This window comes from Pipistrellus hanaki, assembly GCF_964339955.1.
Source record: "Pipistrellus hanaki genome assembly, chromosome: 10".
In the NCBI taxonomy this organism is placed as follows: Eukaryota; Metazoa; Chordata; class Mammalia; order Chiroptera; family Vespertilionidae; genus Pipistrellus; species Pipistrellus hanaki.
Window position 1 is genome coordinate 4,687,958 of NC_140512.1, and position 124,836 is coordinate 4,812,793.

Genomic DNA, 124,836 nt, shown 5'->3' on the forward strand with positions numbered 1-124,836 from the left:
CACCGGGCCTCCGGGCGGACCAATCCGGAGCGGCGGGGGCGGGGGCGCGGCCTTGAGGGGCGGGGCCAGGCGGGGCGGACCAGTCCGGAGGCGGCGGGACGGGGGCGGGGCCAGACCGGGGATGTGGCCAGGCCAAGGGAGGGGCGGGGCCAGAAGGGGCGGACCAATCCGGAGGCGGCCGGGGGGGGGGCGCGGCCTGAGGGCGGGGCCAGGCCGGGGGCGGAGCCAGGCCGGGGGCGCGGCCGGCTCGGCGCTCCGCGGTCCTCTCGGCGCGGCCGGGTCCGGTGGCTCCCGCGGGCCATGGAGCGGCTGACGCTGCCCGCGGGCGGCGCGGCGGCCGTGGACGACTACCTGGAGTACCGGAGGTGAGCGGGTGCGTTCCGGGCGGGCTGCTGGGAGGCTTCCTGTCATCAAAGACCAACATCGCAGTGACACCGAGCGAAGACGTCTCTTCCGAGGCCATGGACCGGGTCCCCGCCTCCACCCTCCAGAGGGTGATGGACGCAGAGGTCCAGCCCCCCAGTACTCCCCCCCGCCCCAGGGCAGGGGAGAGTGACGCACGGAGAGCCCGGCCGGTGCAGAGGAGCAGACATGACGTTTGCATGTTGGTGTAGCGGACGGGCAAGCCGCGAACTTGCAAACGTGCTCCCCGTCCCGAGGCGCTGGTTTGGGGGACCGCGGCTGGTGCTGGAGTCTCGGGGTTCTGGGGATCAGTCTTCCCCCCAAACTGGACACGCAGCCGCGCCTGGGGCCCGGACCAGGTCTGGTGCGCCTGCGACGCCCGCTGGGCTCTTCTCTCGGGCCCCAGGGCGGGTTCGTGGCGGTTGGGAGACGCGGGGAGCTGGGATTTGACGGCGGGAGGATGCGGGGCGGGAGCGGGGGGAAGGTGTGTACATAACCGGGCAGCGACGGAATCACAGCCCCGACCGCGAAACGCAGGGCTGTCGGGGTTCCACGGGCTTCCCGCCGCCCGCTCCGCCGGCGGTGCGGTGGGAGAGGGCTGGGAGCGCCTGGAAATGCCTGGTAAAGCCGAGCCAGGAGGAGGGCGAGGAGCGGGATGGATGATGGGCCAGGCCTCCTTCTGGGTTCGGGTGGGTCCAGGTAATGCCCGGATGCTGTGCCCAGAACAGCTCACACCCTTCCCCCAAACCCCCCCCCCCCCCTCCCGGATCTACCCCTGCTCCCCTCCAGAACGGGCTCCTTAGCCGCCACGTCTCCAGGGCTTTCCACTGGACCAGGTGGCCGGGCCCTGCTGTTGACTGGTAACTTAGGTGGGTGGATGTGTAGATATGCAGATGGTGGGCCTCCGTTGTAGTCCCTTGCGTGGTCCCGAATATGCTAGGGGCTGGTGGAAAACTGTTTTTCCCCCCTCAAACATAAATGACCTGGAACAACCCCCTTTGAGAGTTAGAGCCTGCGGCGATTCAAAGTGTAGCAACCGGGGACCAGCCCAGTAGGAAGCCCCTGGGGCAGTGGTTGGCAAACCCATTAGGCCACTGAGCCAATATCAACAGTACGATTAAAATTCTTTGGAGAGCCACATTTTTAAAACTTCAAAATAGACTCACACAGGTCATGGTATTTTGTGGAGGAGCTACACTCAAGGGGCCAAAGAGCCGCATGTGGCTCAAGAGCCGCATGTGGCTCACGAGCCGCATGTGGCTCACGAGCCGCAGTTTGCCAACTATGGCCCTGGGAGCCTGTGGGAAACTCGGACCCTCAGGTCCACTCTGGACCATGAATCTGACCTGCATTTGGCTGAGTCCCGTGAGGACTGTGGGATGAAATAATGCCTACATCCTCTTGAAAGTGTTGTTTGCAGAATGCCACAGAATTTGTTCTACAATCCATACCTTCTTCCATACGTTCAAGCCGTTAGCGTGGGGAAGATAAATAAAACCAGTTCAGAAGCTATGGAACCATCACAACCTTCTTCCTCAAATAATTTAGGCCCACAATAGTAAAAAGGACAAAGGGACATTTTATCGATATTCTGAGATCGTTTTTGAGCTGTTTCACGTCATTATAGCTTCCGAGAAGTATACCAGCAGGCACTGAAAAGAACTTAAAGATCAGTTCAGTCTTTGAGAAAAGAGGTCTCTTATAGCTAAGTCCTGCCCAGTGCAGCTCCCGCTTTATGGCCTCCCACAGTCCTCACGGGACTCAGCCAAATGCAGATCAGATTCATGGTCCAGAGTGGACCTGAGGGTCCGTGTTTCCCACAAGCTCCCAGGGCCATAGTTGGCAAACTGCGGCTCGCGAGCCACATGCGGCTCTTTGGCCCCTTGAGTGTGGCTCCTCCACAAAATACCACAGCCTGGGCGAGTCTATTTTGAAGTTTTAAAAATGTGGCTCTCCAAAGAATTTTAGAGTATAGTATTTTTAACCTGGAAGATAAATAACCGAGGCTTAGGAGAAGTGTTTTGTTGTTGTAGGATTGTGGGTGAGGACGATGGAGGGAAACTCTTTACTCCGGAAGAGTATGAGGAATACAAGAGACGAGTTTTACCCATGCGCTTGCAGAACAGATTGTTCGTGAGCTGGCGATCCCCTACTGGGATGGACTGTAAACTCGTGGGCCCAGAGACGCTGTGCTTTTGCACACACAGGTAAGATAGTTTATTGCTAAGCTCTCTGGTGATTAGAGAATATAAAACTGTAGCAGAACGTTATCTTCCTTCTGTGAGTAACATTACATGTGATAATGGAGTAACATTTCAATAGGCCTCTGTGTTATACACCAGGAATTATCTAAAATTCTTTTAAATGTAATTTAAAAACTCTATTATTTTCCATTAGAACTCAGTACAGTCCATGACCTTAAGGATCTCTTCTCTTGCCTTTGGTAAAAACGGTCTCGATGGCCCTGGCTTTGTCAGGGGCCTCTCGCTGAGGCTGGGAGCACCGCTGGGAGCACCGCTCCTGCTTCCCCCTCCGGACAAGGGGGCTGGGGACGGGGCCTCAGGTTGCAGGACTGCTGGGTGGACCCACACCCACCAGGTTCTCAGTCTGCACAGAGAAGCACTTCACCTCACTCTGTACTTTAAGAAGCACGTTTTGTCCCTGCCTTTCTTTAAACAAACAAAAAAAATACTGGGCTCACAGCTTTTTATTAGGCTTGGTCCGTTTCCAAGCAACGCACACGGAGCAGAGGAAATAGCTGAGGCCCCACGCCCTGAGGTGTGCTGCCTGTACCTGAGTTTGCCGAAGGCCGTGTGTGTCATGTTCTGCTTTACATGTCACTGCGGGCCCAGGGCACAGCGGCGAAGCTCGAAAGGACGAAGCTGCTTCGCGGAAACAAATCTCGGGAGCCGTGGTGTGTTTTTAGGTGACAGCTCTGACTTTCTGTGCCCAAGCGGCCCTGTCTGAGCGCGTCTGGAGACATGTGTAGAGTTGCTGTTTATAGACTCGCAGTGTGCCAGGGGTGGTTAGGCAGTTGCTAGGATGAGTAATGTTGTATATAGATTGATTTGAAATTGAGTTAGCAACTCCAACTGAAAATACTGTGGAGGAAGGGACAATGTGAGTTACATTGGTGTCTTTCAGAATGGATGAATTTGTGTTAGTTTTAATTTTTATTCTCATACAGATTTAGTGCCCGTCTCTTATCTATACAGCATGACATTAACCTTCTAAATGGACCCAACTCAACTTTTAAAAAATATACATATTTTTATTGATTTCAGAGAGAAAGAGAGAGAGAGAGAAAGAGAGAGAGAGAGAGAAACATTAATGATGAGAGAGAATTGTTGATTGGCTGCCTCCTACACAGCCCCTACTTGGGATGGATCCCACAACCTAGGCATGTGCCTCTGACCATGAAACAAACCATGACCTCCTGGTACATAGGTTGACGTTCAACCACTGAGCCACACCGGCAGGGCACCCAACTTTGATGGAAAAGTTCTTAAGTGCCAGAACTCAGGTCTCTGCTACATAAGCTCCCCCCCCCCCCCCCCCCCAATAATAAAAGTGAAACATGTTTATTAAGGAAAATATAGAGGGTTATATAAAAAAGTAGAAAGAAGACTCACCATCCAAAGCCAGCTGCTGTTAATATATTTTATTACATTCATATAATTTATTTACATCATTTATTTAGTTAATTGTGAGTATAAATATTGAACCAGTTTTTCATGACAGAATCACAGAGAGATGTTTTCACATTATGTGGTAATCATAAGCAAGATTTTTAATACCTGCTGGATGTTTGAGCTGGTTCACTGTGCGTCCCCAGGGCTGTGAGTGTCTCTGGCGTACCCGGTGGAAGGGTAGGTTGGGGGAAGGGCAGACTCTAATTCTGGCTCTTTCCCTTGCTTCAACCCATTCTGCTTTTATCTATTTTATATATTATGGTCTGTAAAAGGTTTTATTTGAAGGGAGGGTTTCACTAGTAAAAAGTTTGATAGCTATTGTTTTGTAATTTACTTAATCATGCCTTTGTTGTTAGTGGGGTGTGTGTGTGTGTGTGTGTGTGGTTATATATGTTTGGGTGTATACATATATATTTGCTATTGTAAGCACTGTTGCTAATACTATATTTATGCACATACAAAATATGGAATTACTTTCTTAGGGTATATTTTATTTCATTTTATTATTATTATTTTTTATTAAATTATTATCTGTGTACATATTTTAACATTGCCTCTCCCCCTCCCCCATAGGGTATATTTTAAAAAATAAACTCTCTGCGTTAAAGGATGGACCTATTTAAGTTTCTTAAGACATTAAATGGGATTGGTTCTTTTTTGTTTGTTTGTTTTTAATCCTCACCCAAGGCTATGTTTCCATTGATTTTTCGAGAGAGTGGAAGAGCGAGGGAGAGACAGAGAGAAACATCGATGTGAGAGAAACACATCAATTGGTTGCTTCCTGCACTGCACTCTGACCAGGGCCCAGGCCAGGGAGGAACCTGCAACTGAGGTGCATGCCTTGACCAGAATTGAACCCGGGGACCTTTTGGTCCATAGGCCAATGCTCTGCCCACTGAGCCAAACTGGCTAGGGTGGTTTGGTTTTTCTGTAACACTCTTGGCAGCATTGTAAATTATGTATAGTTTTAAAAAAGCTTTGGCTCTTTGCTAAGTGAAAAATGGTATCTTGTTCTTTTAACTTCTATTACGGAGATCAGTGGTCGGCTCTTTGGCCCCTTGAATGTGGCTCTTCCACAAAATACCACGGCCTGGGCGAGTCTGTTTTGAAGAAGTGGCATTAGAAGAAGTTTAAGTTTAAAAAATTTGGCTCTCCAAAGAAATTTCAATCGTTGTTCTGTTGATATTTGGCTCTGTTGACTAATGAGTTTGCCAACCACTGACCTAGATTAATATTGAGAATAATAAATTTAATATCATTCTACTGAATACCACCTTATGAGAAGGAAGAGAGTAGTCTATTTAAGAAAATTACTTAGTATTTTAACCTATAAAAATAAATTCAAGTAATGCACTTTAATAAAAAGGATTTTTATAAAGAATTTATAAGAGTATGGGTGGCCTTCCGTACTCTTAGATTGTGCTTTCATTAAAAAAAAAAATCTGTAGTGGTATGTACTTTAAGAGAATCATATAATATTTATAATATTTCTTGTATATTACGTGGTTACTAAAAATAAAAACCCAAGAATGAAGTTTTCTTCGATCAAAGTAACAATATAGTTGCCAGAAATACTGCAAGTAGGGGAGTTTATGTTCACCTACCGATGAGAACGATGAAGCAGAAATAAAATGAAAAAGAATCACTTTGCATTTAACAGAATAGACACAGTGATTTCTGACGTTACCTGCACTGTGTTTTTATTCCCTCCCCCCTTCCCTTTTAGGTACAAACAGCATAAGACTGACTTTGAGACGGTCCCCCAGCAGCGCCCCATCAGCTTGCCTTGCCGAGTGCCCGGCTGCCCGTGCAGGGCGTACCTGTACGTGCCCCTGAACGGCACACAGCCCGTCCGCTGCCGGTGCAAGCACTTCGCCGACCAGCACAGCGCCAGGCCCGGCTTCCTGTGCAGCGCCTGTGAGTGCCATCATTACAACTCCACCCACAAGCTTTCATTTCTTTACTGGACATTTAATGTGTCTTTGTGCCAGTTTTTAAAAAATATATATTTTATTGATTTTTTACAGAGAGAAAGGGAGAGGGATAGAGAGTTAGAAACATCGATGAGAGAGAAGCATCCAACAGCTGCCTCCTGCACACCCCTTACTGGGGATGTGCCGGCAACCAAGGTACATGCCCTTGATTGGAATCGAACCTGGGACCCTTCAGTCCACAGGCTGATGCTCTATCCACTGAGCCAAACTGGTTTCGGCATCTTTGTGCCAGTTCTATTGTCATTATGAAACAACTAAAAACTTTTGATGGGTAGCTATTCTAAAATTTTATTTTAAAATTGCCTCCCGCACACACCCTGACTGAGGATCGAACCCGGAACCTGGGTATGTGTCCTGATTGGGAATCGGATCCACAACCTTTTTGGTGGATGGGCTGTTGTGCAGCTATCTGAGCCATCCGTCCAGGGCCTTCTTCCCCTTTCGCTATTTTACAGTGTTCTGTCGCATCCTTTCTGCGTCTGTGTGCTGGCCTCCAATGTGGCTTTCATGGGGAGTTGACCAATAGAGAGGCTTTCCCATGACCTCTTCACCGGCACCTGGCCACTGCTGTCCCCACCACACCTGCTTTTAGCTCAGTGTTTGAGGAAAGCGCCTGCCTTCTGGCTCTCCAGCGTTCAGCCCAATTTCTTTTAGTCCTAGTCTTTTCCAATTTCCCCCCCTGCTGGTATCATTACTGCTTTAGGATCTCTTAGAAGTAAGAGCAGTGGCTGGGAGGAGTTCACGGTCTGGAGATAACAGTTACCAGGGTTGGAGGACAGCACACGAGGAATCCAGATTCAGGTGATTGGGCCACGCTGAGCATTTTTGGAGCAGGCAGCTCAGCCCCTACATTTCAGAACTTACCTCCCTTTGCACCTTGATTCAGGCTCCAAGTGTTCGGGATTCCACAGCTGCTTCACCTGTGCTTGCGGCCAGCCTGCGTATGCCCATGACACAGTGGTGGAAACGAAGCAAGAGAGGCTGGCTCAAGGAAAGCCAGTGGGCCGAGACGTTCCCTATGCGGCCATGGGGGGCCTCACCGGCTTCAGCTCCCTGGCAGAAGGCTACATGCGCTTAGATGACAGCGGAGTGGGTAAGTGACGCGGAAGCATGAGCTTGTCATGCTGCTTTTATGGGTGTGGATGCTAGTGAAGCCTTATGTTTGTTTAGCACTATATATATATATATATATATATATATATATATATATATAAATATATTTTATTGATTTTTTTGCAGAGAGGAAGGGAGAGAAACATCGATGAGAGAGTAACATCAATCAGCTGCCTCCTGCACACCCCCTACTGGGGATGTGCCTGCAACCAAGGTACATGTCCTTGACCGGAATTGAACCTGGGACCTTTCAGTTCGCAGGCTGACGCTCTGAGCCAAACCGGTTTCGGCATTTTATATTCTTCATGTTTCCACCCCACAGAAAACATTCTCTTATTTTAATTTTTTAAAAATTGCCACTACACAATAGATGGTTATTACAGAAAATTTAGAAATCACAAGAGAAAAGATCACTCTTTTCCCCAATATTTGTACCCAAATCCCAACCCATAACAACATTGTAATAGCTGAGTAATAAATTATATTTCCTTTATTTGATATGAATTTTTTACCTATTATTTTATTGTGTGCAACTTTTACCATTATAGCCATCTAATTTTTGAAACATGCTGCCTGCCTCGCTATAAGGAAGGACTAACTTTCAAAACCAAATAGGACTGGAAGTGTACTTTCTTTCCCTCTGCCCGCAGGATGGAGACGGGGTGTGGGGGAGGGCAGGGCTGTGAAGAAGACAGAGCACTTATGCGTACGTTTTCTCTGCACTTCCGTCCTAAAAGTCCATCATTTAGCAGTTGGTCTTTCTAGGCTGTGGTTTTGGGTTGTGATGTTTCCTCATTTCATTGAAGAAGATTTTTTTTTTTTTTAAATACTCCTTGTAGTTGTTTTCGAGTGAGGGATAGAGTAAAAACACCCTTATTCTTCCCTCTTAAGCTAGAGTTTCTTTATTGCAAATCTTGCTTTTGATAGTGTTTTATAACTATGTTAACATTTTGCACTCTTCGCCGACATTCAATCACATTTGTTCATATATATATATGTGTGTGTGTGTGTGTGTGTGTGTATATATATATGTTTATTTTTTTTCATTCTTTCTGTCAAATTAAAAACACTTTTACCCTTCTGCCCTTACTTTATATGGATGGCAAAAATCTAAAACAAAAGTCTCCTTTTAATAGAATGGATTTAAAAAATATATATATTTTTATTGATTTCAGAGAGGAAGGAAGAGGGAGGAAGAAAGAGATAGAAAGAACAATGATGAGGGAGAATCATTGATCAGCTGCCTCCTGCACACCCCACACTGAGGAAGGAGCCCACAACCTGGGCCTGTGCCCTGACCGGGAATTGAACCGTGACCTCCTGGTTCATAGGTTGGTGCTCACCCCTGAGCCACGCCTGCTGGGCCAGAATGCATTTTTCTGATGATTCTGACAGGCTCTCATTTATTTCACATTTGCAATGACTTCTTTGTGTCCTAACAAAGAGGGGTTAATTTTTCACTTTTCATGTGCTTCCTTATCAGGTGCACCCTCGCCTGAGCTGTTAGACGCTCCAGGGACGGCCATGGACCACCCATTCCTAAAGGCATTTCAAGCATCAGCTGCTGCCCCAGAAGCACTCACAGATGGTAATGGAATTAAATTGAGAAATACATTTGAATGTAGAAAGTAAGAATTCAGATTAAATCATTGATAAGCTCTCTTTGCCCCCAGTATCCACAGTTTGATTATCCTTTTATTTTATGATGGCCAGGCAGTGGGAAAAAGCAAGAAACTTTATTTTTTATTGGGGAAAATGACTAAATCTGAGTACTATGGGGATTCTGATAATACAGTAATTTGAAGTTTTAAAACTTTATTGCTTTGATGACTGAGTAAGAGAGCCCTCAGGTGGACTAATTGCTTTGATCCTTTAGGTTGACAGAGTGTGGTTATACTCTGTGGTGTTTATTGGGAATTACATGGTTTTTGTGTTGCTGGTTGAGGGTACAGTCATGTGTTTTGTTTTCTTAAAATATATCTTATTGATTTTTTTATAGAGAGGAAGGGAAGAGGGATAGAGAGTTAGAAACATTGATGAGAGAAACATCAATCAGCTGCCTCCTGCACATTCCCTACTGGGGATGCACCTGCATCCAAGATACATGCCCTTGACTGAAATTGAACCTGAGACCCTTCAGTCCACAGGCTGGCGCTCTATCCACCAAGACAAACAGGTTAGGGCCATTCATGTGTTTTAAAAACGAGAACAGGTGTTCAGATAGATGCTCTATTTTGGATGTGAAGGGATCCAACCAAGACATTCGCCTGAAACGAAGGTGAACTTTCCCATAGAACTGGGCTCTGGGTGTACCTATAAAGAAAACCAGATTTTCCTACAGAGGCAATTACAAGATTCTTTCAGCACATGCTCTAGTGCTCTTATATGAAAAAGCTATATTGTGCTATTTAATATGAACCAGTTGAATATTTGCCGGACGTTTGATAGTGGAAGGTACTTTTGTGTTATGATGCTCTGCTTTATAAAAAAGAATTTAGTAGTAGGATCAATTCTCCATTTAGGCCATTTCTGGTTTGAAAAATGAAAAAATCATCACCAGATAGGAGGAAAGTTTTCTTTCTGTTTTTATTCCAGGAAAATTTATAATTATGGAAATATATTACTTAGAATTGTTTATTTTCTCATTAGTAGGTACAAGTAGTCAAGTTTCTTCCTTAAGAAGGCCGGAGGAGGATGACATGGCTTTCTTTGAAAGACGATACCAGGAAAGGGTAAGTCTGTGGAGAAATCTGCTTATATTAAGCACTTGCTTGTACCAGACACACCATGGAACAATTAAATGCTGATTGTGGATTGTCCTGAAAGATAATTTATGAAGTCTTTACTTATAGGTGGTGTTAGGCCATGGGGCTTATTTAGAACAATTCGGAGAGAAACAGGACTGATGAGTAATATGATAATACACTCGTTAATTTATGGAGCTCCTTAAGATTTACTAAATATACAAATAAAATTGTCAGTAATCACCGTCAACCATCAGCAGATTTGTAAATGACGTGTGTCTTGAATTCATAATACGTAGTGGTTCTTCTTCTTAGTGACTTCTAGGTATACCCATAGTGAAGTTAAAATTACCCAATAGCCTTTAAGAAACAGAACATGAATCATACATGCATTTTAGCATGTTCTAGGGCTCAACAACTACGGTATTAAAGTGTTCCTAGATTTCAGGAACGATAGTGTTCATCAGTTCTCCACCGCCCTGTAAACTCCTTAGGGCTGAGTGTAGTCTTTTACTCATCAGAACTAAGTACAGCACCTTGTACATGATGTGATTTCAATAAACATTTATGGAAAAAAATAAACATCATTGAGACTCCTTTCACACGTGTCATCTGATCACACATTTGATGTGTTGCATGCAGTGTTCATATTTGGGAGTTTTGTTTTTTGTTTATAGATGGATGAAAGGATGTTGGCTTAATGAGGTTTAGGGGGTGTTACCCAGCCTTATGGCACTTTCCTCAAAGTGCTTCCTTTAGGATTATTTTATAGTTGCCTTGCGGGCATTTTTAATCCCTCCAACGAGGTAATAAGCGCCATGAGAGAAAAGACACTCTTGTCACTTTTTGTCCTAACAACTCTTAGACAAAAAGATGAAGAAAAAGAAGGCTACTATATAAATTGCCTTCCAAGAGAAGAGCAAGTGAGTAGGGGACAGAGATAAGCTTGGTTTCCCCGGTGAAGAATTTTGAAGTAGCGGGGAGAGTCCCCGTATGACGTAAGGCAGAGCTAGGAAATGGCAGTTCCCACAGGGGTGGGAAAGTTCTGTATCTGTGTCGTAGACGTGACTCTGTCAGTCTAAATTAAATACATTAAAATGTCCTTCCTCGGTCACACTAGCCACATTTCTAGCCACATGGGGCCAGTGGCTCCTTCCTGGACAGGTCTAAGGGACAGCGCTGGTTTAAGGGAAAAAGGGCAAGGTAGGAACCCAGGAGGGAGAGGACACGATCAGAGTGAGCAAAGAAAAGGTGATTTTTGCGACATCATGAAGGGTAAATTTTTAATCAAGTCAAGCTCTATTCTTGAAACACACACGTTAACAGCTGAATTTTAGTTTCTCCTCATATGCTTATGAGGGACAGGGTTCCAGAATTTCTCCCTTCCCTCCTCCAGAAGTCCAGGTAGTGTGGGCTGCCTTGAAAACATGCCAGTGGGATTTGCTTGTGGGAAGATAATGGAGGGGAATTCTTATCTGTGAATGTTTTGGAGGATATACCTGGCCCACCAGGCTGCTTATTATAACCATCCAGACTGCTTATTATAGCTAGGCCTAGAATTTATGGATTTATGAGATGTCGCTTATAATTCTTTGCCTTGTGTGATTTATGGATTTAGGAGATACAGCTTATAAACTCTCCAGCCTGTGTGATTAGTAGAGTATAAAAACTGAGCAGCTCAGACTTAAACTACTTCTGAGCTGACATACGCTGTACACGTTGTTAGTACTCCTCTGTTATTCCAAAAGAGCAAGACAGGCCCCATTAAGGGAAAAGGGGGGATTAGAGAATGGGATCTGATGGGTTCAGAGCACTTACAGAGTCATGCTGTGTTTGTACAGACCTACCTGGGAGGGAGCTATTGCGGGCGTGGTTTTCCAGCCTCCATGATAAACCAAGTACCGCAGTGAAGTGAGCAGCAGTGTTTTTGCTGGCGGAGGTCTTGCCTCATTTCGTTAAAAAAAAAAAAAAAGCAACATCTGTGAAGTACAGTAAAGATAAGCACAATAAAACGAGGCGGGCCTGTGTTTCAATGAGCAAACACCTCCTTGACTTTTGTGTGTTTAGCATCTTTCCTAATTTTTAATGTTGCTATAAACCTCACACTTGGTCCGAAATGAGAGAGGAAAGGAGACTAGTATTTGTTGAGTGCTTATTAAGTATGTTGATCTTCATTTATTTATTTTAAATATATTTTGTTGTTTTTTTACAGAGAGGAAGGGAGAGGGATTGAGAATTAGAAACACCAATGAGAGAGAAACATCGATCAGCTGCCTCCTGCATACTCCTACTGTTGATGTGCCCCCAACCAAGGTACATGCCCTTGACCGAAATCGAACCTGGGACCCTTCAGTCTGCAGTCTGACGCTCTATCCACTGAGCCAAACTGGTTAGGGCATTGATTTTTATATATACGATCTTATTTACACCTTTAGAACAACCCTGAGATATACCTATTACTATGACCTTTTTTCCCACAAATGAGAAAACTATTGGTTAAATAACTTGCCTCGTATCGTCAATAAATGGCAACTTGAGTTCTCTTCCCTCTGACCCCAAAGCCTGTAATCTCTGCCTTGGAATAGGTGCTCCTTTGGGGCCCTTCAGATGACCTGGTGACTGACAGTGTGCCAGAGTGATACGAGGGTATGGCCTCTGAGTGAGGCACTCAATCAACTGGAACAGGAGCAAGAAGGAAAAGCGGGAAGAGACAGATGAGATTCATCCAATTTTATTATTAGGAAGTCATTGTTTGTAACGATGAGATTGGGAAGACTGGTTTCCTGATAGCATTTTCCTGTCAACGTAGAGGGTAGAGGAGGCCCTGCCTGCAGCTGCCACGCCCCAATGGTCCTCAGCCTTCTCTTGCCCGGAGTGAGGCGGTGGTGCTGCCTCCAGGGATGGGTGTGTGTGAGTGGTAGTACCAGGCAGGTGGGGCCGAAACCGGTTTGACTCAGTGGATAGAGCATCGGCCTGCGGACTGAAAGGTCCCAGGTTCGATTCCAGTTAAGGGCATGTACCTTGGTTGTGGGCACACCCCCAGTGGGGGTGTGTGCAGGAGGCAGCTGGTCGATGTTTCTCTCTCATCGATGTTTCTGGCTCTCTGTCCCTCTCTGTAAAAAGTCAATAAAATATATATTAAAAAAAAAAAAAAAGAGGCAGGTGGGTTTTGTGTTCTCTGTTTTTGTTGTTGTTTTTTCCACCGATGGAAAGGGTTATACGTTTCTAAAAGGTGGGGAGGCTGCTGCTTACGGAATGCCAGCTTCGTTGCTGCAGTTTCAGTGGAGAAGGCAGCTTTCAGGAAGGGAACTGTGCACATGCGGGAATGAGAACGACAGTAAGCTGCCCTTCAAGCAGCCCACATTCCAGAAATAGCTCGGCTGGCTTAGGTGTGTTCTGTAAGGGAATGTGTTTAGGCTGATGGGAGGTTAGGTATCTCAGCTTTTAGAAGATAATATGGAATGGCCTTTAAAATGATGTTTATTCATTTTCTCTAAAGGAGTACTTATTATACATTCTTTTTATTAAAGTTGTAAAGTTGAATTCAAACCGTATTTTTAAAATGCAATCAGGTCCCTTCACCTCTCAGATTTTGGCATTAGCATTCAGTAGCGTACTATCTGCTACATGACTGTGTGACGTGGCTGTGGGAAGTCAAACATGAATCCAAGTGAGGTATGTCCAACCTTTTCTTTCTTTAGAATGTTGTACAAATTATTCTACCAACAAATGTTTTACATTTACAGATAAAAATGGAAAAGGCTGCTAAGCATAAAGGAAAAGCACCAGTGCCATCAAAAACAAAACCTTCATGAAGATTATTGGGGAAATTAAAACCATCATCTAAATATACCTATTTTTGTGTGTTTATTTAAATATGATATAGTTCATTGTCTTTTAAATTGTTTACTTCTGATTGTATATAAAATGCCTTTTTGGATGTTTTCTTAATTTAAATAAATGAAATACCTTATATTACTTTAATCAAATTTTATGATTTACTATTCTGTCTATATATTTTTTAATCTCTCCTAACAAATGAGACTATTTTCCCTTTAGTCTATCATAATTTAACTTTTTCAAACTATGTATCTAAAAAGTAAAGTTGGCCTTGGCTGGTGTGGCTCAGTCGGCTGAGTGTCATCCTGTGGACGAAACATCACCGGCTGCGTTCCCGGTCAGCACATGCCCAGGCTGCAGTCCGATCCCTGCTCTGGGTGTGCACAGGAGGCAGCTGATCCATGGTTTTCGCTCACATTGTTGTGACTGAGGTTTTTGAACAAATATATGGGGCCACTGTTTCAAAATAGTAAGTTAAAATGATCAATTTTTTTGTTTTTTCAACTTTGTAATGTTGATTTATGTTTTTAATAAAAAGCTATTTCAAAATTATATAATCATTTTCTAGCAGTGTCTCTTGATTTTTAGGAGGTTTTGTTAACTGTGCCTTGCATGTAACTGCACTGACACCTCTTGTGTCCACTTCAAAGTCTCTGAGCCCTGCCTCGTCCTCCAGCCCTTCTGTGACACACTTCCAAGCAGGCGTCTGTACTGGGACCATGTCAAGACCCTCCAGGGATCCTTTGACACTGTGGCTGGGGATACGCACTGGAACCCTCGGCATCATACGTGTGTAAAAGTTCTGGGGGAGTTAATGGCCTTGGGACCACCCTTGACCAGCCCCCAGGGGGAAGCCAGTAGATAAACACTCCCTCGTCTGTCTGTCTGCTGGGAAGGCGGTCCTGAGGTGCCTCTCAGAAACTCCCCCAGTCTATAATATAAGTACAACCAATGGACACAAAACTCTGGGAGGGAGGGCATCTATGGGGGGGGAGGGGGAATGGTATATGTACACAGATAATAATTTAATAAAAAAATAAATTAAAAAAAAAAGAAACTTCCCCAGTCACCCCAAACAGTGGCCGGCTTCATACGTGTTCTTACTTTAGCTTTCTCTCCCTCCCTTCCCACTCCCAGTTCCTTCGCTGTGGCTCTGCGGAGGAGAGGCTGTGGATGATGGGACCGCTGCAGACCCACACGATGGACCGGGCCAGAACAGAGCGCGCTTCCCGTAAGCCCTCTCAGAGACTGTCCGATCACCATCGGCACTTTCCTTCTGACGTAAACCAGGGCCTCTCCTGTGGTGCTGGTTCCTGGAACAGGCCGCTGTCCTGACCGGGCAAGTACGGACGGCATTTACCCCGCACCCGGGGCCCATGACGCACCAGCACCCGCATCCATCTCGCCCTTTTCTGTGCAATCCTTCGGCGCCTGGAGGGTGTCCACTTCCTTCTGCAGTGCCCTCCCCAAGCCATGCCTGGTGTGCACGCTTCCCTGAATAAACTGTTAATCGCCAGACTCCAGTGGCCTGCCGCTTTTCTTTGGTCCTTCCCTGCCCTCCTCTCAGGCTTGGGGCTTTTTCTTGGGAATATGTGTACAAACAGGTTCTCTAAGACCACTTTCCAAATAAATTACCTGTATGCGTTAACATTTGTCTTAGGCTGTGTGTTGGGTTGGGGCGGTGGGGTCAAACCAGGCTAAGAGGGGTACTGGGAACACACTTAACAAAACTTCAGGATGGGGTCCTGGGGCCAGATCCCTCACTGGACAGATGACAATGAAGACTCCACCGGTGTGGGGGAGTGGGACGCTGATCACGCCTGGCAGGAGGCATCACCGTTACTGCACTGGATCTGGGTGAAGTGCGGGTGGAAGGTAACATGGTAGGCCGCACAGTAGCTGTGGCATCCCAGTGGACTAGGACTGGTGGAAATGATAAAGATGGAGATCTTTAGAAACCCTGAACGAGGAAAATGACACAGGTTCACGTTAGCCGCTTACCTCAAGGCATGCCATGCCGCCAATGCCAGAGTGCCTCAATGGCCCCTTTACGGAAAGTCTGTCTCGTCTCCGCAGATGCAGACGGTCCGCGCTGACAGCTGGCCCACGGTCGGTAGTAAAGGGCCAAGGCTGCGAAGGAGGCGATGCCCAGCTGCGATCATCCCCTCCCACCAAGGCGCCTGCTGGCAGGATAAGACTCCACCCCGAATCACAAGTGTGCCGCCCCAGCACAGCCAAGGGTTCGGCGAGCCTGAGGGAGGGCCGGCCAAGGATGAGGAAAAGACAGACAAAGAGAAGAAGCTGGGTCTAGGTGGATCTTCTGTGCGTGACTGAGGCCACGGAACAGATCCAGATGCAAACTGATGCTTTATTTTATGGTCAGAGGTAAACAAGGTGATTTACAACGTTCTTACAAGTTTCACTTGTTTTGGCAGCACTTGCTGCCCCTCCCACAGCCCATTAGCTACCAGATAGGATCTAGGGAGCTCATGAGGTCAAGCTGAATTATGCTTAGAGGACTGTGCCCTCCAAGCTGGGACTTGTTTGCGGCTTTGCCAGCAGGTCATTCCGAGGCTTACACACAGGATGGGGACATTCGTGTTGGTGAGCCTGATCTTGAACCCTTGGGTTTTCTTGAACCTTTGAATGGGCAGACGCAGCTTCCCTGCTTTTGCTAGAGGACAGCAGCCTGTGCTTGCCTGGAGATCCTGCAGAGACTTTGAGGCACTTGCATTGTAAGGTGACACTTGTCTTCCTGCCACCTCTCATGGACTTCACACTGATAACTAGGATAGGGTCTCAGCATTCCCTAGTGGGGGACATTCAGTTCTGCCTGTATGATGGGTAGGGAATGTCCAGCTCCCAGGCCATATAAGACCTGAGAAATCATTTGGTCTGGCCCTGCCAAGGCATTAGGGGTGAGTTAATTCAATGTTTGACCAAATGTAGCAGACTAATTTTTAAGTTGATAATTTTGTATGGCCCTTAAATGATGTGATAAATATCCAAATGGCCGTTGGCAGAAAAAAAAGGTTCCCCACACCTGTTTCAGGATTCATTACAATCTGAATGAATTGCAGATTCTGGTTAAAATGTACTGGCAGGAAATAGTCTAGGGGCAGATCTCGAGGGTGTTGGATTGAGGGGTGGAGGGCTTTCTAGGGGAGAGTGAGCTGGATATTCACGTGTAAAGAAATAACGCTTTGCATCTTACATAAGAGTCAACTCAAAAAAGACTTTAAGTCTAAATGTAAAACCTAAACATGTAAAACTTCTAGAAAATATAGGAGAAACCTTTTGTATTCTGGGTTAGCCAGAGACTTCTTAGAATCAAGACAAAAGCATGATCCATAAAAGACAAAAATGATAAATTGTATTTCATCAAAGGCTCTTTGAAATGCCCTCTTTTAGAGAATTAAAAGTCACAACTGGGAGAAAATCTTTGCAAATCTAAAAGAGTTCTATCCACAGTATATAAGGAACTGCAAAACTCAACAAGAAAAAAAAAAAAAAAAAAAAAAAGGAAAAATTTTGAACAGATACTTTACCTAAGAAGCTATATAGATAGGAAATAAAAGATACTCAATTATTTTTAGTCAATGGAGAAATTCAATTAAAAGCACAAAAAGATACCACTATACATAAAATGTCTGAACTTAAAAATACTGATCATAAAAAATGACGGTGGGGATATAGAGCAACTACAACTCTTGAACACTTTGTAAAACTACTTTGTGAAACATCCTAGCAGTTTCCTAAGAAGTTCAACACACTCAACTATACGACCTTACTTTTCTACTCCTATATACCAACCCAACAGAAACGGAAACATTTGCCCATACAAATACTTGCACCTGATTGCTCATAGCAGCTTTATTTGAAACAATCCCAAACTAGAAACAATCTAAATGTCTCTCAAAAGTAGATAAATTGTAGATAATATAATCATTCAATGGAATAGTACTTAGCAATGAGTAGCAACAAACTATTCATACAGGTTGGACAAAATAGATGACTCTCAAGAAAATCATGCTGAATGAAAGAAACCAGAGAAAACGTATGTATTGTATGATTTCATTAACACAGAATTGTAGAAAATGCAAACTAATGTATGGTGACAGGAAGCAGAATCTGCCACTTGGGGTAGGTAGGAGAGCCAAATAGAGGAAACATTTTTGGGGCAAATGAAATGATTATCATCTTGATTATGAGGATGATTTCAACAGTGTATATGTTAGGTTTAATCAAATTGTGCATTTTCTTTAAAAAATATATTTTATTGATTTTTTTTTTTACAGAGAGGAAGGGAAAGGGAGAGAGAGTTAGAAACATTGATGAGAGAGAGACACCGATCAGCTGCACACCTCCTACTGGGGATGTGCCTGCAACCAAGGTACATGCTCTTGACCGGAATCGAACCTGGGACCCTTCAGTCTGCAGGCCGACGCTCTATCCATTGAGCCAAACTGGTTTCAGCAAATTGTGCATTTTCAATACTTGCAGCTTATTGTTAATTACACCTCAATCAAGGAATTATATTAATGGAGATAATCTTAACTGTTGTGCAAGGTTTGCCACAAACTGTTCTATGTGTATGTAACCAGACACCTCAACTATATTAATGTACCCCCTTTCCTTCTGCCCCCACCCCCCCCCAAGTGGTGGAGACGCCATGAGACAAGAGGGAAATAGAGGCTAGGCCGAGAATGCTTGTGAAGCTACGAATCTGAAAACGTTTCCATGCACCAAGGTCATTTTCCCTTTTCCCTCTTGCAAAACGAATGTTGACACTTATGAGAACATTATGCTGAGTGAATGAAATAAGCCAGTCAATGAAAGAAAAATATCACATGATCTCACTCATTTATGGATAATAAGGAACATTATAAACTGATGAACCAAAAGATAGATACAGAGACAGAAAGCAACAAGCAGACTGTCAAATTACAGCGGGGAGGGGAGGAAGATCTGGGGGAGATAAGAGATCAACCGAAGGACTTGTGTGCATGCATATAAGCATAACCAATGGACGCAAAACTCCGGGGCGGGCGGGCGGGCATGTATGGGAGTGTGGGGGGGCAATGGTAAGATAGATATGAACCCATATAACACCTTCATAAAAAATGGGAAAAAAGTGGAAGCAGTGCGAACAAATTAGGACAGAGTCCAAAATTCACCGCTACTCGATGCCTCGCGGGAGGACCCTGCTTTGCCCGCAGGTGCGAGGCACACCCCACCCCAGCTCTCCGCCTCCCCCACCTCCCGCAGCCCCGCCGCACGCACCCTGCGCACCGCCCGCACAGGGCTCTTCGCGTGCGCGGCCCCGCCCCGCGCCCAGCGTGCCCCGCGGCCCAGGCCTCAGCGGCCACGTGGGCGCGAGGCACGTGGCGCGGGGCACGTGGGCGCGGGCACGTGGCGCGGGGCACGTGGGCGATGGCGCAGGGCGGAGTGCGCAGGCGCCGCCTGGAGCCGCAGCGGCCGCGGCTCGCGCGGTGAGTCCTGCGGGAGGGAGGCCGTGCTCCGGGGGGCCGTGCTCCGGGGGTCCGTGCTCCGGGGGGCCGTGCTCCGGGGGGCCGTGCGGGAGTCCGGGCCGCGGGGCGGCGGCGGCGGCGGCATGTGGGGCTGGGAGCACGCCCCCCGGGACGGGGCGGCGGGCGCGGCGAGGTCAGTGGTCGCCGTCGGGTGGGGGCCGCCCCTGGGCCGGCGTGGCCGCGGTGCCGTTAGGCCTCCGGGAGGCAGGCGAGGCCCGCCCCGGCCTCGAACCCCGGGCCCCTGGCACATGGAGGAGTCCCCTTAGCAGCCATTTAAACTCCCAAACCTGGCCAAGCGGCTGCCAGGAGCCGCCTGGACCCGCCCCGAGCCATCGCCCTGAGCCATCGCCCTGAACCGGCGCGGCCGGGCCCACTGGGCGCCCAGGTTTGCAGGAAAGTCGTTTGGACCCCCCACACACACCCCACACACCCCACACACCCCACACCTTAACACAGGATTTACGACGGCGCTAGAAAAAGCTTCTTAGGGGCCTGATGGGATTCCCAAAGCTCACTTCTTCATTTTTTACTAAATCGAACTCATGGTGTCCTTAAACCGACTCGTTTTTTTCTTTTAATATTTTTGCTCAACTTAAAAATTACCTGTTGACCAATATTAGAGGAAGGATCCTTGTTTTTGGAAATGTTTTGATGCTACTTAGCGTATGTGAAAAAGAAGATTTTAAAGCTGTAACAAAAATTAGGAGACGAAAATTAAAAAAAAAAATTATGACCTTCCCCCCCTCTCCCCCGTCCCCAGACACAGTTACCTTCTCTCTCTTTCAGAGAACATTTTAAACTTAGGTATATTTAGATAACTTTAAAATCTCTTAAATATGTACTCCCAGTTTTCGTTAAAGGACTAATTTTTATGCATGTAAAGTGCAATATCATAGTGTATTAAGTGTAAAATTATAAAGCAGTGGGTATTTTGAAATATTTTGCAGTTGGCAAAGTTTGTTATGTAATAAAAATTATTTTAATCCTCACCTGAGGATGATTTTAGAGAGGGAGGAAGATGGGGGGCGGGGAGAGGAGGAGAGAGGAGAGAAACATGGATGGGTTGCCGCCTGTAAGCATCCTGACTGCAAGTGGATGCTTCAACAAGTTGAGCTTCCCAGTCAGGGCTGAAAGTTATTTTTTTGAAATAATGGGAAAGATGTGATTCTTTTTGCAAGTCTCTAATTGCAAGGCATCTTCAAAAGCAGAAGTCACTGTATCTTTTAAATAAAATTGATTACCAGTTTGAGGCATTTGTTCTCTGTATGTTTGTACTGTTTGTTCTCGTTTAGATTATAGAAGGCCTGCTCTTGTTTTGGGAGGACATCAATTTATTTATTTATTTATTTATTATTATTTCAAAAATATATTTTATAGATTTTTTACAGAGAGGAAGGGATAGAGAGAGAGCTAGAAATGCTGATGAGAGAGAAACATCGACCAACCGCCTCTTGCACACCCCCTACCGGGGATGTGCCCGCAACCAATGTACATGCCCTTGCCTGGAATCGAACCCAGGACCTTTCAGTCCGCAGACCGACTCTCTACCACTGAGCCAAACCGGCTTCGGCAGGGAGGACATCAATTTAAAAGCATATGCACATTGTTATGAAGTATTGATTTATGTGACTGATCACAATGTGCATGAATTATCCACTTTGGTGTAAATAGAATTTTAAAGATGGTGTTTGTATATGGTGAAATTGGAAAATACAGTATACTAAAAACAAATAAAATAATTATTGAACAAATATTTTTGAGGTATTTTTAAATATAGAGTTGAATTTTGATAACTTTATTTAGTGCAAAACATATTTGTAGGAACTTGAAGGTTAGGTTTAGTCTTTTTTTTTTCTTCACTGCTGATGGACAGATTATCAGAACCTGATTAAGATGTCGCCTTGTTTTAGTTTTTCAGGAATTGTCCAAATGGATGAAGACACACATTACAATAAAGGTACTTCCCCTAAAAATTATTTTTGGATGTAAAAGTTAGGTGATCTTGATTAATTTCTAATTTTCTTCGAATTGTGATTTGGTTTTAGTTGAAGATGTGGTTGGAAGTCATGTGGAAGATGCAGTAACATTTTGGGCCCAGGTAAATAGCAGCCTAGTTGATTTTTCTTCCCCATCCTTCCTCCACTAACAAAAACAAAAATAAAAATCCTGGAATATATCTTTGTCATTCTCAGTTTCTAACTTTTATTGATAAGCATTTAACACAAGGCATTATTAGAAGGCAAATGGCTACAGCTGGAGCTTAATACCTGAGTTCTGAGTTGAATGTTCATAGTATACTAAGTATAAGCAAACAAGAGTGCAATCATGGTTCAGAATTACATTGAATTTAACACCAGTGATCTAGGCTGCATAAATTACTGAAGATGCTGAGAGATTTTTATTTGTGAAGTTACAGCTCCCTCTAGTGATACTTTATAAGATTGTTTCTTGAAAGATAATCTCATTTTTCCCTAATGGCTTAATTTTGAATTTGAATTACAATGTCTTTCTCATTGCAAAATTGGAAGTAGTAATGAAGTACTATAGTAAGTTTCTATTAATAGTAAGGCTTCAAGTCAGATACGTTTATTCAGATTTAAATAAAAAGCCAGTTACCAAAGTTCAAGTGTTCCTGAATTTAAGATAGTGAATCTAACGAACATAAGTACACACTTTTAATTTTGTGAACTACACATGAAGAAAAGGGAACGATATTTCTTTGTACTTTCTACAGCATGAGAAGTCTTTATTTAAAAAAAATATTTCATTGGTTTTTACAGCGAGGAAGGGAAAGGGATAGAGAGTTAGAAACATCGATGAGAGAGAAACATGGATCATCAGCCTCCTGCACACTCCCTACTGGGGATGTGCCTATAACCAAGGTACATACCTACCCTTGACTGGAACCGAACCTGGACCCTTCAGTCCACAGGTTGACTATCTATTGAGCCAAACCAGTTAGGGCAAGAAGTTCTTTTTTGTGTGGGTGGAGTGAATTGGCAATGTGGGATATAGAATTTATGAGAAAAGAAGTTATAGGAGAATCTGGTTAACCCAGAGTTCTTAAGTCTGTATAGAAACATATTGGAGCAGGAGAACTTGTGGCAGATTCGTCTCTGGATTTTCTAAAGTGTCCACATGTTCCAGTTCCATGTCCTTTGTATTAATAGCATAGCATCTGTGTCACTCTCAACAGTGTCCCTGGTTGAATGATAAATTATGTTTAAGCTCATTATGTAGGAACAACATTTATTTAAGATTTTCTAAACCAGTGCTATCCAGTAGAATAACATGAACCATATGAATAATTTAAAATTCAGCTGACAGATGGATTCTCTTAAATTGGTAGTGATATTGAAGAAGTGAAGTATCCTGATCAGCACATCATATTGGGAATTCATGATGTTGAGATATCTCATTATTGATGACAGTAACCTTGATCCATTGGGTTCAGGTTGTAACTGCTAAGTTTCTTCACTGTAAAGATATTTTTCCTTTTGCAGTTAGTGTTTTAGAGGGAGCTACATTGAGACTAATCTTGTTTCTCTTCAATGTTGCACCCACACATTTTATTATTTATTAGTATGATACGTACCAAATGATGTTTCTATTTCCCTCATTCCTTCTACATTTGTTAATTGGAATTCTGTAGGGAAGAGTTGTCTGTTCTCCACCATTTATTTGATGGTTTATATTAATATGGACAGTGGGTATATAGAATCTAATACTATATTTTATAATTTAATTTGTTGCAGCTTCAGCCATTAGGAGAGTGTTCACATTCATTGGCTATCGCATCCTTTGTATATACCCATTCTTTTTAAAAAATTTTTTATAGCATTTCTTGATCCCGCCAGATATTACAGGATTGCCTTTTATTTCCCTTTTCTAGCCCTGGAAGCAACCTCTCTCCAAGAACACTGGTTCCTTTTATTGGAGAAGGGTGTTTAGACAAAATGTCCTTATTGCTACTGGAGTGTCATTGCGTCTAGGCCCTCTCAGTAGACCGAGCTAGAAAAGATACCTTATGTAATAAAAGCCCAATGACCGAAACAGCAGAATGACCAGAGATCAGAATGACCACAGCCCCTCACCCTGGCCAACCCCACTCCCAGCAGGGACCCCCACCCTGGGCTGGCCTGCAAACTGCTTGTGGCCCCTTGTCCTGGCTGGTCCCTCCCCCCAGCAGGGACCCCCACCCTGATCCAGAGCCCCCATCAGGGCAGGCTGGCCGGGGAGAGGGCGGGAACAGCCTACCTCTCAGTCCCTCCAGCCATCAGGCTCCAATTGTCGGATGGCAGAACTGGGGTGGATGGCGGCGGGGGTGGGGGGCTGGAGAGTGGGGGCAGAGCTGGCGAGTGGGCAAAACGGCTGACCTCTCGGTTCCTCCCCTCGGCCTGACGTGCTGGCACCGATCACCTGATGGCAAGCAGAAAACCTAGGGTGGGGGCAGCAGGGGCAGGGCCAACCGCAGGCAGCCAGGGAAGATGGCCCTGACCACGGACCAGGCCTAGGGACTACCTGCACATGAATTTCATGTGCTGGGCCTCTAGTATATGTATAAGAACCCACTCACTCATATACGCATCTATATTTCTCTTTATCTTTGTGTGTGTCATATATGCACAGATACATACAAACGATGCACACACATGCACCAATAACATGTATATTAGTTCATTCTGATACCTTCTAGTTCTAGTCTAACACTGTAGATTTATTTAGCCTTCCTTTGTAAGTTCTTCCTGCTCTCATTGTTTATAGTATATTTACTTATTTGTTCAATCCTAGTATATACCTAATTTCGAACTGTTATCCCAAGAATCTGTAAGAAATGAATTTACTAACTAGATTACAGTATTTGTGTACAGGGAAATGTATACTTTTGAAATTATGTTTGCATGTTTCCTTTACACAATAACAAATATGTGAGAAGACTTAAGTCATTAGACCAAAATATGCTATCCACTTTGAGTAATTAAAGTTTGATTTAAAGTAAAATCCAGAGACAATTGTTTAAATTTACCTCTTCATATTAATAATATTTTGGTAGCTTGGTTTGAATTCCAAGTAATTTGAACGCATTGGGAAGTAAACATTTTCTATAGCCTAGTCCCATTTTTTATAAAGAACTCATTTGAATTATGAAAAACTGACATAAGAATTTGATTTAATTTCCAATGCTCCGAAATCTTGTTAAGTATTATGCTTAGTGGAACCCTTAATTAGATAACACTATCCAATAATATTTTACTGAATCATACTATATCTGTTCTCCCTTCTAGAGTATCAGTAGAAATGAGGATATTATGAAGATTGGTTGCTCACTGTCTGAAGTTTGTCCTCATGCCAATTCAGTTTTTGGGAATCTTGATCTAAAGAAGGTGAGTCATATTCTTCGATGTAATTATCCCATCTGTCATGCTAATCTTTCCTATACCTTAAATCAGGGGTCTTCAAACTACGGCCCTCGGGCCACATGCGGCCCGCAGAGGAGTCTGATCCGGCCCGCCAGGTTTTTTGGGCAGTGAGCGCAGCCGAGGTGTTACAGTAGGAATTAGTAGTTCATATAGTACGGCCCTCCAGCTCTCTGAGGGACCGTGATCTGGCCCCCACTTTAAAAGGTTTGAGGACCCCTGCCTTAAATTTTATAGTTTTTGAAGATTTTGATCTATTTGAAAGGAAGAGGCAAAATTTTAGAATATGTATAAGCTGTAGTCATAGTAAGTTTTTTCTATTGAAATACTTATGTACTATCTGCTATGTGCCAGGCACTGTGTTAAGCATGGAATATACACTGGTAAACAAAATAAGAGTCCTCGTGTGAATTTAAGGAGGCACCTAAGCAAGTGCAGAGTTGGTCCCTCAGAGTAAGGGAGTGCCTCTTTAAATTTTGTGTGTTGGGTGCCTTGCTAGTTAAATGAGAGTTAGATGTCCGTATTTTAATATGTAATTAGATGCAAAAAAGCGTATGTAAAAATAGCTCATTTGTGTAAAAATGTATAAACATATATCCTAGTGTATATGTTCATATATTAATGGATACCTAAGTTGTTTCCATTTATTGGCTCTTGTAAATAATGGTGCAATGAACAGGGTGCCTTTATCTCCAAAGAATATGAAAATACTAATTTGTGCCACCTTTTTCAGTTGTCTGTTTTTTATCTTTCCTCCCCTCCCCAATCTCGCCCCTTTTCTTTGAAACGCAGAATAGCATAATGGACTCTAGTCAGATATCTTAAGTTTGAATCCTGGATCTACTGCTAACTAGCTTATGACTTCAGCTGTACAATGGTGAAACATAGTTCCTGCTTGTTCAGGTTGTTGTAAGAATTAAATAAGGTATAAATAAAGTACTTATTGACATGTAGTTAAGTGGTAACCAATATTTTCATCTACTTAACATGCTTTGATTAATTAAAATTCCAAATAATTGTACTTTCTTTTTCTCTTTGTAGATTTATGGTGGATTATTTTCTGAAGATAAATGTTGGTACAGATGCAAAATACTGAAACTCATCAGTGATGAAAAGGCAGGAATAAATGTTCAATTTTTTCTCCCTGAGGAATATTTATTCTGGTTATAAAATCTGATGCTTACTTAACCCTTCATTGCTTATTCATAATGGTAATAAGATCTGGTCCAGGGAACTTTGTGTGTGTGTGTGTGTGTGTGTGTGTGTGTGTGTATATATATATATATATATATATATATATATATATATATATTTTTTTTTTTTTTTTCCTTCTCTTTTACCTAGTGAATATAAAGGAAATGAATTGCTTAAAAAAAAAAAAAATCCAGGTCAGATTCAGGAAGATTCTTCTGAATTTATGTTGACATATAATCACTCCAGATTGTCCAAGAAGAATAGATTAAATAATTTTTGATGTTTTTGTGTATCTCAGTTCTTGATTATGTTTGATTTTTGCTGAGCAGCTTTGAAAAGTGCCTTCTATGAAGGTTAAATAGGAAAATGACATTCCATTGGTCCTGAAGTCATGTCCGCCCCTTAGCTCCTGTGCGTATTGTTAATGAAGATGGGCTTGGAGCTTCCGTTTCGTTAAATGTGATGAGTTTTCTTTGTGTTTAGTTATTTATTTTACTTATAAAGTGCACTTTGCAAAGCTATGTAAAAGCATCTCTGTGGGCTTTCCTTTATTGTTTTTTTCAGTGGTGGTTTTCCTGGATTTAAAATATTTTATAATATGTATATTTTATAAATATTTTTCTTGTAACAAGGAAATGCTAAGATGAAACAATTTGAGTAATATTTCAAATATCTTTAAAAAATCTCACATTTTATCACTGACAAAGACAATGATTTATCTTTTAAAAAATATGTTTTATTGATTTTTTACAGAGAGGAAGAGAGTGGGATAGAGAGTTAGAAACATAGATGTGAGAGAAACATAAATTCAGCTGCCTCCTGCGCACCCCCTTCTATGGATGTGCCTGCAACCAAGGTAACTTGCCCTTGATAGGAATCGAATCTGGAACCTTTCAGTCTGCAGGCTGACGCTCTATCCACTGAGCCAAACTGGTTAGGGCGATAATGATTTATCTTAATGAAATAGACCCTTCTATTAGAGCTTTTCTCCATAACTTGACAACTGTAATTGCTACTTTGCGTTTGCTTTTGATTTGGCTTTAACTTTTTAAATTAAGAAGCAAGCTGGCCTTTGACTTTGTGATAAGGTATTTTTCTTTTTAAACAGTTATAGAGCTGGAGGTAAAAATGAAGTTGCTTCATTTTCAAGGTCTAATAGCTGGAATGGGTTTAATTTTATAGGAAGTTTGGTAACTTTCAGCTTGAATTTAAGAATGTTGAACGATTGTAATATTCCAGGTAGGAGAGGGCTATAAGCTTCATAGGTTTATATTTATTTAATGCCAGTGCATTAAAAACAAATCCAAAATGAGAATTGGTACTGTCTAATACCAAATACAGAATCACTAGGTTCTCATTGGACTATGGATTTTCCTTATTTTGAGGATATTGCTGGAGCTCTTATTTGCCAATTTGAGGAAAAATGCTATCTTGAGTTATAGCTAATTAATAGAGAGCAAATTTTGTTGAGATATTTAGTTCCTTATTAGCATTTGTTTCATTTTTTCCTCCCAGTGTCTGGTGAGATACATTGACTATGGAAATACTGAAATTCTAAATCGATCTGATATAGTTGAGATTCCTTTGGATCTCCAATTTTCTAGTGTTGCCAAAAAGTATAGACTTTGGGGACTACAGATTCCTTCTGGCCAAGAAGTTAACCAGTTTGATCAGGCAAGTTACAGATTATAAATATTTTTTGTTAATGGAAGTAAAATAAAATATAGGTATAGTTAAATTTCATGAATTTTCTTTAATATAAAAGCTTGTATAAGTAATAAAAAATATGAATTATAGAATGATTCAAAAGCAATTATATAATAACATGTTTGTGCTCATCTTTTGCTAGGTACATTTGTTGGTATTCTCTTAAAGTTGTATATATGTGTATATATCTATATATATAAAAGCCTAAATGACGGTCTGAGTGTCTGACTGGTAGCTATGATGCAACAACCACCAGGTGGTAGACTCTCAGTGCAGGAGCTGCTGAGCTGTGGTGACTTGGCAGCTGTGGTTCACAGGTGGCACACCTGGAACCAGAGAGGAGGGAGCCCCATTCCAGGGTGTGTCACCTGAGAAACGCCCTCTCGCAATCTGTGACCCCAAGGGGGTTGTTAGCTGATTTCACCTGATCCCCATAGGCCAGGCCAAGGAACCCCACCAGTGCACAAATGCGTGCACCAGGCTTCTGGTATCCTACTTAATAAAAGAGTAACATGCAAATTAACCATCACTCTGCTACACCCGCCAGCCACGCCCACCAGTCAATCAGAGCAAGTATGCAAATTAACTCCAACCAAGATGGCTGCAGTCACAGAGAGCAGTTGAGAGGCTTGGGTTTCCCCGGCAATAGAGGAAGCCAAGATTTCCACACACCCTGGTCAGCCTAGGACTCCACTCAAGGATACAAAGTTTCAATTATAAAAGATAAATCCCAAGAAAAATGGTGGCAGCCACAGAGCTGGAGGGAACAGGCTAGGGTTGGAAGCCAAGCTTTCTGCCTGCCCTTGCTGGCCTAGGCCTTCACTCCAGTATACAAAGTTTCAATTATAGAAGGTAAACAAATCCAAACAGAAATGGCTGCAGCCATGGAGCAAGCAAGAGGCTTGGCTCTGCTCCAGGCTGCAAAGTTTCAATTGTATTGTAGAAGGTTAATAAATTCCAGATACAAGTGCCTCTGCTTGGCTGGCCTGCAAACCACCACAGGCCCCTCGCCCAGGCTTCCCCAAACCCCACCCTGATCCAGGACACCCTTCAGGGCAAACCAGCTGGCCCCCACCCATGCACCAGGCCTCTATCATATCTAATAAAAGAGTAATATGCAGATTGACCATCAGTGGAAGGCAGTTGGGAGACACCAGGCCTGCAAGGGAGGGCAGTTGGAGGTGATCAACCCTGCAGGGGAGGGCAGTTAGGGGTGACCAGGCCAGCAGAGGAAGGAAGTTGGGGGCAAACAGGCTGGCAGGGGAGCAGTTAGATATCAATCAGGTTGGCATGGGAGTGATTAGGGGGTGATCAGGCTGGCAGGTAGAAGCGGTTGGGGCAATCAGGAAGGCAGGTAGGCGAGCAGTTGGGAGCCAGCAGTCCTGGATTGTGAGAGAGATGTCCAATTTTCTGTTTAGACCCCATCCTGGTGGCAGTTGAGCATCCCTCAAGGGGTCCCAGATTGGAGAGGGCGCAGGCTGGGGTGAGGGACATGACACCCCCCCCCCCCAAATTTCGTGCACTGGGCCTCTAGTTTATATAATAAATATGAATAGTTTTCTGTTATGAAAGCTTAACAGGAGAGTCTCATATATGATGGAGAAAATGATATTGTCTTTGGGTTTTGAGACAGATTATAAGTAAAAGTGAGCTTTAACCTAGTCTTGATCATAAATATCAGTCATTTGAAATTAGTGAAGTTGTAAATTAACTTGAGTTTATCACTTTGGCAGAGGCTCATACTGTTTGATGTGATAATAAGCAGTGATGTTCTGCTAATCTAGATTCTAGTTTGTATTCATTTCCATTAAATTTTGGGTTAGTAATCTAATTCTGGAAGACATCTGATAATTTCAGGGGTAGTCTTACAGTTTAATTAAATTGTATTCCAAGTTCAGGGTTCTGTCTTGGTGGTTAGAGTGTATCAAAGTAATTTAGAGAATTTTAATATTTTTGAACTATAAGCAGGCCCTTATTAAAATCAAATCTCAAAATATCCTCCATTCCAAAATATGTCTTAGGTATATTTGTGCTTAGTGCACAAGATGGATAATTATAATTAAAAGTTAGCAAATATGGCTTCTTATATACCCATTGTACAAGTGTTATGCCCTTAAACAAAATTCAGTTTGAGGGTTTTGAATTTAGGAATTTCTAACATCTCATATTCTGTAATTTTAATTTGTTGATTTTAAGAAAATTGTTGATATTTTGTTATCTTAGTTCTGTTTTTTGCTCCTGTTTTTGTGTTTAAAACCAGAGTACCTGGTTTTGCCTTTAAGATATTTTTAAAGTTTTGTTGAATTTTAGCACTTTTTCTAGGTATCAAAATCTATTTTTATGTTCTGTAGCTTCTGAGGACACCACTATATTTAGTTGGGGCCAAAATAGTCAGCAGTCTGATTGGTTTTAAAAAATTATTTGAGGATATTTAATTGATCACATTAAAAATATATAAATATGGGTGCCTATACTTCAGGTATTCTACTTCAGCAAGTGTATAATTGGAATATATTCATGCACACGTGGAGTATATTTGCATAACAAGGTTAGATACTTCCATAGAGATTTGAGAATGAAAAATACAATCATTGGAAACAGTGGGTGGAAACAGTGAAGAATAACAAGTTGGTGTAGCTGTTTTATGCCTTTCCCCCTGTCTTTCTCAGGGTAGAACCTTTCTGGGGAGCTTGATTTTTGAAAAGGAAATAAAAATGAGAATTAAAGCAACCTATCAAGATGGAACAGTTATCGCTCAGGCGGAGTATGGCACGGTGGATATAGGGGAAGAGGTGGCGAAGAAAGGATTTGCAGAAAAATGCAAACTCCCGTCCAGCACTAACATTAGTGAAGAACAAAACCCAGATCCCGGTCAGCTTGTTCTCAGGAACCTCAAAGGCCCCATTCCCCTGTGGGGACACAGATCAAACCAGTCAACATTCGGCAGGCCAAAGGGGCGATTGAATGGGAGGCAGACACTTGACTCTAAGGATGAAAATGATGTAGGAAATCATGTGCCATTTCCAAAGTAAGACTTGGTGGGGTTTTAATCTTACCTAATATTTAATTCATGGTAGAAGCCCTTGTCATAGTAGAAGTCAGCAGTTATGTTTTTGGAATCCCCAGCTATATCATGATTTTGAGGAATGATACTAATTATTTCTGTTTTTCTAAAACATGTATTATTTTTCTCTTTGGCAGTAATACTTTAAGACCCATTTTGAAAGAAAATTATTACTGAATTGTTCAAAGTTCATATACCAACTATTCATGCCAACTTTTTGATACTCTTATTTTGTTTTATATTTTTCAATTGCAATTTACATTTTTTATAATTTTTGCATTAGTTTCAGGTGTATAGCATAGTGTTTAGATAATCATATACTTTAAAAGTATTCCCCCTAATATTTCTATTGGTACCATGCAGAGTTATTACAGTATTATTGAGTATACTTCCTATGCTGAACTTCACATCCCCATGACTATGTTGTAACTACCAGCTTGTACTTAATCCTTTCACCTTGTTTATCCAGTCCCCCAAGTCCCCTCCCTTTTGGCAACAATCAGTCTGTTCTCTGTATCTATGAGCCTGTTTTAGTTTTGTTTGTTTAGATAGGTATTTTATTCTTTAGATTCCACATATAAGTGAATTCATTTATTGTTTGTCTTTAGCTGACTCACTTTTTTCACTTAGCGTAATACCCTCTAGGTCCATCTATGCTATTGCAAATATTAGATTCTTTTTTATGACAAGTAATATTCCATTGTGTGTGTGTGTGTGTGTGTGTGTGTGTATATATATATATATATATATATATATGTGTGTGTGTGTGTGTGTGTGTGTATACATATATATATATATATATACACATCACAACATTTAAAATCCAGTCTAAGCTGCCTCCTTAGTGCAGTAGGCAGCAAGTCAGTCTCATAAAATCCAACATTCTATTGATGGGCATTTGGGTTGCTTCCATATCTGGCTATTGTAAATAATGCTGCAAAGCACATAGGGGTGCATATATATATTTTTAAAATTAGTGTTTTGGGCTTCTTTGAATATATACCCAGAAGTGGAATTGCTGGGTTATAAGCAAGCCCACTCTCTTGAATACGTTGATCAAAAATAGAACCTCCCCCTAAATCTGAATTATTCAGGGAAAGCTAGAATTTCAAATAAACTTTGAAGTTTTTCCTGTGGCTTTAGAAATATTTCAATGAGTTTTAGGGAAATGACTATTTTTTTTTTAAATCAAAAGAGAGGCTCTTTGTTCTTCCTATGAAAACTAATTGTGATGGAACTTGATTATTACAAAAGGAGTTCACTTTTCAGATAATTTTGAACCATAAGCTTAAAATGGAAGCCACATTTGATGTTTATAAGTACCAAGCCATTTATATCTCTGAATCATGATCCAAGTCATGATGCCATATGTTAGGTGATGTAGCTATTTGTTGGGATATTTGCAGTGCTTTAGGAATGAAACTGTCAAATGAAGTGGAGGTGATGGTGAGGAGGGATTGGAAGAAACTGATACAGAGTGATTTTTACAGTATTTGCTGGAGTTGATATTTCTGTGAAAAACTTGGAATATATTTTCTTTAAGAGTTGGTACCATTGTTTCTGAAGTATAACTTTAATTATAAAATCTAATTTGCATTAAGATATTTTTTAGTGGTGGTCTAGGTAAAGTTTTAGAATAGTTTCCAAAATTAACTTTAAGATATATCAAGGTATAAAAAGCCTAATATAAATTAGTTTAGATTTCTGATCTCTGTAGCCTTATTCAGTTTGGTTTTTAAAATGAGTGAATTTGTTTTTAACAGGGAATGTTTGGCTATTGGTGACTTTAATTTAGGGTCTAATGTCAGCCTGGCAAAAATCAAGCAGGACCAGAAACTGATTGAAGAAAATGAAAAGCTTAAAACAGAGAAGGAGGTTCTTCTGGAAAGTTATAAGGCATTAGAATTGAAAGTAGAACAGACTGCCCAGGAACTGCAGGTATGGTATGCTCAGTGGCTTAAGTAAGGTAAAGAATGACCAACTGGGATCTCCATATTCATCTACTCTTTCTTGTTAAATTTTCTGTTTTCCTTTCATTCCTTTTCATTCCCTTTCTCTCCCCCTGCACCACAAATGTGTCTCCAGCATAGCAGTTCCTCCATTATAGACACAGCAGGACCCCACAGCCAGTTGGTCTGAAGGAAAATTCCTCCCAGAGTACCAGCAATAACCAAGGCTTAACTACACCAAGACTTTGCACTCGGCCCATAAAGGGGTGTTCCAAGACTGTCCACCTTGGGTTATTGGGGAGGCTGAGCTACTGGCCCCTGGGGGTCACCTACCGCACAAAGCTGCTCCATCAACACAGGGAAGCAGCCAAAATGTGGAGACACAAAGGCATGTCACAAAAGGGGGCATTGGAGGAAAGCAAACTCCGGGACGACATGGGAGTTTAGGACCACATTTATAAGGTTACTCAGTCTTCTAAAAACTGCTGAGGAACTTGAGACTTATAAGGAGCTTAATGAGAATGTCTAAAAAACGGAAAAGGACCAGTCAGAAATTAAGAATACACTGTCTGAAATAAAGAATTTACAGAAACTCAACTGTAGATCAACGTACCCCAAGAATCAAACCAAAGATCTGAAATACAAGGAAACAAGACACCCAACCAGAAAAACAAAAAGAAAAAAGGATCCAAAAATATGAAGATAATGTAAGGAGCCTCTGAGACAACTTTAAGCCTACCAACATCTGAATTTTTGGGGTGCCAGAAGAAGAGAGAGAACAAAATATTGAAAACCTATTAGAAGAAGTAATGACAGAAAACTTTCCCCACCTGGTGAAAGAAATAGACTTACAAGTTCAGGAAGCAAACAGAACCCCAAACAAAAGGAATCCAAAGAGGACCACACCGAGACACATCATAATTAAAATGCCAAGGGAAAAAGGTGGTCTTAGGCAACCCTGATAGTGCTTCTCAACCTGTGGATTGCAACCCACAGGTCAGTTATAGTTTTCAAATCCCAACTAGTAGGAACATCATTGTTTATTAACCTATGGCCTAATATATCTTTAACCTTTAAAATTTTAATTATTTCTAAAAATCATTTAAATAACAGTAAAAACACAGTTTCCTATTTCGGTCTCACTAGTATGTGCTTGTTCTTTGTTTCAGCAAGAGAAAGCAACCATCATGGATTTAACTAAACATTTAAAAAGCACTCTGAAGATTCATGTAGGTACCAGAATGAAAAATCTAGCAGCTAAGATTGAAAGATTAAAAGAAATTAGGTAGGTAAGAGCATATTTTTGAGAAGGATAATTTAAAATAATTGTTAATTAGTTGATGGTCTGTATGACCACCATTTTTGCTTTGAAATTTAACTTTGCATTTTTACAACTTTAAAGGGAGAAATTAAAAATGGTAACTCCTGATTAAACAAATTTTGTAGTGTGACATTGTTAGTAGAAGGAGTTATATTGTCCTAAACCAGTTTGTGAGAGTGAAATTAAAAGTTCGACACATGTGGAACTACTACATCCAGCTTTTTTGCTTGTTGTTACTTTCAGGCTTATACTGAAGCTAAAGATTTCAGTAATCTAAATTAATTATTCTCTGTCTAAAGAAAGAAAAAAGTAGTCACCATGGAGTCAAAAGAAAAGAAGTGGATTAGCAAGTCTTGTGCAGAGTTTATTTAGTATTTTTCAGACTTTGTATGTGAATTATGTAGGTATTTTATCTAATAGAGGATTGCTTTATAGCTGGTTAGGAAAAATTTGTTATACTTTTCTGGAATGTGAAAAATATAGTTCTCAAAGTAACCTAGTTTTCTTTTATGCTACACAAAGGACTTAAACCAGTAATTCATTTTCTCATGTACTTTATAACACTAAGAAATTGCCCTGAATGAATGCTGCATGTTGGTCTTCTGTCCAATGAAAACATTCTCCGGTATAAGTCCATGAATTGGCACCCTATATAATAAAAACCTTATATTAATTGTAATGTAAATATCTGTGTTTTCCGATGGTCTTAGGCTCTACAGCAGCGGTTCTCAACCTGTGGGTCGCGATCCACAGGTTGAGAACCACTAGCAGGGTCGCCTAAGACCATTACGATACATAACAGTAGCAAAATTACAGTTATGAAGTAGCAACGAAAATAATTTTATATTTGGGGGTCACCACAACATGAGGAACTGTGTTAAAGGGTCGAGGCATTAGAAAGGTTGAGAACCACTGCTCTAGAGGCTAATCAACCTTTGATATACCTTGAAAAATTAAGTGGCTACATTGCAAAGATGTGAAATAGACTTCAGACCAAAAAAATTCAATGTATTTCAATTTATATTTGAAGACATAATGTGCTACTCGAATGGTGGCAATCTAGCTGGAAACTAGAAAAAAGAATAGTTGGCCTCCCTTTCTGATTGCATTTTCTTTTTTTTTCTTTAATATATTTTTTATTGATTTTTTTTACAGAGAGGAAGGGAGAGGGAGGGAGAGTTAGAGAAATCAATGAGAGAGAAGCATCAATCAGCTGCTTCCTGCACAACCCCTACTGGGGATGTACCGGCAACTAAGGTACATGACCTTGACTGGTATCAAACCTGGGACCCTTGAGTCCGCAGGCTGACACTCTAGCCACTGAGCCAAACTTGTTAGGGCTGCCTTTTCTTTTTACATTTCTTTTTAAAAGTCTACAAATGCTGGTCTGCTTATTAGGGTACAAGGGCTGTGTGCCTGTAGTCTTGGTAATTTAAGTCTAAAATTTGTAAAAATATATTTACAAATTTAATTGTCAACAAGAAATGAAGGTCCATTTGATATAATTTAAAGTCTGCAGATTTTTGAAGTTGTCCTTTTATATAAAGGTTTTAAAAAATACTTAATTTTTTTTCTGTCATATGTATTTTTTAATTATAACTTTGTACCAAAGTTATTTATGGTTTTATATAAAGTTTAAAAAATTACCTCTATTGGCCAATTTTATAAATAGTAACTTTAGATCATAACATTTAAGCCCAACTTTTTCTCATAGCAACTTAAAAATTTTCTCTCTTCCTTTTTCTATTTTTTTTAATAGACGTGTTAACATCAGTGTTCGCTTGGGAAATGACCTTTCAGATGCTATACAGATGTTGGATGAAGAGTGCTTTTCTACCCCAGTTTCTTTGGATGAATTAGAGATAGTTTGGGCAGAATACAATCTGGCTCAGGAGAAGATTAAAACTTGTCAAAATGTGGTGGGTCACAAATTTCTCTCTATTATGATTTTTTTTGGTGTTTAATATAAGGAGATATCTTTTGAGGAAGCAGGACTTCAGCTACTGTAATGTTACTTTGCATGCAATATTATAGTTTACAGTACCTTTATCATTATTTGAAACTTTTTTTTGTTAACTTTTTATCTACAACCAATAAAGCAATAGTGATTATAGATAAAGGATTGACAAAATCTTCTCCACTTTTGCATGATAATTTGATTTTTGATTAGTTCCCTTGGTAATGTGATAAAATATTTTTGTCAGGTTACTAGGCAACATTGTTTAGGAAAATAAAAGCTCTGATTGGTAAATTGTATCTGGACGGGGAGGAACTATAAGTGACTACAAGTACTTGGTGAAACTCTTGCAACTGGGCATATCCCCTGAGGGACCCTGGATGCTATGCCTGGAAGAGATAGTAGTTGTTGAGGGCCAGGAGACAGTCAGGGGACTACCACACCTGCTACCAAGGATCTTGTCTTCTGGTTTGAGGTGTGTTCTATGCTGCAGTGTTGGACTCTGCCTTACTATTAAATGCTATCTAAACCATTTGTTGAGAGGCGGTTATTTGTGGGGAGGGGAAGGAAATGAAGAAGGAATATTTCACATGAATTCTTTATTAGTGTAGGTAAAAGTATATTTCCTCTTCCAATTTTCTTTAATATATTGAGCTGTCGGGCATAACTCTTTTTTTTTTTTTTTTTTTTTTTTTAAAATAAAGATATTTGGCACAACAGTCATTGTTTTCCTTAGTACTTGTGAGTTTTATGCTTGTGTTTGGAACTTTCCAATCTTCAGTGTTGGTGGTTTCTGCATCTGAGGAGTATTCTCTGAAAGTTTTACTCCCTGTTCAAAATTAGGTTGGTCAGTTGGCAACTAACTGGCTCTGAATGAGCAGAGTGAACAGAATAACTAGGCCTCTAGAAATGTCAGGAATATTTAATTTGAAGAAAGGTTGGATTTGGGTTATATTACATATTAGACCCTAACTTAGGGGTGTCGAACTCAATCAGAGAAGGGGCCAAAATCTAAAATCCAGCCTAAATCGCGGGCCGAATGGTTTACTGAACAGTCATAAACTGACAATGTCATAAACTGACAGCGGAGTGCAGTGATGACAGCGCGGTGCGGGCCACATTGCAAGGCCTGGCGGGCTGGATTTGGCCCGCGGGCCTTGTGTTTGACACATGTGCCCTAACTAGTCACTTCTGATTATGGAAGGAAGAAAGTGACAGAAGTGATAATTTTTGAATCTCAGTGAAACATTGGCAATGCTATAGTTACTTTATAAACTACTCCTTACACTAACTTCTTTATTGGGTGACATTGGTTAATAAAACTATATAGGTTTCAGGTATACAGTTGTATAATATAGTCCATCATCTGTATATTGTATGTTTACTATCACAAGTCAAGTCTCTGTCCCTTGAGGGTAGGATGGGAATAGGGACAGAGCATGTAATTAGTAGGAACTTGAATGTTTTTCTTAAGAAAAGCAAAATTTCATTGTTGCAGAAATAATGGGAAAAAATAAAGATTAGCAGAGCAGGATTGTTGAATTTAAATGTCTTGTTTTTAATTAAGAGAAAGAAAGCTCTTTGTCAGCTTGTTGATCTAGGGCAGGGGTGGGCACATCCTGCCCGAGAATTCATTTGGTCAGGCTCTGCCAAGGCATTAGGGGTGAGTTAATACAATGTTTGACCAAATAGAGCAGGCTAATTTTTAAGTTGGTAATTTTTTATGGCCATTTGATTTATAAATATCAAAATGGCTCTTGGCAGAAAAAAGGTTCCCCATTCCTGATCTAAGGAGAGGTGTTTGTCTTATTTGCTACTGTGTTTGGAAAATGTAATTTAAATTTTATTGTTTTGAAGGGATCAATTAAAAATTTTTTTTCTCATTGGTTTCAGAAAGAGAAAGGGAAAAGGGCGGAGAGAGAAATATCAGTGATGAGAATCATTGATCAGCTGCTCCCTTCTGGGGATCAAGCTCACAACCCAGCCATGTACCCTGCCCACAACCACTGAACCACACCAGCCAGGCCAAAAATCAATTTTTAAATATAGATCAATGTATAAAAAACACTGGATGTGTATATTAATGATGGTTATTCTTTTTTCTCTTCCTTCAGAATGAAGGGGATATTTTGATTGCCAGAAGAAATGAAGTACAACAGAAACTGTGCACGGCAGTAGAAGTTTTTATTTTGGCAGTAGATGAGTTACCTCTTAATAAACGTTTGAAAACATTGCAGGTTGGAATTTAAAAAGATACATAGCATTAAATATACATATTTATCATTTTAGAGATGAAATTAGCATTTACTTGGAGACTTCAGATAGTATTAATGGTTGCAAAAGTTTTTCTTCTCTTCTTTGATTCTAATTTCTTCTTAATGGAATTAAAATTTCATACAAATGGCCCTAGCTGGTTTGGCTCAGTGGATAGACCATCGGCCTCCAGACTGAAGGGTCTTGGGTTTGATTCTGGTTAAGGGCACATACCCAGGTTGTAGGCTCGATCCCCAGTAGGGGGTGTGCAGGAGACAGCCAATCGATGGTTCTCCCTCATCACTGATATTTCTATCTCTCCCTCTCCCATCCTTTCTAAAGTCAATAAAAACATTAAAAAATTTCATATGAATGTATTTAATAGTTTATATATGTGTATCTGTTCTGCATGTGAAGAAAGTTACCTTTTTCCACAGAAGGTACAGTCTTCTCCCACTCGCACAGATTGTATTCACTTAGTGCTATTCCCTGTCTTCCCAAGGCTTCCTGAGTTTTATGATAGAAATTTCAGGCTCTATTAAGTTTTTTTTGGTCTCTGTGATATTTCTAGGGTTTGATTCCTCGAGAGAGCCAGCAGGCTCTCTTGTTTCTTCCAGTCCTTTAAAAAATGCTTTTAAGTGCACATACATGTTTGGTGTCTCTCCTTAATTGGAATTATTTGTATATTTTGATGTGCATTTTTATTAAGGAATAGGTCTTGGAAACTTCCATGTCAGGATAAAACAGTAGTGATTTAATTTAAAGCTAGAGAAAAGAAGGGGCTTTCTTCTAAATAGCAAGCCTAAGATTATAAAGCTTCCTATATGTAACCTTATTCACTTGGTAAAACTTTCCCTGTTAGAGTCCAAACAAGTCGACTTCTAGGTAGTTGTTTGCTTTCATGTCTGTCTAATTGTTCTGTTTTATTTATAAAATTCTCAAGGATAGAGAATCAACATTTCTGCCTCGAAGGTTCTAATACAGTGCTTTAATCCTAGTGGGAAGTTAATAAACGGAAATATATCTCTGCAGGATTTGTCAGCCTCTTTAGAAGCGGTATATGGACAGGCCAACGAAGGGACAAACTCTGAAGAAATACTTAAGAAATTTTATGACTGGAAGCGTGAGAAAAGGGAGGAGCTCACCAGTGTTAGGAGTGAAACAGAAGTTTCTCTACAGCGTCTTGTAGCGTGGTTCCAGAGCACCTTAAAGGTAATCAGAGCTCTTGCTCAGTGGCACAAACCAGGGAATTTAAAAGAAAAATTTCCAAATGTCACTTCTTTTCTGAGGGGGTGTAGGGAGGCTGAGAATGAATATGAATGGGAATGTGTGTGCTGGGATGGAGGAATGAGGAATTAACATATTTGTAGTCTGTTTAGGACCTATATAAAGACAACTTCAAGCTATAGGTGTAAGATAATATTACTGGAGTTTATTGCAAGTATGTATTTTACAGCTATAATGTGGAGATAAGGGCATGTAAAGATACATGTGCTTTAGAGGATAGATAGCTTTCCTGTTTTTTGTTTTCTTTTTTAGGAAGATGAATTTTAAGATGAGTTGGTTAACTGGTCATGCTAAAAATATGCTATTGGTGTTGTTTAAATATTTTGATTTTTAGGTATCTTAAAGATCTTAAAGATACCTAAATTAAGTAAAGACTCTTAGTCTTAGTTGGTATTAGATATTAGAGAAGATGTTTGGTATATCATTTTTTTTTAGTTCTTGTTTACTGTTATAAAAACAGCATGTAATGTTCCAAAAGGTGTGGGGGCATGTGATTCTATATTATGCTCTCAGAACGCTAATTAAATTTCAGCCTAATTTTGTTATTGATCCTCTGTTCTTCTGTTTGCTTCACAACTTCCTTAGCAAGGGCAATCTGTGTGAATGACTTCTAAATACGAATTTCTTTGTTTGGAGAAAACACAAGTTAATCTCTAGCTACTTACATAACTGATTTTTTTGTACTTCCTTTCCCCCCCATTTGGCACTTGCCAGGTGATTTTTTTTAAAACTTCTTTATTGTTAAAGTATTTCATATGTCTCCTTTCCCCCATTAACCTCTCCCCAGCCCTAGCACATGCCCTCACCCCCCTACTGTGTGTGTCCATGGGTTATGCTTATGTGCATGCATGAAAGCACTTTGGCTGGCCTCTTCCCTCTCCCTTCCCTCAGCCTTCCCTCTGAGGTTGGATAGTTTGTTCCATGCTTCTGTGTCTCTGGATCTATTTTTGTTCATCAGTTTATGTTGTTCATAATATTCCACAAATGAGTGAGATTGTGTGATACTTAATCTTTCTCCAACTGGCTTATTTCGTTTAGCATAATGCTTTCCAGGTCCGTCCATGCTGTTGCAAATGGTAAGAGCTCCTTTTTTTTTTTTTAATAGTGTAGTATTTCATTGTGTAGATGTACCACAGGTTTTTCATTTATTCATCTGCTGGGCACTTAGGCTGTTTCCTTTTTGGTACTTTCTTATGGATAATTAATATAAGTAAATTATTGCTTTATTCTCTTTTGTTATAGATCACGATTATCTTTCTGTTTAGGTTTATTATTTGTTATCTTTTTCATTTCCACAGTCTGATTATTTGAAACCAAAGTCACTGTTTGTGATCTTTAGTTCTATATTATAATTTAGGCCCCTGATTTAATTCTGTTTAATATCTTACTATTAAGTTTATTTCCTGATAGAAAATACCTTTGTTTTTCTAATAAATGGAACCATTTGAGTTTAGTCTATAACTTTTAGTTTCCAAATTCCTAAATACTAGTAAGTCATCACCAATTATAATCATATTTCTTCTTTGTTCAAGACCTAACATTGCCTGCCTAATATAATACTTTCAGAGTTAAGCTTGCCACCTGCACATTCAAGGTTTTTTTTAAACCAGTTTTTAGTAAGACTCACTCTTAGTATTCCCCCCAAACATCTTGGTCTTGTCTCTGTCCCCTCCAACCCCATACTTTTTCTCTGTATTCTCTTACCTCTGTGAACCACTAACTATAAAAATCCGTTGTTTTTTTTTTTTTAAATGTGTGTGATACATCTACATTTGTAACCCCCCCCACCCCCATGTATAAATTACATGAGGGAAGTACTTTCTTTCTGTGTATCCTTATTTCCCCCACACTGCTCGGTGAGTAGGCTAATATTCTCCAATTATAAGGACACAGTACTTATTGAAATAATTAAATGAGATACTTCATGCTTTTATTTTTTATAAATGAGGCTTTTGATCTCTCTGTGGAAGAATCACTGACTTCTGAAGACACAATTGATAACATTGATGAAATCCTAGAGAAGGCTGAGTCAAGTGTCTGCAAAGAGCTGGAGATATCTCTGATTGTGAGTATTGATATTTATTGCTTCCTCTGAAGCAACATGGTTTGTTTCTCTTGCAGGTTAGAAAGTATTAAGACTGGTCTTAGCTTTGCCCTTATAGGCCTGTTAGAAAGAATAACACTGTCAAGTTCTAATCCAAATACAAAATAAAATCTCATTCTTCCCGGGCATGGCATTTTCATCTTTAATAGGACATTTAACATTACAAATAAAATCTAATGTTTAATTCTAGGAAATCTAAGTGTAACCACTTTCTGAAGCATTTGATTCTTTAGTCCGTCATACTCAATGACTGAAATAAAAGATTCTTAGAATTTGTGAAACTTAAATCTGTGAGAGCTTCGGAAGCAGTTACACATGGGTGATTAATCGCTCCATTTTCTATTGTGCATATTCTTTGTTGCAATGTCAAGTTAAAAATTAGTATAGCTCCTCAAAAGAATGTTTTTAATTTTAATATTGTTCACTAGGATTCTTTCCCAGTTTTTCAGCTGTTTACAAAGTCTCAGTAGTAATGTTCTTCATTTACTTACAGTATTTCTTTTTACCGTTTGTGATTTTATTTAGATTAGTATTAAAATATATACTTAACTGTATCCTCTTTTGTTGGATAGCCCTCATTTAGATGGTTTTGTCAAACTTAACTTTAGAAATAGTTGTTAACAGATGATTCTAAAAACAGCTTTGTGTTTAGTTCCTACATTTACATTGTAGTATCCCTGGTTTTCTTTAACGTTCCTCTGCTCTAGACAGCTGTAAGAATAATAGTGTAATGGGGGTAAAATTCCCATCTGTATATACACACACACACACACACACATATATATATATGTGTGTGTGTGTGTGTGTATACACACACACACACACACACACACACACATTATTGATTTTTTACAGAGAGGAAGGGAGAGGGATAGAGAGCTAGAAACTTCGATGAGAGAGAAACATCGATCAGCTGCCTCCTGCACACTTCCTACTGGGGATGTGCCCGTAACCAAGGTACATGCCCTTGACCAGAATCGAAACTGGGACCTTTGAGTCCGCAGGCCAATGCTCTATCCACTGAGCCACACCGGTTTCGGCCCCATATGTACATCTTTGACATCATTCTCTCTTCTGTCTAGAAAAGGATTGTGTTTAAGAAATATTTTGAAATGGATATAGAAATTTGTTAAAGGCATCATTTTGAAGTTTTTCCATTGTTATTGAAAGTTTTAACTGTTTTGGATACTCCTTTGTCTATAATTCCATGTGTGTGATTTCATTTAGGAGCAAGGTGATGCCGACAAGGAAATCATTCTAAGCACATACAGTCAGGTACTGCAGAAGATCCATTCAGAGGAAAGGCTCATTGCCGCAGTACAATCCAAGTACAAGCACAGTATTGAGGTTGGATTATGCTTTATTCTCTGTCTTCTGTGTTGATGCTTTGTATTTTTTAATACTTAAACTTTTCTCAGGTAGTTTAATACCCGTGTGTAGGCAAATTATTTGTTATTGCTAGTAAAGCACTGTCCTGCTGTAAGCTGGTATGTAATAAAATTCTCCCTGCAGCTTCTCACCTCTCAGCCTTCATAGAATTTAAGAGGTTAGGGTCTTGCTCTGGATTAGGTTTTGGCTTAAGGAAATGTGGCTGGTTTGATCTAGCCAGATCACTAAACTTTTTCTATATTAGCAATAAGGCTGTTATGCTTTCTTATCATTTGTGTGTTTGCTTAATTTAAAACTTTTCTTTTGCATTCACAACTTGGCTAGCTGACGCAAAGTCCTAGCTTCTGGTCTGTCTCAGGTTTCGACGTTCTTCACTAAGCTTACTCATTTCTAGGTTAAGTGAGAGAGATGCGACTCTTCCTTTCACTTGAACACTAGAGGCCTTATGGGATTACTGGAGGCCCAGTGCCCGAAGTACGTGCATGGATAGGGTCCCTAGGCCTGGCCTGTGATCAGGGCCAGTCAGGGCCTCCGGGTGCTGGCCGGGACCTTCCTTCACTGCTGCTGGCTGCCGGCTGCCGGCTGGGACTTTCCTTCGTTCCGCACCACCCCCTGGTGGATATCATAGAGAGCAACCAAACTCCCAGTCTTCCAGTCAGACTCCCAAGGGGGCACTTTGCATGTTAGCCTTTGTGTGTGTGTGTGTGTGTGTGTGTGTGTGTGTGTGTGTGTATATATATATATATATTAATTGGCCCAATTTCATTATTGTTGCATCTCAGGAAATAGGGAGGCCCAAAGAGAAGGAGAGAGATGGGGGAAGGGCTGATTAGTGGAGCAGTCACACATAGCATTTATTGGTTAAGTTTGCTATATTATATGGGTGTGGCTCCCAAAACAATTACCGTGGTAATATCAGAGATCACTCATCACTGATCACCATAAAAAATATGTATGCCTTTCTGTATATATTAGCTTGAGATATTTCTTTTACCTTTTCTTTTTCTTTCTTTTTTTTTTTTTTTAAATTTATTGATTTTTTACAGAGAGGAAGGGAGAGAGATATAGAGAGCTAGAAACGTTGATGAAAGAGAAATATCATCGACCAGCTGCCTCCTGCACACCCCCCACCGGGGATGCGCCCGCAACCAATGTACATGCCCCTGACCAGAATCGAACCTGGGACCCTTCAGTCCGCAGACCGACGCTCTACCACTGAGCCAAACCGGTTTTGGCTTACCTTTTCTTTTCAATACTGGAACAGATATTCTTCTAAATAGAAATATGGACAATTAAGAAATCAAGTGGTAGAATTATCTTGTAGACTTTATTTCAACCTGTATTCAGTAAATACTAATTGAATCTTAATAGATAAGTAATAAATGGTCTGTAAGTGACTATGCTGTCTGTTTTGAAAATGTGATAATTCTTTCTCTTACTTAGTTTAAGAAGCAGATTATGGAAAGCTTAAATAAGAGCCCCAATCTGGATCACTTGCTGTCCATTAAAAAGACGCTGAAAAACTTAAAAGCTCGACTGAGATGGAAATTGGTTGAAAAGAATAATTTGGAAGAAGTAAGCAAATAGTTGGTGGTCACTGAACTCTTTGTGTGTCTCACTTTACTTGGGCTCTGCTTTATAAAAGTAATGTGCAAATGTTCTCTTTGAATAGAATAGAATCATTATTTAAATTTTTATGTATTTTATCTTTTCCTCTCAGTGTATGTAAATAAAATTATTACATTAATAGTGTAAACATTTTTCTATGTCACTAAATGCTGTTTGAAAACAGTTTACGTGGCTGCCTTGGTTTTCAGTAACATAAATGTTTTTGAATAATTTGAAAAACTCTTGGTTTGGGCTGTTATACAATGTCTATTATAATACAAGCCTCCTACGTGCAAGGCTTGTATTGGGGTGTTCCCCAAAGGTAGAATTTGTTATAAACTATTTTTCAGATAACGATGTCTTCTGTTTACTTCTTTTTTTTAAATAGCTGCACATATTGTTTCTTGGAAATATTTAAAGTTTTTATATGATAACAGAACTAAAAGAATTAGGATATTCTCATCTTCATTAACTTCCTTAGGTTTAAAACTTTGTGAAACTTTGTGAATTCTTAGTTTTCCCTTGAGAACTTGATTTAAAAAGAGTTTTATATTATATTTTAATCCATTTTGAATGAGCTCTGTTTCTCTTTGAAGCACTTAAGTGGAATATAATGGTTTAATATTTTTTCAGTTTTATTGTCTTCTGGGCTGTGGGGAATGGTGTCTTTTTCAGTTTTTTTTTAACTTTTGGAGAAATATAGCTAACTCTGAAATGTGCCATTTAAGATGGCTTATTCTCACTGGAGTCTTTCCTCTAGTAGACATGCCACACATTTACTCATTAAAAAAAACACAAACCCAAATCTTATGTAGAAAACAATTCCAGGGCATTTAATTGTATTCTGGTTCCTAGTCTTGACACTTAACTTTCTGATCGCAGTTGGTCATCTTTATTGTAGAGAATTCTTCAGCAAATTTTAAGAGGTGAGAAAAAACCCTATGTAATTTACTTTGTCTTTATTTTTTATAATTCTTTTTCAGAGGTTTTAGAAAATTAGTGTTAGAATATTAACTCAACAAGTGCTATTATGTGCTAGGTACATAGGATATGTAGAAATCAGATGGAGTGATTTGCTTAGAAGTTGCATTAATCCTTACTAGGAAGACTTATTTTCAGTCTACTTTAACAGGCCTGTAAGGTCACTTTATTTCTTTCTGATTAAAGTCTGATGACCCTGATGGATCTGAAATTGAGAAAATAAAACAAGAAATAACTCAGTTACGTAATAGTGTCTTTCAGGAAATTTATCGTGAGCGAGAGGAATATGTAAGTATTTGATTCTTGGAAGTTTTGAATTAGTTTGAATTAGAAATTGAATTAATATATCCATTTTATGAAGTGGACTATATTAATAAGAATAGAGATTATATTGGCATAGATATATATTGGCATAATAATCTTTATGTGAATTTAGATATTTCTGATGACAAAATAATTTATTACCATTGTACCAAATGTGGAAATTACACAAAATTATAAAGAAGAGAAAACATCACTGTAATTTTCCTACTTGTGGTAATAATAGTGATCATTGTTAATTTTTGACGTTAACTTTCCTTTTGTCTTTTTTTGCTTATTTTTACAAGACTCGAGATGATAGCATAAACACAATTTGCACAGTGCTTATATTCTGCTTCACAGAAATCCTGAAGATTTTTTCCTTTATTAAAATTCATATGAACATCATTTTGGTATAATACCGCAATGACAGCATTATTAGGGCAGCATAAATTAGTTGAAGAACATAACAAATTACCTGCTTTTGGGGTGGGGGAGATGTTGCATCTTTAAGTCTCTAATCTACCACTAGTTTTTGTGAGAGTCAGCATATTTTCTCTTTAAAATGCAAGAGTATTGTATTTTATGAATCAGAAATGTAATGTGAACTAAGTTAAGAACATTGCTTTGAAAAATAAAAATATTGTGAAATAATAGACATTTTAAGGTTATATTTCATTTAGCAAACTCACATGACTGTACTTCAGCATTCACCTTGAATAAAATAGCTATCTTCCAGTGACTTGATAAGTGTCTAGAAGTTTCACTTAATGAATATGTGATAAATAACTTTCCTAAGAATCCTCAGTTTTCACATTTGCTTTAAAGTGGCTTTTGTAGAGCTACATATTATTTTTCAAGGCATTTATGTGTATTTCCTCCTAAATGACATAGCTGTTATTTTAAACATGTCACTGTGTTCTTATATTTTTTTTGAGAAATAATGATAATTTCATAAGTCAAGTTGGTATATTATCACACTTTTTCATTTTAGCTTGGAAGTTAGTGCAGAGCTTGACCGTAGGCAAGGTTCTGTGTTTATATATGTATACCAGGCCTAAAATTGGTAATTAAGTTTTTCTTCTGTTAGTAAAGATGGTATTTTAGATGTAAGATGATTCTTGGCTTTCATTTGCTATTTAAAAAAAAATATATTTTATTGATTTTTTTACAGAGAGCCAAACCTGTTTTGGCAATCATTTGCTATTTTTTTATTTTTATATTAGAAGGCAGAATCATTGATTATGTATATTAGGGCATACATATATCTTCTTAGATATATAATAAGGGAGATACTGCTATGTTTTTTCCCCCCAAAGGCCAACATATCACAATTGAATATATATCTATATTTTTTAAACTTAGGAGAAGCTGAATAACTTGGTACAGAAATGGTTCCCTGAGCTACCTCTGCTCCATCCTGAAATAGGATTACTTAAATACATGGTAAGCTTTGTTTCCCCTGAGAATTACTACTCTGCAGACAGTGTTGAAACTGATGTTAAAAATTGTATGTCAGTGTTAAATTTATAATATCCATACTATAAAAATGTTTATGATGAGTAGTTTCTGGATATTGTGAGAACTTTTTCTCAAAACTGTCTTTAATACTGGCGGAGTGCATTCTAGGTGTTTTATTTTTTGAAATAATAGCAGTTTAGCTGCTGGCTCAAGAGTTAGAATAAAAGGGGAATTTATGCCAAATGTATTTTTTAAGTTAAAGCAGATTGGAGAAAACTGTAGCGATGTTGGTTAAGCTGGAGATGTTGATGTGGGTGCAGTTCTCCAGGCCAATAGGATTGAAAGGCTGGGAAATGAGGGTGCTGTGCAGGAGGCAGTGTGGAGCAGGAGGGCAGACTCTGGCTCCTAAGGCGGAATTTGTTAGCTCTGTGTTTTGTATTGCCTGGTAATGATGGGGGTTAGATAGAATAGTTATTCTTTTTTTTTTTTTTTTTGTATCCAAAATGTTTGTTGGGATGGTTTCCCACTCATCTTGATTTGAGGTGCTTTTAGTGCTGCTTCCTTCTGAAGGAGCAGCCTTCTGTGAACCTTGCTTTTCCTCCTGTTGGCTGACAGAGAACAGTGGAGCAACCAACACACAAAACTACCGTTTGTGCGTGGCCAAAGACGGTGGTGATTTTATAGCATCCTGGGCATTTGACATCCATGAAGTAGGAATTGGAGCTCTGCACCAGGCACTTCTTCTTGTGTTTCCTCTTCTCTTCTGGAGAGGGACTGGGGAGGTCCTTAGCGAGAGGCATATTGTCTTGGGGAGGTGTTCACAGCCGGAAAAAGTTATTCTTTTTTAAAAATACATTTTTATTGATTTCAGAGAGGAAGGAAGAGGGAAAAGAGAGACAAATATCAATGATGAGAGGGAATCACTGCTCAGCTGCCTCCTGCACAACCTCCACTGGGGGTCAAGCCTGCAACCTGGGCATGTGCCCCTAACTGGAATCCAACCCAGGATCCTTCAGCCACAGGCCGACGCTCCATCCATTGAGCCAAACCAGCTAGGGCATGATATTTATTCTTAAAGATTGACATTAAGTCCATGATAACAGGTATGGAACACAAAGGGATATTCAGATATTTGTGAATTCATAAATGTGAAGATTAGTATCTCTTAAATTGTTAAAGAAATTATTGTAAAAACTTTCCAGATGGAAATTTAAAAATAATGTGGGGTTTTCCATGCAGTGCCATGTAGGACCTTAAAATTAATTTAAAAAATATGCTAACCTATTATGGAAGAATATAAAAGGGTTGAGTCAGAGATTATGGACTTCTTTAATGGTTTTAAGATGTTTAACTGAGATGCGTACTTAGGAAACCTCTGTGGATTGATTGTAGGTTGTGGGTATTGATTGTAGGTTGTGGGTATTTAAGAAAAACCCAAAACAGTTTTACAGTCCTTGTTACTAAAATTGTACCGCAATGAAACTTGCTTGACCTAAGTTGTTGATATTCAAGTTTTAATGCAAAACATTATTTCTTTTTAAAAGTAGCAGAAATAATTTAGTAGAATGAAAATACTTGAAAGTCATTTTCACTCTTGGGGCTTCCACTTCAAACAGATGCAGAGTTACTAGAATTACTTCATAGTAGTCATGATTTTTAGGCTTCTCATTCCCATTTTACAACCTTCTTTTTATTGTCATTTTAATATTTTTAGGAAACACAAGAAGTTTCACAAGTAAACATCAGGGTTCCTAGGAAGCATGTCTGGTTTATCCCAGTCTTTTTCAGAGTCTGTTCTGAACTGTAACAGCAATTCAATTGATGATGATAGTACTTTGGGTTGTGGTTCAAGAGCCAGGAACTAGAAAAAAAGAAAAGAAACTGAATATTTTTATTTCCTTGATTTCTTCAGTAGGGCTAATGTTGTCCAACTCAGCTAATAGCACGCAACTAATTATGTTGATGATTTAAGTATTGGGGTTGTTTGGATTATTACTTTAACAAAAACTTGTGCCTAGAACTCTGGTGGTCTTCTTACCATGAGCTTGGAAAGGGATCTTCTTGACGCTGAGCCCATGAAAGAACTCAGCAGCAAGCGTCCTTTGTTGTGTTCTGAGGTTAACGGGCAGGTCGTTCTCTTAAAGGTGAGTGTAAGTCATTCTGCTTGAGGGAGATTCAGAAATGTGACGGGCTGTGGTGCTACTTTTTAGGAAAGTAAAAACCCACTGTTTGTTTTCTAAATTTCATTAGTTGACCAGCGTGATGATGATTTATGCTCCTGGTTTGATAACCAGAAATAATTTTGAATTTGAAACTTTCCTAAGTAATATATGTTCCTTAATAGGAAATACTTGCTTTCCTTTTTCAAGTGAATTTATTACATTCTATCTAGTAGCTTTTTAAAATTTTTGTTTTTCTCACACTTCTCTTTGAAATGAGTTACTATAAAATTTCACCAGTTTTGCCAACTCAGTTTTCTATTCTTTGATTTCTTTTCCTAATTGATCTGGGAAACTGTTATGATAATAGGTTAATTGGGCTTCAGTGGCATGCATTGTGTGGATATATATTATGTCACAAGTAGAATTGTTCTTTCTAAAGTACAGCATTCAAAGCAGATAAAAATGTACTTAAAAAGTTTAAAAATAAAATTAGATGTAATTTAACTTATGTAAAAATCATGACGTTGAAGCTGGAATGATGTATCATTAGAGTGGGATTTTTAATCGTGGAATTACCGCTGTCTCTCTTTTTGGTACAAGGGTTACTCTGTGGATGTTGACACAGAAGCCAGGGTGGTTCAGAGAACCGCTGCCTATCACAGAGCGTGGAGAGAAGCAAAGGAAGAGTCTGGGTTGCTACCATTGATATTCCTATTTCTGTGTAAGGTAAAGTTATACTAATCTTTTGCAGAAAATGTTGCATTTAAAAAAAGTTTTAGCTTCCAGTTTTAGTGAGGCAGTTATTCATTCCTTTTAAAATAAAGGTATCTTGGAACAGTCAATATATACTAAAAATATATTGAAGAATTTTTTACTTTGAGTCTTTCTGTTTTGCTTCTTAGTCTGATCCTATGGCTTATCTGATGGTCCCATACTATCCTAGGGCAAATTTGAGTGCTATTCAAGCCAGTATGCCTCTAACTTCAGAGGTAAGTAAAAAAACAACAACTCTATTTCCATGGATGTGTTGAATGAGAAAATAACAGCTAATGTCTACGGAGGGTATATTACTTGCTTTCTACTATGTAAAATTTTGACTCATATTACTGTATTTGTCACATCAACCCTGTGATATGAGTTATCCCAATATATACAGATGAAAAAATGTGAGGCTCACAGAGATTAAATGACTTGCACAGGATCCCTTAACCAATGGCAGAGTTGGGTCTTGAAATTAGGTCTTTTTGGTACCAAAGCTCATGATTAAAATTATTAAGCTGTACTGTAAGTTGCATTGTATATATAACACTTGGTATTATAAGTACTTGAGTGACAACTTTAATTTCCGTCATAAATTTGAATTAGTAATACCAATAAAGGACATCCTGAATTTTCCTGCCCAGTAACACTATTTCAGTCTCTCTTGCTCCCCGAGATACCTTTTATAGTCATTATTTATAATCTAAGTCTTCTTAGAGACTGAAGTCTTTTAAGTCATGTATAGATGATGTCACCAGTTACATAATCATAGCTTCTAATTCTTTCTCTATGCTCTATTCTTAATAAAGATTCATTTGGAGGAAGCTTTACTCACGTATGGAATAGTCTTTCAATTATGTATTGAGATGATTTGCCTACTTGCTGACTTCTTTGGTGTGTATTTATCTTTAGGAAGCTTTAAAGGTCATGAAAGGGGTTGCCCAAGGCCTGCATACCTTGCACAAGGCTGACATAATTCATGGATCACTTCATCAGAATAACGTATTTGCTTTAAACCGTGAACAAGGAATTGTTGGAGATTTTGACTTCACCAAATCTGTGGTAAAATAACATGATTTTACAAATAGGTTCTAACCATCATTTAATATTATTAGGCAGTATTTTAACACTTTTACATGCTATGATAATCCTATATAATAAAGTGGTAATATGCAAATTGACCATCACACTCTTGCGTAAGATGACCACCCACATGTGGTCATGCTCATGTGGTCACAAGATGGGTGCCCCCATGTCATCACAAGTTGGCCAACACAAGATGGCTGGTAGGTGAGGGCAGTTGTGGGCGATCAGGAGAAAGGGAGGGCATTTAGGGGTGACCAGGCCAGCAGGGGAAGGCAGTTGGGGGCAACCAGGCTGGCAGGGGGGTGGTTAGGGTGTGATCAGGCTGGTAGGCAGAAGTGGTTAGGGTCAATCAGGCAGGCAGGCAGGTGATCAGTTGGGAGCCAGCAGTCCCGGATTGTGAGAGGGCTGTCCAACAATGGCAGTCGGACATCCCATGAGGGGTCCCAGATTGGAGAGGGTGCAGGCTGGGCTGAGGAACACCCCCCTCCAGTGCACAAATTTTGTGCACTGAGCCTCTAATTTATTATAAGATCTTTGCCTTTAAGTTTAAGTTGTATCATGTAGTATAAACAATTTGTTATGAGCTAGTTGCTGGAACAGAGTTTCTAAGTTTTTGCATTATATTTTGTAACTATCAGTCTTAAGAGCAAGCTGACATTGTAGTCAGTGGCATTGACAACATTAAACATTATTATATCATCATCAAGATACATTTAATTGCTAGGAAATAGGGAAAACTAGGTGGCTATTTCCTGCCTCTTCTATTAATACCCTCCTAGTAGATTATATAAATTATGTGTGTGTGTGTGTGTGTGTGTGTGTGTGTGTGTGTATTTTTATATTTGTTGTTATTTTTTAAATTAATAGACATTTTTTAGAAACTTGGGAACCAAGGGTGAAGACAGGAGGAGGAGAAGAGATAACGGTAATATGTGCTAGGTGATTACCAATTATTTTTAGCTTTCCCATGACTCTGTAAAGTAGATATTATTTCCATTTTACAAGTTAATTTAGCCTCAAAGAATTAGTTAAAGCCCAAGGTCACACAGCAAATAAGTGGAGAGGAGAAGCGCAGCCAAGGTCTGTCTAATCCAGGTTTCATGTTCTTTTTAAAAAAAAGATACATTTTTATTGATGTTAGAGAGGAAGGGAGGGAGGGAGGGAGGAAGGGAGAGAGAGAGAGAGAGAGAGAAAGAGAAACATCACTGATGAAAGAGAATCATTGATCAGCTTCCTCCTGCATGCTCCACACTGGGGATTGAGCCTGTAGCCAGGGCATGTGACCTGACCAAGAACTGAACCATGACCTTCTGGTTCTCATAGGTCGGTACTCAACCCCTGAGCCACAGAGTGTTTAGTCAACTAGATATCTTTTGTTCTTGTTACTAGATATCTTTTGACACATCAGAAATGGTATACTTAGAAAATGGTCAGTAAAGAAGGAAAGTACTTTGTAGACTTTCAGTTTTTTAAAAGTTACTTAGAATATTTTAGAATTAGAAAATAGCATGTCTTCTCTTTCCTTGTGACATTTATTTTAAAAATGTACCAAATGTTTAAATAATTAGTGGTTCTTAGTTTTAAATCTACTTGGGTCTACAATGGGAAATGTAACCGAAGTCTCACTGTTAATTTTATGACACTGATTTTAGGAGCAGTTTATAATAGCAGAAATTAGGTAAAAATACTTGATAACAAAAATAAATGAAGTATTACAAATTAGTTTTTGTGGTTGAATAGATATAGAGTACTTCACGGAGAGCCTCCGCAGCTGTGTTGCCCCTAAGATACTTAACCTGCTGTTTTCCTAGAGTCAGCGAGCCTCAGTGAATATGAAGGTTGGTGACTTGAGTTTGGTGTCACCTGAAGTGAAAATGGGAAAACCTGCTTCTCCAAGTTCTGACTTGTATGCATATGGCTGCATTTTATTGTGGGTATGTTATTTTATTTTATCTTTTTAAATCTTTATTGTTCATATTATTACAATTGTTTCTCCTCTTTCCTCCCCCATTGCTCCCCTCCACATGGTCCCCAGTCCACCCTCTGCCCTCACCTTCCGACCCTGCTGTCCTCATCCATAGGTGTATGATTTTTGTCCAGTCTCTTCCCGTACCCCTCCACACAGACACCTCTTTCCCCCTGAAAATTATCAATCCCCTCCCATTCTATGACCCTGATTCTATCATATTCACCAGTTTATTCTGTTCCTCAGATTTTTAATTCACTTGACTTTCAGATTCACTTGTTGATAGATATGTATTTGTTGTTCAAACTTTTTATCTTTACTTTTTTCTTCTTTTTTCTCTTTTTAAAGAACATCTTTTAGCATTTCATAGAATACTGGTTTGGTGGTGATGTACTCCTTTAACTTTTTCTGATCTGTGAAGCTCTTTATCTGCTCTTCAATTCTGAGTGATAACTTTGCTGGGTAGAGTAATCTTGGTTGTAGGTTCTTGCTATCATCAGGGCTGCCCCCTGAGGCAGGGTTGTTTCCAGCAGGATCTGGTCCCTGCCAGCATTCCCCTTTGAGTGTGCTGCTTGTGTGTGGCTAGTTGGATTAAACTTTGATGTGGTCTGAAGCCCACCACTGGCTGTGTTAGTTCTGGATCTGCCTGGGTGGGGTCAGGTACAGGTCACTGTCCGATGATCTGAGTTACCGACCTTGGGCTGCCTGTCTGTAACTACTACTGAGCTCAGTCTGTGTCTGCATTGGCTGGACCTGAGTGTGTGTGGGAGGGGCCAGTCTGTGTAAAAGGGTTGCCTGCTTCCAGCTTCGAGCTGGGAGCAAATCTGTAAAAGGGCAGAAGTTTTCTGATGTCCACTTCCACCCATCAGCTGCACCAGAACCGAAGAGTTCCAGAATTGACTTTGTTATAGGGTCAGTATTGGTACTTTGGGAATTTATTCCTTCTGATTTTCTTTACAGCTTTCTGTTCAAAATCAGGAATTTGAGACAAATGAAGAGGGAATCCCAAAAGTGGATCAGTTTCGCTTGGTATGTGACTTTTTTTTTGTTATTTGTTGCAAATGTGACATAGATGTGTAGTAGTAATATAAACTGAATATTTGACCGAAAGTGTGCTCTAATTATTGTAAGAATGCCAAGTAGCATTCACAATAAAGAAACACTGAAAAAAAGTTAAGTACCCTACTTAAATTACTGCCATTTGTCCCAATACCTTTTATTAAAAAGCTATCCCCTCCCTTCATTGGAAAATGCCATAATTTCATTTACTGCAATTTCATTTGTATAGGAGTATATTTTTAATTTTTCTATTTCGTTGTTTCTTTTTATTTATTGAAATTATAGGGCAATATTCTTTCAATTAACAGACTTTAATGCAGGTCTGTCTTCAGTGAAAACTTTAATATTGGGAAGTACTTCTTCTAAATGATCTTTAACTTATTTAGTTTCAAGGGAGGTGGTGGCAATAATTATATTTTATTGGAATCATTTAAGTATATAAATTAACTCGAACAGTTAACATGTTTGAGGTGAGAGTCCTTTTTTCTAAAAACATGATAGGATTTTTTACTTGTTCTAAATCTACTTTTGTGGTTTTCAAGAGCATGTACAATTTTTTAATTTAGATTTTGTAAATTTTAGTTTATACCTATCTTTAAATAGATATTCCGTAGAGTGCATTATGGGCATTGACATTCATTCATTTAGCAAATGAATGTCTGCTATATTCCTGACACTGTACTAATTGTAGGGGATGAAGTGATAAGCTAACATTTTTGATCTTAAAGATATTTGAATGTAATGAGGACACTAGCAGTTAACAGGTGATTTTCATTCACTGTGAAATATGCTCTAATTGGAGTCATTATAGGGGGCCAAAAAAAAGGCATGTCTAGGTGATTTGGGAGGTAGCAATAATGGAGGGTAAACATTATGGTGTTTACACGTGATAATACTAAAAGACATTCTCTGAAAGAGTGGCACACAAATACCGACTCCCAGAATGACAGTGACACTGATGAGTGGGAGGAGAAGAGAGACACTTCACAGGTGGAACCAGAGCAGTTGACAGGTGAAGCGGGAGGCCCGCCCAGACACAGCTTCAGTGTCCATTGTTGTTATGCCGAACTCTGACCACTGCCCTGAAAACGTGGGGGAAGGGGAAGTCCTAAAATGTCCTGTTTCTTGAGACATTTCAGCTGTGTTTCTTTTGTAACTCAATTTCATTGTTTAATTATTGAGCAATTCATTTCTGGTAAAAACTGGTTGAATTTTGTGGAAATCTTAAAAAATCCAAATAGGAAAAAGTGATTTTAGATCTGTAACATTGGTTAAAAGTGTTTTTGAGTTTGATCCTCTTTCCTTATTGCAGGTTTGTCTTTTTGCTTGTTTGATTTGATTTGATTTTTGTTTGCCACATCTCTTTCCTTGCAGGGTGATAACGTCAAATCCCTCCTATGTAGTTTGATCTATCGGAGAAGCTCAATGACTGCTGAGCAAGTTTTGAATGCTGAATGTTTCTTGCTACCAAAAGGGAAATCAACTCCAAACCCAGAAAAAGATACTGAATATGCCCAGTATAAAGAAGAGGAGGAATTAAAGTTGGAGAACTTGGATAAATATAAAGAAAAGACAAGAAGTGGTGAAGCCAACTTTGATTGATAGATTAGGATTTTTTTGTTGTTGCAGATGTTTCCGTTAAAAACTTAATTTAGTTTGGTTAAATAAACAGGAAAGAACCTGGAAGTGTTCTGTAGCTAGTTGGGTTATGTCTTTGGTATTCCAGTTTAAAAAATAAAAGATATTTGGCTACGCAAAATGCTGTAAACTTTGAAGTTTCATTTAACTGGAGGTGTTAAGGAAAGATTTTCTGTCATTATTTTTTGAAATTGCATAATTAGACTAATACAGTTGTAACAGACAAGGTTATTAGATTGTTGGACAGATCCTAGGCAGATTTTTAATGTGTTAGCCAGCTGGGCCCACTGGGGTGATGCTTTTGTTCAATAAATGATAGTTGCTTCACTTTGTACCCAGTTCTGGGGATAGAAAATAAATAAAACATGGTCTTTATACTTACAAAGCACACAATCTATTGAGAAAGTCAGATATAAACAGATCTTCAAAATATAATATGGAGCATCCGATGATAGCCCTGGACAGAACCTTCTGAGATTGAAGAGAAGGGGCACTTACACTATGGAGGAAGGTAGTACCTTAGTTAAATCTTAAAGGATGAGTAGTAAAGGTCAAGATGGGGCAAGAGTGTTTTAAGTGGCAGAGAAAGCATGATGAAAGCAACAGTTTGTTGTATTTAATAGTATAAAATCTGAGGCATGGAATAGACATACAGATAGATGAGGGTTTGTATGGAATAATAAAGGGTTATTATTCCTAATCATTCTATAGGAAATGTGGAGTCATTGAAGAATATTAAATAGCTTTAGGTCTCTCAAAATCCCTCTCATACCCACTACAGGAGAGATGGTAGTGAGATTGGCTAGAAGGATATTATAAAAAAAGTAGGTGACAAATAATGAGAACAGAGATCTAGGGAAGCAGAAATAGTGACAAAACAATTATAAAGTGATTAGGCAATCAGTTGGACTTGATGATTGAAATATATCTTAAGTGTGGTAGAATTTCTAGTTGCCTATGCAAAATCTAGTTTTCCTTTTAGTAATAGATTCCAGTTTTATTTGGGGTGGCAGTGTACTTGACTAAAATATTCCATTCACCATTTTCTCTTAATTGAGGCCTTTTAACCAGATTCTTGTCAATAAGGCTCCTTAAAAGGAGGTAACTGAGCTGGGAGATGTGCCCCTTTGCCTTTACCCCTGTCCTAGTGCCTAGACGTTAACATGATGGGCAGAATTTGAGTAGCGTCCTTAGGATGAAACCCATGAATAGGATGATGGAGCAGCAAGTCCAAGGAGCTGGTGTCCGTAATATTCTGGAGCCTCTGTGCTAGCCTCAAGCTTCCATCTTACATCCTGTTACAGCCTCAGCGTCCCCTGAGGGCCCAATTGAGATGCAGATTCGTGGCTCTACTCCAGACTCACTAACAGACTCTCTGGGGAGGAGCCTGGCAATCCGTGCTTTAACAAGGGCTCTAAGTTATTCTAATGTACTAAAAGAACATTGCTGTACTTTCAGTCATTGCTACCTTTTGGGTTTCCTGTTTTATAATAGAACTTAACTTTAGCTGATTCAGTAATAAAGACACAGTCATTAAGGTTACAGCAAACTTGGATAATTAAAGGGAACAAAGAATAGAACACTATGCTCACTATTTTAAATAAAGAATTAGATCTGTATTTTCCAAATGTGTTCTGAACCAAGTCCCTTGAGAGGCTCAGTACAAAAAAGAATTCTGTGATTACTTGTTTGGAAAGTAATGAGTACTAAATTGGAGGTTGATCTTTTATATTAGATGGTAAAGGTTCTAAGAAGTTCTCTAGAAGAAAAACCTGTTTAGTTTTAAGCCTAGCATTTGCCAAAATCAACAACAAAAACCCCCCTTTCCCACATTATACCTAGGAATTTCTGTTCTGTGAAACTAGGGAGAGAATCAGATTTTGTAGCTTTCTGAGTATTTTTATTTTTTGTTTCAAAATTGAAAATACTAAAGAGAGAACTTACTATCTCTTCAGTGCCATAAATGTTTTTTGAAATAGGTGTACATGTGTGTAAGAGAAATGCAAAGGCAAACAAATGGGTTTACTGCCCAGGGGAGGAACAGTGCAATGCAGTATGCAATCAACCATAAAAAGAGAAATCATGTATGTCACCACAGAGAAGAGGAAGGAAAAGGGAATGAAGAAGTTGGGGAAGAGACATTTGACTAATTTTAGAGGGTTCCACCTGTTTGGAACCAGAAGTTACTCCAGGCCAAGCGAATGAGAGCTCAAAGGGTGCATTTGGGGAAGGAAAGGGCAGGAATTTGGCTGGAGCGTAGGCCATTCACAGAGGAGCCGAGAAACTTGGAAAAGCGTTTTGGGGACATACCATGGAAGGTTGTGAGTTGCTCTATAAGAAATTGGACTTTATTAAAAACTCAGAAGCAGGTGACTCACACAGTCCTGTTCGTTTTAGAATAAAATAGCTAACTAGAGAGGATGATTTGGTTAGGAAACAGTCAAGGATAGCACATTTCACTAAAGTAGTTGAAGCTAAGAAAACATCTTGTTTTAGATCAAGACATTTATTTATTTACAAGAGGCCCAGTGCACAATATGTTACACAGCACGAATTATGAAGGCACACATTATGTTTATACATAAGGGAAACAGATACCAAAAAAGGTGTTCGTTGTAAAAATATGGGCGATAGACATTTTTAAAAATTCTTTAAAAAAATATATTTTATTGATTTTAGAGAGGGAGAGGGAAAGAGAGCAATATCAATGATGAGAGAGAATCATTGATTGGCTGCCTCCTGCATGTCCCCCACCGGGGATCGAGCCTGCAACCCAGGCATGTGCTCTTGGCTGGAATCGAACCTGAGACCCTTCAGTCCGCAGTCCATTGAGCTAACCCAGCCAAGGCCATTTTAAAAATTTTTTAATTTTGTCAACATTTTATTGTGAACATGTCTCTAACATACAGCAGTTAAAAGAATTGTACAACGAATATCCATTTATCATTTAAGTTTTGCTATAACATATTTTATACTTTATTATACAGTTATTCACCTTAATCTTTTTATATTTGTTTTTCATTAAAAGTTTAAAGTTTCCCTCAGCTATCAAGTACTAATGTGCTATTTCTTGAGGAGAGATGCTTATTTTTGATTAATAGGCAGACAATGGGCTGGGATGGAGTGGGAACCAGGTGGTAGGAGGGAAAAGGAGGGGGATATCTGTAATACTCAACAAAGGTTACAAAAAGTTTAGAACAACTTTTTGTAAGTTTGTGTATGGCCACCAGGGGTAGCTCTGGGCCTATGGCATCCTGGGATAAACACACACAAGGATGGTTTTAGTAAAAAAATGTTTTAAATGCCATCAAACTTGCTATTTGGATGAAGATATAGTAAATTTACTGTGATTGATTAATGTCTGTATCTTTTAAAACAAACACCTTAAGGTTTGGGACTGTACCTAACACAATGACAGGCATTCAATAAATACTTCTTGTTTTGATCATGATTATTGTGCTTACTTGAGTCATGGCTTGCATCATCCTCTGCATTCCGATTTATGACTCACAGAATTTTATTTCCATTATATCCTTTTCAACCCCACATAATCATCAGCCATAGCAGATGACAGTTTGCTTAAGTAGAAAAACCTGCATCAGATCATTCCTTTTGGGCTGCTGTAAGACTCTTCAGCTTTAAGAAAACATATATTTTTATTGATTTCAGAGAGGAAGGGAGAGGGGAGGAGAGATGGAAACATCAATGATGAGAGAGAATCACCCATCAGCTGCCTCCTGCATGCCCCCCACTGGGGATCGAGCCTGCACCCTGGGAATGTGCCCTTGACTGGAATCAAACCCGGGCCACTTCAGACCACAAGCTGATGCTCTACCCACTGAGCCAAACTGGCTAGGGAAGAATCTAAAGCTTTGTCTTTAAAGCAAACAGACTTTATGCCCCATTAAATAATTTTTATTTTTCGCTTCATAGTGTTTAAAGTCTTGCTAGAGGTTTTCAATTTCATTCTTTACTAATTAGTATGATTGACAAAATTATTTCATTGTGTTTTTCAAGTTGGAAAGGGGTGTTGATTTTTTAGCAGATGGTAGCGTATTCAGAGTAACCACTGAGCCAGGCTAGCCAGAGATGACTTCAATGTGGTTAAGGTCATTCCTGGACCCTGATACAACAGTTGATTTAAAAATGTACCTTGGTAGTTAGTTTAACCTACTGCTTTCAATTCTCATCTCCCTTCGTGTTAAAGGTTTCTGAAATCTGGAAGTGTTACTTGTTTTATAATTAAAGGCGATGGTAGAATAAGTTACTACAGTGCATGAGTTTGGGTGGGTGCTAGACATTTCATTTACAGTATCTCTAACCTTCACAACTACCCTATAAAATGCAGGTGTTATTCCTCTTTTACATAGGAGGAATGAAAGCGAGGGATGAGAGACTAAGTTCTTGGCAAGGATCACATTTATTTATTTATTTATTTCATATATTTTATTGATATTTCACAGAGAGGAGGAAGGGAGATAGAGAGCGAGAAACGTCGATGAGAGAGAAACATCCATCAGCTGCCTCTTGCACACCCCCTACCAGGGATGTGCCCGCAACCAATGTACATGCCCTTGACCAGAATCAAACCTGGGACCTTTCAGTCTGCAGACCGACGCTCTACCACTGAGCTAAACAGGCAAGGATCACATTTATCATCATTGAAATTGTGTGTGGGACACCAGGATACCGTGCTTCCCCGAAAATAAGACATCCTCCGAAAAGAAGACCTAATTACAGGTTTCCTTCTGAGTGAAATATAAGGCATCCCCCCGAAAATAAGGCCCCCCTAGGCTAAACATGAGAGATTTGGTCCACTGATTCTGAAAGAAATGGAGTCACAAGAAATTCACCAGGAAATTCAGGAATTGGATTGTTATGATGATGTTCCAGAAGATGATGACATGATTGTCATTGAATAAATGAGTAAATTCTTGATACTGTAGGATTCACAGTTTGTCTGGTTTGTGTTGACAACTACCGTACTACCGTATCGTATGCAGGTAATAAATTTCCTTTATTTTCATTTAACAATAAATGTGTACCGTATTCTTCTTCATGGAAAAATAAGACATCCCCTGAAAATAAGACTTAGCGCATCTTTGGGAGCAAAAATTAATATAAGACACTGTCTTATTTTCGGGGAAACAGGGTAGATGCCGAAGACACTAAGATGTGTGAGTCTTTGTTCCAGAAAGCCTTCAGTATGGCTGTTAAGACAAGGCGTATCTGTGAGAAAAACTGAGACAAGAATTGCTTGCTAAATGCCATTCACCCTGAAGTGGTGTATCCTAGCAAAAGTGAACTGATCATGGGGTCAGCAAACCTCTCTAAGACTGTCCTAGCAGAGTACAAAATTAAGTGCAAATTCACCCTTTCTGCATGAATCTGTTTACTGCCCTTACAGTTTTGAGAGAGTTAAAATGTATTTCTGCTGATTATGTTCTTGAAGTGACATAGAAGGATAGCTTCTGTATAATAAAATGTTATTATGTTAGGTATCAAGCCATACATTATTTAACTACTTTGGTAAATTAGAAGCTTTGTCATTTTTAAATGTGAAGATCATTTGTAGGGAGCGGCTCTGGAGTGAAGCCTTGAATTGACCTGTGGCAGAGCCACAAACAAGTCCCAGCTTAGAGGGCAGAGCCCTCCCAGCATAATTAAGCTTGACATTATGACACTAGATCCTTCCTGGGTAGCTAATGGGCTGTGGGAGGGGCAGCAAATGCTGCCCAAACAAGTGAAACTCACAGGAACATTGTAACGATGGTGACCACTACCTTGTTTACCTCTGGCTACAAAATAAAGGCTCAGTTCACTACCTTGTTTACCTCTGGCTACAAAATAAAGGCTCAGCTTGCCGTCTGGATCTCTCTCTGTGGCCTTAGTCAGGCACAGGAGACCCACCTGGACCCAGCTTATTCTCTTCGTCTGTCTTTTCTTTAATACTTCGCTGCTGCGCGCCACCCTCTACTCCCTGCTCACTGAACCCTTGGCTGTGCTGGCACAGCACAACCATTTTCTTGAATGGCTGGCAGAATGGTTTACTTATGTAAAAAGATAAATTTTAATTTTTGTGCATGTTTAATTTTTTTTTTTTGGGAAAATACTCTATTGTAGGAGATATGACCCCTTTAATAGAAAAAGTTTATAGCTCATTTTTTAGGCCAAAGCCATTGCCTGGGATTATCTATGCAGAATCGATGTGACTGTAATATGGAATACAAAATTGCCAGTCTGATTTGAGTAAGAGATTAAAGTGAGTTTATTAACTTCACACCAATTTGAGGTAATTATCTCTCAACCTGAGGGGGAAAGACAGGTGAAATAGTTTTTGCTTTTACTCTTTATTATCAGAACTTGAGAGAAAGGGAACCCGCACACAGTGCTGGTGTGAACGTAAAATGGTGCCTTGGAAAACAGCCTGGCAGTTCCTAAAAGTGTCCCATATAGAGCGATCATAGGACCCTGCCAAGGTCTGTCCCAAAGAGAAATAAAAGCACACATCTCACTAAATGTTTGCCTTCAATAGACCATGGTGTGCCTGGAGGGTTAGGGTACAGATAGGGTGAGGAGGAGTGAGAGCAGGAAGGAAAAAAAAACATTCAGTTGTTTGTGCCCAGAGCTTAGAGCTGACAGGGATGATGGAGGCATGTGCCAGAGAGGAGAGAAAGAAAAACCTAGTGTGACAGGAGACAATAGCCAGAGGAGCAGAAGGACACAGAAGACGGGGGAAGGGCCACCCAGGTGAGGGAGAGGAGGCCCGCAGTGGATGGACTGTGACACATGCTTGATCCGAGCGGCATTGCCACAGAGAGCCTAGGCCACATCCCTGCTATGGAGTGCGAGGCCCCGCTGCTGCTCAGGAAGTGCTGTGAGAACGACTGATTTTTCAAGGGACCCATTTACCCATTAGCTACTTGGCCAACATCAATTCGCCAAATGACTAACTCGTTCAGTTAATCAATTAACTTGTTTCACTTTTACTGTAATATTGAAAAATTGCTCACTCAATGAACTGGCTTTCAGTGAACTGGTTTTCTCCCTCCCGTCAAAATAGTTTGCCAACGTTGGGTTGCCCTTTGAAAGCCACGCTCTCATTCATTAATGTATGCGTTTATTCACTGGCAGGTTTTAAAAGCACTTTCTGTGTGTCTGACCCTATTCTAGGAGAGAACTTTCTGTCAGTAGGTCTGTGGAAGGAAGTGTTTTCATCCATTGTATAGAATACATAATGGATAAAGATGTCTTATTTTCATAAAAAAAGGAAACTAACGGAGTTACTAAGAATGTAAGCTTCCTATGAGGAGGGAATTCACTTATTCACCTGCATTGTGCTGGGTAGCACATTAAGGAGCGACCAAATGTCCCACAGGAAGAACCCAAGGAATGAATAAATTGGGTTTTAAAAATTCATGTGTAGGTTGCTCGACACAGGTCCCCTATTCTTCCCTCAGAAATGATGATATGAACAGAGGTTAGATTCCTGGGTTGGCTCATAGCACTTTAATTCTTAATGTAGCAGTGAGCGTGGCAAGAGAGAGAGTGATACAGTATAAAAACAAGGATTTTGGAATCAGTCAGACCTGAATTTGAGTAGTTGAAAAACCCTGGGCAAATTAAATTCTCTGAATCTCTTCTGTAACATGGTAATTATAATGTCTACCCCAATGTGATTGGTAGACATTAAATGAGATAATGTCATAGGAGAATCCTTCCCTATCTTTTTTATAATTGACAACCCTCACCTGTTTTCTGTTTTCTTTAAAAAGAACAGAGTAATAGGACATAGCATTTCGTGACTCTGCTTCATCAGCTGCTTGTGTTGTAATATGGTAAGTGTGCCCTCAGTTCATGTATATCGGGCTATTTCTTCCACACTGAATGGACTAAGAGTGTTACTTTATGTTCTTACAGTTTGGATGCCTCACCTTCACTGTAAAGCATCACTTCTTGCCGTTATTGGTGTTTAGTTCTAGCTTTATTAGATGCTAATCTTAATCTTCTAGGTTGGGCACCCAGAGGACTTTATTCACTAGAATTGCCCATGCGCCAGACTAGGCAGGCTCTGGGGATTTAGAAGCTCCATCACGAAGGATGCATGGTCGCCAGGTAGACGAGGCTCAGTGGTTGAGGAGGTCACGTTTCGATTCCCAGTCAGGGCACATGCCTGGGTTGCAGGCTTAATCCTCAGTGGGAGGCATGCAGGAGGCAGCCGATCAATGATTCTCTCTCATCATTGGTGTTTTTTATCTCTCTCCCCCTCCCCCTTCCTCTCTGAAATCAATAAAAATATTTAAAATATTTTTTAAAAAATGGATGGTCTTTGTTATTACTGTAGAAATGCCTTTCCTCACAGTTTCAAAACATCAGGAACAGAGCACACTGCAGAGCCAAGCACCTAATCTCCGCCCTCCTCCACAAGGAGATGGTGGCAGCTGTGCCGTCTCTGCATTGCTCATCCGTTTTCCGCATGTTTGCACCTAGTTTTGAGATCATAAATGAACATTGTTAACCTAATCATGTTTCAGAAGTGCAAAACAAAGACTGCGGCTAGTTAAAAGGCATGTGATTAGGATGGAGATTAAAAAAAAAGAAAAGTGGCAAAAAGTGGGCACGGGGGAATTGTTTAACGGTGGGTGAATGCTGAAGGCCCAGGAGCCAATTCTACAACATGCTCCTGTCATGCCTGTGCAGGGGACGAGCATAGGTAGAGTGCTGCATGTGTGAAGTGATTCCTGCATGAGGCCATCCACTGTAGCTTTGTTCGTAATAGAAAAAGCCTGCAAACAATCTAACTGATCAGCAAAAGGACGTGTTTCAGTGAAAATGATAAGTTTTGCCTTTTGGAAAGATCACAGTGGTAGGATGGAAGGGTGGCCCGAGGAGAATGGAACAGCTGAGAAGAAATGGGAGGATGAGGGGAGGTGGAGTGGGTTGGCAGGATCTGTAGGTATCGTGGTCTGTGGAGGCTGCCATACCATAACGCTATAGACTGGGTGGCTGGAACAGAACGGGGTTTTCTCAGTTCTGGGGGCTAGCAATCCATGGTCAAGATTCCGGCCAAAGGGGTTTCTGGTTGGGTTCACTTCCTGGCTTGCAGATGGCTGCCTTCTTTAAAAAAAAAAGAAATTTTTTTATTTTATTGATTTTTTACAGAGAGGGAGAGGGAGAGAGAGTTAGAAACATTGATGTGAGTGAAACATCGATCAGCTGCCTCCTGCACAGCCCCCACTGGGGATGCGCTCGCAACCAAGGTACATGCCCTTGACCGGAATCAAACCCGGGACCCTGCAGTCCACAGGCTGACGCTCTGTCCAAACCAGTTTCGGCGATGGCTGCCTTCTTGCTGCGTGCTCCCCAGGCCTCTTTTTTTGCATCCTTGGAGAGCGGGGTGGGGTGGGGATGCCGGTGCAGGGGGGAATGAGGACTCTGCAGTGTCTTTTTAATAAGGACGCAGCCTATGGGGTCAGGGCCCCATCCCTATGAACTCATTTATCCTTAACTGCCTCCAGAAAGGCCCTCTCTGCAAATAGTTACATTGGGATTAGGACTTCAACACATGAATTTTTTTTGAGGGGGTGGAGCGGGTGTGGACACAATTCAGTCCATAGCACAGGGTATCTTTTTATCCCTACGTGCTCAACCACCGAGCCACACCCCCTGGCTGGGCCTTGCTAGTCTGTGTCTCTAATATTTAGGAGATGTTGTAAGTAAACACTGGAACATAATACATGATGCACTGCTAATAGAAAACAGCAGGGGAAAGAGAGAAGTCCTACGTGTGTGTGTGTGTGTGTGTGTGTGTGTGTGGTGTGTGTGTGTGTGTGTGTGTGTGGTGTGTGTGTATGTGTGTGTGTGTGTGTGGTGTGTGTGTGTGTGTGTGTGTGTGTGTGTGTTTGGTGTGGTGTGTGTGTGTGTGTGTGTGTGTGTGTGTGGTGTGTGTGTGTGTTTGGTGTGTGGTGTGTGTGTGTGTGTGTGTGTGTGTATTCATTTATAACTTTTTCTCTCAATGTGCTTCCTGGAATGTCACTGATGCCTCTGGTCTGGTTTGCAGTCTGACTGTGGCTGTCCCTCTGACGGACAAGCCGGAGGCTCTGTAATGGAGTTTGTCAGCCGGAGAGGGTGAGACGGGGACGGGAGACGGGCGAGCCCGCTACCCTTGGTGCCGGCCAGCTTGTCTGCATCCAGCCCTGCCCGCTCTCCCGCTCCCGACCGACATACATCGTCTGGCTTTTCCGTGTTCTTTTTCTCCCGCCTTAATACATCCTCTCCTCTGTGATAACCGCTCCAGGAGAGGCGCCTGGTACCGAAGCCACCGCCCCCCTGACGGGGCAGCTCCAGGGAAAGGGAGGACGGGCCTGTGCGGGTCACTGGTTTGTTCCTTTCCAGCTCTAACAGGTGGGCCTGAGCGTTTGATGAGCCCGTGGGTTTGGACGGGCCTCCCAGAGCCAGGGCGGAGTCAGACAGGATTGTTGACGGGCCTTGAGCTCGAGATGCCGCCTCGCAGCCGCCTGGCCGGAGGGGAGGACTGCACGAAGCTCTGCTCCGTCCCTGCCACCCGCCTCGGAGTGCTCCCCACCCGCCTCGGAGTGCTCCCCACGCGGTGGCACGGACGGGCCTCCCAGCGTCCGCGGCCCGGAAGCAGGTGGGAGCCTGTAGGGGAGTGTCCCCGTCTCCCTCTCTGGCTGTGGCTTCTGGACCCCCCGTGGCTGGGCAGGCCCGGCTCTGCAGGCCGCTGCTCCCCGGGGCCGGAGGGGGGTGCGGGCACCACATGCCAGCTCCGTGTGCATCCAGCACCCCGGCCCCCTCCCTGCGGAGCAGGGCCCCTGGGCCAGCCTCCCTCCTGGGCACGGCTGTGCACCCCAGCTGCTTGCAGGGCAGCAGGGAGCCTGGCTCTCTGGCGTCCCCCAGGCCAGTGGGTGGCAAACTGCGGCTCGAGAGCCACACGCGGCTCTTTGGCCCCTTGAGTGTGGCTCTTCCAGAAAGCACCAGGTGCGGGCGCGCACAGACAGTGCGATGGAAACTCCGTGGCCGGTGCCCAGAAGCCGGTTTTCGGCTCTCCAGAGAAATGTCAGTCTCTGGATGTTGATACTTGGCTCTGTGGACTGGCCCAGGCCCAGGGTCCAGTCTGGCCTCCTGCTTTCCAATGGGTCATCTCTGGCCGCGGCCCCTGGGCCTTCACAACCTCAGAGGCCCGGGCGGGGCTGCGGCTCCTCTCCTCTCAGCCATGGCTCTGCTGCTGGCTTCTCCTCCCCTTCTCCTGCCTCTCCCTCCCCCGCCGTCTCCTCCGGTGTCTCTGCCACCTCCCCGCCCGGCACTGCTTCTCTCAGCAGGAACAAACGAGTATATGGTGCACAACTTCCGTTTCACACTCAGACAAAGGCTACGTTTCCCCCCCAAACATGGAAGAGTAGAAAGGACATAAGAAAATTATAGTTTTCTCATCAGAACGGACCCTCTCCTTCCTGAGGTGTTGTTGTTGTTGTTGTTGTTGTTGTTGTTGTTTGCTTTTAGTAGCCTGCTGAGCTATTGGCCTGTCAAACGCCTGCGGGCCAGGGCAGCGTTACAGCCTGGGAGAGGGCGGTGCAGCGGGGGGTGTACACTGGCCTCGCTTTGCAGCATGAGCTCTTTGAGCCCCAGCTCTTCCCGGGGGAGCAGGGATAGAACACACGTGGCTGGAGTCCCTGATGGAAGGAGTGAAAGGTACGCCAAGGCCACTTTTCCCGGGACAGAGGAGAGCAGGCGGCCCGGGGATCACAAAGGAGGAGTGTCTCCGGGTGAGGCGCAGGCAGTGAGGGCACGCAGGGCGGGGCCGGGGCCGGGGAGCAGGCAGCCAGCTGGGCAGAGGTTTCCAGAGCACACCGGGTCCCACCAGGATGGGGCCCACATCGCTGCCCCAGAGTCTCTGTGTGGAGCCCAGGGCGCCGCTCTATCCGAGAAATGGTCTCTGCCCATCCTTCCCGTGAGGGCAGGCAATCCCTCAGCCCTCTGCTCCTGCCGCACGCTGTAGCTTTCTTAATGGATTTAGCACATTACAAAGTCATGTAAACATTGATATATGGATATATCGATCCCTCACATGCCTGTGGATTTCTGTGAGGCAGGGGTATCATTGTATTCATCTTTGCACCCTCTGAGGGTGCCAGTGGTGATCCTTAGATGGGGGTGGGGGTATGATTCTTGCATGTGTGATGCTTGCAGGGCAGCAATCATCAAGTACAAGTAAAGCTTTGCTGGCTGACAAGGTTGGGGCAGGAGCAATGTAGGCCTGGGCTGCAGGGGTTGGGAGGGACACTGTGGTGCAGCAGGAGAAAGGATGGAGAGGTGTTATATTCTGTCTAGTGGCCCGGTGCACTGATTTGTGCACATAGAAAGGAGGTTAATTAGAAGGTGGCTGGCGGGGCAGGACTGGGTGACACAGGCTGGACACGCCCTGGAGCCAACCTCCCGTGGTCCCTCCCCTGGGGTGGCACCGAGGCTCGAAGGGTGTCTGTGGAGTGAGCAGGGTCCCTCTGGCAGGTGGGGTTCCCTCAGCCTGGCCTCCAGGGATGGGGCTGAACCAACTCTCTGACATCCCCTAAGGGGTCCAGAGTGCGAGAAGGCACTCTGCAAAGTTGCTGTTGTGCAGGGTGTGGAACGCAAACGCAAGTGTGCAGTGAGCCAGACTCAGGGCCAACAGTGCCCCAGCAACAATAAAACCCTCAGCCACTGCCAAGTTACTGCAGCTCAGCAGCTCCTGCGTTGAGCATCTGCCCCCCTGGTGGTCACTGCACGTCATACCTACTGGCTGGTCGGATGGTCAGACGGTCGCTTAGCCTTTTATATACATATAGATTGGATGCATTTCCTAAAATACGGCATATATTTGAAGTACACACAAACATCCCATTTGGTTTCAACCCTCATTCAGTATCTCTGAAAATCTATAGGGATTCAGTGCTTCTTGAACTTTTCTGTGGAAAAATAGCCCAAGGCAGAGTGGAAGGACCACCAGCCTGGTTAGGGCTGGGAAATGGGGCTGGAGTCGGAGCCTGAGCCTGCCTGCAGCAAGCTCACACAACGAAATTCTCGGACACTTTGTCTGAGGCAATCCAACTCATTTTTATACCAAATTATGTTTTTAGCTACTCCATTCTCCCCCATCATCTCCCCCTTCGAATCCCTTAGTAAAACTGAACTTCAGGAAGATGTGCATTTTTAGCCCTTGACTTGGTGCTCTTCCCGGCCTCCCCGTGTCCCACCACCAGAGGGCTCCAGGGGAGAGTGATGCCCTGGACACGGGGCACTCTCCTGCCATAGTCAGTGTTTGATGACGTGAGGAATGAGGGTGTTATGCCTCTAGGTGACCAGTTCTCCCTCCCGCGGACATTGGACGTTGGAGGCACAGCTCAGGAACGAAACGAATAGGCCCTGCGGAATCTTGGGAAAGCTGTCCTCCTGACAGCTCCTCTTGTGTTGTATCACTACTGATTCCATCTTTGAAAGGTGCTGCTTGTTATGGGACCACCAACCTGCTAGCCTACAATTAAAAAAACAAAAAGAATTTCTCTTCTCTCGGAGGGCACCAAAAAGAAAAATGGAGCTGACTGTAAGTTTTAGGAGGTCAAGTGCAGGGGCCTTGTGCCCCAGGAGCAGAGGTTGACATTGAGAGAGGCTTTCTTCCATCCCCGCTCATACCCTTGGCACCAGCAGGGAATAAAGGAGGAAAGGGAAGAAGTAGCCTAGGCTGGAAGGAAAGTTCCCACAGCCAGAGGAGGAGCATCAGGGGGCTTCTCCATCCCTTTGTCATGTTCGTGAGCAGAATGGAATAGATCAGCGGTCGCCAACCTTTTGGACCTCAGGGACCACCAGCGGTCCACAGACCGCCCGTTGGCGACCGCTGCAATAGATGATAGGCTGTGTGTGAATTCCAAGCCCCAGGTCTGGTCTCCGAACCTTACCATACTCCCCTGTAAGAGCTGCCCATGCAGTGAAAAAAGCACCACATCCTATTAGGGTTTCCTAAGCTACCTCTTAGGAAGTGACATTTAGGGCAAGACATGGAAGGTGAATGACATGAGACAGCCTTGCAGAGACCGGGGCCCAGCCTTCCGGGAAAGGAACCAGCGTTTGCGAACACCTGGGTTTTCTCTGGGAGAACGCAGACACTGCAGGTGGCCAGCAGGGGGAGCTCGCCTCCGTTGTGCAGCCTGAGCCGGGACCGAGCCCAGGGAACAGAGAAAGCAGCACCTGTGCAGGCGGGGGCTCCTTTCACCGCCCCGCTGGCTTTCCTAGGGTTTGCTGCTCCGGGTGAGTTAGTGAGGTCATCTCTGCTGGGATCACTGGGGTCGTAGCTGGCTATTTTGTTATTTTACTCCAGTCAACCCAGTGGCTCTCAACAAAAAAAGTTCCCATAGCCACAGTTCCAATTTAGGGAACGAGGGAGAAGGTGAGGTGGGCGGGGACGGAGTAAAACTGGAGGCCTCAGATGTGTCTGTGGTTAGATCCGGGGAACATGTCACCCCCCATGCTTGCCCCCTGAGTGTTTCTGCCACTCAGGACAGAGCAGCCTTGGCTGTCCCGAAGCAGGCTGGGCTCAATTTAACCAGGGGCGAGCCCTTTTCTCACTGGTTCTCCCTCGGCTTGAGCTTTTGGGAAGTACCTGTCCACATCCCAAACGGCAGCCCTTCCAGGTTCCCGGACAGAAGGAGGGGGCGCTGGGGGCGGTGGCTAGTGGATCGGAGCGTGGCTCGGGCCTCCCAGTGGTGAGAAGGGGACCCAGCAGGGAGCTGGACCACATGGTGCCGGTGAGAGCTGGAGAGCTGTGCCCCCCAAACCAGTGTTGCTCTGTGATGCCTCCTAAATGCCCCCTACTGGGGATGAAGCCCGCAACACGGGCATATGACCTGACTGGGGAATCAAACCAGCGACCTCCCGGTGCATGGGAAGATGCTCCACCAGTTGAGCCACACAGGCCGGGCTATTTTTTTCTTCATGGGTTCAAGACAGGAAAGGGGATTCTATCAGGCTCTCTCAGAACCCCAAAAGTTCTTCCAGTGACTTACGCTGCCAATTGGGGCAAACTGCTTTGTATCTGGATTTCTCCCTCTGTAAACTGGAGCTGTAGGTAAACAGTGGCCACGGGATAAGGTAAGAAACGTGCTGGACATGATGGGCTGAGAGATGTCATTGCTGGCCCCAACCCCCGGTAATATTAGAATCAGTGTTTGACAACATGTCCTAAGCTTTAACCAAATACCTCGCTGCTGTGACACACCGATCCGTGCTGGCTGGCACCGTCTCTCTCATCTGCTGGGAGCGGTATAATTGCTCTCAGTCGTCAGCATCGAGCACCCACGGCTAATTTGGGGGAAAGGCTGCAGCATTGTGGGCCCACGTCCACCTTGCTTGTCCGTTCGCTCCTGTGAAGGGGGTCCAGGCGCTCAGCATACCCCTCCGTCTGGTCTTGGGGATTGGTCACAATTCAGCTAGGTATGCAGCCCCAGCTTCTCATAGCTACCAATTAGGACAAAGCTTCTACCTCTGCAAAAAGCACTTTTCCCCGAGCCTCGGAATGAGGTCGCCTCTTGGATCTTTGTTGCATGTACACTTGGTGTACTGTTTTCACTGCTGGTTGAACTGGGTTCAGATCCTAGCTCTGTCCCTCCATAGGTTCAAATCCTACCTCTATCCCTCCATAGGTTCAAATCCTACCTCTATCCCTCAATAGTGACAGGACGTGGGCCAGTGACTTAGCCTCTTTATCAGTGACGTGGAGCTAATACTTACCTTGCGGGCTATTGTGAAAATTTCACTCAGCCAGGGTGGGTATGGGAAGTGCTTAGCACAGTACAAGGCTAATAGTAAACGGTAGCGATGCCTAAGCTGGAGTGCCTGTCCTTCGCTTAGGGAGCAATCGAAGATTAATGATTTCTCCCTAGAAGTCCACATGCATTTCTAGCCCTCTGGAAGCTTGTTCCTCAAATTAGGGTCCTTGGTTCAGCAGGTGTTTATGAGCTTCAGAGAAGACGTGTATGGCTAATGAGGCATCCTGCATCCTAAAAAGCGTGGTGTAGGTGGATGGGATTCAAGTTTGTTCTTGTCAGGGTCCGTTTAGCTGTTGATGTGGCTCCCGGATGGTGCTGATGGTGCAGGTCTGCGGGCCGCACTCGGAGGAGCAAGTTGAAGAGAATAAAGATCACACATGACCTTGTTCCCCGCAGGCAGTTTTACCAGAGTTTCCTAGCCCGTTTTCGTCCTATCTAACTCCTCCGATCGCGTCCAATTTCTAGCGGCAAAGGGAAGATCAGAATCCAGGCCGCTGCCCAGATAATTGAGATAAAAATTAATTAGACGGTGGCCTCATTTCCCGCCCTGGCTGAACGGGGCGTGTGGCCCTGTGAAAGGGACAAAGCGGTAATTGCTGCCGCGGTCACATCTGCAGCGTGTCATCCTCTCCTGAGTGCCCACTGAGCGGGCGCGTGGGCGCTGGGGGCGCATGTAACTGGAAAAGCCGTCAGAGCTGAGGATTAAAAGGAAGCGCCACCCGGGGGTAATTCTGATGCCAGGCGCGGAGGGTGGAGGTCTCCCACACAGGGTGTTTGCTAGCATCGGCCCGGGTGGTTTTCACGTGGCTGTTGATCTCCCACTCGGAGGCACGGTGGTGGGGCAGCGGAGGACGGCAATGCAGACCCTGTGGGAAAGGACAGGCGCGGGGGAGGAGGCAGAGGACAGTGGTGCCGCCTGGCCGGACGCGGACCCACCCAGCGTCCCTCAGAGAACCGCTCCAGACTCCGTGCACATGTTGGAACTCTGATTTTGGGCTCTCTCTTCCTTCTTCTTCTTTTTAAAAAATGTATTTTATTTATATTTTACAGAAGGGAGAGGGATAGAGAGTTAGAAATATCGAACAACTGCCTCCTGCACACTCCCTACTGAGTATGTGCCCGCAACCAAGGCGCTTGCCCTTGATGGGAATCGAACCTGGGACGCTCTATCCACTGAGCCAGACCGGATAGGGCTCTTCCTTCTTCTTTAGCCTTCTCCTCCAGAGAGCCTGGAAGGGATTCAGAAGCGGTTTATCTTTTTTATTTTATTTATTTTTTTCATTGTGGCAAAACAGTCACGGCACCATGTTTATCGTCGGAACCATTTCTACGCGTACAATCCAGTAGCATTAAGAATACTCACACTGCTCTGCAACCATCACCGCTCTCCTCTTCTAGAACTTTCCCATCATTCCAAGCAGGAAGTTTGTGTCCAGTACACAGTAGCTCTCCCTTCCTCCTCCTAGCCCCTGGTAACCGCTATTCTGCTTTCTGTCTCTGAGTTTCCTTACCCCAGGTTCCTCGGATAAATGGAATAATGGAATAGTGCCCTTAGATGTCTGGCTTAATTTCACTTCACACAATAGCCTCAAGATTCATCCATGGTATAGCATGTGCTGGAATTTCATTCCTTTTTATGCCTAAACAGTGTTCCATTGTAGGTGTATAGCGCGTTTTGTTTATCCATTGGTGGGCATTTGGGTTGTTCACACCTTTGGGATGTTGTATTTTTTTTTAAAAATATATATTTTATTGATTTCTTACAGAGAGGAAGGGAGAGAGATGGAGAGTTAGAAACATCAATGAGAGAGAGTCATCGATCAGCTGCCTCTTGCACACCCTCCACTGGGGATGTGCCCACAACCAAGGCACATGCCCTTGACCGGAATCGAACCTGGGACCTTTCAGTCCCCAGGCTTATGCTCTATCCACTGAGCCACACCGGTTTCGGTGGGATATTGTATTTTTTACCTTGTACGTTAAGATTCATTTAAATCACGGTAAAGTGACTGTTGAGAATCCCATGCCTTTCCTTTCAAGGTCCTTGTCCTTCCTTCACCCTTTTCTCTTCTTCTATTGCCTTCCCCCCAACCCAGCCCTGCCCTCAGCCACCGGCTGCTGTGTCCTGAATGCCCAACGTTCTTCCTCACTGGCGGCTTCCTTCTCAGAAAGGTTTGTGTGCATGATGACCACAGCACCGAAATCTCAAACAGCCGGGGACTGACCTGATTTAAATAATTTATACGGAGATGGGAATTGGTAAGCTTAGCACTCACGGTCGTGATTTGCATGCATAATAAGATGATTATTGACACAAGCAAATCTCTTGTTGGTATAGTAATATGGGAGAAATTTTTTTTCTTCTTTTTTAAAGTAGGGGGCTTCTTTCTTCCTCCTTTGTTCCTACGTACATCTAACCTAGCGGGCATCTGGCGGGAATTTTCCGTCATTCATGTAATTCAGGCACTCGCCATGGGTGATCTCATTTCATCTTCATGTGATCCTGTGAAAAAGGTATTATCCACATTATGCAATAAGAAAACTGAGGTCCAGCTGAAACCGGTCCCTGTGAGCAGAAACAAGTTGCATGAGATAATTAGGGGTTCTGTTACAGGTGAATGATCGGTTGCTTCCTGCCCTGACTGGGGATGTAACCTACAACCTGGATGTATGCCCCTCCCGGGAGTCAAACCGCAGCCTTTCGGTGTATGGGACGGCGCTCTAACCACTTAGCCACCTGGCCAGGGCTGGGACCTGACTTAGCTGGGGTTGTCCGGGAAGCATCTCTGAGGAGCGTCATTAGGTTCTGAGGAGGAACCACTGCGGGGAGAGCACCAACGCCCCTGCTCACAGTCCTCCACGCCTTCCCATCCCCGAGTGAGCATGCGTTAAAGCCAGGCTTCTCGTGGCAGTGTGAGGCTTTTCTAATGAGTTTTATTTTTTTTTTTCTTTTTTAAAAAAAATAAATATTTTATTGATTTTGTTCAGAGAGGAAGGGAGAGAGATAGAGCGTTTTAGAAACATCGATGAGAGAGAGTCATCGATCAGCCGCCTCCTGCACACCCCCCACTGAGGATGTGCCCACAACCAAGGTACATGCCCCTGACCGGAATCGAACCCGGGACCCTTCAGTCCCCAAGCCGACGCTCTATCCATTGAGCCAAACCAGTTTCGGCTAGTTTTATTTTCTTCTTTTAAAAAAGGATGTGGCAGTCAGTAGGGAGGCAGAGAGGGCAGGAACGAGAGCACTGCGATGCCCAGCTGCCTGAGTTCCTCATGGTGTGGGGGCTTTCGGGGGGAATGCCCTCAGCGGTGGGTCTGCAGTGCTATGCGCTCCCCGGGCATTTGTTGAATTGCTCGTGCAAACGGGAAGCTTAACACAGCGCCGTCCCTCTAAGATGGGGATTTATATCTCTCCTGTAAAGCCTTCCTTTCTCTTTCCCTGTTTCCATAAGACAGCTCTACAAGGGCGGGATGAAGTCTGCTTGCTCTCTGGAGACATGCTTTCCTGCCCCAGTTTAAAACGCTATCTTCTGCTTGAGTTTTTAAATGATGGCGATTATAATAAAAATAACGGCATAGCATCCACTAAGCACTTATTATGGACCGGATACGATGCTAGAAACGCTTTCCATGCACCATCTCATTTAATCCTCACTGAGCTGTCTGGCCGCTGAGCTGTCTGTCTGTCAGCAGCCCCCAAAGGCCAGGAAAGCACATGGATCTTACTTACAGTGAAGAACGCTGGACGGGCACAGAGGCTGGGGCACCGGGTCCCCAAAGACACATCCTTTCGGAAACTACCTGTGTGGTCTGTCTTGCTGACCTTGAACACTTCCTCTCTGAAAAAGAAGAAGAAGAAGGGTACATATTTCTTTTGGAATTCATCGTCTGGCCCTCATCACCCTCTGCCTCTCACAGTATTTTGTTTGACAACTAACAGCTCGGGGGGCTGCATTAAAATCCTTGCACTTGCTAATTGCTGGCCGGGGTGTGATTTGGTAAAAGGGGCAGGCGACCGACAGTCCTGGATGCTCCGTGTTGTCCTTAACATCACTCCCAGGGTCTGTCTAGCAGCAGGGGAAAGTAGCACTTAATTGGATTTTGAGGCGACAATTGCTCTCTTCTTTAGAAGCTGCATATTGAGTTCAGAGTTGAACCAGCTCAACTCCAGCATTGCATCCACCTATTAACTTCACAGGCAGTTAAATAGAGGAGCATAAACAACCACGTGGCTAACTGCTCACAGCAGCTGAGCACCAGATAAGGCAATCTCAAAGCCCTTTATTTCAGCACACCCCGGCTGCTAAATACATCTTCAGAAATAAATAATAATGCAAACTCCCCTTTGTCACAGCCTCTCTCCGCTCCTCACTCCCTGGGAAAAAGCCCATGTGTGTATTTAGAAAGAATGTTGAGCAGGCTGCTTTGGAAGGCCTTCTCAGAGGAATTGTCAGGGGGAACTTGAGAGGATAAGGCCCAGGAGAGGCAGAGGGGAGAGAGAACAGCACTCCTGACCACGGATGGCAGCTGTGGGCCGGGGGTTCTCAGCTCTGGCTGACCAGGAGGGTCCCCTGAGGGGCTTTTAAACTAACACTGCTGCCAGGGCCCTGTGTCAGAGTCTATGGGGAACTAGACATTTGTATTTGTTCACATGGATCCCAGGCGATCCTTGTGTGCAGTCCGAGTTTGTGAGTTTTTGCTGTAGAGCAGTGTTTCCCAAACTTCTCTCATGATGAGAATCACCTGGTGGAGTTGTTAAAACACAGATTCCTGAATCCCAACTAAGAAGTGCTAAACTAGAATTTTTGGGAACATATAGGTAAAATTGCATACCTAACTTAGTGCTCTGTATATAACATCTGTCTTAGAGCACTAGTTAAGTATACAATTTTACCTATGTGTTCCCAAAAATTCTAGTTTAGCACTTCTTAGTTGGGATTCAGGAATCTGTGTTTTAACAACTCCACCAGGTGATTCTCATCATGAGAGAAGTTTGGGAAACACTGCTGTAGAGAGATGATAATGGCAGTGCCACGGGCTTGTGGGTCTGCCAGGAGCTCAGGTTTTTGAAAGCTTGAGTGTTGGGGAGCTTGCCAAGGTGAGCACCTGAGAACCCTTGGGGCCCAGTTGAGCGGGTTGCCAGAGCATTGTCATCAGCTTGGAGCTCTGCCCAGTGTGTGCAATTCGTGCCTCGCCCCCTTACCTTCCTGATTCCTCAAATAGTTTCGTTTTTCAAAATGAAAATCAGTATTGACAAAAAAGAGAAGTGTAAACTTGGTGATCAGTGAGCATCTTTGTCATTGACGGGTTGCATGAAGGTAGATACGTACTTACCCCTCGCCCCCAGTGTTCTCATCTGTATTATTAAAATGTAAATAATAACACATCTAAGTAAACCTCTGGCTGTGAGTGACCCCTCCCTGACAGTTTCCTTGCTGGGATGTAGGTTTCCGCTGAGACATGAGCTCTATTCATTTGGAGGCTGTCATTAGTGTCGGAGGCCCTGACAGGCTGTAGCTATGTCTTCGCATTGAAGAGCCGCCCCTGCTTCTGCAGAGGCGGGGGTCACACTGGGGTTGTCCAGGAGGATGTGTAAGGAAATGCAGAGAAGCCAAAAGTCCAGCCCAGCCAGCACACCTGAGAAAGTCAGAGTTGGGAGGGGAACAGAGTGATGACGTTGGAGAGAACAGCATATTGTCACCTAAGAGTAATTTATTACCCTAATATTAGGGTAATAATAGAGGATTTGTTGGAGGTGTGGTTATCAGTTTTCTCTGTGTGAGAGAATGAGGCACACGGAGAAATTTTATAATAATAATAATAATAATAATAATGATAATAATATAATAATAATAATAATAATAATAATAGAAAAACAGGGAAAACAAGGAAAATGAGGGTGTGCCTGGTATCTAGCATTGCTTAAAAAATGGTGTTGGATGAGTGAAAACCTATATTTCGGTTTCCAAGTTACTCTCATTCATGAATTTGAGCTCCAATAAGAGCAATTAAAAGGACACAATAGGATGTTCACAGACAACCAGAAAAAAAAAAGTTTGCAGCTTACGTTCCATCGTTAGGACACATGGGGTGGGTGTGATCCATGATTGGTAGCCTTTATGCTCCGTGGAAAGGTAGGGCCACTTAACAGTGCCTTCATGGGCTTTCTTCTGGTTCTCACCCTCCCTTAGTGCCTTGGAGGTTAAGTAAGTGAGGACACGGAAAAGAAGTAGACATGTACTGTGCACCGAGGGCCTGCTGCTGAGAGCCGGGCCGAGCCCCCCTCGCTGATGCCCTGAGATGGACAGGACACACGGAGGTGCTGCCTCCCAGCTCTCCCGTTAGCAGCCAGCTCCTTGCTTGTCACCTGATTTCTTTCTCTCTTTGAAACGAATTGGGTCCCTGGAAACTACCACAGGGCAGGCCCGCTTCCTCCCCGAAGAGTGGCAGCCAGGGAAAGCCGGTGCATTAATCATAAATGAGCCAATTAATTACAGGGCTCCTCCCCCCGGGGTCGGTGCTGGCAACAGTAGGCCCAGAGTTATTTAGGGAATGAGACACCGAAGATGCCCTTTATAGACCCAGTTATGTGGAAACAAATTACCCTTAGGTGACAATATGCTGTTCTCTCTGAACGTGTGGGGAGGGGTGTCTTTTTTCCCCAGTGAATGCCCTCACACCGACGGTGGAAAAGGAAAGGTTTTTTTTGTTTTTGTTTTTTTTAAAAAATATATTTTATTGATATTTCACAGAGAGGAGGAAGGGAGAGAGATAGAGAGCTAGAAACGTCAATGAGAGAGAAACATCGACCAGCTGCCTCTTGCACACCCCCTACCGGGGATGTGCCCGCAACCAATGTACATGCCCTTGACCGGAATCGAACCTGGGACCTTTCAGTCTGCAGTCCGACGCTCTACCACTGAGCCAAACCGGCTTCGGCAAGGAAAGGTTTTTAATGGCTCTTGTTCTTCGGGTGTAAGGGTATTGCATGCTTATAAAATGCCGGGGTTTTGTTTTGCTGAGTGATGTGTTGACATGTGAGCAGTTTCCAAGCGGTGTGTCAGAAACTCCCGGCAGGCAGTGCTGGAGAGGCCTGGGAGGCGGGCAAGGGGCGTACCTGACTCCCCTGAGCCCTTCCCTCGCCTGAGACAGACAGCAGGGGCCATGGCTAACAAACGGGTCTCAGCACCCACACTGCTCCTTTGTAAATGCCCATGGCGTGACGTGGCCACTTCTGTGCGGGAAGCAGGCAGTGACGTGAGCTGGCGGCAGCATGCGGTGGGAGCACATGATTTCCTGAGATCCCTGGCAGTCCAGCCCCTTCCTCTCCGGTCCTCCGTGTCCCCCATCCTCTGCCCCACCTGAATCCTGACGGATGTGGGGAGAAGGGCGTGGTCAGGACGCCCCCACGCAGCATGGTTTATAACAACAAAGTGCTGGAAAAGGGGCGGCTAACAGACCGCGTGGAGGCTTCTTAGCAATCAGTATCTCGGTGGAGCTTTGGCTCCTGACATGGAGACTCTTGTAGGCATACTGTTGGAGGGGAAACGAAAGTTGTAGAATGAAGCATATGGCTTAATGCATGAATGTAAAGGTCTAATACTGTCCCTGGCACTTGCTTATGCACTGACTTGGGCCAGTTCGTGAACACGTCGGATCTTGAGTTTCCTCATCTGTAACATGGGGATAATACTGCACTTCTCACAAGGTTGTTGTGAGGTTTAAGTGGGAGTGATGCACAGGAGAGGCATGCAAACTGTAAAACAATGTACACATGATAGGTGTCTTAATCCTGGCTGGGACAGACACTCTCAGGAGGAAAACTGTCTTTCCATATGAGGCTGTTCCCACAGAAGAAGCTGTTGTGGCCGGCAAGACCCGGTCAAGGCAGGGCTCCAGGCCAGGGAAGGAACGAGCTACCAGACCCACAACAAAGAATGTAGCATGATAGGCTTTAGCCAAGCATAACTGTTAGCCATAAAATAGTTCTGTTGCAAGGCTCAACCCCCAGGCAGGCACGTCCTGTTTCCAGTAGCCGCAAGGCAGGACAAACAGACCAAACCAGGTCAAACAGAGACTGCTTAAGCTGAAAGTAACCCCCCACCCTCCAACCCCAGGTGTTGTATAAACTTCAAATGTTACTGTACTAGTGGAATTTTCTATAGCTTATAACTGACCTTTCTTTGTTAAAACCTTTAGCCAATCATAATCTGCCAGGCATCCCTAAGACAGGGATAAAAGTAGCATGCTTAGAGTGGGTCAGGGCTCTCGTTGCTGAAGCAGTTTCTGAATAGGCGCAGTAGACTGCGGATGATTGGGGCATCCCAAGTGAATACAGCCCAGGAGGCTGGCATATAGAATTTTTAATCCTCACCCGAGGATATGTTTTTTTAAATTGATTTTTTTTTTGAGAGAGAGAGGAAGGGAGGGAGGGAAGGCAGAAGGAAGGGGGGGGGGGTTGCTGGAGAGAGTGAGAGAGAGGGACCGAACCAGCAACCTAGGTATGTGCACTGACCGGGAATTGAACTAGCAATCTTTTGGTGTATGGGACGAATCTCCAACCAGCTGAGCGGCCCAGCCAGGGGGAGCAGGCATTTTTAAGGAGGGTCCTGGTGGTCGCAGTGTGCTCACCAGCAGGTGCATTAAGCACAATAACAAGCAGCAGTCTGGAACAGCCCATTGGTTAGATCAGTGTTTCCCAAACTTCTCTCATGATGAGAATCACCTGGTGGAGTTGTTAAAACACAGATTCCTGAATCCCAACTAAGAAGTGCTAAACTAGAATTTTTGGGAACATATAGGTAAAATTGTATACTTAACTAGTGCTCTAAGACAGATGTTATATACAGAGCACTAAGTTAGGTATGCAATTTTACCTATATGTTCTCAAAAATTCTAGTTTAGCACTTCTTAGTTGGGATTCAGGAATCTGTGTTTTAACAACTCCACCAGGTGATTCTCATCATGAGAGAAGTTTGGGAAACACTGGGTTAGATAAATAAAGCCAATAGATGGTGGCAGTGCCCGGACCCTGACTGCTTCCCGTGGTCACGCCCTGGGATAGCACACAGGAATCATATTAGAATGTCATTGTGCCATTTCACAAGAATGTCACTGCAGTGTGTTTACAACAAGGCTGTAATTTGGTTTATGATAAAATTCTGTATTTCGATGGAATGTTAGTTCAGATACATTCCTTTATTTTATTTTATAATATATATTTTATTATTGGTTTTGTACATAGAGGAAGGGAGAGGGATAGAAAGCTGGAAACATCGATGAGAGAGAAACATCGACCAGCTGCCTCCTGCACACCTCCCACTGGGGATGTGCCTGCAACCAATGTATATGCCCTTGACAGGAATCAAACCTGGGACCTTTCCGTCTGCAGGCCGAAGCTCTACCCACTGAGCCACACCAGTTTCGGCTACATTCCTTTTCTTGTCAAGTGAGGGGATTGGATGGGAACTGTCTGACCCCAGGCAAGTCCTCTCACTGTTTCCTTATCTGTAGAGGGAGGAGCCGAATGGTCTAATGCTGCTTCTGGTTTCTGAACCCCTTTCTCATTTCTTTGGAGGCACTCCTCATAACTTGTGATTATTTTATTTGTTTGCGTCTTTTATTTGATGTTTGCATTACTGTACACACTTGAATGTTAAGTTCCATGGAGGTAGAGGCCATGATTGCTTTGTCCACTGTCCTGTCTAGCTAATGCTCGATACATAGTAGATGCTCAATAATGATCCCATGAATCATGAACATGGTTGTTTGTCCAATAAAGAGGAGCCATCATTTCTCTGGAGGTTGGTGGGCTAGACTCTTCTATGCCCATGATCTTAATATTTTCTGGCACACATAGCACTGCTTAGCAGTGATGTTAATTTGCTATTTAAAAACAATACCCAGCTGAGTACATAAAGGCACACCATAGGTACATATTAGCCTTTTATTTTGAATTGTAGTCAAACTGTGGTACATTTTAAAGATAAAATTAAAACAGCCCTGGCCAGTTTGGCTCAGTGGATAGAGTGTCAGCCAGTAAACAGAAGGGTCCCAGGTTCGATTCCGGTCAAGGGCACATGCCCAGTTTGTGGGCTTAATCCCCACTGGGGGACTTTCAGGCAGCAGCCGATCCATGATTCTCTCTCACTATGGATGTTTCTGTCTCTCTCTCCCTCTTCCTTCCTCTCTGAAATCAATAAAAATATATTAAAAAAAAGAAAAGAAAATTAAAACATACGTGTCCTGGTCTCAGCCCACTTCACTGAACATGTGTGTGTCAGAGCCCTTGGCGTCTGCACCTGCCCTCACCCACTAATACTCCAGGATGCTGCGTCCATTCTGTTTTATGTGGCATTTGATATATGTGTGAGCCCATGCACTTGTGCTATTGTTTGGTCTGTAAAAGGAAAAATGAAGCATAAATACATTGACTCTGACCTTGAGATCATCAACTAAGTCCAAACAAGGTCCACAAAAGAAGCTTTTAGTTTCTTAAAGATATTAAGATTGCTTAAAGCACTAAAACAGCAGAGGCCCAGACCAATTATAGCTCATTTTATGAGCCCTGGCAAAGATATATATTTGATTCTTGTTGTTTGTCCTCACAGAGTCCTTCTTTTTTTTCATAAATTAGGACCAATCAGTCATAGGAACATGAAATTCCATTTATTTTTTTTTCAAATGACTAATGGCTTAGCTTTTGGTCTTTTAGTTCAAGTTCCAGTGAAATTGAATAGTAGCCATATGTAATTAGCAAATGGACCTTGTCAGTTCTGACCATGTGGATGTCCACAGAGACTGAACTTGAACCCAGCCACCACTTTATTTTTTTAAAGGAGCAAAGAATGAGCATGGCCATGACTGGGGAGAGACATAAAGGCTCCTCCCGACTTCCTGAGCTCTGCCTCCAAACCAGCAGCGTCAGGATCTCTCAGTCAGAGCTACCGCTGTGGGACTTTGCCAGCATATAGTTAGAGGCTATGCTTTTTCCAAAGGAGGAATAGTGTCTACTGATGCTCTGTCTGATGTCTCGCAATGTATGTCCTTCTTTTCAACACCCCTTATTTCAATGTCAACATTTGAGTAATGGGTTCCTTAATTCAATTGTGTAGGTCGTTTCCAAACATGGAATATTCCAGACATACCTTTTGAGCACTGAGTGGAAAAACAGGAAATTCATGGTAAAATGGAAAGACAAGAGGGGTGGAGGACCATGTCAATGTTAGAAAATAATCTCCTAGGAGTAAACCCACATGTCTTTGTTATTGAGTATTCAAGGCAGTAGAATTGCATTTATTTTTTATTTTTTATTTTTTATTTTTTTGTGGAATGAACTCAGTAATAACAGCTCTCTCAACTGTCACAGTCTAGGAAGTTCCAGCCCCAGCTCCATTTCTTTGTTCTCTCACAGCAGGAAACGGAATGGGGACATAAGTCCCTGGCTCACAGGGCTGCAAACCGACTAAGAAGAGCAGGCTAGGACAGAGTGGTAGGAGAAGAGATTTAAAACCTTCTGTTCAGAACTTTATAACCCACTATCTATAACTTAGATTCTAGATATTGTATTCTCTTTCCACTTGGCTGTGAGGCAAGGGGTCAAGCAAATTCATCATATTTATTGACCACCTTGTAGGCATAAAGCAGTCTGTGCGAGAGGCAAGTGACACAAGACACCAGCTCCAGAAATGGTCAATGTTGTTGGGCCTGTTAGTACTGGACAGCCAGCCAGCGGGGGTTTTCCAGTGGCAGAGGTCATGATGAGACCTGCATTTCAGAAAGGTCGCCCTGGAATAGAGGTGAGCACAGAACCATGAAGACTGCGTCGGAGGCAAGAACGAATGCTGCTTTGGGTTAATGCAGCAGCAGGAGGGGTGGGTGCTGGAGCTTCCTGATGGACATTTTTTGGGTAGACTCAACAGACATGGTGATTCGCTGAACGAGAAATTAAAAGAGAAGGGCAATCAGTTGAGCTTTGTAGCCGAGGTGTTGAGCACAGAGTAGAGCCAGTGTAGGAGAGGGGGTTTGATTTTGATGTGACCATGGGACATCTAGGCAACACATGACAGTCAGATGGAAAGGACCATCTAGAGCACAGCCGAGAGTGGGGGTGAGAGAGAAAGGTGTAGGAATCACCAGGGTAAAGGTGGGTCAAGAAGATAGCCATGTTCAAAATGATTGCCCCTGGAGTGGCTTCCTAAGATGGTGGCAGTGCTCCCAAATTTCCCCCTCCTGTCTCCAGCTATGAGCGATCCCCCAAAAGAGGAAACAGAGAAACAAAAGAGCTAAAACAATCAACAGTATAGACTAGGGTGCTTGATGGCCAAAGAACTAATGGTTCAGCCAGCACGGCCCCTGGCTGGGGAGAGCCTGTGAAGTCCACATCACACTGGAGCCCTCTGGGGACTGTGGCCGCATCTGTGGAATCATTGTCTTATGAAAATGCTGCTGCTCGGGCCAGTGTCTTCATTCCCGGAGGGAGTCATGTCCCTCCTGATTTGGGGCCGATTTGTCCTTTTCATGCATGCAGTCCGGTGCGGAGAGTCCACGTGAACACGCTCAAGGGCTATCTGAGCACTGTGTGCGGAAACATTTCTACAGGCACCAGCTTCCGGAGCGGATCATGGCATCACACCTCAGCCCTCAGAGCTGCAGCACAGCTGCCAGGGAAAGCAACGGATTCCTCCTCTCTCCATCTTGGAATTGAAGTGCACTTAGCGTGTTTTCAAAGGAAAAGAAAAGACGACTTTGGAGTGTGCTGAGAGTCTGAGGTCAGCAAACCTGTTCCTGTGATTCACATGATGCGAGGCATATGGCAGACCAGATAAAAGCATGCTGGGGTCCTGACCCTACCCAGTACTCCGATACCCACCAGCCAGGGGAAGACCTCAGGTGAAGGTGTCGGAGTATGGACGATTATCCCAGCCGCAGTGTCATTGGGGATTTACATTGGGGCACCAGGGGACTCATTTGCTGCCATGAGGGTACCACCTGAAGTTCATGAGATGGTCGGCCAGTGAGTTCCAAGCGAGACATTTAGCAAGGCCTCCCAAAGGACCCTGCTCTACTCAAAACGATACCCCGATGTATTGTAGACATTCAAGGGCAGTTCCAACACAAAGACCGCTCACTGCCTGCAGGTGTCCCAGCCAGAGAGCATGGGCAATGGGACTGCAGACCAGGTTCCTGGAGCACACTCAAAAGGTGGACCATTGGCACTGTCTCTTAAGGCTCTGGGTCTCAGCGAAATGAATCTGAGGAGCAAATTTCAGGGGTGTTTCTTCAGAGGGACCAGGCAGGGCTTCCTCGAGGTGGCCTTTCTGAAACCACAAACAAGAGCGAATTAGTGTGACTACCAACCCCTGGCAGCTGCGGAGCTCTCTTAAAAGGTTAAGGAGGAAACCTGGATCGATAGTTATAGAATAGAGCATGTGATTTAGATGGGATATCAGGGCTCGCCTACCCTAACCTTTTCATTAGCCAGAGAGATGAAGTGACTTGCCTGGCACCGTCTAGACAGTGGCAGACCCGGGGCTGGAGGCACAGGTGGCTCCGTTGCAAGCCCAAGGCTGTTCTGCTCTTCCAGTCGGCCGGTCGGGGCGGGGCTTAGAAAGGAACGCGCGTAGAAGGAAGATGAGAGAACTTGGGTCAGGTTCCTCCTCAGCCGCTTCTGGCGAGGCCTGGGCACGAAGGTGGGTTCAGTTTGACTTCCGGAATCACACAGGGGACAAGGAGCTTATGTCAGGGCTGCCTCTTCCTGAAACTCCCTCAGGTCACATCTTCTCCCTGGCATTGTCACCAGGTGTTACAAGCAGCATTGAATTGTTGTAGCCAAACTGCCTACTGCCGAGGGCCAGGGCACCATGGCTAGGACGACTTCCCACAGGGTGGTGCTGGGCGGCACGGGTGGTGGGATCCACTTGGCACCTTCTGTTGGGTGCGCCCAGCTCTCACTGGGAAAATAAGGTAACCGAGTGAGTGTTCTGATTCAGGTCATCACCACCTCTGAGCCATCAAGCTAGGGAATGCTCAGGAAGACTCGGGAAAGCAAAGCAGAGGTTTTCCTCTGTCACACTGTGCTTGTTTGGGAGGGTGGGAAAGAGTGCAGAATTATAAAACTTAAAGTATGTTCACATGCGGGGTCCTTTGAGGGCCCTCCAGAATACTTTTGAACATGGTTTCAACAGTTTTGTGGTTCCTGTGACCCCGCCCCAGTGATCTGCCTTTTCACTCTCCAATCAGGTTTGGGATTAGCTGCCCTTTGCTTCAGGGGCTGAGAGCGTGTTTCTAAGTGAGATCTTCCCCCCTCACTGTAGCTGAGCTGGTCACTGCTACACTGGCATGAACGTACCGGTGCCAAGACCAGATGTGCTACTGACCAACCTACTTACGAAGCCCATCAGTTATGCCCATGGGTGCAGGGAGAGCACAGGGGACCTTAAAGCTTAGAGCTGTGTGCTCCACTGGCCAGGAGGGGGCTGCTCAGATTTGTGCTGCGTGCACTGGGGGTGCTAACCCTCGTGAGGCACTCGTACCACGCCACCGCGGGAGGGGAGTTGGCCGACGGCACACAGGGTCCTTGTGCTGAATTGTACCTGGACTTCTATGAATTCACGTTACTGGAATCCATAAGCAGTTCTACCCATGTTTTAAAGGGCATGTTTTCATTATGGCCTGATTTAACAGGCCGCAATTGCTCTTATTTTTAGCTTTAGCTTTTGAAATGTTTTATGGTTTAGATTTATTTGTAATTTATAGCAGCCAAGAAGGAAGGAAATGAGCCATTATTGAGTCTTTGCTATTTGCCAGTTCATAGTTGGTAAATACAGGGCATACTTCTTACCACTTTCTTTAAAAAACATATATATTATATGTAGGATGGTACTCATAGCCAGTGGGGCTAGTCTATAGAATGGCTTCTCAATGATATGGCCCGGTAGCCCCAAAGCAGGAAAGGTGTCCTGAGCCAGACCACAGTACCCACTTTGCCCCTTTGCCAATGACAGGGCACTCCTTTCCGAATTTGTAGCAGCAGATCCTGTACAGTGGCTCAAGAAAAACAGAGAAACAAGGGTAAATCATCTTCACCGTTCATAGCCTCTGTTCTGTGTTCACACTGAGTGTACTGAGCTGGTCGCACAAACCAACCCTCTCCAGCCCTCCAGTCTAAAGGCCAATGGGGCAGAAGGGTGCCCAGATTAACAGAGAGGAAAGCCAGTCAGCCAGCCAATGCCTGTGGGAGGGGTAGGCAGATGCTAATAATAGACCCACTCTCATGCAAATGTGAATTTGAAAAGGGTGCACAGAGGAAATGCGTTAGACATTTGCAATAAGGTAGATGACTGCACGACTTTGAAGGAGACTCTAAATAGAATCAAATCACAAGGAGCAAAGAAATAGGCGACTAAGTAAGAGATAAAGGGAAGGACTAAATAATTTACTTAAGTCATTAAACCAGAGATAAAAATGATTGACAAAGCCAGAGCTGTAGACACAAAGGGGACCTTCAAAGCTAAGGAAATAATTTAAGGAGGCAGTACCATTTGTAGAATTTAAAATGGCAATGGAAGCAATTTGAAAGAGCAGAATAGACCTTCTAAAAAACAAAATCCTGGTAAAATGGTAATGCCATCGAAGTTTATGTCCAGGGACACGTTTATCACCTGAATGCTGCCAGTGACGCAGTGGTGCTTGGGACAGTGCTGGGTGTGGGGAGGTGGGAGTGAGTGGGAGATAACCTTCTGTAATGAGGAAAGGACTGACCGTCTGTGTGTATTAGCAGGTACCAATCACGTAATGAATATCGTGTAAATAACCACATAAGTCATGTAGATTTTAATTTAATTGAAAGTTTGACTTAGGTAATCCACATGCAATTGTAAGAAATAATACAGAGACGCCATGTATCTGGTTTTCCCCGTCGGTTAACATCTTATAAAACTATGGTGCAGTATTCCAACCAGATACTGACATTCTTACAATCCACTGATCTCACTCAGATTTCTCTGGTTTCAGCTGTGTTAAAGGGCCTTTAGAGGCCCTGGGACCGACACAGGAAAACGAGGCTCCCTTCCCTGGGCTGGCTCCAGGCCTAACTAGCTCCACTGGGCTGATCCTCCAACAATCCCATTACCGATCCACAATTGATCGTGGAAGTGCTTAGGAGAGTGCGGGCGTGGAGAAGGCACTTCGCTGAAATCCCCGTGGGCAGGCTGACACACGTGCTCGAGGACCAGTGATCGGCAAGGACGCCCCGAGCCACAAAACCCCTGCATCCTGCGCTCCGCTCAGTGTCAGAGCCTGCCAGGGGACTGCGAGCAGAGCGCAGGATCATCCCCCCTCAGAGAAGTAACGAGCTTCTTATGATTATTACGAGGAACCATGAATTAAAAGAGTCGGGAAAACACTGCTTTCAAGAGAGAAAATAAACAATGAGGCAGGCAGGCAGGCAGAGGGGTTAGGGGCAGTGAGGCAGTAAGGCAAGTGGTTAGGGGTGATCACGGTGGCCCCGAGCACGTGTGAACACTGAGAGAAGAATCACTTCTTCACCTCTGGGTGGCATCGTTATTGCCATCAGAGGCGGGCCAGGAGCAGAGGCCGGCCGCTCAGTCGTGCTGCGCCCACGCGGGGCAGTGGCTGCTGCAGGGGCTGAGCAGGGCCAGGCAGCCGCCGGTGCGGTGCTCTGCTGTGGCCGGTCACGAGGGGAGACGGAAATTGAGTGTTTGCAAATGGCCTTTCTCCAGGTACCGAGCATGGCTTGTTCGGAACACTGAAAGGACGGGAACATTGAAACAAATTTCCGCCACAGGAAATAAAATAAAAAACATGCCGGGGAGCTCATGGACGGTGGGTGCAGGGGGCGTTGTTAGTAATCAGGCCTGGCTTCGCACGTGTGTGAGCTGACTCAGGAGTGTGCGTGTCTCTGGTCTGTCAGTTGTGAACCTGTGGTTGGTGAGAGAGGGAGCCGCAGTAAGCACAGAACTCTTGAAGAAATAGTTTATTTTCTCTCTGGAAAGCAGTGTTTTCTCGACCCTTTTAATTCATGTTTCCTTGTAATAATCATACAAACCTACTTCCTCCTGCATCCACCTGAATCTGATAGGAACCACTCCCCGTTTCTCCCTTCCCCACCTGCCAAGAAGATTCTATGGCTTGTATTATACAAAGAGTAGGCTTTTCATTTTTTTCAGACCAAATATCTATAATAAAAAAAAGGGTAACATGCTAATTAGACCAAACAGCTGAACAACTTTTTGAATGAAGCCACCGTGGCAGGGGCTGAGGCAGAGGCGGTTAGGGGCGATCAGGCAGGCAGGCAGGTGAGTGGTTTGGGACAATAAGGCAGGAGGCAGGCAAGAGGGGTTAGGGGCAATGAGGCGGTCAGGCAAGTAGTTAGGGGCGATCAGGCAGGCAGGTGAGCAGTTTGGGGCATCAGGCAGGCAGAGTGGTTAGGGGCTATCAGGCAGGCAAGCAGGCAGGCAGCAGTTAGGAGCCAATGGTCCCAGATTGCGAAAGGGATGTTGGACATTCCCCGAGGGGTCCTGGATTGTGAGAGGGTTCAGGCCAGGCTGAGGAATGACTCCCCCCCACCCCCCCATGCATGATTTTCATGCACCAGGCCTATAGTGTTACAATAATATTGCATGTGCTGTTTGATGCAGCTCTCATGGTTACAGTTGAGGCTCTTGGCTTCGGGCTTTGTTGTAGCTTCTGTGAACACAAGCACCAGCAGTCCAGTGCGATGAACACTTAAGCAAGGTGCTTCCACCTGCCTTGTTTGGCTGAACTGAAAGGTAATTTAATGCGCATCATCTCAGTGCTTTCCCTCGGAGCTGCTCTCTGACAGTGGGCAGCGCCCTGACGACAGTTTGAAATCTAGTGCGGCCACTCACCAGCTCTGTGATTTGGGGCCAAGTTTTTTGACCCTCAGTTTCCTCTCTTCTCACAGTGGACCATTAATGACCGCTGTACAGGGCTGCCAGAGGAGATGACAAGTTTGAAGACTTCGTACAGCGCCTGTCATGTAGAGCTCAGCCAATGGGACTTATTTCCAGTGCCTAGAGGAGGGAGGACAAAGGAGGAGGGGAAGCTCACGGCAGGGCAGTGCTTCCATAGGTTAGGTTATATTAAAAAATAAGGACAAGCCCTAACCGGTTTGGCTCAGTGGATGGAGCGTTGGCCTGTGGACTGAAGGGTCCCAAGTTCAATTCCGGTCAAGGGCATGTACCTTGGTTTCGGGCACATCCCCAGTGGGGAGTGTGTAGGAGGCAGCTGATGGATGTTTCTAACTCTCTATCCCTCTCCCCTTCCTCTCTGTAAACAAATCAATAAAATATATTAAAAAAATAAATTATGGTATGCCTAATCTAATTCTGCACATCTAAAAATACATGAGTAAAGACAAATTTTAAAAAGTAAACATAGATAATTTTATATAATTGTGAGTGCCTGTAAGGAAACAAAACAAGAAAGTAGCAGGAGGTGGTGGTGGGATCAAGGATAGATTTTCTGAAAAGTGGGCATTTGATCTGAGACGGAGTGATGAGGAGCAGGCCTATGTGGGGACCTGCAGAGACAATGTTCCACGTATGGGACCAGTGCGTGCCAAGGCCCTGGGCAGAGAGTGAGGCTGGCATGTTGGAGGAGCAGAAAGAAGTCCACTGTGGCCAAAACCGTTTGGCTCAGCGGATAGAGCGTCGGCCTGCAGACTGAAGGGTCCCAGGTTTGATTCCGGTCAAGGGCATGTACCTTGGTTGTGGGCACATCCCCAGTGGGGGGTATGCAAGAGGCAGCTAATCGATGATTTTCTCTCATCGATGTTTCTAACTCTATCCCTCTCTCTTCCTCTCCGTAAAAAATCAATAAAACATATTCAAAAAGAAGAAGTCCACTGTGGTCGGAGCACTGTGACCAACGGTAAGGGGATGGGATATAAAATGAAGCTAGAGAGATAATAAACAAGGTCAGGGTAAAGTTCATGCTAATATCAATACATAGACATGCAGGATATTCCTAGATATGCGTGACCCGTTGTTTTCTGGTACATGCCAATGAATTTCACGTATGTGTGAGAAAGCGATCCCTCTCTCCATCCTTTGCTTTGTCGGGGTTCATGGCTGCTTTTCCTTCTTATTTTGTTGGGATGGGTTAAGACGACGGCCATGGTGGCTTGGCGGAGCTGCTGGGAGGAACGCATGGGCTTGCCAGCCTGTGCGGGGCTGAGCGGGAGGCCGGGGCCGCAGCTGGCCGGTGCGCCCGGAGGAAGTGGAGTGTGTGTGACATCATGTGGGCTGCATCGCTGACGCTTCAGATGGCTCTGCTGCCCTTATAACTTAATGTTCTGGGCCGCCCAGGTCCCAATTTATCAGCAAGGACGATAAATTGCTAATGACGGCTGGCCTTTCCCTATTCTCCGGTTATCTGCTAATACAAAGAGACAGATTCATTCAATTTGGAAAACGTTAATAAGATACCAAAAAATGTGTTCGGGGAGAGGATAAAGGGAAAGCTTTTTCAAATGGCCGTATCATGCTTTCCAAAAAATTGAATTCCAACTGCCTCTGTGTGCGCAGATGAATGAAAAGACTATCAACATCCTCAATGTTTCTATTAACCTAATTAAACAGTGTCTGAATGGAGCCGTGGCCAAGATGAAAGCTGTGTTCTCTAGCAAATGAACCTCCACCGCAAAGGATAGCGGACACTCCCCCCCCTCCCCCCCCCGAAAATCAGCTCTAATTCTTTCATCTGACTATTTGGATGAGGCTGATTTTCCAGGATCTTAGAAAGCTCCTGTAGGGAAGGTGTAGCTCATTTTTTTATTGATGCGGATGGATTTTAGTATTTGCAGCCCCTACCCTCCACACTTGCTGTTTCTCTCACCACCCTGCTCCCTAGTTTGTGAGCCGTGTCACGAGGGACTGAGATCCTCCGAGGAAGATGTAGGAAAACTGGGCGGTAGTTCTTTTTTGAAACCTGTGAGCATTTCATCGTTGTGAAAAGGGTACTCAGCATATCCTCCCAATCTGAAGTTTGGGGGTTATAAATATGTCAATAATTTTCTTTCTGCCCCGGTAGTAGTGACTGTTCTTATAGACAGAGCCCCTCCCCACAGACACTGGATCCAGTAAAATGGATGTTGAAGGGATTATGTTGTTTCATGCCTTTGTATGAAGATGTATGTCTTTTAGTATTTTACACAAGGAAAATGGCCTCCCTTTTATATTATTATTTCTGCAAAGGTTTATTTATTTATTTATTTAATACTTTCTTTTTGGTGCTAGGAAATGAGTCATTTGTAAGCCATCTTATTCTCTTTTATCTTTTTCTGTTAATATCATATGTAATATTCAACAGAATTGTTTAGCAGTATATATTTAAATGTATTAATTCATCTCCTTTTTACACAAAATAATATATGATTATTATTATAAACTCCTTGGCATAGTTTTTATTTTTATTTAAAAATTTTAATTTATTTTTAATTGAATTCATTGGGGTGACTGGTTAATAAAATTATATAGGTTTCAAGTGTATAATTCTATAAAAAATCATCTGTATAATGTGTTGTGTGTTCACTACCCATCACCATTTATTCCCCCTTTACCTTCTTCTGCATCTCCCCAACCCCTTTTCTCTCTGGTAATCACCTACTGTTGTCTGTCAGTGAGGGTTTTCTTTCACCCAGCCTCCTCCTCCCCCGCTCTGACAGCCGTCAGTCTGTTCTCTATATCTACAAGTCTGTTTCTATTTACTTTATTAGTTTATTTTCTTTATTAGATTCCACATATAAATGAAATCATAGGGTGTTCGTTTTTTCCGACTGGCTTATTTCACTTAGCATAATGCTCTCCAGGTCCATCCATGCTGTCACAAAAGGTAAGATTTCCTTCTTTTTATGGCTGAGTAATATTCCATTATGTAAATGTCCCATAGCTTTATTATCCTCTCATCTACTGATGGGCACTTGGGCTGCTTCCAAATCTTGGCTGTTGTAAATAACACTGCAATGAGCATAGGGGTGTATATAATCTTTCAAATTAGTGTTTTGGGTTTCTCCAGATAAATTCCCAGAAGTGAAATCACTGGTTCGTAAGGCAGTTCCATTTTTAAGTTTTTGAGGAACCTCCAAACTGTTCTCCACACTTTATTGATTTGTTGATGATAGCCATTCTGACAGGTATAAGGTGATGTCTCATTGTGTTTTTTTTTTTTTTTTTTAAATATTCTATTGGTTTTTTTACAGAGAGGAAGGGAGAAGGATAGAGAGTTAGAAACATTGATGAAAGAGAAACATCAATCAGCTGCCTCCTGCACACTCCCTACTGGCGATGTGCCCACAACCAAGGTACATGCTCCTGACTGGAATCTAACCTGGGACCTTTCAGTCCACAGGCTGATATTCTATCCACTGAGCCAAACCAGTTAGGGGTCATTGTGGTTTTTATTGGCATTTCTCTGATGATTAGTGACATTTTTTCAAATGTCTATTGGCTATCTGAGTGTCCTTCTTGGAAAAGTGTCCATTCAGTCCTTTGCCCATTTTTTAATTGAATTATTTGATTTTTAATTGAATTTATTTGATGTTGAGTTTTATCAGTTCTTTATAAATTTTGGGTATTAGCCTCCTCTTATCAGATGTATCACTGGAGAATATGTTCTCTCATTCAGTGGGCTGTCTTTTCATTTTGCTGATGGTTTCCTTTGCTGTGCAAAACCTTTTTAGTTTGATGTAATCCCATTTATTTATTTTTTCTTTTGTTTCCTTTGCTGGAGGAGATATAACAGAAAAAATATTGCTCTAAGGAATGTCTGAGATTTTACTGCCTGTATTTTCTCTAGGATTTTTATGGTTTCGAGTCTAATATGTAAGTGTTTAACCCATTTTGAGTTTATCCTTTTGTGTGTTGTAAGAAGTTGTCTAGTAATATTCAACAGAATAGTTTAGCAATAGATTATACACTTAATATATTAATTTATCTCATTTTTACATAATTCTTGTATGTATGATTATGATTATAAACTCCTTGGCATAGTTTTTAGAAGTAAAATAAATAAATAGGTACAGGCCCTGTTTTCTAGAGAGAATTTTCTACTGGGTTTGTATCTGTTTCTGACATATTTCACTTTGGTAGCAATTTGTCATGTTTACTTTCTCTTATTTGCAGCATGATTCCTTCTGAATGTTGGGAGAAACATTTGTGACTATATTTCCAAGTAGGTTATTTGATAGAGGCATCAGTCATAAGGACCTTAAAAACACCCTCGCTCCTTTTGGTGTAGTACTGTAAATCACCACAAAGGGTGTGAAGGTCATTTTAGTGGGGATGAGAGGTGCCAGGTAAGGTTCTGGTGTGTGGAACCAAGTCGTTGGGCCATTGTAAACTCGTCCTGAGAGCCAAGCAGATAACTCCTGGGTTCAGGCTGCAGTGCCTTTCTATTGTAACTGACACGGAGAGTCACTTTCCTCTACATTGTTTATTTATTTTTTTAATGGAGATGTCTTGTGGTATCAGAGGGTTAACATCCTTCTGATTGCTCAAGTGTTCCCTGAGTCAAGTAGAAGCCCCTCTCTCTCAAACTGCCGGAAGCGAGTTAGGAATGGAGCCACATCCACAGTGGCAGCTGCTTACCCCTCGGATGACTCATGGGCTCAATGGCGATGTTGTGATTTTGATGCTGATAATTGTTTAGATAAGCTCACAACTCACCAGTGGCGGTTCAGCTGCCTCGAGGGTTTGAATGAGCATAGAAAATTACAACTACTTCCTCACGAAGAGGTCAGATTTCCCCCCGATGCTCCTCAGCCCCTCGTTCCGATAAACTATGCTCTAGCCCAGTGTTTCCCAACCTTCTCTCATGATGAGAATCACCTGGTGGAGTTGTTAAAACACAGATTCCTGAATCCCAACTAAGAAGTGCTAAACTAGAATTTTTGGGAACATATAGGTAAAATTGTATACTTAACTAGTGCTCTAAGACAGATGTTATATACAGAGCACTAAGTTAGGTATGCAATTTTACCTATATGTTCTCAAAAATTCTAGTTTAGCACTTCTTAGTTGGGATTCAGGAATCTGTGTTTTAACAACTCCACCAGGTGATTCTCATGAGAGAAGTTTGGGAACCTCTGCTCTAGCCTATGCCTGGTGACGCAAGAGAAAGGGTTGGCGCGCCTTCCCTGCTGGAGATTAGGTTGTAGGTCTCTGTGGGTTTTTGTACTTACTGAGTGTGGGGGTTTCTGCACTTCATTCCTCCTACACACCCTGAGTACCTGTCCTTAATGCTTTCATTCGTGTCTGCCTTGAGGTTTCAGTTTCTTCCCTTCAGGATCTGTGTATGTGTATATATGTGTGTACACAGGAGTGTATATGTATATTTATAGATAAATATATGCATATGCCTTTTCTTCGTGCTTCCTCTCCCATGCCTTCTCCACACCTTCCTGTGTTCCTCCAGGTGCCTCTTTCTGCATCTTCCTTTCTAGACCTTTCTATTCCCCTATTTCTTTTCTTAGCAAAGCAATTTGTGTCTCCCTGGATTTCTCCCTACATGTGCTCATTCAAAAAATCCTCTCTATAATATCCATTTCCCTAGGAAGGTGAGGAAAGATAAATGCAAATAATTAGTAATATAATGTAATCCTTTCTCCTGAGTGTTCTTCCTTTATTTTTGAATATTCTGAAAGGTCTTTAACTTCTCACCCTACTTCTAAGATAAATCTTTTAAAAACTATCCTTTTCTACTCAGCAAGAGTTCTCAGTTATTCACAAAACGCCCAGAGGAAAATGTAAAATCTTGTGTTCATTCTTTCCCTCCCTCCCTCTGAGCCCCGCACCCTGTCTTTCCGGGTATGTGTCTGTTTCTCCACCCTCCCTCTTCTCTGCTTCCGCTCTCCCTCTTTCATCTTCCTCTCTTTTTAAAGGGTGGAATCGCAAGCTTTCCTTTCTTGACAGTTATGATTAAAGAACTGCACCTGTTCAGGTAGAATAAACGGGGAAATGCTGAAGCAAGTATTTATGCTAATTAATGTATCTTTTTATTTCCCCCTTCAAAATCAAGCCTGCAATTCAGGAAAGCCACCCCCTAGATAAGCACACGGAGACCGTTTACATTCAGGCTCTCTCTGATGTCAAAAAAGGTCCTTGAGTGTGAACTCCATGAGTTCTTAGGGGCACAGGTGCCGTTTCCTCAGAGGAGTGGCTGTTTCGCTCACAGGAAAAGGGAGAAATTCCTTTTTTTTTTCTGGAAGAAAGGACTAATAAGGAAAGAGAGGAAAGAGCAAAGAGGAGAAAATTTGATTATAAACGACTTAGAAAACCCTCCTCCCCCCTCCCCAAGATCTTATAAACCCCAGGGTTTCTAGGTTAGAATGGAATACAGGTTAAAAATAGACTATCCGCTGCTCTGTACGTCTGCATTTCAAAGCCCTCTCCAGCTCTGCTCTATAACCCCTTTTTCTGAGAGGCACTCCAGTTTCCTATAAAGTGCTTTTTTTTTTTTTTTTTTTTTTTTTAATCGCAACAAGCAATAAACTCAGCTGTTTCACTACAAGTGATAATAAACTAAAAGATAGTTTTTAAAAGATTTATCTTAGAAGTAGAGTGAGAGGTATTCCTGGTGGTCTTTGGCTGGAGGACATTGACTCCAGGAAGTTTACAGGATACAGCAGGGGCAAGGACACCTAATCCGTTAGCTTTGGAGTTAAAAAATGAGCCCCTCTCTCTGATATAGAACAATATGCATTTACTCAGCAGCTTGGACAGACAGACAGACAGACAGGAGATTGGTGGTGGGTGTGCTCTGAGGTCTGGAGGAGAGGGATCGAGACTTGGGGAGGAAGATGCACTTGGATGGAAGAACAGAATTAGGCGCTGTGCTCCGACCCTTCTCCAGGGGCTGAGAGAAGAGGTGCCTGGGCTCAGGGCAAGCCCAGCCTCCACATTTGGGACTCAGAGGGTGCCATCCCGGTGGGCAGGACAGGACAGTGGCCTGCCAGGTGCCAGGGCAGGGTGTGAGGCGGGCTCCTAAGGCGTCTGTCCCAGCTCCGTTGCAGGGGCTGCGTGTGGAAGGAAGCCGCAGGCACAGGGGCGCTGAGAACAAAGGGGAGCTCACGTGCAAAGAGGTTTTCTAAGGGGAGTCCAGGCTTTCAGACTCCTCTGGAAATAACACACAGAGCAGTTATTTAAAGAAACGAAGGAAAAGTCTCCAAGATACAGTAGCATGCTCATGGTGGGAAAGCAGCAGTTTTCTCACTTGACTGTCATATGCTCAGAGGGGATTCTGTATTTGGAGATATCAGGACTGGAGAACTTGGTAATAAAGTACTTTTATTTTATTTTGTTAAAAAAATTTTTATTCCCTGAAACCGGTTTGGCTCAGTGGATAGAGAGTCGGCCTGCGGACTGAAAGGTCCCAGGTTCGATTCTGGACAAGGGCATGTACCTGGGTTGCAGGTACATCCCCAGTAAGGGGTGTGCAAGAGGCAGCTGATCAATGATTCTCTCTTCATCGATGTTTCTAACTCTCTCTCCCTCTCCTTTCCTCTCTGTAAAAAATCAATAAAATATATTTAAAAAATTTTTTATTGGTTGCAGAGAGGAAGGGAGAGGGAGAGAGAGATAGAAACATCAGTGGTGAGGGAGAATAATTGATCAGCTGCCTCCTGGACTCCCCCCTCCCCCACAACCCGGGCAAATGCCCTGATCAGGAATTGAACTCTGACTTCCTGGTACATAGGTTGATGCTGAGCCATACCGGCAGGGCTATTTTTTGTTACTTTTAAAAGGTCATCGTCTAATGGTTCAAGGTCTTATTTACTTTGAGAATCCGAACTAGACAGGACAATCCTGATTCCTTTCTGGTTTTGTTGTTATTGTTCTCAGGGGCATGGTGCCTGCTGGCGAGGGGCACAGTTGCTCGTAAACGAGGCAGAGCAAGGGGTCAGCTTTGCTTTCACAGACCCTCCTTGTGCTTACTTATCCACAAAGGCGCAGGTTCGTCACACTTTTATGACTCACATCATTGATTTGATGTTTTCTTTTTATTTGGCTGGTTTTACAAACATAGGCAAACCCAGGGATGTTGGATAATGCACAGATACCTCCTTCTGATGGGGTTAAGAAGCCAGAGCCTCAGGATTCCAGGTGTGAGAGTTGGTTTCTGTCAGAAGGTTATAGAAAGCCTTCAGGTATCTCCCAGTTTCACCTGCAGGACCTGTAACTACAGGCCCCTACACTCCTCACTGCTGCTGACCAGCCAGCACCTGGCATTCTTCACCACCAACAAAGCGAGGACTTCATAAGCCACGAAGCAGGTGCCAAGCCAGTATTTTTTTGTACAAAATTTATAGGCATCATTTTCATATGTGATGTATAGTTCCTGCTCCCTAATCATATGTTTATCATAGCCAATTAAGTGAGATTTGTTCTTCCATGTGACATTTCTAGCATGGTCAAGGTTATAAATTTGAATATCCCAATTATATTCTGGGAAAAAGGAGGACACATTCTTACTAAATCCATGTAAATAATATGGTCTTGGAAAGTAAAAAGATTTATTAAAGCACTTTGCATAATATTTAATCATGGTTATTTTGAGTTATTTTGTTAGAATAGGCAGTTTGATTTATGTCACTCTTTCCGGAATCATATATCTTGGATTTTTATTTATTAGCTTATAATTTTAGTAAGATCTTCAATAGATTTCACCCCATCCACCCGAATTTTGAGAATTCAGTTGAAACAAGCTACCACTTAAGAGTATTTCATTCTAATTTAATATATGCATAACTTATTATATTGAGGTTGACAGACAGATCAAGAAGAAATAAAAGGATTTTCTCATATGCCCATTATAAATACACCATTAATCACACCTGAGTCAGTTTTGTTTTGTCCCTAGGCAAATAAATTGATTCTTGTTTTGCTGTTCTTAGGTTAGTTAGCGGCTACTTTCACGAGTTCATCTGAGTCTGGACTAGGAGTTGTGGAATCATTGCCGCAGGCCCCGGGTACAGACTGACAGCTGTTTGTTGGGGATGACAGTGCCAGCTGACCCTAGCAAGCCTACACCCTTTGTCTGTTCCTTTGATATCACTAGTGAAGAGAACCTGGGACTTACAGAGGCCTTTAGATATTTCTTCTGGAAGGCTCGCATTTCTGATCTATAGTTTATTAGCAGGAACCTTTAGGAAACTCTGAGGGAAGAGCAAAAAACACCCGTCAGGGATAAGATCGAATGCCTCAAGTTAATTTATTGTAACAAATAACACCATCAGAAAGGTGTAAGCATTTTAATACTTCTAGTTCTTCTTTCAAACTCATTTTTTTGCAGATATTATAAACCCAAGGATAATATAATTCATTTCCCCTGTGACCTTCTACAACTCATTGTATACCCTCATTTTTTTTTAACTATTACTTTTCACATTCTTACAGGATTGAACTTTAGGACAAAATAATTCTCCTTTTGTCTAGGTACATCAGTGGGCAAATCACATCCATTGTTTTATAAATGCATTCATATTTCTTTGTAATGATTGCATCTGGTGGAGTCTTAAGCTCTTATATTGATTTCAACTTTTAAAAAACATTTTTAGTGATTTCAGAGAGGAAAGGAGAGGGACAGAGGAATAGAAACATCAGTGATGAGAGAGAATCATTGAGCAGCTGCCTCCTGCACACTCCACACTGGGGATCGAGCCCACACCCAGGCATGTGCCCTGATCAGGAATTGAACTTCAACCTCCTGGTTCATGGGTTGATGCTTAACCACTGAGCCACACCAGCCAGGCTCCACCTGGAATTTTACTGCAGGCTTGTGACACATACCTAGAGTCCTTTCCTCTGGCTCTTCTGAACCTGTGGTATAGGACACCCCGTCAGACTCACACCTGTTCAACCCAGTGGTAGGGGTGACAACCGTCCCCTCCTGTCCAATATCCTGACAAAACCTTGCAGCCGATGGGGCAGAAGATCCTTTCATTACCGTGACATTAACCGAATAGCAAGGTGCTCACAGGCCCAAGGCCAAGTTTAACTGTCAGATGTATGAAAGCTGTGAAGACAAGATAATGCATTTTCCTCTCCATGGAGAGGAGAAAACACTTCCTCTCTTTCATCTGTATCAAAGTTATCAACCTAGCAGCTTCTGAGCTTATAGATCTGAGCTTACACTGCAATGAGCGTGTATTGCCTTGTTGTTTTTGGTGCAATAATGTGTTTTTAATTTTGCTCTGTACAGTGTTAGGTTTTTTGGTTCAGTACCTTGCATATATGAATTTCCTGTCCTATATGCATTACAAAATGCTAATATAATATGAAATACCTAGCAAGATTTAGTGTTGCTAGATGGTCAACAGGCAAAAGAATGAATTGTTTTACTAGCTAATGAGAACTGAGACCTTGAGACCACACTGAAAAATAAAAAGAATGAGATTCAGCTTCACAGATATGGTAAGATTCTCAGGAATAGAAGGAACCATAAGTAGTATCGAGAATGGAGGGGAAAAATGTATTTTAAACATTTCTCTGTTCAAAGCAATTGGAAACCAAAGTGCAACTCAGTAACTCCACCCAACACAGGGTCAAACCCTGACCTGTCACATTCAGTGAAGAGGTGAACCCCGGCGCGGAAAGCCTTGAGGGGTTCAAAAGCAACAACAATTATTGCGTTCTTACTTGTCACCAAGTGTGACTCTGAGAGCGGGTCCCAACACCAGTTCCTTTCCGTGAGGCGGGGCTTGGTTTTGCCTCGGTAGTAAGATAAGCTGATGAGTGGTAATTGTTGGCAGGACTCATGGAGAGGTGGATGGACACATGGATGCTTCTGTAAATGTCTCTGTGGGCGGAGAGCTGGACCAGCTTCTTTAGTTCCACAGTGGCTTCCTCATGGAGCCAGAATTCAGAAACTTTTCACCATTTTGGGGAATTCTCAAATTGATGGCTGGAGCCAAGAGAAAATAAAGGCAAATAAAGCTAGACTTAGGAGATGGGAGTTGGGCACGAGATACAAATGCAAACAAGAAGTTATTACTCTGATTTCCTAGTTGCAGAGCTCAGGTGCAAATCGGCTAAGCAATTTCTTCATTGGCCAATCAATCGCTTCACTGGAGGTTGGGGCTTGCCTGATGGGTGTGGGGGCTCAGGAGAGGAGTGAGCATAGAAAACAGGCTGCAGCTTTTATGCAAACCAGCTACCCAGCCTCTGCCTCCCTGGGCAACCCAGGCCCTGGCCAGCAAAGACAGCATTTTCCGGTGTGCGTCTCCTGAGGTGTCAGATCTCTGGGTGGGTTACTGCGTTGAATCCTACAAAAAGAATAGGAGATCATGGCTAATTCGACTAGATACATATATAATACAGGACGTCCAGTTATAGTCATATTTCTGGCCATGAAATGTTTGGGACAAACTATTTGTTATTTATCTAAAGTTCAAATTTAACCGGGCATCTTGTATTTTTATTTGGTAATTCTGGCAACTCTATATTCAGCTATTTTTAAAATGACTGTAAGAAAAATGACCTCTTGGATATAATAAAATCAAATGGCCAGACATGTTACATAATCGTGGGAATATTATAATGTATTATACGTCTGTAGGAGACATCAAGGGCCATTTCCCCTTTTTACCAGTGAATGAGCAGTAGGTATGACTAAACATAGTACAGACGCACCTTTTTATTGGGTTTTTCATATTTCAACCATCCCTTTCTTCTCTTAAACTCGAATATCCAACAATCATTGGTTTGGGATTTTTTCAGGTAAACATGGATTTGAAATGGCATTGCTTCCTTTGAAACGAACCCAGCGAGGGCACATTGGCAGGGAGGCTGTGTCTGTAAGGTCCCATCAGTGAGTGAGGTGATGGGCAAAGTCTCTGGCAGGTGGGATGGAAGCCAGGCCTTGCCTGACCAGCAGAGCCCCGGCTGGGTTTGCATTGGTCAGCCAGCCCGTTCCTTCTCCCCTCCTGCATGTCCCCACTGTCCGTGTCATCCTTTTGTTTGGAAGTCTGGCTGAGCATTTTCTCGAAACAGGTTAGATGCCTATAACTAAGCGTTAATGATTTCAGTCACTGGTATGGTTTTGTTTTCCAGTTCTGTCACCCTCCTATCTACCACCCTGTCATAACAAAAGGGGAAGTATTTCTTTTTATATTTTGTAGATGGAAGACTTAAAACATGTTGAATCGACTCCCTTACAGCTGATCTTCCTCTATCTACTCCTCCTGATATGTAGTTTTTTTCTAGGACTATATCATCAACCCATTTCACTTCTTACATTGTATTTTTTCCTCTGAGTGATTGCATCTACTCTTGTTTCTGTTGATGATTTTCAACTTTTTTTTTTTTAGGTGCCTATTAATTAGGTACCTAAAACCAGTCCGGGTACTGAGAATTCAAAGGTGAGAAGACACAGCCTCCCTCTAACTGCCTAATAGACGTCTCTCCCTGGGTATTCAATGGGCGTGGGGAAGTCTGCTAGGTCTAAAACAAGGCACCGTTCTTCTTGGTAAATTTTTTTTTCATTATCAAGCTAGTTGTCCAAGCCTAGAGATAATCCCCATCTTCTTCTTCCACCAAAGCCCTGCAAGCAATGCGATAATTTCCCCCCAAAATCTCTTGGCAGCATAAGGCAACAATTAGAACTTTGGAGTGAGACTTCTCGAGTTTGAATCCTGGCTCTGCCACTTTACCATCTGTGTGAATCTCTGCCTCAGTCTCCTCATCTGAAGGTTAAGAATAATGAACGGAATCCTGGCATACAATAAGTATTTTCTATTTTTCGTAATTATTATTATGCATCCTCTCTTTAAAAAAAAAATTTATTGATTTTTTTTTTTTACAGAGAGGAAGGGAGAGAGATAGTCAGAAACATTGATGAGAGATAACATCAATTAGCTGCCTCCTGCACACTCCCCGCTGGAGACGTGCCTGCAACCAAGGTACATGCCCTTGACTGGAATCGAACCTGGGACCCTTCAGTTTGAAGGCCGACGCTCTATCCACTGAGCCACACCGATTAGGGCTTTGCATCCTCTTTGCCATCACCACTGCCCTAATTTGGATCATCATGTTCTCACCTGGATTATTGCATCACCTCCTGCCTATTTTCCTATTACCAGGCTTTCTGCTTCCTATCCATTTCTCCCATAAACACCACAATTCATTTTTTAAAATGAAAATTTAACCATTTAACTTGTTTACTTACATCCTTTGATGACTTCCAAGAAGAAAGTCTGAAGTTCGTAGTGTCAGTTGCAAGGCTTTCTCTGCTCTGACTTCTGCTCACGTCTCCATTTTCACCTTCCACTTTGCATGTTCTACTGTCCTTGTTCTGAATCTTCGCCATTCTCATGTCTCCCCCTCCCCCCAAAGAAAAACAAAACAAAACAAAAAAACCTGGCAACCTTCAGCTCATTCTTTCAGATTCGTTTTAGGTATCATGTTTCCTAGGAGCCTCTGCAACCCTCCACCTTGAGATTGACATGTTTTTGTCACGCTGGTGAGGCCATCCATAATCAGCATCACCAAATGCAAGGCCTAACATGTAGTGAGCACTCAGCACCAGCTTGCTGGGTAAGCTGTCTTCCGGAGTGTCATTGGGAGACCACAGTGTGGATTGCATGCTTAGGCCCTTTCACACTGACCCTGTCTGCTTCTTCCCATCCCCATGGGCAGGATGGGGCCGGAAGAGTCGGGCAGTGTGGGGCGTATGGAATAGATAGTCTTCCTAATAATGAAGGCAAGGGTCAGCCATTGAGCCCTCCCTGCAGCAGGGATGGTGTTGTGTGTGCATCCCATGGTTCCTGCAGCAGCCCCACAAAGTCGTTATTCTTGTTGTATGTTTTACATGTGAGGAAACTGAGGCCTAACATCACTGTTTCCGGTGAGCAGAGCTGGAGTGTGAGCTCAGGACTTCCCTGCAGCAAAGCCCGTTTTCTTTGAATTATATTTTTTATATGCCAGTTTTTTTATTTTTAATTTTTAAAAAAATATATATTTTATTGATTTTTTACAGAGAGGAAGGGAGAGAGAGAGATAGATAGTTAGAAACATCGATGAGAGAGAAACACTGACCAGCTGCCTCCTGCACCCCCCCCCTCCCCCGGGGATGTGCCCGCAACCAAGATATATGCCCTTGATTGGAATCGAACCTGGGACCTATCAGTTTGCAGGCAGACGCTCTATCCACTGAGCCAAACCGGTTTCGGCCTGTTTTCTTGATCTGAACTCTCTGCTCAGGACTCCCTCCCTGTCTGCCCTCCTATGGCTCCCCAGGCTGTCTGGCTTGTTTCCCCAGCACCAGTCCAGGGGAGACTCTGTAGGACTCGGAGAGACCCCCACCATGGCACCTGGGGTTGCATGAAGCAGCGGTTGGGAATAAATGCATGATGGAAGTGCCCACGAAGCTCCATAAACATGAGTCCCTGCTTTGTTACCTGTGCAAAGAGAGTGTGTACCCCCATGGCTACAGCTGGGCAGAGGAGGTTCGGTTTGGAGGTTAAGATCAGAGGAAATGTAGGCTGAGTGAGGGGGGGAGAACGGGTGTAAGTCAGCTGGGTGAGATAAAAGTGGTGGAGCTCTCATGCGTTGAGTGAGTAATCTATTTTCCCATTTCTCTCTCTGCCAGTCCACCTTCCCTTCCCCAGGCAAGCAAGGGGCCGGCCCTGTTCTCACTGAGCTCAGGGGAGGCAGGTGGCAGGGCAGCGAGGAGAAATCCTGGCTTCTGTTTTTCAAAAGTCTGAGCCCCCGGGAGGGGAAGAGATTCAGGGCGTGGATAATGTGCCTTGCTCAGAAATGGGAAAGGAGAGTGCTTTCTTCCCTTTAGATAGCAGTCCTTCCCGCTGGGAGCAGAGGGGTCTCTGGGTGCTGGGGAGGAGGCTGTGTCCCTCCTCTGGGCAGTATGCTGCTAAAATGCCGGTGGTTTACCCAGGCAGACCTAGACCAAGATCCACGTCTTGGGAACAACCTAGAAGAGAGAGGAGGCTCAGAGCCGCTGTGAAGTGTGACTTGCTGACCAGAGGTCCCCTCGGTGCCCCAGAAACAGCCTTCTCTCTGGCTATGGAGATGGACGATGCCCAAAAGGACTGACATTAAGATTCCTGCCAGCCTGAATGGATGCTTGGAGAGAAATGAAGCAAGCATTCGGATCATTGGCAGCAGCTCTGGGAGGCCGTCTGCACCGTGTGCTCAGCTGGAAACACCCCACCCGCCCTCATGCCAGCTGCTTGCCCATTCCGTGGACAAGCTTTGCGAGGAGTCTCACCGCAGCCCGGGGGCTGAGAGTCTGCAGGGGCAAGGGGGCCTGGCATCAGGTTGGAGCTGTCAATAGGCCCAGTGGCTGGTGGGTTCTTTGAATTAACCACTGAGGCTGTGGGATCAAGACCTCTGAGCCCATTGTCCATCTAATAGCCTTGAGGAGTGGCCCACAGAGCAGCGAGGAGGAGATGAAGGCAGGAGGTGAGTTTGGGAAAAGAAAAACAGGAACTGGAGAGCAAAGAGGGGCAGGAAGACAGACTTGGCATTGGTTGGGAGCCTCCAGAAGCAGTTGGGTGGTGCTGGTGGCATGAGTTGTTCTTGGCAAAGTGTGCTTGCTCTCTCTGGATACTGAGGCTCACTGAGGATTATCTAGGTAGGGCTGTGCACTCGGCATCTCTCTGCAGAGGCTCAGAGCAGGGGAGGGAAATGAAATGAAGAAAACATTCAGCCCACCAGCTGTCGCTCGAGCTCATTGTGCTGAGACGTCTCCTTCAGAAGGAATGGAAACTGGAAGAGAAGCATCTGTAGCTTTGCCTCCAGAGGAGCATCCTGAAACGAATATGCTGCACAGACCCTGTCTCAGGCTCTCGGGGATTCAGAATCTTCAAGGTGGACGACACTTACAGTGTCATCTGTCCTTCCTCCCTCACTTAACGCTGTGCTGCGGCTCCAAGGAAAGGGACTTGTTCAGGCTCCTTGAACTTACGGGGGACACAGCTGTGTCTAGGATTGAGATCCCCATCAGGGCCCCAGTACCTGATGACTCAATGGAAGGAACTTCCATGAGGCCACTTTTTAAAGAGGGGTGGGCAAAGTTCATCCACCAGGGAGGCACCCAGAAACCAGTGACCACAGAAGGTCATTGCCTTCCTTAGGCCCAAGCAGCAAAGGGAGCGACTGGTCTTAAAGAAGCCCTCAGAGAGATGCTACCCGACCCTTGGTTGTGCGGGGACACAGCCACCAGCCAGAACTGTGGCGCTGATGAAGGGAGAGAGCGAGGGAGAACCCTCCACCCTCTCTCTGTCCCATCTCCTGCCTGTGCCTCCCATCGGGCAGCCTCAACTGGAAGCCAGTCTACAGGAAGCCTGGGTGATACAGTCCAGAGAGCCAGGCCTCCCAGGACGTGGAACAGGGCAAGCATGGCTCTGGGTGTGGAGGTAAATATGGAGTGGTCAGAAGCCCGGATCTCCTGACTTTCCGTGTAACATTCTTCCTGGCATCATATCCCACCAGACTCTAGAGATTGGACGCAGTGGTTGAGTTAAATGTTCTGCCCTGAAGGGGAGGAAGCATTGAGACCTCTCTCTTAGGAATAGAAATTTCCTAGTCTTCCTTCCTGCAATCTGAATCCCTAGCTGACTGCCAAGGGTTTTAAATACGTACATTTAAATTCCATTTTCTCTGAGTACTCTAAGTAGTTTCTGGGAGGTCAGGGCTGTTAGTATCCTTCTCTCTCTCTCTCTTTTTTTCTTTTTTCTTTTTCTCACTTATATGTGGTCAAAGAATGCTTAGAGATTCCTCAGGAGTGTCTAGATGTGAGGTTTGAGCTTTCTCATGAGATATAAACTTGAGAACCATATGGGACAGAGCGACGTGGACCCTTGTCTTTCCGGCATATGGACATTTGTTCCCTGTTCTTGAGCTTCCTACCGAAGCAAACCTTATAAAGACATCACGGAAGCTGGAGGAAAAATGGGGTCAAGGGAGGGGTTCTTCTTCTTCTTCTTATTTTTTAAAAAGTAGTTGTTTGTAGTGAAAAATAATACATGTAATTTATATAAATGGTATCATGCCATACATATTATTTTTCATTTAATGCTTTTTGAGAGTTATTCTTATTGATTGACTAGAGCCTAGTGCAAGAATTCATGCACGGGTGGGGTCCGGCCGGCTCATCCTGATCTGGGCCAATAGGGCAGGGCTGGCCAGGGGGAGGGGCTGCAGGCGGTTGGTGGGCTGGTCCCACCCCCTGATTGAACTCCTGGTTGAACTCCTGGTCGAGGGGACAATTTGCATATTACTCTTTTACTATATAGGATAATTGTGCATGGGTGTATTCATTTAGACTGCTATAGAGTATTCTAGTGAACGAATGGTTTATGTCTACATCTCCTCACTGACAGAGTGGGGCTTGTTTCACCATGGTAAACCGCGCCACAGTGAACATCCTTATGCCTGGCTTCTTGTGCAGGCGTGGGGAGCTCAAGGGATGGTGGGGAGAATGGGCAACAAGGAGCCTTTTTGGTCACGTGGGCAGCTAGCAACGCAAGCTTCTGTTTGTGGAGTCAGCAACATTGATTGAGTACCTGCTATGTGTGTGTGTGGTATTCCCCTGGGAAGAGGTAAAAACTGAGGAGAGGAAGGAAAGCACAGGCCTGGCCCTTCGTGCACGTACACTTTGATGACGGGAATGGTAACACAAAATAAATGAAATTCAGCATAAGTTTAGACCACGACTTCTACAATGTAAGCGTGACTGCGGGAGCAAGGAAAGGAATGACTAGCTCTCCTGCGGAATCTGGGAAGACCCCAGCCTACGCTGCTGCCTGACCTGGGACAGACAGGGGAGGATATGGCTAGGAGCAGGAGGAGCGGGGAGCACAGGTGATGCGAGCAGAAACAACTGATGGGTAAAGTCATGGCTGTGTGAAAATGCAGGGCACAGGCGGGGCTCTCAGTCCAGAGACTAGAAATTGAACGGAAAAGACCTTGGGAATGGTGTGAATGTTGCAGCCGGTCAGCCTTCTAGGTGGTCTGGACTGCCACCCACTGACACTCACCACCACCGTCGTGCTCATTCTTCACAGTCATTTCATATCCGCACTTTTGTTTCCAACAATTTCTTACTTCGGTCCCATTTGTTACCTTCTGTAGTTTAGGTATCCCCACTATGTTTTCATTAGTACTTCCTGGAATAAAGTGGGTTAAAAACTAGCAACAATCAATAAATCCTTCAGTAATAAAAAGCAAGACATTTTGCCCATTACATTTGCCCTGAATTGCATCAGTCTTTATCTTCCTTTTCTTTTTCTTTTCTTTTTTGCAGTTATTTTCATAGTGTGTAATATATTAGCAGTAATTATAGTTGATTGCTTTTATTATACCAATTAAATGAGGCTCTTAAGGCTCATTACTGCTCAGCCTTCTCTACATTATTCTTGCCTTTTTTTTTTTTTTTTTTTTTTTTTTACAACTCTGCTGCTCAAGTGAATTTGTGAGTCATACAGAGAAAGTTTTGTGCAAAGTTAAATGCCAAAGAACAAAAGTTCATTTCTGATTGGTCAGAAATAATAGACCAATAAACACATTTTTAGAGAGTGGGGGCCGATTCAGGTTTAGGGCAACATATTTGGGATGGCCTGAAAACCTAGCATGGCAGGAACTGCTCCTATCTCCCAGGACCGGCAGGCTCTCAGTGGTCAGGAGTATCCTCTTCTGCCTTTGGTGTCATAACCCCTTCCCGCGGTTTTAGCAGTGCACACGCTCCCTCAGTATACACAATGTAATTGAGTGGAAATGATGCGTACAACTTCTGAGACTTGCTCTTAAAAGGAATCTGCTTCCTCTTTCTCTTGCCTCTTGGGAAGTAGTGGCAGCTGGAACACAGATGGAGGTGCCTGTGGAGGATGGCTGGGCGCTCCATCAGCTTGGATACCTGAGAGCTCATGGAGCAGAGCTGCCCAGAGCCCTGGACTATCCCCCTACATCTGCTCTCATTTAAGCCACTGAATTTTCAGGTCCCCCCCCCCCCCCTTTTTTTTTTTTTATAGTAGCTTAACCTAGAACCTAACAAAAATATCAGGTTAAATACATTGTTTTAGAATATAGATGAATGTGGCAGGGTAGCAAGTTGGCAGACTTTATTTTTAAGGGACTTATAATGGATTTCCCCCCCCCCCAATCTGAGTATCCTTGGTGACATATATTCTCATTTCCCCCACAATCCCCAAGGAGCCATATTTTCTTGCATCTACTAGATTCACACATTAATGTTGTCCTCCTGGCTCCTATGGACATTGGAGTTTGTTATTCCTGAAAACAATCCAAACAACTTGAAAACTCTCATTTGTTATCAATAATAATAACAATTTCTTTGTGCGATAATAAGCAGGGTTTCTTTAACATGTCATCGCCTGGACCTTATAACATAGACAAGATAACATCACACACCGACCCTGCCTAGGGCCTGAGAATTACTGTTAGACGTGCTGGGCTGCTGGGACTGTCTAAAATCTAGAATTTGGATTTTAGATCTTGGGTAAACATCCCAGATCTCTCTCTTACTCATGTTTCTGGGGGAAGCAGACAAGAAAGCAACTCAGGGGGCTCGCCAAGGGGCACGGAGAGGAAGCACGACACAGCTCAGGAGGCAGCGGAGGCTCAGGATTCCTTTTCACTGACACGGCATTTAATGAGATAGTGGTTAATGACGCTTGAGAACTCAGATATGTCAGCCCTTCAAGCCAGCACCCAGGGAAACAAAGAAGTCAATTTTGCTACCAAAAAAGAAGTGACCTTTTTCTTCAAAGTTATACGCCTTCTGTCACAGCATCTTAGGAAGAACTGCGGGTGTGAGGGAAAATATAGGTGGAGGCCGTTGGGAGCCCAGGGCAGCGAGTGACCTGGAAGGCCCAGGAGGCTCAGTGGTTTTATTATGGGGAATTCCGTAGGTAGGAATAGAGCTGGGAGTCTCAGAGGGCTGGCCTGGAATTGGAATTGGGAACCGTGAAATATGGAAACTGCAAGTCAAAACGAGTATAAGTCAATGCAGGACACTAACTCACATAAAACCCTAGAGTCTAGTTCAGCAAAAACAATTGAAACCTCTGCGGAAAGCCAACTAAAAAAGTGACAATAGGCATCAAAAGGCAATGCAGGTAGGGTATCTGCCTTGCTTTACAGAGACTAATGTCCCTAGAGAGGGGAGCAGCCCACGCTGGAGTGGGTGAGAAATGGGCTGAAGATTTAAAATGGTCTAGGTAGGTCTAGGACAATGTTCCTCAAAATTTGTTCCCAAATCACAGGATGTTTGCTCAAAATACAGGTTGTTAGACCCTTACAACCTTTAAAGTGAATGAAGTAAAATATGATGGGGCTAAGAGGATATTTTAATATTTAAGTGAGTTTTTATTGAGTTCCCAGGTAATTTGAGAGTCAGTGACAAAGCAGTTACAAGAGGTTGATCACTAATCTGCAGTGAGTCACTAGGATATTCAACATGTACAGGGCTCCTTGTATGTTCTGGGTACCCTGCACGGTATTGGGATACAGTGATGAACATGAACGTTCCAGTGAGGAGACCAGAAAAATGGATGAAGAGTGTCAGCACAGCCAGGTGAGGGCCTCTTTAGTAGAGATAGGTCTGGGGCCTTGCCTAGGAATGAGGGGAGAGCGGCACACAGATTCCCTCCTTACCCCTCCCGGGCTCCAGTGCTCCAAGCAGGCCATGCTGTCACCCCTCAGCCTGTGCGGGAGCCCCCGCCATCCCACGGAAGCACCAATACCTGCCATTGTCCCTGACAGCACCTTACCCTCCACACAGATGCCTGCCTTGGTTGGTCTACATAACGGCTTTAGACTGTATTATTTAGAAAGGCAAGAATGCAGCCAGGAAAAGCAGAATGTAGCAAGGCAGGCAGGAAGCCGATACATGCTTCTTGAGCTTACTTAGGAAATAAGGAAACTAAGGGATGGTCATAACAAAAGTCAGTAAAAGTAGAGGGTGGAAAGAAGTGGGCATTTATTGGATGAAGCCTTGGAAGAAGTGGAGGAGGATGGAGGCAGACCCTGGGACTGCACAGGGGACATGAGAGGAGCAGACAGTGTCGGGGAGGGAAGGGGCTGCCATAGGTGACTGGCTTGAGGCTGCCGAGGAAGGAACTGAGAGTTATCTAACAAGTAGGTTGAATAGAGGTTATCCAAAACTTTTTTTTCTTATAAGATTGCCTGGTTATTCTGGGCTTTGGGGAATTAGGCAATTTCCCCGAAGCAGGATATAGGAAATCTGAGTCATAAGAGCCATTATTGTGCAAATTTCTATGACAAAGTGAAATGAATTTATAAATGTCCCATTGAAGCTCCAAGAAGAGTAAGCAGAAAAGTTTTTAGTGAGGAATAGTACATGAAAATCTGTAATACAGTACCGACTGTTACTAATTTAAGGTATGCAAAGTGTCATTTTTTAATTTTTATTTAGTGGACTTTTAAAATATAGACTTTATTTTTAGAGCAGTTTTAGTTTCACAGCAAAACTGAGCAGAAGGAACAGAGATTTCCCACGTACTCTCTCTGTCCCCTCCTCATCCCCCCTCCCCCCATGCATAATCTCCCTTATACCAACATCCTCACCAGAGTGGAACATTTGTTAACATTTGATAAACCTACATCATTATTACCTAAAGTCTATAGTTTACATAAGGATTCCCTCTTGGTATTGTATACTTTGTGGATTTGGACAAAAATTCCTAACTATCTTAATACTTTATTTAAAGAATAGAAAGACTGTTCATAAAAACTTCCATTGGGTCACTTTCAGCCTATTGCTCCATTTCTAGTTTGTCACAAATTTCTCAAGTGTGACTTCTCTTGCTAAGGGACTGCTCAGGAATTTAAACCCATTTCTGGGAATTAAATACTGTGGTAACCAAAGAACCACTTCCCTCTGTCATGAAGTCCACATCCCATGATCAGATCAACTTAAACAATCATCATGATCTTTCTACGGCTCATGTACACATCTCTACTTTATCAGTCTTCTCAAGATTGCCTTGAAGTTTCAAGTTAGTCCCTAAGTCTTTAGCTATTTCTTTAAGGCATCTATCTTTAATAGTTGTAAACTATGCAAAGTAGTTGGCTCCAGAAAGTTCTAAAATGCAGTAGGATCCTATAAGAACATCGAACACATATGTGATTGATGAATAATTGGCTCTTTCACAAAAGTTAACATTTTGATGAATTTCATAATTTACATTTTAATGCGTTTGTTCCTATTTAAATATTTGACATCAAATGTATACATGATGGAATTTATAATTTTATAGCATTTTTCTGTCTCATAAAAAAGAACAATCTATTTTTTTTTTAAAGGTGAAGAAATAATAGTTTTGCTGCTTAACTAGGCCAGAGACTGGCTTGAAATGAAGATGACATATTCCTAACTAGCAGTGGCTTTATCTCCATTATTTTTCTAGTAAAAGAAAATGTAGAAATGCTTTAGCATTTACAAAGTGACTATTTTCTTTAAAATTATGAGTATTCTATATGTTTTACATGCTATTAAAGAAACTTTCTTCCATTTTTATGTCACAAAGTGCTTCTGAGTCTGAAAACCGAAAACTGTCTTTAAAATAAGTTTATTTTTAAAAAATGCTTCAGAGGACTCTGTTAGACAAATGAAAATATGACAGCCAGACCAAAATGTTGTGTCAACAGATTTGGGAGGAAATTGAGATAATGAATAAAAGATCGCCCCAGGAATTGTGGGTAGGACAAAGAGGATGAGCCAGAGCATAGAGAGGTGATGCTTCGTTGATGTGGGTCAGCCACATCACCGGCCACAGTCCTCACCTCATCAGAAGAATAAAGCTGAAGGGAAGGACCCGAGCAATCATTTACCGCCATGGGCAGCTTCACAATGGGATGTGTTCAAGATCCGCGTCAGTAAGGGACTTTATAGTTTTAGGAAAATTACAGAGTACACTTACACAAATCTAGATGGTTGATATAGCCCAGCACAGGCCTAGGCTGTATGCCACAGCCCATTGCCCTAGGCAGTGGTTGGCAAACTGTGGCTCGCGAGCTACACGCAGCTCTTTGGCCCCTTGAGTGTGGCTCTTCCACAAAATGCCACGGCCTGGGCGAGTCTATTTTGAAGAAGTGGCGTTAGAAGACGTTTAAGTTAAAAAAATTTGGCTCTCCAAAGAAATTTCAGTCGTTGTACTGGTGATATTTGGCTCTGCTGACTAATGAGTTTGCCCACTACTGGCCTAGGCTACTGGCATGTACGCACGGTACTGTACGAAGCAATACTAGATTACTAGTAAGTCAAGCACAAGGGTAAATGATGCAATCAAGAGACACAGGTAAATAAATACCAGAGGTATGCGGTTGCGGCCGGTATGATGCAGCATACTATTTTACAGCAAACTGTATTTTATAAGTAGAAAGAGTACACTCTAAAATAGCGATAAAAAGCAGAGCATACTGTGATACACAGATTGTTAGTACATAATCATTTATGAATATAGTCTGATATTATATCCTCAACCTAACTGTAGTTGCCGTGTTTTTATAAAGTGGCAGCGGAGTAAGTCTGTTTGCTCCAGCATCACAAACACGTGACTATCGCGTTGCCTTAGGACCGCCTGACGTGAGGGCAATTACAACGTTATGACGCTACATGTTACTATTCCATGACGTCACTTCGCCATGACGTCATCGTTATGACGTTACTGTGGCTACTTTGTCCGAAGGTAGCTGGCCTGGGCGGGTGCCTGGTTCCGCCGGGACGGCGGGGCGCTGGCCTGGGGCCCGGAGCACGAGGTGAGGACCGGCAGCGGGTGTCCCGGGCACGGGCTCAGGCCCCGGGTCTCCTCCGCTCCGCCTCCCGCGGGCTTGGCCAGGTCTGCTCGTCACCAGGCTGTTCGGGGTTCACCTGCTTAGGCTCAGGAGCTGTCCCTGCTCCAGGGGATCGTCGTCCCCACACCCGTTTGGAACTGACCGGGCTCCACTGTGACCCGGACCCAGAACCGCCGGGAGGGGAGGGTGGGGCCCTGGAGGGTGTGGGGACAGGGGAGGGAGTGGGGTGGGGAAGCATGTGCACGAAGCGGGCCGGGAGAGAATTTTCCAGAAGGCGGGAACTGATGTGTGTGCGTGCGTGTGTGCGTGTGTGCGTGTGTGCGTGTGTGTGTGTGTGTGTGTGTGTGTGTGTGTGATGGAGGACAGGTTGTTGATTACACTTTCTTTTAAAAAATATATTTTATAGATTTTTTTTATATATATATAGAGGAAGGGAGAAGGATAGAGAGCTAGAAACATCCATCAGCTGCCTCCTGCACACCCCTTACTGGGGATGGGCCCGCAACCAAGGTACATGCCCCTGACGGGAATCGAACCCAAGACCTTTCAGTCCACAGGCCGGGGCTCCATCCACTGAGCCACACCGGTCTCAGCTTAATGAGTTGGCTTTTACTTACTAAAACAGCTCTGGTCCCGGCGCATTAAATGGTAGTGATTGAAATCATGTCAGCTAGCAATAAGCACGTACGTTGCACAGCAATTAAAGTGCTTGTGCCGTCACATCTTCCTTCTTGTGTTAGACATCTTTCCCCTTCAATACCTGAGGGAGAGAAGGAAAAAAAAAAAAAAGCAAAAAAAAAAAAAAAAGCAATTTTCCTGGCGAATGAAGCCAGGGAAGATTAAAAGCTGAGGAGGGTGAACTCCCTCCTGACCGTTGAGTGGCTGCAGCCGCTGTGCACGTGCTCTGGGTTCCGCGTTTTCCTCTTCCCCTCATTTCATATCAGGTCCCCGCAGCTGGACACGGTGATGAGCTTAGCATAGGGACGCTACCGGGTGGGTGCCCATTACTGCGGACCCTCATTCCAGCAGCTGGCGCCTGGATTGTCTCCAGTTCTCATAATTCCTAAGCAGCCCGGCTGTGAACGCCTTTGTACAACTCACCGCTGGCCATGTTTTAGGTTAATTTCTTAGGATGTGCTTTTTGAAGTGAACTTGTGAAGTGTCATGGGAAACAGCTTTTCTCATAATGCCATCTACTCCCTGGATTGAAGCAACGGAGGATGCCAACAGTAAAAACGATTTTCCCACAGAATTGTACATATGGAGGCTTACTATTTTTATTTGTTTTGATGGGTGGATAATGTGACATTATACACCCCAAGCTTTAAAAAATTCGTATCTTTTGAAATGTTACTAAGGTGGCGAATTTTTTACAATGTGTACTTATTAGCGTGTATTTTCCTTTTTTTTAAAAAAAATAAATATATTTCTATTGATTTCAGAGAAGAAGGGAGAGAGAGAGAAAAACAACAACAACAACAACACATTGGTGATGAGAGAGAATCATTCATCGGTTGCCTCCTGCACGCCTCCTACTGGGGATGGAGCCCCTAACCTAGGCACATGCCCTTGATTGGAATGGAACCTAGGACCCTTCAGTCTGCAGGCCAATGCTCTATCCATGAGCCAAACTGGCTAGGGCTGTATTTTACTTTTTTTTAAATTACCAAGTGAGGTATTGCATATTTGTATCAATAACCCATGTATGTTAGATTTAACTGTATTTTGTTTTCATTTTTATATTTATAAAAATATCCATTTTTTTCTGTAATGACTACAATATTTTCAATATTTAGAATAGTTTCTCCTCTTTACAGAGATTCCATATGCTCTCTCCAATTTTATTTTAGTTCTTATTTGCTGAAGTTTTTCAATCCAGCTATAACTTGTTTCAGTATATTATTAGTAGTATTGGACCCATATTATATAAAAAAAATGAATGTACTTACTGTGTCTCTTCTCTGTGCCCAGCACTGTGCTAGGCAGGCCCCTTTAGGGATACCTAGGTAGTTTCGTATTAAAGAAAGGTGATATCTTACCACACAGGTGAGTGTGCCCAAGCACAGAGATGTGTATACTGATATGTAGTGTTCGTTTTGTGATGGGTAGAGACTGTGGAGGAACACTAGGTTCAACCCAGTCTTCGGGACTCAGGGAAAGGCTTCTGGAGGGAAGGGATGTCTAATCTGAGACCTAAAAACTAACAGGAGTTGGCCAGGTCATACGGAAACGGAGGCGGCCTGGTTCAGGTAGAGGAACAGCTAGCAAGCGCTGGTGCTTCTATAGGGAGGTAAGGAAAGAAATCAAGGACTGAGTAGGTTTAGTTTCATCAGGTTGTTCTCTGTATCCTTTTACTTGTTCTTGTTTTGTTTGTTCATTAATTTGTGTTTTAAATTCTCTCTACATATTCCACAGCTTTTTTATCCACTCGTCTGTCAATGGACACTTAGGTTGCTTCCATATCTTGGCTATGTGGAGAGTGCTGCAGTGAACCTAGGATGCATGTATCTTTTTGAGTTAGTGTTTTGGATTTCTTCGAATAAATACCCATACGTGGAATTGCTGGGTCATGATGGTTCTATTTTTAGTTTTTTGAGGAATCTCCATACTGATTTTCATAGTGGTTACAACCAGTTTGCAATCCCTCCAATAGTGCTCGAGGGTTTTCTTTCCTCTGGTTTGTTTGTTGATGGTGGCCATTCTGGCAGGTGTGAGTGATATCTCATTGTGCTTTTAGTTAGTATTTCTCCGATGATTAGTGATGTTTAGCAACTTCTCACATGTCTGTTGGCCATCTGTATATCCCCTTTGGGGAAATGTCTATTCAGGTCCTCTGCCCGTTTTCAAATGAGATTGGTTGTGTTTTTGGTAAGCTATATCAGTTCCTTATATATAATATTTTGGATATTAACCCGCTTGGATGTATCACTGATGACTATGTTCTCCCATTTAATAGGTTGTCTTTTCATTTTGTTGATGATTTATTCTGCTCTGAAAAACTTTTTAGTTTCATGTAGTCCCATTTGTTTTATTTTTTAAAATTTGTTTCTCTTGCGCCAGGAAACATGAAAAAAAAAATTACTATGAGCAATGAAACAAAGGAAAGTTTACTAACACCTGCTAATTGCCTACAAGTGGGAGAAACTCTGATAAGGAAGGCCCCTATAGGGGTACCCTGGTAGTTTCTTTGTCTAGCCTGGGATGTAGCTGGCAACTTTTCTAACAAAACACAAGTTTCATCCATCCAGGCTCCCCTCTGAGAGGCTCCCCACCACCCAGACAAAAGGAATAAACCCTTTGAGCAAGAAAGGCATAGACAAAGGAAGGGTCTCGCAAACTTAAATGCTGGAGAAAAGCCCAAGATAAAGGGAACTGAGAACTTTAGTCCATGTCATGTCACTGGTTACCTGGGAGAGCACAATTTCAGGGAGTTGTATCAACAGAAGCTGTACTACAGGGATTTTTTAAGGTAATAAGAAAACAGACAGCAAATCTACCTTTATTTGGTAGGAATTTGGCAGTAAAGAGAAATATGTCTATTTTAGAGGTGTTTGACTCTGATTTATCTTACCTCTGGTTATAGCCTATCTAATGTAAACCCTATGGTATTGCACACAATACTACTAGCACTGCCTTCCCCATCCTGCAAAGATGCTGACTGGTCCCCTAGAGCTCAGCAGGTTTACTCTGCACCGCGCCAGGAGTACCATTCTCAGGATTTAATGGTGTCCCTCAGAACTGTGCAGTATACATCTGTACAACCACACACATAGCCCTGATTCTACCCTGTTTCCCCGAAAATAAGACAGTGTCTTATATTAACTTTTGCTCCCAAAGATGCGGTAGGTCTTATTTTCAGGGGATGTCTTATTTTTCCATGAAGAAGAATACGGTACACATTTATTGTTAAATGAAAATAAAGGAAATTTATCACCTGTATACGATACGGTAGTACGGTAGTTGTCAACACAAACCAGACAAACTGTGAATCCTACAGTATCAAGAATTTACTCATTTATTCAATGACAACCATGTCATCATCTTCTGGAACATCATCATAACAATCCGATTCCTGAATTTCCTGGTGAGTTTCTTGTGACTCCATTTCTTTCATGACCAAATCTCTCATGTTTAGTCTAGGGGGGGCCTTATTTTCAGGGGATGCCTTATATTTCACTCAGAAGGAAACCTGTAAGTAGGTCTTATTTTTGGAGAATGTCTTATTTTTGGGGAAACACGGGAGCACTGTCAGTTTTGAAGCAAAGAAGTATGTGCTGCATTGTTTGTTTGACTCTGAGTATATCCCTTTTGTTTGCCAGGGTTGGGGAAAGGAAGCCTCTGCCTTGTCTCATTTATGGCCAGAGTATAACTATGATTAAAAGATAAGTAATGACACAGTAAATCTTATAAGGATATCCCTGACAGTAATAGTAATCGGCTAGAAGAGAACATATGGTGATTGGCTGAAAATGGGACAATAAACACACGGAGAGAAACTCAATAGAAATCCAAGGTCATAAATGTAATGATTATCCATTGAATAGCCATACAGAGTTCCCCCCCACCCCCCCCCCTTCCTGCAGTATTTCTTGCTTCAAGAGAGTAAACAAGGTTGAATACATAAAACATCTTTCAACCACAATCTAGAGGAAACATTAGGCAGGCTTGAGTTTAAAAGCATTAAAGCCACAGGGATAACATGTAAAAATTGTTCTTAGGATATTCATCTTGTTGTATATTAACATCCTGATACATATTAAGTACAAAAGTTAAACCTATAGATGTGTATAGAAAATTTGTGAATGAAAAATAACTTAATGTCAACTCATGTTACAGAAGAAACCAAATCATAAGTTAAGTATTTTGCTTAAAATCATACAACAACTAGTTTGTATGAAAATGGGAACTAGTAAAGGACAGGGTCAAACCTGCAATCTAGGTCCATGCCCTTGGCTGGAATCAAACCTGTGACCCTCCAGTGTGCAGGCCAATGCTCTAACCACTGAGAAACATTGGGCAGGGTGATACATGGTTTTGTTAGGTGATTATTCTTCCAGTTATATTCTTACTGATTTTTTTTATTTTTAGAGAGAGAGAGTAAAGGAGAGGGAGAAAGAAAAATAAACATTGATGTGATCGCTAAACATGGATTAGCTGCCTCCTTGCATGCTACCCACCGTGGATCACGCATGAAACCCAGGCTTATGCTCTGACTAGGAATCAAACTGGCCACCTCTCTGTGCATGGGAAAATACCCAACAAAATGAGCCACACTGGCTAGGGCTATTCTCCTAGTTTATAACAGTTATCTCTTGGATACCTTTAAAACGCAAGTTCCATCTTCCTTTTCCATATCTTTTCATGTGAAATGTAGTCTGACTCACAAAAGTGCAGACAGCTCACCCATTTTTAAAAAAGGAATCTATTATACAAGGTAAGGTTTATCTGTAAGTCATCATCCAATTTGTACATAATTTAAATCACATTTTCATATGCTATAAAGCGAAGTTTAGCACAAATAAGGAATATCTACATCATTTTAAAGATTAGCACTTGGGAGCCAGCAAGTACAAGGCTTCTAATTATGGCTATAGCTGTAGTGAGATTATGAGTACACTTTTCTGCATTTATTTCCTGAACCTCTTGCATCTGAGTTTTTCCTGAGTGAGGAATGAATGTGTAGACTATGGGTGCTTTTTGCATGTGGTCTAGATGTGAGTATTAGAATAAATTCCTTTGTCTAAAGATGCATGTCAGAAGAGAGCCCTGTTTGGCCAGGGAAATTTACCTTTTCCTTTTGAAGGTACTTAGTTTTTTGGTAAAAGGAAAATATCTCCTTTGAGTAAATGATCTACATTGGTCTCTCCCTGCCTTTTCTTAGCCAGGGTGGTGTCTGGCTGTAGGAGGAAGCTTTTGGCGAAGGAAGCTGGACCCAGTGCTGATCTCTGTGTGGTCGTCTGTGTTTCTCTACGTCGGTGGAGATGCTTTTTGTCTCCTTAGTTACTGAACATTTTGTAGATATTCACTGTCGCAGTCCACTGTGAGGGTCAGCTCCTCATCTTTCCTGTTGACCTGGTCAGGGACAGACAGCTTCGAAGCCCATCTCCTGCTCACCCTCCTCTGAAATGCTCTTTTCCAATTGCAGGGCACCCATCTGCAGTCCTTCACATTTAGCAGTTAGGGGCACTAGAAAGGAAAGAATGTTTATAGACTAAAAAGAGGAAACACTTGAGACAGTGTCCAATTGGCAAGTCTTTGATTCAAGTGAAATTTTTTTTAAAAATATATTTTATTGATTTTGTACAGAGAGGAAGGGAGAGAGATAGAGAGCTAGAAACATCGATGAGAGAGAGTCATCGATCAGCTGCCTCTTGCACACCCCCTACTGGGGATGTGCCCGCAACCAAGGTACATGCCCTTGACCGGAATCGAACCCGGGTCCCTTCAGTCCCCAAGCCGACGCTCTATCCATTGAGCCAAACCGGTTTCGGCTCAAGTGAAATTTTTTATTTTAATATATTTTTATTGATTTCAGAGGACGGGAGAGGGGGAGAGAGATAGAAACATCAATGATGAGAGAAAATGATTGATTGGCTCCTCCTACACGCCCCACACTGCAATCTCAGGCATATGCCCTGACTGGGAATCTGAACCATGACCTCTTAGTTCATAGGTTGACACTCAACCACTGAGCCATGCCGACTGTGCAAAGTGGGATTTTTCAAAGCGAGGGAAACTTTCCAGTTAGTGTTCAGGTACATTCGACAGTTTTGGTTGGTTGCAAGGGTTCAAGCGAGCCGTTCGGTGACATTTCAAAAGAGGAAAGAGATTTGGGTTCAGTATTGGGGAGGAGGGTTTTCTGTGCAGGGCATATTCTGGAACAAGTGGGGGTCAATGGGGTGCTTTTTCATGAGAAGCTGATTGCCATGGCATGTATTTTCTCTCACAGAATGGCAGGGAGACTTATTTGCATCTTATGCTTGGACATTGTAGGCAAACACTACAAAAATTCACCTTCCCATGGCTGCATCTCTTAGAAACAGTTGGATCCAATTCTTGATTTCACATCCACAAATCTACCTTCTTACTTACTGAGCTTACCTCTGGGTTTTAAGGTCAGATATTTGAACGTGGGGTTCCTATTCTCAGCCCATGGTTGGAAAAATGATGTTTTAAAATTATTTTAAAAGAATTTTCAGATGAAAACAAAGAAGCAAGAAGTGAAAATCACCTAATAGCAGCAAAACAGCCCTTAAAAAAAGATCTGCGGCATTAAATCACCATCCTTTGGATGACCTGTGATAAATTGCATGCCCTCTAAGTCATATGAATTAGCCCCAAAGATGGATGAGCCACTTCTGCCTTCCTAACTGCCATGAGCCATCCCTGCTGTTAGAAGCAGCGAACTGCCTTTTGGTGGAAATTGAGCGACGCCTCTTGTCTTCAAGACCCACTTAATCGACGTTGCTGGCTCAGGCTCGGAGGAGAGTTTGACTGCACAGATAGGAAATGCTCCGAAAAGGGCCTTGGGGGCATGTGACACACCACATATGTGGGTGTTTTCCCGGCCTCTTGTCTTCCTATGGCTTCTGCGAAAACCAGCCTTTCCCAGAGCGACCTTTCCCCTTGCTAGTCCTCATTAAACAATTTCCCAAGTCTGTTTATTTGCAGGTACTGATGTTGACACTGAGGAAATCTCCCCAAACAGTTTACTAATTTCCCTTCCCACCCTGCATCATCCCACCCAACTTTCTTTTACCAGCACCCATTCCGCTGGCTACTATCGCCACGCTGGTTGCTAGTGTAGGGATTTCAGATCCGGTGGGAGGGAATGGGTTTCTAAAGTGGAAAGAAAGAACACCATCCTCGAAAGTAATGAGGATTTTTGAAAAACTCCAGTAGTATCAGCAAACAGATGCTTGCATAGGTCAAAGGGCAGGGAAGGAACATTGAGGACCCCAGCCTGGGAAACCATTTGGCCATGAGCAGTCTTGGTACATAGTACAGCTTTTGTAAAGTCAGGAACAGTCATGCAAACCTTATCTCAGTCTATGGAGGAAGTATATTCTTTATTTTATTTTTCTGAAGCAAACTCATAGATACAAAGAACAAACTGATGGTTACCAGGTGGGGGAGGAGGTTATGAGGCTAGGTACGAAAAGGTGAAGAGATTAAGATGCACACATTGGCAGTTACAGAACAGTCCTGGGGATGTAAAGCACACATACAGAATGTAAAGTGCCACATAGGGAGTATAGTCAGAATATTGGAGTATGTTCTTCATGCCACAAACCATCTAAATACTCTCTCCTCCATTCCTCTCTTTTCTACCTTCCCCATCCCCTCCCCTCTCTCCCCCTTCCTGCCATTCTCAATGAATTCTTCGAGTAGCTAATCCTCGAAACTCTCTTTTTCACTTTCTCAAGTCTTAACTGCAAACTTTCTAAAACCTGTACGACCTCTGTCCACATTACCCATCACTTTTAGACATGTTTTTTTTTTCTTCTTCTATTAAAATTTTTTTCTTCCCTTTTCCTTTTCAATGTATCTTCTACACCTTCTGCTTGTGGCCTCAAATGTGCACAATAAAGTGGAGAAGGGAGATGGAGAGAGAGTGGAGAGTGTTCTGCCTGCTATGCCAGGATTTATGTAACTGAGGGGGAGGGGAACAGGGAGGAAAAGGGCTGTCAGTTTTCAGACATTCATCATTTTTGTCCCTGTCTCATCATGTGGAGAGGAAGATGTATGAATCAATCTCAGAGGAACCCGGGGGTCCAACGGGGTGCAGAGAGAGGAGGAAGGAGAGGCAAGGGGGTAAAATCCAAGGCAGACCAGCTCTTTCTGCTGGCTGATTCCCTGGGGAAGAGTGGCCTGCCTGGGCAGGGGGCTTCTGAAGGCAGGACTGTGGGTGCTGTCTGGCGGTCAGGTGGTTGTGAAGAGGGTGGCTTTAGGAAGCAAGGCCGTTGTTTTCTGGTGACCCAGGGCTCTTCCAGAAGGAGCTCTGGCTGTGACACAGGAAGGGCAGAGCAGCCTGAAGTTTAGGGCTGTGGGAAATTCCCCACAACCTGGGATATGACCCAGAGGACTTGGCATTAACCCCGTTGTGCTAATCAGGGAAGGAGGGACTACGCCTCCATAACTTACTCTCCCTGCTGCTGGTGTATGACCTGAGATGCTTCTGCCCTCCCCAACCTGTCGAAGGGCCACCTGTCTCTGTTGTTCCCAGGGCTGTGTCGCTGCTGCCCCTTCTCCAGGAAGGTGGCTCCACTTTAGAGAGAGAAGAGAAAGAGGTGACCTTATTTTAATTTGAATATGCAGTAGCCCTTGAAGATCCTTCCTTCTACCTTCCTCATTCCCTCCCCTCTGTCCTGTCCCCTCCCCTCCCTCCCTTTCTCTCTCCTCCCCCCTTCCAGGGTCATTTCTTAAATGTTTGTGATGTGTCAGCACTGCTGGTCTAATGCCTTTCAGCAGAATGGAAAACTGAGCCTCAGAGACACCTAGAGACCAGTTAGATAGGAGTCAGGACCCTGATCTTTGAGTCACCTGCATCTTTTCTTTCCTCTGAGCAGGAGGGATCCCAACCTAGAGTGGCATGTCTGATCCTTGCTAGCCCAGTAACTTTCCATTCCTAAACCCAATGGACCATCCCCAGGTGCGAGCTTTGAAAATCTCTTTTTTAATTAAAAAGTTTTCCCTAGAATGAGCACAGCCTGTGGGTATTTCTCATAACATTAGTCACTGGGCAAGTTCAAGAAATGAATCATGGAATCTCTTAAGTCGTTGCATACAACTTCTGTTTCTGCACCGCACCCCAGTCAGGCTGTGCCCTGACCACCCGTGCACGTCAGCTGCTGCTGATTCTGACCTCGGCCATGTTCTGCCTGTTGGAAACAATGCGGCATGTACCCAGAGGGTACCGGGTTCCTTAGCACAGCCGAATGTAGGAGAAGTACAATAATGATTCACATTTGGGGGTTCCAAAACCTTTTCTATCATGGGGCTTCAGGGGAGCTTTTGGGAATGGAGTAATGCCTTTTAGGTCTTTAGGAAATATGTTCATGAAACCTTTGAGGCTTTTGATAAAACATCATTATGCAGGATTTACATTTTAATCCTTCTTTGGGGAGGAAAAACAATCAAAACAAGATGACTTAAAAGGAATTTTCTTTTTTATAGAAAAAGGGAAAAATACTGTTTGGGATTAAAATGCGACTCACGTGAAAAAGCAAATTTTCTTGAGTCTGAGTTTTGTCAACTCTGACCTTTCCGATGTAGTGCTGGCGGGATAAGGGGGGGGAGAGGCCGCCCCCTCTGTGCTGTGGGGGGAGGGGGGGAGAGGCCCTCTGTGCTGTGGGGGGAGGGGGGAGGGGCCGCCCCCTCTGTGCTGTGGGGGGAGGGGGGCTGTCCCCTCTGTGCTGTGGGGGAGTGTGACCTTGGGGCTATGAAAGAGCTGAATCCATGATGTGACACCTTGAGGCTCAGCCACACGCTGTGAGGCTTCTGTCCCATACACGCAGGACATCAGATGGGGGAAGGGGAAAAGTTGCAAGTTCACAAAATCTCAAGGGGCCAGTGTCTCAAGAGCAGCAGGCCAAGGAGACCCAGGGCCCAGGGGAAGGCTGTCTGTGGTCCGGGAGGGAAATCTGTCTCTGGTTTGAGCACTGCTGGCGAGTTTCCCCGGTAACACCAGAGGCCGGGGAAAGCCCCCTTCTCCCCTCCCGTTTCCTCCCCCTTTCCCTCCGTCCTTACCCAGCAAATACTCACAGGACTCCAGTGTTCCACGTGGGATACACAAGTTTAAAGTCCTCAACTTAACTAGCCAGGATCATATTTTGATTTTCTCCAGAAGGGAGTTGGCCACTTTTTAGCAAAGCATGCCTTGCACCCGGTGTCCCACACAGATGCTCCTCTGGCAAGGACGTGGTCTGCTGGACTCTGGGCTGACCTGGAAACTCTGTTCCTGCCATGTCTCTGTCTACTTAGACTCATGGTGAAGAACTGACCCTCGTGATGTAGTTGCTTTCATTTCGGGGACTATTATAAATATTTATCCTCTTGGTTCCCATGTAAATTCGGTGTCACGGCTCCTTTCTTCTTCTGGAAGGAGGAATCAGAGTTAGCATCTGGAAGCCCCGAACAAACAGGGCTTCTGCCGAGGAAGACTGCACAGTGAGACCGGAACCGATTTCCTGAAGAGCCAGACTCTCGG

General features: G+C 43.2%; 3 protein-coding genes across 6 annotated transcripts; 2 read left to right on the forward strand and 1 right to left on the reverse strand.

Moving 5' to 3' along the window:
• The first annotated feature begins 215 nt into the window (after nucleotides 1-215).
• Nucleotides 216-15,294, forward strand: FAM221A (family with sequence similarity 221 member A). 2 transcript variants are annotated; one of them, XM_084897237.1, is made up of 7 exons: nucleotides 216-365; nucleotides 2,436-2,609; nucleotides 5,821-6,011; nucleotides 6,975-7,181; nucleotides 8,685-8,789; nucleotides 9,851-9,933; nucleotides 13,692-15,294. In XM_084897237.1, exons 1-7 carry the CDS (start codon nucleotides 301-303, stop codon nucleotides 13,758-13,760), a joined length of 894 nt encoding a protein of 297 aa, XP_084753363.1. In that variant the 5' UTR covers nucleotides 216-300; the 3' UTR covers nucleotides 13,761-15,294. The 2 variants fall into 2 exon arrangements, with proteins under 2 accessions (XP_084753363.1, XP_084753364.1); XM_084897238.1 differs by having other exon boundaries at nucleotides 254-365; nucleotides 9,854-9,933.
• A 3,916-nt stretch (nucleotides 15,295-19,210) lies between these two features.
• On the forward strand, nucleotides 19,211-56,467 carry STK31 (serine/threonine kinase 31). 3 transcript variants are annotated; one of them, XM_084896327.1, is made up of 24 exons: nucleotides 19,211-19,277; nucleotides 21,227-21,273; nucleotides 21,362-21,414; nucleotides 24,602-24,700; nucleotides 25,775-25,849; nucleotides 27,443-27,601; nucleotides 30,304-30,662; nucleotides 32,462-32,636; nucleotides 33,817-33,932; nucleotides 35,728-35,887; nucleotides 38,040-38,162; nucleotides 39,211-39,390; nucleotides 41,414-41,530; nucleotides 42,797-42,916; nucleotides 44,402-44,533; nucleotides 45,734-45,835; nucleotides 47,213-47,293; nucleotides 49,327-49,452; nucleotides 50,071-50,196; nucleotides 50,373-50,459; nucleotides 51,142-51,291; nucleotides 53,127-53,249; nucleotides 54,242-54,310; nucleotides 55,715-56,467. In XM_084896327.1, the coding sequence occupies exons 1-24, from the start codon at nucleotides 19,219-19,221 to the stop codon at nucleotides 55,940-55,942; spliced, it is 3,066 nt and encodes a 1,021-aa protein (XP_084752453.1). In that variant the 5' UTR covers nucleotides 19,211-19,218; the 3' UTR covers nucleotides 55,943-56,467. The 3 variants fall into 3 exon arrangements, with proteins under 3 accessions (XP_084752453.1, XP_084752454.1, XP_084752455.1); XM_084896328.1 differs by lacking the exon at nucleotides 45,734-45,835; XM_084896329.1 differs by lacking the exon at nucleotides 38,040-38,162.
• LOC311629479 (small ribosomal subunit protein eS27-like) lies at nucleotides 47,827-48,108 on the reverse strand (the record flags this gene model as incomplete). The annotated part of the gene is made up of 1 exon (XM_084897582.1): nucleotides 47,827-48,108. The coding sequence occupies one exon, from the start codon at nucleotides 48,106-48,108 to the stop codon at nucleotides 47,857-47,859; it is 252 nt and encodes an 83-aa protein (XP_084753708.1). The 3' UTR covers nucleotides 47,827-47,856.
• Nucleotides 56,468-124,836: the final 68,369 nt, after the last annotated feature.

What these genes read in the sequence shown, in the direction of transcription:
- FAM221A (XM_084897237.1), top strand. Translation starts at nt 301, where the DNA reads ATGGAGCGGCTGACGCTGCCCGCGGGCGGCGCGGCGGCCGTGGACGAC. An exon ending in CGGCTTCCTGTGCAGCGCCT is followed by an intron (nt 6,012 to 6,974) that starts GTGAGTGCCATC and finishes ACCTTGATTCAG; the next exon opens with GCTCCAAGTGTTCGGGATTC. An exon ending in CCCAGAAGCACTCACAGATG is followed by an intron (nt 8,790 to 9,850) that starts GTAATGGAATTA and finishes TTTTCTCATTAG; the next exon opens with TAGGTACAAGTAGTCAAGTT.
- STK31 (XM_084896327.1), top strand. Translation starts at nt 19,219, where the DNA reads ATGGCGCAGGGCGGAGTGCGCAGGCGCCGCCTGGAGCCGCAGCGGCCG. An exon ending in AACTCATCAGTGATGAAAAG is followed by an intron (nt 25,850 to 27,442) that starts GCAGGAATAAAT and finishes TTTTCCTCCCAG; the next exon opens with TGTCTGGTGAGATACATTGA. An exon ending in TTAAAACTTGTCAAAATGTG is followed by an intron (nt 35,888 to 38,039) that starts GTGGGTCACAAA and finishes CTCTTCCTTCAG; the next exon opens with AATGAAGGGGATATTTTGAT.